We start from the raw sequence: 144,179 nt of genomic DNA on the forward strand, positions 1-144,179 counted from the left end.
ATGTCTTTATCATTAGACTGCCTGGGTTCAGCCAGTAGTCTCTCCCTTTAGAATGCCTGGGTTCTGCAATGAGTCTCTTCCATTAAAATGCCTGTAGTTGATAGGTGTCCCGATTATTAGACTGCCTGAATTCGGCCAGGAGTCTCTTCCATTAAAATGCCAGGGGTCGCCCAGGAATCTCCATAATTAGACTACTTGTGCTTGGCCAGAAATCTCTCCCATTAGAATGCATGGTGTTGCCCAGGTGTCTCTATCATTAGACTGCCAGGGGTTGGCCCGTTGTCTCTTTAATTAGAATGTCTGATGTTGCCCAGATGACTCTATTATTAGACGGCCTGTGGTCAGCTGGGAGTCTCTTCCATTAGTACACCAGGGATCTCTCAAGTGTCTCTGTCATTAGACTGCCTGAGGTCAGTGGTTTTCTCTTTCACTAGAATGCCAGGGGTTGCCCAGTTTTCTCTATTATTAGAATTCGTGTGATCAGTCAGAAGTCTCTCCCATTAAAACGGCTGAGTTCGCCCAGGTGTCTCTATTATTAGAATGCCTGGAGTCAGCCAGGTGTCTATCCCATTAGAATGCTTGGTGTCGCCCGTGGGTCTGTATCTTTAGAAAACCTGGGTTCAGCCAAGTGTTTGCCCCATAAGAATGACTGCAGTTGGCTGAACATGGTGACTCATGCCTGTAATCCCGGCACATTGGGAGACCAAGCCAGGAGGATCCCGAGGTCAAAAGATCGAGACCATCCTGGCCAACATGGTGAAACCCCGTCTCTACTAAAAATACAAAAATTACCTGGGCGTTGTGGTGCATGCCTGTAGTCCCAGCTATTAGGGAGGCTGAGGCAAGAGAATCACTTGAACCTGGGAGGCAGAGGTTGCAATGAGCTGAGATCGTGCCATGCACTCCAGCCTGGTGACAGCCAGAATCCAAAAAACGAACAGACAAACAAACAAACAAAATGATGGCTGCAATCGCATAGGTGTCTCTATCATTAGACTGCCTGGAGACAGTCAAGAGTATCTCCCATTAGAATGCCTGGGGTCAGCAGGGATTGTCTCCTATTAGAATGCCTGTGGTTGCCCAGGTGCCTCTATCATTAGACTGCCTGGGGTCGGCTGGGGCACTCTCTTGTAATAATGTGTGGGGTCGTGCAGTTGTCTCTATCATTAAAATGCCTAGGGTCCCCCAGGTGTCTCTATCATTAGAATGCCTGGTGTCTGACAGGAGTCTCATTCATTAGAATGCCTGGGGTCACCCAGGTTTTTCCTTTATTAGAAAAGATTGGCCAGGAGTTTCTCCAATTAAAATGCTTGGCATTGCCCATGTGTCTCTATCATTATACTACCTGGGGTCAGCCAGGAGTCTCTGCCATTAGAATGTCTGCGTTTGGCCAGGAGTCTCTCACATTACAATGCCCTTGGTCGCCCTGATGTTTCTATTATTAGAATGCTTTTGGAGGGACAGGAGTCTCTGCCATTAGAATGCTTGTGGTTTGTCAGGTGACTCTAACTTTAGACAGCCTGCGGTTGGCCAGGAGTCTCTCCCATTAGAATGCCTAGGCTGGATCCAAGTCTTTCCCATTTGAATGCGAGGTTGCCCTGATGTTTTTATTATTAAACTGCCTGGTGTCAACTGGGAGTCTCTCCCATCAGAATCCCTAAGGTCTCCCAGATGTCCTTTTTATTAGACTGCCTGGAAGTGACAAAAAGTCTCACACATTAGAATGCCTGAAGTCGCCCAGGTGTCTGTATTATAAGACTGCATGAGGTTGATGTGGAGTCTCTCCCATTTGAATGTTTGGGGTGGCCCAGGTGTCTCTATCATTAGTATATCTGGGGCAGCCAGAAGTCTTTCCCATGAGAATGCCTGGGGTTGCCCAGATGTCATTATCGTAAGACTCCAGTGCCTGGGGTTGTCATGGTGTCTCTATTATTAGAATGCCTGGCATCAGCCAGGAGTCTCTCCCTGTAGAATGCCTGAGGTTACTCAGGTGTCTCTATTATTAGATTGTCTGGGGTTAGCCAGGAGTCTCTCCCATCAGAATGCCTAGGTCACCCAGATGTCTCTATCATAAGACTCCCTGAGGTCAGTCAGGAGTCTCTTCCATTATAATGCCTGTGGTTACCCAAGTGTCTCCATCTTTATACTACCTGCAATCGGCCAGGAGTCTCTCCAGTTAAAATGTGTGTGGTCTCCCGGAGTATCCATCATTAGAATGCCTGGAGCTGGCCAGAAGTCTCTCCCATTAAAATGCCTGGGGTCCACCAGGTGTCTCTATTATTTGACTGCCTGTGGTCGGCTGAGAGTCCTCCATGTACAAAGCCTGGGATTGCCCAGGTATTTCTATCATTACATTACCTGGATTCAGCTGCCAGTCTCTCCCATTAGAATGCTTGGGGTCATCCAGGTGTCTCTATCATTAGACTGCCTGGTGTTGGCTTGGAGTCTGTTCCATTAAAATGTCTTATGTTGCCCATGTGTCTCTATAATTAGATGGCCTGAAGGCAGTGAGAGTCTCTCCCATTAGAATGCCTGGGGTCGCCTAGGAGTCTTTTTCATTAGACTGCCTGGGGTCAACCAGGAGTGTCTCTCATCAAAATGCCTGGGGTGGCCCTGGTGTCTCTATAATTAGAGTGCATTTTTTTGGCGAGGAGTCTCTGCCATTAAAATGCCTGTGGTTGGTCAGGTGACTCTAACTTGAGATTTCCTGTGGTTCACCAAAATTCTCTATTATTAGAACGCCTGGGGTGGGTCAGCAGTCTCGTCCATTAGAATGAGGGTTTGTTGCCCTGGTGTCTCTATTATTAGACTGCCTGGCATCTGGCAGGAGTGTCTCCCACTAGAATGCCTGGGGCCGCCCAGGGTTCTCTATAATTAGACTGCCTGGAGTCGGCACGAAGTCTCTCTTAGTAGAATGTCTGGAGTAGGCCTAGAGTATCTCCCATTAGAATGCCTGTGGTCACTCAGGTGTTTCTATCATTTGAATGCCTAGGGTAGACTGGAATTTTGTCGCATTAGAATGTCTACAGTTGCTCAGCTGTCTCTATCATTAGACTGCCTGCGGTCTGCCAGAATTCTCTTGTATTATAAAGCCTGGGGTCACTGAAGTTTGTCTATCATTAGACCGCCTGGTGCGGGCCATGAATCTCTCCCATTAGAATGCCTGGGGTTGCCCTGTTGCCTCTATCCTTAGACTGCCTGGGGTCAGTCATGAGTCTCTCCCATTAAAATTGCTGAAGTCTATTGGAGTTTCTTCCATTAGAATGCCTGGGTTCACCAAAGTGTCTCTATGATTACACTGCCTGGGATTTGCCTGGTATCTCTCCACTTAGAATGTTTGAGGTCACCCAGGTGTCTCTATAATTATACTGCCTAGAGTCAGCCAAGGGCCTCTCCCAAGAGAATGCCTGGGGTTGCCCGGTAGTCTCTTTCATTAGAATGGCTGTGATCACCAAGGTGCCTTTATTTTTTACTATGCCTGGGGTTGACCACGAATCTCCCCAATCGGAATGCCTGAGTTTGGCTGAGAGTCTCCCCTATTAGGATGCATCACGTTGCCCAGGTGTCTCTATAATTTTATTGCCTGGGGTTAGTCAGGAGTATCTCCCATTAGAATGCCTGGGATCGCCCAGTAGTCTTTATCATTAGACTGACTGAGGTTGGCCGAAAATCACTCTTGTTAAAATGGCTGGATTCTCTCAGATGTCTCTATCATTAGACTGCCTGGTGTTGGCCAGGAGCCTCTCCCACTAGAATGCCTTGGGTCACTTATGTGTGTCTATAATTAGAATGCCCTTGATCTGGCAGAAGTCTCTGCCTTTAGAATGCTTGTGGTCGCCCAGGAGAACCTAACTTTTGACTGCCTACATAAACCAGGAGTCTCTTCAATTAAAATGTGTGGGGTAGGTCTGGAGTCTCTTCCATTAGAATGCAGGGACACCCTTGTGTCTCTATCATTAGATTGCCTGTGGTTGGGTGGGAGTCTCTCCCATTAGAATGCCTGGGGTCACCCAGGTGTGTCTATCATTAGACAGCCTTGGGTTGCCAAGCGGTCTCTCTCATTACAATGCCTGGGGTCGCCCCAGTATCTCTATCATTAGACTGCGTGGGGTCAGCAGGGTGTCTCCACCCATTAGAATGCCTGATGTCACCAAGATGTCTCTATCATTAGACTGCCTGGGGTCAGCTGAAAGTTTCACTAGAATGCCTGGGGGTTGGCTGGGAATTTCTCCCATTAGAATGCCTGCCGTCATCCAGGTGTTTCTATGATTAGAATGCCTGGAATCTGTGGGAAGTCTCTTTTATTAGAATGCCTGGGGTCACCCAGGTATCTCTATCATTAAGCTGCCTGCAGTCGGCAGGGAGTCTCTTTTGTTGGAATGCCTGGAATAGCCCTGTTGTCTCCATCATTAGACTGTCTGGGGTTGGCCAGGAGTCTCTCCCATTGGAATGTTTCAGGTCAGCCAGGAGTCTCTTTCATTAGAATGCCTAGAGTGGCTAGTTGTCTCTATCATTAGACTGCCTGGATTCGGCCGTGAGTCTCTCTCATTAGAATGCCTGGCATCACCCAGGTGCCTCTATCATTAGACTGCCTGTGTTTGGCCAGAATTTGCTCCCATTAGAATGCCCAGGATATCAAAATTGTCTCTTTCATTAGACTGCCTTGGGTTGGCTGGGAGTTCCTCCCATTAAAATGCCTGGGGTCGCCAAAGTGTCTTTATCATTAGACTGCCTGGTGTAAGCCAGGAGTCTCTCCCATGAGAATGCCTGGTGTCGCCGGGTGTCTCTACCCTTAGACTGCCTGAGGTCGGCCATTTGTTTCTATCATTAGACTGCCTGGGGTCTGCAAAGAGTCTCTCCCATTAGAATGCCTGCGTTTGCCCATGTGTCTCTATAATTAGAATGCTTGGTGCTGATGGAAATCTCTCCCATTAGAATGCCTTGGGTCGCCCAGGTGCCTTTATCAGTAGACTGCGTGGGGTTGGCCAGGTGTCTCTCCCATTAGATTGCCTAAGGTTGTTCAGTTTTCTCTAACATTAGACATCCTGGGGTCCACCAGGGGTCTCTGCCATTAGAATGCCAGTGGTCGCCCAGGAGACTTTATCCTTAGACTGCCTGTGGTTAGCCAGGGGTGTCTCCGATTAGAGTGACTGCTGTGAGTCAGGAATCTCTTATTAGTATGCACTTTCACCCAGTTGTCTCTGCCATTAGAATGCCTGGGGTCAGCCAGGAGTCTCTCCCATTAGAATGCCTGCGGTTGTCCAGATGTCTCTATCAGTAGAATGCCTGGGGTCAGCCGGAAGTCTCTCCCATTACAATGCTTGTGGTCACCCAGGTGCCTCTATCATTAGATTACCTGTGATCAACCAGGAGTCTCTCCAATTAAAGTGCATGGGATCTCCTAGGATCTCCATTATTAGAATGCCTGAGGTTGCCCAGATATTTCTATCATTAGAATACCTCATGTCGGCCAGAAGTCTTTCTGATTAGAATTCCTGGGGTGGCTCAGGTATCTTTGTCATTAGAATGCCTGGGGTCAGCCAAATGTCTCTCACATTAGAATGCCTGGGGTTGATAACGTGTCTGTATCATTAGAATGCCCGGGGTCGGCTGGGAGTCTTGCCCAGTAAAAAGCCTGGGGTCACCCAGGTGTCTCTATTATTAGACTGCCTGGGTTCAGCTGCCAGTCTCTCCCATTAGAATGCTTGGGGTCGCTCAGGTGTCTCTTCATTAGACTGCCTGGTGTTGACCAGAAGTCTGTATCACTAAAATGCCTCGGGTCGTCCATGTGTCTTTATAATTAGATTGACAGAATTTGGCAAGAGTTCCTCCCGTTAGAATGCCTGGCATCACAAAGGAGTCTCTATTATTAGACTTCCTGGGGTAGGCCAGGACTGTCTCCCAATAGAATGCCTGAGGTTACCCAGGTGTCTTTATAATTAGAGTGCATTTCATCAGCAAGGAGTCTCTGCCATTAGAATACCTGTGTTTATCCAGGTGACTCTCACTTGAGAATGCCTGGAGTTGGCCAAAAGTCTGTCTCATTAGAATGCCTAGGGTGGGTCAGTAGTCTCTTTCATTGGAATGTGGGGTCGCCCAGGTATCTCTATCATTAAACTGCCTGGGGTTGGCCTGGAGTCTCTTCCATTAGAATGCCTGGGATCACCCAGGTGTCTCTATAATTAGACTGCCTGGGGTCAGCCAGGAGTCTCTCCCAAAAGAATGCCTTGGGTCAGCCAGGAGTCTCTCATATTAGAATGCCTGGGTTGGCCAAGATGTCTCTATTATTAGAATGCCTGGGTTTGGCCAGGATTCTCTCCTATTAAGATACCTGGGGTCACCCAGGTGCCTCTATCATTAGACTGCCAGGAGTCAGCCAAGAGTCTGTCTTATTAGAGTGCTTGGGGTGACCCAAGTGCCTCTATAATTAGACGGCATGGTGTCAGCTAGGTGCCTTTCCCATTAAAATGCCTGGTGTTGCCCGACTGTCTCTATTTTTAGACTGCCTGGGGTAGGCCGGGAGTCTCCACAGTAGAAAGCATGTGGTTGACGGGAAGTCTTCTTAGAATGCCTGAGTTCCTGTAGGTGTCTTTATCATTAGACTGCCTTGGGTCAGCCGAAATTATCTCCAATTAAAACATCTGGGTTTGCCCAGGCGTCTCTATAATTAGACTGCCTGGGATCATCCAGGAGTCTCTCTCAAGAGAATGCCTGGAGTGGCCCAGGTGTCTCTATCTTTAAAGTGCCTGGTGTCAGCCAGGAGTGTCTCTCATGAGATTGCCTAGTGTCCATTGGAAGTTTCTCTTATCAAAATGCCCTATGTCGTCCATTAGACATGCCTGTGGTTGGCCACAGGTATCATTAGAATGCCTGTGGTTGGCACAGAGTCTCTCCCCTTAAAATGCCTGTGGTTGGCCAGGTTTCTCTATTATTAGTCTGGCTGAAACCGGCCATGTGTCTCTTACATTAGCATGCCTGGGTCACCCAGGTGTCTCTATTTTTAGACTGCCTCGGTTTGGCTGGGAATGTCTCCCAATACAATGCCTGCAGTCGCCCAGGTTTCTCTATAATTAGAATGCCTTTGGTCAGCCAAGAGTCTCTACCATTAGAATGTCTGTGGTCCCCCGGGCTACTCTAACCTTAGACTGCCTTCAGTCAGCTAGGGTCTCTTCCATTACAATGCCCAAAGTGGGTCAGGAGTCTCTCCTATTAGAATGCGGGGTTGCCCTTTTGTCCCTATCATTAGACTTTATGGAATCGGCTGGAAAGTCTCTCTCTTTAGAATTCCTGGGTTCATCCAGGTGTCTCTATTATTAGATGGCCTAGCATCGGCCAGGAGTCTCTCCTATTAGAATGTCTGAAGTTGCCCAAGTGTCTATTTTTAGACTGCCTATGTTCAACCAGGAGTCTTTCCCATTAAAATGCCTGGAGTCGCCCAGGTGTCTCTATCATTAGACTGCCTGGGTTTGGCCACCACTCTCTCCCATTAGAATGCTTGGGATCGCCCATGTGTCTCTATTATTGAACTATCTGGTGTCAGCTGGAATTCTTTCCGTTAAAATGTCTTGGGTGGCCCATGTGTCTCTATAATTAGACTGGCAGAAGTCGGTGGGAGTTCCTCCCATTAGAATGCCTGGGATCACCCAGGAGTCTCTATTATTAGACTGCCTGAAGTAGGCCAGGACTGTCTCCCAGTAGAATGCCTGGGGTCACCCAGGTGTCTTTATAATTAGAGTGTATTTGGTCATCGAGGAGTCTCTGCTATTAGGTGGTTCTAACCTGAGAGTGCCTGTGGTAGGCAAAAGTTATCTCTCATTAGAATGCCTGGGGTGGGTCAGGAGTCTCTTCCATTAGAATGTGGGGTTGCCCAAGTGTCCCTATCATTAAACCACCAGGGGTTGGCCAGGAGTCTTTCCCATTAGAATGCCTGGGGTCACCCAGTTTTCTCTATAATTAGACTGCCTGGGATCAGGCAGGATTCTCTCCCAAGAAGATGCCTTGTGTCAGCCGGGAATCTCTCATATTAGAATGTATGGATTCGCCAAAATGTATCTATTGTTAGAATGCCTGGAGTCGGCTGGGATTCTATCCTATTAAGATGTCTGGGGTCGCCCAGGTGTCTCTATCATTAGATTGCCATGTTTCAGCTGAGAGTCTCTCTTATTAGAATGACTGGGGTAACCCAAGTGTCTCTAAAACTAGACTGCCTGGTGTTGGCCAGATGTCTTTCCCATTAAAATGCCTGGTGTTGCCTGAGTGTCTCTATTTTTGGACTGCCTGGGGCCAGCTGGGTCTCTCCTATTAGAATGCCTGGGGTCAACAAGGCGTCTTCATCATTAGACTGCCGGGGGCCAGCTGGGAGTCTCCTTTATTAAAATGCCTGAGTTGCCCAGATGTCTCTACAATTAAACTGGTCAGTTTTGTCCCTGGGTGCTCGAGACTGGAGAATGGCGAGGACTTTTACCAAGCATACTTCCTGCAAACACATTTTTAACAAAGCACATTCTACACAGCCCTAAATCCATTAAACCTTGAGTCAACACAGCACATGTTTCTGTGAGCACATGGTTGGGGCTAGGGTTACAGATTAGCGGCATCTCAAGGGAGAAGAATTTTTCTTCGTACAGAACAAAATGGAGTTTCTTATGTCTTCTTTCCACATAGACACAGTAACAGTCTGATCTCTCTTTCTTTCCCCCACAGTGTCTTCCATTAGAATGCCTAAAGTCACACAACTGTCTCTATCCTTAGACTGCCTGGGTTCAGTCAGGAGTCTCTCACATTAAAATGCTTCCCTTTAGAGTGCCCAAAATTGGCCGGGAGAATCTCCCATTAAAATGCCTGGAGTTGCCCAGGTGTCTCTATCATTAGAATGCCTGGGTTCAGCCAGGAATCTCTCCCATTAGAATGCCTGGGATCACCCATGTGTCTCTATAATTAGACTGCCTGGGTAGGCAAGGAGTCTCTCATGTTAGAATGACTTGGGTCAGCCTAAAGTCTCTTTCATTAGAATGACTGTGATCGTTCAGGTGTCTCTATAATTCGACCACTTGTGGTTGGTCAGGGAACTCCCCCATTAAAATGCCTGAAGTCAACTAGGTGTCTCCATTATTAGACAGCCAGAGGTCGGCCAGGAATCTCTCCCATTAGAATGCCTGAAGTCAGCCAGGAGGTTTTGTTTGTTTGTTTGTTTTTGTTTTTGTTTTTGCTTTTATGGAGTCTCACTGTCTTCAGGCTGGAATGCAATGGCATGACCTCGGCTCACTGCAAAATCCACCTCCAGGGTTCAAGCGATTCTACTACCTCACTCTCCTGAGTAGCTGGGACTACAGGCACATGCCACCACACCCAGCTAATTTTTGTATTTCTAGTAGAGACAGGGTTTCACCATGTTGGCCAGGATGGTCTCAATCTCTTGCACTCGTGATCCACCCCACTCAGCCTCCCAAAGTGCTGAGATTACAGGCATGCACCACAGCACCCAGACAGGAGTCTATTTGTTTAGATTGCCTTGGTTTACCCAGTTGTCTCTGTCACTAGCCTGCTGGTCTCGGCCGAGAGTCTCTCCCATTATAGAGAGGTTAAGGTGTCTCTATAATTAGACTGCCTTGGGTCCGCTTGGTGTCTCTCACATTAGAATGCCTGGGGTCTACCAGGTGTCTCTGTCATTAGCCTCCCTGGGGTCGGTGAGGAATCTCTCACATTAGAATGCTTGGGCTCCCCAAGGTGTCTATGTAAAACTACTGTCAGCCAGGATTCTCTCCCATTAGAATGCCTGGGGTCGCTTGGGAGTCTGTCTCATTAGATTGCCTGTGGTGGCTCAGGTGTCTCTATCATTAGAATGCCTGGGGTTGGCTGGAAGTCTCTACCATTTTAAGGCCTGGGGTCGCCAAGGTGTCTCCATCATTAGAATACCTGGAGTTGATAAGGAGTCTCTCCCATTAGAATGCCTAGTGTGGGCCAGGAGTCTCTCCCATTAAAATGCCTTGGGTCGCCCAAGTGTCTCTATCATTAGACTGCCTGGGGTCGACCAGGAGTCTCTCCCATTAGAATGCCTGTGGTCCATCAGGTGTCGCTATCATTAGAGTGCCTTTGTTCAGCAACAAGTCTCTCTCCTTAGAATTCCTGGGGTTGTAATCCAAGCACTTTAGGAGGCCGAGGGCAGTGGATCACCTGACATCAGGAGATCAAGAGCAGCCTGGCTAACATGGTGAAACCCTGTCTCTACTAAAAATACAAAAATTAGCTGAGTGTGGTGGCACACATCATTAATCCCAGTTACTCGGGAGGCTGAGGCAAGAGAATCACTTGAACCCAGAAGTTGGAAGTTGCAGTGAGTTGAGATCGTGTCACTCTACTTTAGCTTCTGTGACAAAATGAGACACAGTCTAAAAAAAAAAAAAAAGTGCCTGAGGTCGGCCTGGAGTCTCTCCCATAACGATGCCTGGGGTCGCCCAGGTGTCTCTATCACAATAAAGCCTGGGGTCGGCCGGTAGTCTCCCGTGTTAGAATGCCTGGAGTCGCAGAGGTGTCTCTATCACAATAAAGCCTGGGGTCGGCCGGTAGTCTCTCGTGTTAGAATGCCTGGAGTCGCAGAGGTGTCTCTATCATTACAATGCCTGGGGTCAGCCAGGAGTCTCTCCCATTAGAATGCCTGAAGTCACCCAAGTGTCTCTATCCTTAGACTGCCTGAGGTGGGCCAAAAGTCTCTCCCATTAGAATGCCTGGGATTGGCCTGGAGTATTTTCACAGATAGACTGTTTCTAGTTTTTCTTGAGGAATATTCAGTTTCTCACAATAGACCTCAATGTGCTCAGAAATGTCCCTTCCCAGATTCTACAAAGCAGTGCTTTTAACCCATTGAATCAAAACACAGGTTCCATTCAGTGAGATGAATCCACACATTACAAAGCATTTTCACATGTAGCTTGTTTCTACTTTTCATCGCGGGAAATTCGGTTTTTCACTAAAGGCTGCAATGGGCTCAGAAGTGTCTTTTCATAGGTTCTACAAAAAGAGTGTTTACAACGTGTTGAATGAAAACATAGGCTTAACTCTATGAGATGAATCCACACATCACAAAGCATTTTCACAGAAAGCTTCTTTTTAGTTTTTATCGCGAGATATTTGTTTTTTTAATATAGGACTCAAAGGGCTCAGAAATGTCTTTTCGTATATCCTACAAAAAAAGTGTTTTCAAACTGTTGAATCAAAACAAAGGATTAACTCTGTGATATGAATCCACATATCACAAAACGTTTCCACAGATAGTTTGTTTCTAGTTTGTATTGTGAGATATCCATTTTTCCAAATATGCCTCAGTGAGCTCAGAAATGTTTCTTCATAGACTCTACAAAAAAAGTTTTCAACCTGTTGAATTAAAACAAAGTTTTAAGTCTTTGATATGAATCCACACATTGCAAAACGTTTTCACAGATAGCTGCTTTCTAGTTTTTATCACGGGATATTAGCTTTTTCACAATAGGTTTCAATGGGCTCAGAAATGTCCCTTCGTAGATTCTACAAAAAAAGTTTCCAATCTGTGGAATTAAAACAAAGTTTTAGCTCTGTGCATTAAATCTACACATCGGAAATTATTTTCACAGATATCTTGTTTCTAAATTTTAGGTGGATATTTGGTTATTCACTATAAGCCTTAATGAGCTCAGAAATGTCCCTTTGTAAATTCTACAAAAAAAAAAAAAAAGTTTTTCCAAGGTGTTGAATAAAAACAAAAGTTTAATTTTGAGAGATGAATTAACACATCACAAAACGTTTTCACAGATAGTTTGTTTCTAGCTTATATTGTAGAAAATTTAATTTTTTACTAGAAGTATCAACGGCTTCAGAAATATCCATTTCTAGATACTACGAAAAGAGTGGTTTCAACGTTTTAAATCAAAACAAAGGTTTTACTCTGTGATATGAAACCACATATCACAAACATTTTCCCAGATAGTTTGTTTCTAGTTTTTATCGTGGGATATTCGGTTTTTTACTAAAGACCTCAATGGGCCCAGGACTGTCCCTAAGTAGATTCTACAGGAAGAGTGTTTTGAACCTGTTGAAACAAAACAAAGGTTAACTTCTGTGAGATGAATCCACACATCACAAAGCATTTTCACAGATACCCTGTTTCTGGTTTTTATCACAGGAAATTTAGTTTTTCACAATAGGTTTAAAAGGACTAAGAAACGTACCTTCATAGATCCTGCTAAAAAAGTTTTTCCAACCTGTTGAATCAAAATGTAGGTTAAATGCTGTGAGATAAATCCACATATACCAAAGCATTTTCAAATGTACCTTGTTTCTAGTTTTTATCACAGAATATTTGATTTTTCACAGTAGGCCTCAATGGGCTCAGAAATGTCCCTCTGTAGATTCCACAAAAAGTGTTTCCAACCTTGTGAATCAAAACACAGGTGCCATTCAGTTAGGTGAATGCACACATCACAAAACATTTTCACATACAGCTTGTCTCTAGTTTTTATTGTGGGATATTAGTTTTCTTACTATAGGTCTCAAAAAGCTAAGAAATTTCTATTTGTAGATTCTAAAAAATAGTGTTTCCAATATGTTGAATAAAAACAACAGTTTAACTTTGTGAGATGAGTCCATACATTGCAAAGTATTTTCACAGATAGGTTGTTTCAAGTTTTTATCATGGGATAATCGATTTTTCACAATAGGCCTCAATAGGCTCTGAAATGTCCCTTCATAGATTCTACAAAAAGCGTGTTTCCAACTGGGTGAATCAAAATACAGGTTCCATTTGGTGAGATGAATCCACACATCACAAACATTTCACACGTATCTTGTTTCTAGTTTCTATTTCAGGATATGCAGTTTTTCACTATACTTCTCAATGAGCTCAGAAATGTTTTTTTCGCAGATTCTACAGAAAGTGTTTCCAACATGTTGAATCAAAACAATGGTTTAACTTTGTGAGATAAACCCACACATCACAAAGCATTTTCACACACAGCTGGTTTCCAGTGTTTGTTCAAGAAATTCAGTTTTTCACTGTAGGCCGCAATGGGCTCAGATATGTCTCTTTTTAGGCCTTTTTTTTCTACTAAAAGAGAGCTTCCAACCTGATGAATCAATAGAAAGATTCATCTCTGTGAGATGAATCACATTTCTCAAAGCATTTCCATATTTAGGTTGTTTCTAGTTTTTACCACAGGATCCTTGGTTTTTCAATACAGGCCTCAGTGGGCTCAGAAATGTTCCTTCATAGATTCTACAAATAGAAGGTTTCAGACCTGATGATTTACAATGCAGGTTTAATTCGGTGAGAAGGATCCACACATCATAAAACATTTTCACAGATAGCGTATTTCTAGTTTTCATCATTGGATATTCCGTTTGTCAGTGTAGACTTCAATGAGTTCAGAAATATCCCTTAGTAGATTCTACAAAAATAGTGTTTCCAGCATCTTGAATCAAAATACATTTTTCATTCGGTGAGATGAATACAGACATCAAAAAGCATTTTCACAGAAAGCTTGTTTCTAATTTTTGTCATGGGATATTCTGTTTTTCACTATGTCTCAATGGGCTTCGAAATGTCCCATCATAGACTCATCAAAAATTGTGTTTTCAACCTGTTGAATCAAAACAAATGTTGAACTCTCTGACATGAAACCTCACATGGCAAAGCATGTTTACACATACCAGGTTTCTAGATTTTATCGTGTAATTTTTTATTTTTTCACTGTATGCACCATGGTTTCAGAAATGTCTTTCTGTAGTTTCTACAAAAAGAGTGTTTCCAATCTGTTGATAAAAGCAAAAGTTTAACTATGTGAGATGAATCCATACATCACAGAGCATTGTCACAGATAGCTTGTTTCTAGTTATTATGGGTTATTCAGTTTTTCACTCTAGGCTACAATAAGTTAAGAAGTGTTTTTTCATAGATTTTACAAAGAATATGGTACCAACATTTTGAATCAAAACAAAGGTTTCATTCTGTGAGATAAATCCATATATCACAAAGTATTTTCTTAAATAGCTTCTTTCTAGTTTTTATTGTGGGATATTTGGGTTTTCACTCTAGGCCTTAATGGGCTGAGAAATGTTCCTTCATAGATTTTACAAAGAACCTGGTTTTAACCTGTTGAATCAAAATAAAGGTTTAACTCTGTGAGAAATAGCCACACTTCATGAAGCATTTTCATGTATAGTTTCTTTCTAGTTTTATGGCGGGATATTCCTTTTTTCAGTATAGGTTTCAAAGGCTCAGAAATTTCTCTTTGTAGTTCTACAAAAAGAGTATTTTCAATTTGTTGAATCAAAGCATAGGTTTAACTCTGTGAGATAAATCCACTCATCACAAAACATTTTCACATACAGCTTGTTTCTAGTTTATATTGCAGTATATTTGTTTTTTTCACTATAGGCCATAATGGTCTTTGAAATTGTCCCTTCATATATTCTACACTAAAAGTATTTCCAACCTGTTGAATCAAAACAAAGATTTCACTCTGAGATAACTCCACCCATCACAAAGCATTTTCACACATACCTAGTTTCCAGTTTTTATTTCAGGATGTTCGGTTTTACTTTATAAACCAGAATAAGCTCAGAAATGTCTTTTAATAGATTCTACAAAAAAGAATGCTTTCAACCTGTTGAATAAAACAAAGGTTTAACTGCGTGAGATGAATCCACCTAATGCAAAGCATTTTCACAGATAGTTTGTTTCTAGTTCTTACCGTGAGATAATCAATTTAATATAGGCCTCAAAGGGCTTAGAAATATCCTTTGGTAGATTCCACAAAAAGAGTTTTTCCAACCAGCTGAATCAAAACACAGGTTCCATGTGGAGAGATGAATCCAAAGATCACAAAGCATTTTCACAGGTAGGTTGTTTCTAGTTTTTATCGCAGAATATTGTGTTGTTCACTATAGGCCTCGATGGCCTCGGAAATGTCCCTTTGTAGATTATAAAAAAAACTGTTTCCAACCAAGTGAATCACAACACAAGATCCATTCAGTGAAAAGAATCCCCATATCACAAAGCATTTTCACAGATAGCTTGTTTGTACTTTGCATAGCAGGATATTCAGTTTCTCACCTTACATCTCGATAAGCTCAAAAATGTCCCTTCATAGATTCTACATAGAGTGTTTTCAACCAGTTGAATCAAATCAAAAATTTAACACTGTGAGATAAATCCACAAATCAAAAAGCATTTTCATAGGTAGTTTGTTTCTACTACCTACTTATCAGGGGATGTTCGGTTTTTCACTACAAGCCTCAATGGACTCAGAAATAACCCTTCGTAGATACAAAAAAAAAAGAGTGTTTACAACTTGTTGAATCAAAACTAAAATTTAACTCTATGAGATAAATCTACACCTCACAATGCGTTTTCATTGATAGATTCTTTTTAGTTTATATCACGAGATATTTGATTTTTCACTACAGGCCTCAGTGGGCTCAGAAACGTCCCTTTGTAGATTCTACAAAAAAAGGGTTTCCAACCTGTTAAATCAAAACAAAGATTTAACTCTGTAAGATAAAACCATGCATCACAAAGCATTTCACAGTTAGCTTATTTCTAGTTATTTTCGTGGAATATTCGTTTTTTCACTATAGCCCTCAATAAGCTTAGAAATGTTCCTTTGTAGATTTTACAAAAAAGTGTTTTCAGTCTGATGAATTAGAACAAGTGTTTAACTCAGTGAGACAAATCCAGACGTTCAAAAGCATTTTCTCAGCTAGCTTGTTTCTAGTTTTATCATGGGATATTTCGTTTTTCACTATAGGTCTCAATGGTCTCAGAAATATCCCTTTGTAGATTCTACAATAAGAGTGTTTCCAACTTGTTGAACCAAAACACAGGTTTGATTCGGTAAGACGAATTCACACCTTGCAAAGTACTTTCACAGAAAGCTTGTTTCTAGTTTCTATAGTGCAATATTCGAGTTTTCACAGTCGGCCTCAATGGGCTCAGAAATGACTCTTCATAGATTCTACAAAAAGAGCTATCCAACTTGATGAAACAAAACACAGATTTAATTGGGTGAGATAAATCCACACATCATGAAACATATTCACAGATAACTTGTTTCTACTTTTTATCGTGGGATACTCAGATCTTCACTATAGGCCTTCACTCACCCAGTAATGTCTCTTCTAGATTCTAAAAAAGAATGTTTCCAACTTGCTTAATCAAAATCAAGGTTTAACTCTTTGTGATGAATCCACACATCACAAAGCATTTTAATTGATAACTTGTTTTTAGTTTAAATATTTCGATTTTCACTATAGGCCTCAATAGACTCAGAAATGTCTCTTTCTAGATTCTATATAGAGTGTTTTCAACCAGTTGAATAAAAAAAAGGTTTAACTCTGTGAGATAAATCCACACATTGCAACGCATTTTCACAGAGAGCTTGTTTTTAGTTTGTATCACAGGATATTCACTTTTTCACTATAGACCTCAAAGGGCTCAAAAATGTTTCTTCATAGATTGTAGATAAAAGTGTCTCAAACCTAGTGAATCAAAACACAGGTTTTATTTAGTCAAATGAATTCATACATTACAAAGCATTTTCACAGATAGCTTCTTTCTTGTTTTTATCATGGGATATTTGGTTTTTCACTAAAGGCCTCAATGGTCTCAGAAATGTCCCTTTCTAGATTCTACAAAAGGAGTGTTTCCAACCTCTTGAATGAAAATAAACGTTTCACTCTGTGAGTTAAATCCACACATTGCAAAGCATTTTCACATATACCTAGTTTCTAGTTTTTATCACAAAATATTTGGTTATTCTCTGTAAACATGAATAAGCTCAGAAATGTCTTTTTGTAGATTCTACAAAAAGAACGTTTTCAACCTGTTGAATTAAAACAGTGGCTTACCTCTGTGAGATGAATCCTCACAAGGCAAAGCATTTTCACAGATAGTTTGCTTCTAGTGTTTATCACAGGATAATAGATTTTTTACTATAGATCCTCAATGGGCTCAGAAATATCCTTTCATAGATTCTACAAAAAGAGTGTTTTCCACCCTGTAAATCAAAACACGTGTTTAATTTGGTGAGGTGAATCCAAATAACACAATGCATTTTCACAGATGGCTTGTTTCTAGTTTTTATCATGGAATACTCAGTTTTTCACTATAGGCTTCAGTGGCCCCAGACATGTCCCTTTATAGATTCTAGAAAAAGAGTGTTTCCAGTCTGGTGTATCACAACTCAGTGCCACTCAGTGGGAAGAATCCACATATCACAAAGCATTTTCACACATAGCCTATTTCTACTTTTCAGAGCAGGCTATTCAGCTGCTTGCTATAGGCCTCAATAACTTCAGAAATGTCCCTCAGTAGATTTTACTAAAAGAGTGTTTCCAACCAGCTTAATGCAAACAAAAATTTAACATTGTAGTATAAATCCACAAATTACCAAGCATCTTCTCTGATAGCTCGTTGCTAGTATTTATCGTGGGATATTTGGTTTTTTACTATAGGGCTTAATTGGTTCAGAAAAGTTCCTTCATAGATTCTACGAGAACTGTATTTCTAACTGTTGAATCAAAACCAAGGTTTAACTCTGTGAGATTAATCAACACATCACAAACCATTTTCACGTAGTTTGTTTCTAGTTTTTATCAGGGGATATTCATTTTTTTGCTATAAGCCTAGATAGTGTCGGAAATGTTCCTTCGTAGATGCTACAAAAAGCCTGTTTCAAATTGTTGAATCAAAATAAAGGTTTAACTCTGTGAGATGTATCCACAGATTGCAAAGCATGTTAACAGATGCTTCTTTCTATTTTTTATCACAGGATATTCAGTTTGTTACTATAGGCCTCAATGGGTTCAAAAATGTCACTTCGTAGATTCTACAAAATAAGTGTTTCCAATCTGTTAGATCAAAACAAAGTTTTATATCTATGAGATGAATCCACACTTAACAATGCATTTTCATAGATAGCTTCTTTTTAATTTATATCGTGAGATATTCAATTTTTAAAATATAGTCCTCAATGGGCTCAGATACATCCCTTTGTAGAGTCTACAAAAAAGTGTTTTCAACCTGTTGAATCAAAACAAAGATTTAACCCTGTAATATGAATCCACACATCACAAATAGCTCAGATCACATCACAGATAGCTTGCTTCCAGTTTTTATTGCAGAATATTCGTTATTTTACTATAGGCCACAACAGGCTTAGAAATGGTTTTTTGTAGATTCTACAAAAAGCCTGTTTCCAACCTGATGATTGAAAAGAATGGTTTACTTCTGTGAGATAAATCCAGACATTGGAAAGTATTTTCACAGGTAGCTTGCTTCTTGTTTTTATTGTGGGATATTCATGTTTTCACTATAGACCTCATTGGGCTCAGAAATGTCCCTTCATAGATTCTACAAAAAGAGTGTTTCTAACTTTTTTTTTTTATTATTACACCTTAGGTTTTAGGGTACATGTGTGCAATGTGCAGGTTAGTTACATATGTATACAGGTGCCATGCTGGTGCACTGCACCCACTAACTCGTCAACTAGCATTAGGTATATCTCCCAATGCTATCCGTCCCCCCTCCACCCACCCCACAACAGTCCCCAGAGTGTGATGTTCCCCTTCCTGTGTCCATGTGTTCTCATTGTTCAATTCCCACCTATGAGTGAGAATATGCAGTGTTTGGTTTTTTGTTCTTGCAATAGTTTACTGAGAATGATGATTTCCAATTTCATCCATGTCCCTACAAAGGACATGAACTCATCATTTTTTATGGCTGCATAGTATTCCATGGTGTATATATGCCACATTTTCTTAATCTAGCCTATCATTGTGGGACATTTGGGTTGGTTCCAAGTCTTTGCTATTGGGAATAATGCCACAATAAACATACGTGTGCATGTGTCTTTATAGCAGCATGATTTACAGCCGTTTGGGTATATACCCAGTAATGGGATGGCTGGGTCAAATGATATTTCTAGTTCTAGATCCCCGAGGAATCGCCACACTGACTTCCACAAGGGTTGAACTAGTTTACAGTCCCACCAACAGTGTAAAAGTGTTCCTATTTCTCCACATCCTCTCCAGCACCTGTTGTTTCCTGACTTTTTAATGATTGCCATTCTAACTGGTGTGAGATGGTATCTCATTGTGGTTTTGATTTTCATTTCTCTAATGGCCAGTGATGGTGAGCATTTTTTGATGTGTTTTTTGGCTGCATAAATATCTTCTTCTGAGAAGTGTCTGTTCATGTCCTTTGCCTACTTTTTCAGGGGTTGTTTCTTTTTTTCTTGTAAATTTGTTGAAGTTCATTGTAGATTCTGGATATTAGCCCTTTGTCAGATGAGTAGGTTGTGAAAATTTTCTCCAATTTTGTAGGTTGCCTGTTCACTCTCATGGTAGTTTCTTTTGCTGTGCAGAAGCTCTTGAGTTTAATTGGATCCCATTTGTCAATTTTGGCTTTTGTTGCCATTGCTTTTGGTGTTTTAGATATGAAGTCCTTGCCCATGCCTATGTCCTGAATGGTATTGCCTAGGGTTTCTTCTAGGGTTTTTATGGTCTTAGGTCTAACGTTTAAGTCTTTAATCCATCTTGAATTGATTTTTGTATAAGGTGTAAGGAAGGGATCCAGTTTCAGCTTTCTCCATATGGCTAGCCAGTTTTCCCAGCACCATTTATTAAATAGGGAATCCTTTCCCCATTTCTTGTTTTTCTCAGGTTTGTCAAAGATCAGATAGTTGTAGATATGTGGCATTATTTCTGAGGGCTCTGTTCTGTTCCATTGATCTATATCTCTGTTTTGGTATCAGTACCATGCTGTTTTGGTTACTGTAGCCTTGTAGTATAGTTTGAGGTCAGGTAGTGTGATGCCTCCAGCTTTGTTCTTTTGGCTTAGGATTGACTTGGCGATTTGGGCTCTTTTTGGTTCCATATGAACTTTAAGGTAGTTTTTTCCAATTCTGTGAAGAAAGTCATTGGTAACTTGATGGGGATGGCATTGAATCTGTAAATTGCCTTGGGCAGTATGGCCATTTTCATGATATTGATTCTTCCTACCCATGAGCATGGAAAGTTCTTCCATTTGTTTTTATTCTCTTCATTTCCTTGAGCAGTGGTTTGTAGTTCCTCTTGAAGAGGTCCTTCACATCCCTTGTAAGTTGGATTCCTAGGTATTTTATTCTCTTTGAAGCAATTGTGAATGGGAGTTCACTCATGATTTGGCTCTCTGTTTGTCTGTTATTGGTGTATAAGAATGGTTGTGATTTTTGCACCTTGATTTTTTATTCTGAGACTTTGCTGAAGTTGCCTATCAGCTTAAGTAGATTTGGGGCTGAGATGATGGGGTTTTCTAGATATACAATCATGTCGTCTGCAAACAGAGACAATTTGTCTTCCACTTTTCCTAATTGAATACCCATTATTTCCTTCTCCTGCCTAATTGCTCTGGCCAGAACTTCCAACACTATGTTGAATAGGGGTGGTGGGAGAGGGCATCCCTGTCTTGTGCCAGTTTTCAAAAGGAATGCTTCCAGTTTTTGCCCATTCAGTATGATATTGGCTGTGGGTTTGTCATAGATAGCTCTTATTATTTTGAGATACGTCCCATCAATACCTAATTTATTGAGAGTTTTTAGCATGAAGGGTTGTTGAATTTTGTCAAAGGCCTTTTCTGCGTCTGTTGAGATAATCATGTGGTTTTTGTCTTTGGTTCTGGATTACATTTACTGATTTGCATATATCGAACCAGCCTTGCATCTCAGGGATGAAGCCCACTTGATCATGGTGGATAAGCTTTTTGATGTGCTGCTGGATTCGGTTTGCGAGTATTTTATTGAGGATTTTTCAACAATGTTCATCAAGGATATTGGTCTAAAATTCTCTTTTTTTGTTGTGTCTCTGCCAGGCTTTAGTGTCAGTATGATGCTGGCCTCATAAAATGAGTTAGGGAGGATTCCCTCTTTTTCTATTGATTGGAATAGTTTCAGAAGAAACGGTACCAGCTCCTCCTTGTATCTCTGGTAGAATTCGGCTGTGAATCCATCTGGTCCTGGACTTTTTTTGGTTGGTAAGCTATTGATTATTGCGACAATTTCAGCTCCTGTTATTCGTCTATTCAGAGATTCAACTTCTTCCTGGTTTAGTCTTGGGAAAGTGTATGTGTTGAGGAATTTATCCATTTCTTCTAGATTTTCTTGTTTATTTGCGAAGAGGTGTTTGTAGTATTCTCTGATGGTAGTTTGTATTTCTGTGGGATCAGTGGTAATATCCACTTTATCATTTTTTATTTCATCTATTTGATTCTTCTCTCTTTTTTTCTTTATTAATCTTGCTAGCAGTCTATCAATTTTGTTGATCCTTTCAAAAAACGAGCTCCTGGATTCATTAATTTTTTGAAAGGTTTTTTGTATCTCTATTTACTTCAGTTCTTCTCTGATTTTAGTTATTTCTTGCCTTCTGCTAGCTTTTGAATGTGTTTGCTCTTGCTTTTCTAGTTCTTTTAATTGTGATGTTAGGGTGTCAATTTTGGATCTTTCCTGCTTTCTCTTGTGGGCATTTAGTGCTATAAATTTCCCTCTACCCACTGCTTTGAATGCATCCCAGAGATTCTGGTATGTTGTGTCTTGGTTCTCGTTGGTTTCAAAGAACATCTTTATTTCTGCCTTCATTTCATTATGTACCCAGTAGTCATTCAGGAGCAGGTTGTTCAGTTTTCGTGTAGTTGAGTAGTTTTGAGTGAGTTTCTTAATCCTGAGTTCCAGCTTGATTGCACTGTGATCTGAGAGATAGTTTGTTATAATTTCTGTTCTTTTACATTTACTGAGGAGAGCTTTACTTCCAAGTATGTGGTCAATTTTGGAATAGGTGTGGTGTGGTGCTGAAAAAAATGTATATTCTGTTGATTTGGGGTGGAGAGTTCTGTAGATGTCTATTAGGTCCGCTTGGTGCAGAGTTGAGTTCAATTCCTGGGCATCCTTGTTGACTTTCTGTCTCGTTGATCTGTCTAATGTTGACAGTGGGGTGTTAAAGTCTCCCATTATTAGTGTGTGGGAGTCTAAGTCTCTTTGTAGGTAACTCAGGACTTGCTTTATGAATCTGGGTGCTCCTGTATTGGGTGCATATATATTTAGGATAGTTAGCTCTTCTTGTTGAATTGATCCCTTTACCATTATGTAATGGCCTTCTTTGTCTCTTTTGATCTTTGTTGGTTTAAAGTCTGTTTTATCAGAGACTAGGATTGCAACCCCTGCCTTTTTTTGTTTTCCATTTGCTTGGTAGATCTTCCTCCATCCTTTTATTTTGAGCCTATGTGTGTCTCTGCACGTAAGATGGGTTTCTGAATACAGCACACCGATGGGTCTTGACTCTTTATCTAATTTGCCAGTCTGTGTCTTTTAATTGGAGTATTTAGTCCATTTACATTTAAAGTTAATATTGTTATGTGTGAATTTGATCCTGTCATTATGATGTTAGCTGGCTATTTTGCTCGTTGGTTAATGCAGTCTCTTCCTAGTCTCGATGGTCTTTACATTTTGTCATGATTTTGAAGTGGCTGGTACCGGTTGTACCTTTCCATGTTGGGCAGGCCTGGTGGTGACAAAATCTCTCAGCATTTGCTTGTCTGTAAAGTATTTTATTTCTCCTTCACTTATGAAGCTTAGTTTGGCAGGATATGAAATTCTGGGTTGAAAATTCCTTTTGTAGGAATGTTGAATATTGGCCCCCACTCTCTTCTGGCTTGTAGAGTTTCTGCAGAGAGATCCACTGTTAGTCTGATGGGCTTCCCTTTGAGGGTAACCCGCCCTTTCTCTCTGGCTGCCCTTAACCTTTTTTCCTTCATTTCAACTTTGGTGAATCTGACCATTATGTGTCTTGGAGTTGCTCTTCTCGAGGAGTATCTTTGTAACATTCTCTGTATTTCCTGAATCTGAATGTTGTCCTGCCTTGCTAGATTGGGGAAGTTTTCCTCGATAATATCCTGCAGAGTGTTTTCCAACTTGGTTCCCTTCTCCCCGTCACTTTCAGGTACACCAATCAGACGTAGATTTGGTCTTTTCACATAGTCCCATATTTCTTGGAGGCTTTGCTCATTTCTTTTTATTCTTTTTTCTCTAAACTTCCCTTCTCACCTCATTTCATTCATTTCATCTTCCATTGCTGATACCCTTTCTTCCATTTGATCGCTTTGGCTCCTGAGGCTTCTGCATTCTTCAGGTAGTTCTCAAGCCTTGGTTTTCAGCTCCATCAGCTCCTTTAAGCACTTCTCTGTATTGGTTATTCTAGTTATACATTCTTCTAAATTTTTTTCAAAGTTTTCAACTTGTTTTCCTTTGGTTTGAATATCCTTCCGTAGCTCAGAGTAATTTGATCATCTGAAGCCTTCTTCTCTCAGCTCGTCAAAGTCATTCTCCGTCCAGCTTTGTTCCGTTGCTGGTGTGGAACTGCCTTCGTTTGGAGGAGAAGAGGCGCTCTGCTTTTTAGAGTTTCCAGTTTTTCTGCTCTGTTTTTTCCCCATCTTTGTGGTTTTATCTACTTTTGGTCTTTGATGATGTTGATGTACAGATGGGTTTTTCGTGTAGATGTCCTTTCTGTTTGTTAGTTTTCCTTCTAACAGACAGGACCCTCAGCTGCAGGTCTGTTGGAGTACCTGGCCGTGTGAGGTGTCATTCTGCCCCTGCTGGGGGGTGCCTCCCAGTTAGGCTGCTTGAGGGGTCAGGGGTCAGTGACCCACTTGAGGAGGCAGTCTGCCCGTTCTCAGATCTCCAGCTGCGTGCTGGGAGAACCACTGCTCTCTTCAAAGCTGTCAGACAGGGACATTTAAGTCTGCAAAGGTTACTGCTGTCTTTTTTGTTTGTCTGTGCCCTGCCCCCAGAGGTGGAGCCTACAGAGGCAGGCAGGCCTCCTTGAGCTGTGGTGGGCTCCATCCAGTTCTAGCTTCCCGGCTGCTTTGTTTACCTAAGCAAGCCTGGGGTATGCCGGGCGCCCCTCCCCCAGCCTCGCTGCTGTCTTGCAGTGTGATCTCAGACTGCTGTGCTAGCAGTCAGCGAGACTCCGTGGGCGTAGGACCCTCTTAGCCAGGTGCGGGATATTAATCTCCTGGTGCACCGTTTTTTAAGTCCGTCGGAAAAGCGCAGTATTTGGGTGGGAGTGACCCGATTTTCCAGATGCCATCTGTCACCCCTTTCTTTGACTAGGAAAGGGAACTGCCTGATCCCTTGCGCTTCCCAAGTGAGGCAATGCCTTGCCCTTCTTCGGCTCACGCATGGTGCGCGCACCCACTGACTTGCGCCCACTGTCTGGCACTCCCTAGTGAGATGAACCCGGTACCTCAGATGGAAATGCAGAAATCACCCATCTTCTGCATCGCTCACGCTGGGATCTGTAGACCAGAGCTGTTCCTATTCGGCCTTCTTGGCTCCTCCTCCCTCGTGTTTCTAACTTTTTGAATCAAATCACAGGTTTGATTTGGTGAGATGAATCCACAAATAGCAAAGTATTTTCATATAAAACTTGTTTCTAGTCTTTATCGCAGGGGTTTTTTTTTTTTTATTATAGGCCTTAATGGGCTCAGAAATGTCTCTTTGTAGATTCTATAAAAAAGTGTTTCCCTTCTGTTGAATCAAAACAGAGGTTTAACACTGTGAGATTAATTCACACATTACAAAGCATTTTCACAGATACCTTGTTTCTAGTTTTTATAGGGCAATGTTCAATTTTTTACTGTAGTCCGCAATGGGCTCAGAAATGTCCCTTCCCAGATTTTTTTCCAACTTTTTGTCATAGGATATTCAATTTTTCACTATATGGGCTCAGTGATGTCCCTTCTCAATTATACATAATTGAGTGTTTCCAACAAGTTGAATAAAAACAAAGGTTTAAATCTGTGAGGTGAATCCTCACATCTCAAAGCATTTTAACTGAGAGGCTGTTTTCAGTTTTTATTGTGGCATGTTCTGTTTTTCGCTATGCACCTCAATGGGCTCAGAAATCCCTTTATAGGTTTTATAAAAAGTGTATTACCAATCTTTTGAATCAAAATAGAGGTTCTACTCTGTGAGATGAATCCACACACTGCAAAGCATTTTCACAGATAGCTTGTTTCTAGTTTTTATCACGGGATATTCCATTTTTCAGTATAGGCCTTAATGAGTTTAGAAATGTACCTTTGTAGATTCTACAAAAAAAGTGTTTCCATAATGTTAAATGAGCAAGGAAGTTTAACTTTGTCAGATGAATCTACACATCTCAAATCATTTTCACAGATAGTTTGTTTGTAGTTTTTATCATATTTGTTTTTTTACTATAGGCCTCAATAGGTTCCAAAATGTCCATTTGTAGGTTCTACAAAACGAGTGTGTCTTGTTGAATCAAAATAGAGGTTTAATTCTGTGATATGAATCTACATATTACAAAGCATTTTCTGAGTTAACTTTTTTCTAGTTTTTATAGCACGTCTATTTCATTAGAATTCCTGGGATCACCCATGCGTTTCTTCCATTATACATGCTGTGGTGGGCCAGGAGTCTCTCTCATTAGGATGCCTGGGGTCTTCCTGGTTTCTCTATCATTAGAGCACCTGGGGTCAGCCAAGTATCTCTCCCACTAGAATGCCTAGGCCTGACAAAGTGTTTTTATCATTAGACTGCCTGCAGTTGGGTGAGAGTCTCTCCCATTAAAATACCTGTGGTTGATCAAGTGCCTCTATCATTAGAATCCCCGTGTTAGGCTGGAAATCTCTCTTAATAGAATGCCTGTGGTCAGCCAGTTGTCTCCATCATTAGACTGCCTGGGTTTGGCTAAGACTCCCTCTCATTGGAATGCCTGGGATTGCCCAGGTGGCTCTATGTTTAGACTGCCTGTGGTCCCCCAGGTGTCTCTCTCTCATTTGAATGCCTGGGGTCATACCGATGTCTCTATAATTAGACTACCAGGAGTCAGCAAGTAGTCTTTTCCCTTAGAATACCTGTGGTTGCCCAGTAGTCTCTATTTTTAGACTGCCTGCTGTCACCCAATAGTCTCCCATTAGACCATTAGAATAGTCTCCCATTAGTGTTGTCGACTGGAAGTCTCTTGCATTAGAATGCCTGTGTTGGTCAGGAGTCTCTTCCAGTAGAATGCCTGGGGTTGCCCAGTTGCTTCTATAATTAGAAAGCCTGGGGTCTTCCTTGAGCCTCTCTCATTACATTGCTTTCAGTCGACCAGGTAGGTGTTTCTATCATTAGACTGTCTGGGGACGGCCAGGAATCTCTTTCATTAGAATGCCTACTTTTGCCCAGATGTCTTTATCATTAGACTCCTGGTGTCAGCTGGGAGCCTCTCCCATTAAAATGCCTAAGGCAGCTCAGTTGTCTTTATCATTGGACTGCCTATGGTTGGCCAGGAGTCTTTCCAACTAGACTGCCTGGGGTCTGCCGGGAGTCTCTCAGATTAAAATGCTTTTGATCACCCAGGTGTCTCTACTATTAGACCGCCTGGGGTCGGCAGAAAATCCCTGCCATTAGAATGCCTTTTGTCGCCCAGGTGTCTCTGTCATTCATCTTCCGCTAGGACTCCCTCCCATTACAATGCCTAGAATCGCTGGGAGTCTCTCCCATTATAATGCCTGGGGTTGCTTAGGTGTCTTTAGCATTAGAATGCTTGTGGTCAGCCAGGAGTCTTTCCTAATAAAATGCCAAATATTGCCCCATGTCTATATTATTAGAAGGCCTGAGGTCGGCCAGGAGTCTCTCCCATTAGAATGCCTGGGGTCTGCCAAAACTATTTTTCGTTAGAATGCCTGGCATCTCACAGGTTTCTCTATTATTAGAATACCTGGAGTCGGCATGGAGCCTTTCCAATTAAAATGCCTGTGTCACCCAGGTGTCTCTATAATTAGACTGCTTCGGGTCAGCCAAGAGACTCTTTCAAGAGAATGCCTGGGATTGTCTAGAAATCTCTCTTATTAGAATGCCAGATGACTGTATTATTAAAATACCTGTGGTAGTTCTGGAGTTTCACCCATTCGAATGCCTGTGGTTGCCCAGGTGTCTCTATCATTAGACTGCCTGTGGTTGGCCGGGTATCTCTCCCATTAGAATGTGTGGGGTCGATTTGGTGTCTTTATTATTAGGCTGCCTGGGGTCAACCAGGAGTCTCTTTCATTAGAATGCCTGGGGTTGGCCATGAGTCTCTCCCATTAGAATGTCTGTGGTGGCCCAGGTGTCTCTATCATTAGACTTGCCTGGGGCCAGCTTGGAGTCACTTACATTAGAATGCCTGGGGTCACCCTGGTGTCTTTATAATTAGACTGTCTAGGCTCGGTGTGAGGTGTCTCTCATTAGAATGCCTGAGTTTGCCCAGTTGTCTCTTGCATTAGACTGCCTGGGATCGGCCAGGAGTCTCTCCCATTAGTATGCCTGAGGCCGCCTAGCTGTCTCTATCATTAGATTGCCTGAGTTCGGTGAAAGTTTCTCCCATTAGAATGCCTCAGGTCGCCCAGGTGTTTCTATTATTAGACTGCCCATGGTTGGCCAGGTGTATCTCCCATTAGAATGCCTCAGGTCCCTCAGGTGTCTCTATTATTAGACTGCCCATGGTTGGCCAGGTGTCTCTCCCATTCGAATGCCGGGATCGCCCAGGTGTCTCTATAATTAGACTACTTGAGATCAATCAGAAGTGTCTCCCATTCGAATGCCTGTTGTCACCCAGGTGTCTGTATCATTTTACTACCTGTTGTCAGCCAGTCATCTCCCATTACAGTGGCTGGGTTGGGCCGAAAATCCCTTGCATTAGAATGTTTGGGGTCTCCCAGGTATCTCTATTGTTAGACTGCTTGGGTTTGTTCAGTAGTCTTTCCCATTACAATGCATGAGGTCGCCCAGGTGTCTTTATCACTAGACAGCCTGGTGTTGGCTGGGAGTCTCTGCCATTAGAATGCCTGGGGTCACCCAGGTGTCTTCATAGTTAGACTGCCTTGGGTCACCCAGGAGTCTCTCCAGTTAGAATGCTTGCTGTCGCCCATCTGTCCTTATCCTTAAACTGCCTGGTGTCTGCCTGGGGTCTGTCCAATTAGAATGCCTGGGGTCAGACGGGAGAAAACCTGTGGTTGCTCAGCTCTCTCTATCGTTAGAATGCCTGGGGTTGGCCGAAAGTCTCTCCCATTCGAATGCCTGGGGTCACTCATGTGTCTCTCTTATTAGCCTTCCTGGCATCAGCCGGAGTTTCTTCCATTAAAATGCCTGGGATCACCAAGATGTCTCTTTCGTTAGACTTCCTGGGGTCAGCCAGGAGTCTCTCTCATTAGAATGCCTTGTGTTAGGTGAAAGTCTTTTCCAGAAGTACACCTGGTGTCTCTATCATTAGACTTCCTGGGGTCAACCAGGAGTCTCACACACAAGAATGCCTGTGGTTTCCCACGTTTCTTTATAATTAGACTGCCTGGGTTCGGCCAGAACTCTCTTCCATTAGAATGCCTGGTGTCGCCCAGGTGACTCTACCATTAGACTGCCTGGAATTGGGCAGAAGTCTCTCCCATGAAAATGCCTGGGTCGCCCAGGTGACACTATCACTAGGCTGCCGGGGATCGGGTGGGAGTGTCTCCCACTATAATGTCTGTGGTCAATCAGGTGTCTCTATCATTAGAATCCCTGAGGTCTGTTGGGAATATTTTCTATTCGAATTTCTGTTTGCCCAGGTTTCTCTATCATTAGACTGCCTGAGGTTGGCCAGCACATTTTCCCATTATTATACCTGGGATAATAATTTCCCATTATTATACCTGGGATAATAATTTCCTATTATTATACCTGGGATAATATTGCTCATGCACCTCTATCATTAAACAACCTAAGTTCGGAAGGGGTCTCTCTCATTAGAATGATTGGGGTTGCCCAGGTATCTCTTTCATTACACTACCTGGAGTCAGCCGGGAATCTCTCCCATTAGGATTCACACCAAGTGTCTCTATAATTAAACTGCCTTGGCACAGCCAGGAGTCTTTCCCATTAGAATGGTTATGGTCACCCAGGTGTCTTTACCTTAGACTGCTTGAGGTAAGCCAGGAGTCTCTCCCATTAGAATTCCTGGCATCGTCTGAGAGTCTTTAACATTATAATGCCTGGGGTCATGCAGGTGTCTCTATAATTAGACTGCTTGAGGTCAGCAAAGAGTCTCTCCCAAGAGAATACCTGTGGTTGGCTGAAAGTTTTGCCCATTACAATGCCTGGGGTCGCCCAGGTGTCTCTATCATTAGAATGCCTGGGGTTGTCCAGGAGTCTCTCCCACTAGAATGCCTGGGGTTGCCTAGGTGTCTTCATCATTAGACTAACTGCTGTCAGCTGTAAATCTCTCCCATTAGAATGCATGGGATCACCCAGGTGTCTCTATCACTAGACTGCCTTGGGTCCGCCGGGAGTCTTTTCCATTTCAATGTTTCAGATTGCCCGCGTGTCTCTATAATTAGGCTGCCTAAGCTCGTCCAGGAGTCTCTCCCATTAAAATGCCTGTGGTTGGCCAGATGTCTCTATCATTAGTCTGTCTGGGTTCAGCTGGGAGTCTCTCCCATTAGAATGCCTGGGGTCATTCAGGTGTCTGTATCATTACACTGCCTGGGTTCGCCAACGAATCTCTTTTGTTAGAATGTCTGGGGTGGCCCAGGTGTCTCTATAATTAGACTGATGGGGGTCAGCCAGGAGTCTCTCCCATTAGAATACCTGCAGTCTCCCAGGTGTCTTTATTCTAAGACTGCCTGTGATCGACCTCAAGTCTTCCATTAAAATTCCTGGGATCAGCTGGGAGTCTTTTTCATTAGAATGCCTGGGGTCACCAAAATGTCTTTATCATTAGACTGCCGGCATTTGACCAGGGGTCTCTCCCATTAAAATGTCTGAGGTCTCCAAAGTGTCTCTATCATTAGACTGCCTGGGATCAGCTGGGAGTCTCTCCCATTAGAATGCCTGGGGTCGGCCAGGTGTCTTTATCTTTAGTCTACCTGGGGTTGGTCAGGAGTTTCTTCCATTAGAATGCCTGATGTCAGATGGAAATCTCTCCTATTAGAATGACTGGGGTAGCCCAGTTTTCTCTATCACTAGAATGCCTGGGATCACCCAGGTTTCCCTATGATTAGAATGCCTGAGGTCAGCCTAAAGTCTCCCTCATTAGTGTTCCTTGGGTCACCAAGTTGACTGTCTCCTTAGACTGACTTCTGTCGGTGGGTAGTCTCTCTCATTAGAATGCCTGGGGTTGCCCTGGTGTCTGTAACATTAGACTGCCTGAAATTGGCCAGAAGTCTCTTCCATTGGAAGGTCTGGGTTCACCAAAATGACTCTATCATTAGACTGTCTGGTGTCAGTTGGAAGCCTCTCCCACTAGAATGCCTGGAGTAAGATGGAATTCTCTACCATTAATATGCCTAGGGATGGCCAGGAGTCTCTCCCATTAGAATGCCTGTGGTGGCCCAAATGTCTCTATCATTCGCCTGGGGTTGACCGAGAATCTCTTTCATTAGAATGTGTGGGTTTGCCCTGGTGTATCTATCATTAGACTGCCTGTGGTCAATGGAGAGTCTCTGTGGATTGAATGCCTGTGGTTGCTCTGGTGTCTCCAACACTAGACTGCCTGGGGTTGGTCAGGAGTCACCCCTAATGCCTGGAGTCAGCATGGAATCTCTCCTTTTAAAATGCCTGGTGTCTCCCAGGTGTTTCTACATTAGACTACTTGGAGGCATCCAGGAGTCTGTCCCATGAGAAGACCTGGGGCTGCCCATGTGTCTCTATTATTAGACTGCCTTGTGGTCAGCCTCACATTAGAATGCATGGGGTCGCCCAGGTGTCTCTATCATTAAATTGCCTGAATTTGGCTAGAAGTCTGTCTGTTTAGAGTGACTAGAGTGAACCTGGAGTGTCTCCCATAACAATGCTTGGTGTTACCCAGGTGTCTTCACCATTAGAATGCCTGGTATCAGCCAGGAGTCTCTCTCATTAGAATGCCTGGAGTGACGCAGGTGTCTCTATCATTAGACTGGCTGGGGTCGGCTAGGAGTGTCTCCCATTAGAATGCATGGGGTCACCCAGATGACTATCCTTTGACTGCCTAGGGTTGGTCAGGAGTCCCTCCCATTACAATGCTTGAAATCAACTAGGAGTATTTTCACAAACAGCTTGTTTCGAGTTTTTATAGACGGATATTCATTTTTTCACTACAGGCCTCAATGGGCTTAGAAATGTCCCTTTTGTAGGCTCTACAAAAAGAGTGTTTCCAACCTGGTGAATCAACAGGTTAGATTCGTTTAGATTAATCCACACATTAGAGATAATTTTCACAGATAGCTCTGGTTATTATTACAACATATTTGGTTTTTCTTTTTTCTTTTTTTATTATACTTTAAGTTTCAGGGTACGTGTGCACAATGTGCAGGTTAGTTACATACGTATACATGTGCCATGCTGGTGTGCTGCACCCATTAACTCGTCATTTAACACTAGGTATATCTCCTAATGCTATCCCTTCCCTGTCCCCCTACCCCACAACAGGCCCAGGTGTGTGATGCTCCCCTTCCTGTGTCCATGTGTTCTCATTGTTCAATTCCCACCTATGAGTGAGAATATGTGGTATTTGGTTTTTTTGTCCTTGCGATAGTTTGCTGACAATGATGGTTTCCAGCTTCATCCATGTCCCTACAAAGGACATGAACTCATCATTTTTTATGGCTGCATAGTATTCCATGATGTATATGCGCCACATTTTCCTAATCCAGTCTATCATTGTTCCAAGTCTTTGCTATTGTGAATAATGCCGCAGTAAACATACATGTGCATGTGTCTTTATAGCAGCATGATTTATAGTCCTTAGAGTATATACCCAGTAATAGGATGGCTGGGTCAAATGATATTTCTAGTTCTAGATCCCTGAGGAATTGCCACACTGACTTCCACAAGGGTTGAACTAGTTTACAGTCCCACCAACAGTGTAAAAGTGTTCCTATTTCTCCACATCCTCTCCAGCACCTGTTGTTTCCTGAATTTTTAATGATTGCCATTTTAACTGGTTTGAGATGGTATCTCATTGTGGTTTTGATTTGCATTTCTCTGATGGCCAGTGATGATGAGCATTTTTTCATGTGTCTGTTGGTTGCATAAATGTCTTCTTTTGAGAAGTGTCTGTTCATATCCTTCGCCCGCTTGTTGATGGGGTTGTTTTTTTTTTTCTTATAAATTAGTTTGAGTTCATTGTAGATTCTGGATATTAGCCCTTTGTCAGATGAGTAGATTGTAAAAATTTTCTTCCATTCTATAGGTTGCCTCTTCACTCTGATGGTAGTTTCTTTTGCTGTGAAGAAGCTCTTTAGTTTAATTAGATCCCGTTTGTCAATTTTGGCTTTTGTTTCCATTGCTTTTGGTGTTTTAGACATGAAGTCCTTACCTATGCCTATGTCCTGAATGGTATTGCCCAGATTTTCTTCTAGGGTTTTTATGGTTTTAGGTCTAACATGTAAGTCTTTAATATACCTTGAGTTAATTTTTGTATAAGGTGTAAGGAAGGATCCAGTTTCAGCTTTCTACATATGGGTATCCAGTTTTCCCAGCGCCATTGATTAAATAGGGAATCCTTTCCCCATTTCTTGTCTTTGTCAGGTTTGTCAAAGATCAGATGGTTGTAGATATGTGGCATTATTTCTGAGGGCTCTGTTCTGTTCCATTGGTCTATATCTCTGTTTTGATACCAGTACCATGCTGTTTTGGTTACTGTAGCCTTGTAGTATAGTTTGAAGTCAGGTAGTGTGATGCCTGCAGCTTTCTTCTTTTGGCTTAGGATTGACTTGGCAATGCGGGCTCTTTTTTGGTTCCATATAAACTTTAAAGTAGTTTTTTCCAATTCTGTGAAGAAAGTCATTGGTAACTTGATGGGGATGGCATTGAATCTGTAGACTGCCTTGGGCAGTATGGCCATTTTCACGATGTTGATTTTTCCTATCAATGAGCATGGAATATTCTTCTATTTGTTTGTATCCTCTTTTATTTCATTGAGAAGTGGTTTGTCGTTCTCCTTGAAGAGGTCCTTCACATCCCTTGTAAGTTGGATTCCTAGGTATTTTATTCTCTTTGAAGCAATTGCAAATGGGAGTTCACTCATGATTTGGCTCTCCCTTTGTCTGTTATTGGTGTATAAGAATGCTTGTGATTTTTGCACCTTGATTTTTTATTCTGAGACTTTGCTGTAGTTGCCTATCAGTTTAAGGAGATTTGGGGCTGAGATGATGGGGTTTTCTAGATATACAATTATGTCGTCTGCAAACAGGGACAATTTGACTTCCTCTTTTCCTAATTGAATACCCTTTATTTCTTTCTCCTGCCTTATTGCCCAGGCCAGAACTTCCAACACTATGTTGAATAGGAGTGGTGAGAGAGGGCATCCCTGTCTTGTGCCAGTTTTCAGAGGGAATGCTTCCAGTTTTTGCACATTCAGTATGATATTGGCTGTGGGTTTGTCATAGATAGCTTTTAATATTTTGAGATACGTCCCATCAATACCTAATTTATTGAGAGTTTTTAGCATGAAGTGTGGTTTAATTTTGTCGAAGGCTTTTTCTGCATCTATTGAGATAATCATGTGGTTTTTGTCATTGGTCCTGTTTATATGCTGTATTACGTTTATTGATTTGTGTATGTTGAACCACCTTGCATCCAAGGGATGAAGCCCAGTTGATCATGGTGGATAAGTTTTTTGATGTGTTGCTGGATTCAGTTTGCCAGTATATACTGAGGACTTTCATATCGATGTTCATCAGGGATATTGGTCTAAAATTCTCTTTTTTTGGTTGTGTCTCTGCCCGGCTTTGGTATCAGGATGATGCTGGCCTCATAAAATGAGTTAGGGAGGATTTCTTCTTTTTCTATTGATTGGAATAGTTTCGGAAGGAATGGTACCAGCTCCTCCTTGTACTTCTGGTAGAATTCGGCTGTGAATCCATCTGGTCCTTGACTTTTTTTGCTTGGTAAGCTATTAATTATTGCCTTGATTTCAGAGCCTGTTATTGGTCTATTCAAAGATTCAACTTCTTCCTGGTTTAGTCTTGGGAGGGTGTATGTGTTGAGGAATTCATCCATTTCTTCTAGATTTTCTAGTTTATTTGAGTAGAGGTGTTTATAGTATTCTCTGATGGTAGTTTCTATTTCTGTGTGATCGGTGGTGATATCCCCTTTATCACTTTTTTATTGAGTCTATTTGATTCTTCTCTATTTTCTTCTTTATTATTCTTGCTAGCGGTCTATCAATTTTGTTGATCTTTTAAAAAAAACAGCTCCTGGATTTATTGATTTTTGAAGGGTTTTTTGTGTCTCTATCTCCTTCAGTTCTGCTCTGATCTTAGTTATTTCTTGCCTTCTGCTAGCCTTTGAATGTGCTTGCTCTTGCTTCTCTAATTGTGATTTTAGGGTGATTTCTTTTAATTGTGATGTTAGGGTATCAATTTTAGATCTTTCCTGCTCTCTCGTGAGCATTTAGTGGTATAAATTTCCCTCTGCACACTCCTTTGAATGTGTCCCAGAGAGTCTGGTATGTTGTGTCTTTGTTCTCGTTGGTTTCAAAGAACATCTTTATTTCTGCCTTCATTTTGTTATGTACCCAGTAGTCATTCAGGAGCAGGTTGTTCAGTTTCCATGTAATTGAGCAGTTTTGAGTGAGTTTCTTAATCCTAAGTTCTAGTTTGATTGCACTGTAGTCTGACAGACAGTTTGTTATAATTTCTGTTCTTTTTCATTTGCTGAGGAGTGCTTTACTTCCAAGTATGTGGTCAGTTTTGGAATAGGTGTGGTGTGGTGCTGAAAAGAATTTATATTCTGTTGAATTGGGGTGGAAAGTTCTGTAAATGTCTATTAGTTCCGCTTGGTGCAGAGCTGAGTTCAGTTCCTGAATATCCTTGCTAACTTTCTGTCTCATTGATCTGTCTAATGTTGACAGTGTGGTGTTAAAGTCTCCCATTATTAATGTGTGGGAGTCTAAGTCTCTTAGTAGGTCTCTAAGGACTTGCTTTATGAATCTGTATGCTCCTGTATTGGGTGCATATATATTTAGGATAGTTAGCTCTTCTTGTTGAATTGATCCCTTTACCATTATGTAATGGTCTTCTTTGTCTCTTTTGATCTTTGTTGGTTTAAAGTCTGTTTTATCAGAGACTAGGATTGCAATACCTTCCTTTTTTGTTTTCCATTTTCTTGATAGATCTTCCTCCATCCCTTTATTTTAAGCCTATATGTGTCTCTGCTGTGAGATGAGTTTCCTGAATACAGCACACTGATGGGTCCTGACTCTTAATCCAATTTGCCAGTCTGTGTCTTTTAATTGGAGCATTTAGCCCATTTACATTTAAGGTTAATATTTTTATGTGTGAATTTGATCCTGTCATTATGATGTTAGCTGGCTTTTTGCTCATTAGTTGTTGCAGTTTCTTCCTAGCCTCCATGGCCTTTACAATTTGGCCTGTTTTTGCAGTGGCTGGTACAGGTTGTTCCTTTCCATGTTTAGTGCTTCCTTCAGGAGCTCTTTTAGGGCAGGCCTGGTGGTGACAAAATCTCTCAGCATTTGCTTGTCTGTAAAGTATTTTATTTCTCCTTCACTTATGAAGCTTAGTTTGGCTGGATATGAAATTCTGGGTTGAAAATTCTTTTCTTTAAGAACGTTGAATATTGGCTCCCACTCTCCTCTGTCTTGTAGAGTTTCTGCTGAGAAATCCGCTGTTAGTCTGATGGGCTTCCCTTTGTGGGTAACCCGACCTTTCTCTCTAGCTGCGCTTAACATTTTTTCCTTCATTTGAAATTTGGTGAATCTGACCATTATGTGTCTTGGAGTTGCTCTTCTCGAGGAGTATCTTTGTGGCATTCTCTGTATTTCCTGAATTTGAATGTTGTCCTGCCTTGGTAGATTGGGGAAGGTTTCCTGGATAATATCCTGCAGAGTGTTTTCCAACTTGGTTCCATTCTCCCCGTCACTTTTAGATACAGCAATCAGATGTAGATTTGGTCTTTGTACATAGTCCCATATTTCTTGAAGGCTTTGTTCATTTCTCGTTATTCTTTTTTCTATAAACTTCTCTTCTCACTTAATTCCATTCATTTGATCTTCCATCACTGATACCCTTTCTTCCAGTTGATTGAATTGGCTACTGAGGCTTGTGCATTCATCAAGTATTTCTCGTGCCTTGGTTTTCAGCTCCGTCAAGTCCTTTAAGGACTTCTCTGTATTGGTTATTCTAGTTAGCTGTTTGTCTAACTTTTTTTTCAAGGTTTTTAAATTCTTTGCCATGGGTTCAAACTTTCTCTTTTGGCTCGGAGTAATTTGATCATCTGAAGCCTTCTCTCAAGTCGTCAAAGTCATTCTCTGTCCAGCTTTGTTTCATTGGTGGTGAGGAGCTGCATTCCTTTGGAGGAGGAGAGGCACTCTTATTTTTAGAGTTTCCAGCTTTTCTTCTCTGTTTTTTTCCCCATCTTTGTGGTTTCATCTATCTTTGGTCTTTGATGATGGTGATGTACAGAAGGGGTTTTGTTGTGGATGTCCTTTCTGTTTGTTAGTTTTCCTTCTAACAGTCAGGACCATCAGCTTCAGGTCTGTTGGAGTTTGCCAGAAGTCCACTCCAGATGCTGTTTGCCTGGGTATCAGCAGTGAAGGCTGCAGAACAGCAGATATTGGTGAACAGCAAATGTTGCCGCCTGATTGTTCCTCTGGAAGTTTTGTCTCAGAGGAGTACCTGGCCTTGTGAGGTGTCAGTCTGCCCCTACTGGGGGGACATCCCAGTTATGCTACTTGGGGGTCAGGGATCCACTTGAGGAGGCAATCTCTCTGTTTTCAGATCTCCAGCTGCATGCTGGGAGAACCACTACTCTCTTCAAATCTGTCAGACAGGGACATTTAAATCTGCAAAAGTTTCTGCTGCCTTTTGTTTGGTTATACCCTGCCCCCCAGAGGTGGAGTCTACAGAGGCAGGCAGGCAGGCCTCCTTGAACTGTGGTGGGCTCCACTAAGTTCGAGCTTCCTAGCCACTTTGTTTACCTACTCAAGCCTCGGCAATGGTAGATGCCCCTCCCCAAGCCTCTCTGCCACCTTGCAGTTTGATCTCAGACTGCTGTGCTAGCAATGAGCAAGGCTCCATGGGCATAGGACCCTCCAAGCCAGGCATGAGATATAATCTCCTGGTGTGTCATTTGCTAAGACCATTGGAAAAGCACAGTATTACAGTTGGAGTGACCCAATTTTCCAGATGCCATCTGTCACCCCTTTCTTTGACCAGGAAAGTGAATTCCCTGACCCCTTGTGCTTCCTAGGTGAGGTGATGCCTCACCCTCCTTTGGCTCATGCTCAGTGTGCTGCACCCACTGTCCTGAACCCACTTTCGAACACTCCCCAGTGAGATGAAACTCGTACCTCAGTTGGAAATGCAGAAATCATCCATCTTCTGTGTCACTCACGCTGGGAGCTGTAGACTGGAGCTCTTCCTATTTGGCCTTCTTGGCTCCATCCCTGATATTTGGTTTTTAACAGTAGGCCTCACTGAGCAAAAAAATGTGCCTGCAGAGATTCTACAAAAAAAAAGGGGGGGGTTTAACCTGTTGAATCAAAACAAACATTTAACTCTGTGAGATGAATCCACATATCACAAAGCATCTTCACAGATAGCTTGTTTTTATTTCTTATTGCACGATATTTCATTTTTCACTATAGGCCTCAAGAGGCTCAGAAATTTTCCTTTGTAGATTCTACAAACATAGTTTTCCCAACCTGGTGAATAAAAACACATGGTTTAGTCAGTGAGATGAATCCACACATAACTGAGGATCTTCACAGGTAGCCTGTTTACAGTTTTTGCCTTGGGATATTCAGTTTTTCACTATAGGTCTCATGGAACTCAGAAATTTCCCTTCATAGATTCTACAAATAGAGTGTTCCCAAACTGGTAAGTCAAAACACAGGTTCTATTCAGCGAGATAAATCTATATATCACAAAGCATTTTCACAGCTATCTTGTTTCAAATTTTTATGGCAGGATACTTGTTTTTTCACCATAGGCCCCAATAGGCTCAGAAATGTTCCTTCATAGCCTCTTAAATCAAAAGAAAGTTTCCATTTCATGAGATAAATCCAGACATTGTAAAGTATTTTTACAGATGGCTTGTTTCTAATTTTTATCTTGTGATATTCTGTTTTTCACTATAGGCCTCAAGTGGCTCATAATGTATTTTTGTAAATTGTAAAAAAAAAAAAAAGATTTTTTTTAACCTTGTGAATCAAAACAAAAGTTTAACTCTGTGGGATGAATCCACACATTGAGAAGCATTTTCACAGAGAGCTTGTGTCTAGTTTTTGTCATGGGATATTTTGTTTTTGACTATCAGCCTCAATGTGTGCTAAATGTCCCTTCACATATTCTAAAAAAAAGAGTATTTCCAACCTGGTCAATCAAAATGCAGGTTACATTACAGAAAATGAATCCACACATCACAGAGCATTTTTACAGAGAGGTTGTTTCTAGTTTTTATCATGGGATATTCAGTTTTTCACTATAGGCTTCAATGGGCTCAGAAATATTCCTTTGTAGATCCTACAAAAACAGAGTTTCCCATTTGGTGAATTAAAACACAGGTTCCATTAGGTGAGATGAATTCACATATTGCAATGCATTTTCACAGAGAGCTTACTTCTCATAAAAAATTGCAGGATAGTCAGTTTTTCACAATAGGCCACAATAACCCCAGAAATGTCCCTTCGTAGATACTACAAAAGGAGTTTTTACAACCAGCGGAATCAAAACACAAGTTTCATTAAATACAATAAATTCACACACTACAAAGCCATTTTCAACAGATAGTTTGTTTCTCGTTTTTAAGGTGGGATATTCAGTTTTTCACTATAGGTCCCAATGGGCTCAGAAATGTCACTTCGTAGATTCTACAAAAAAAGTGTTTCCAATCTGGTGACTCAAAACACCAGTTCCATTTGGTAAGATTAATCCCTATATCACAAAAGATTTCAATGGATAGCTTGTTTCTAATTTTTATCACAAAATATTTGGTTTTTCAATATAGGCCTCAAAGGGTTCAAAAATATACCTTCTTAGATTCTACAAGAAGAGGGTTTCCTACCTGGTGAATCATTACACAGACTCAATTCAGTGAGATGAATCCACATAGCACAAATCATTTTCACAGATAGCTTGTTTCTAGTTTGTATCCAGGGATTTTTTTTTTTTTTTTTTTTTTTTTTACTATAGGCGCCAATAGACTCAAAAATGTCTCTTTGTAAGTCCTGAAAAGAGTGTTCCCAACTTATTCAATCAAAATGAAGCTTTAACTCTGTGAGGTGAATCTATCGGGGAACCTGCCCTGATAGGCACATAGGTTCTTTTCTATTTTCCCTAAGCATCAGCCAGCTTGAGAAATAAAGGGACAGAGTACAAAAGAGAAATTTTAAACCTGGGCATCCAGGGGAGAAAACACATGTGGGTATGTTCCATGATGCCCCACAAGCCGTAAAACTTGCAAGTTATTATTAGGGAGTTTCAAAAGGGGAGGGAGTATAAGAATAGGTGTGGGTCACAGACATCAAGTACTTCACAAGGTAATAGAATATCACAAGGCAAATGGAGGCGGGGTGAGATCACAGGACCACAGGACCATGGTGAAATTAAAATTGCTAATGAAGTTTCTGGCACCACTGTCATTGATAACATCTTTTCAGGAGACAGGTTTTGAGAGCAACCAGTCTGACTAAAATTTATTAGGCAGGAATTTCCTCTTCCTAATAAGCCTGGGAGCACTATGGGAGACTGGGGTCTATTTCACCCCTGCAGTCTACAGACCATAAAATACAAGCACGCCTGGGGGTCCGTCTATAGTACTATACCCCCAGGCACGTATTCTCTTTCCCAGGGATGTTCCTTGCTGAGAAAAAGAATTCAGCAATATTTCTCCCATTTGCTTTTGAAAGAAGAGAAATATGGCTCTGTTCCACCTGGCTCACCAGCAGTCAGGGTTTAAGGTTATCTCTCTTATTCCCTGAAAAAGTGCTGTTATCCTGTTCTTTTTTCAAGGTGCCCAGATTTCATATTTGTTCAAACACACATGCTCTACAATTTGTGCAGTTAACGCAATTATCACATGGTCCTGAGGCAACATACATCTTCCTCAGCTGACAGGATCAAGAGATTAAAGTAAAGACAGGCATAGGAAATCACAAGGGTTTTCATTGGGGAAGTGATAAGTGTCCATGAAATCTTCACAATTTATATTTAGAGATTGCAGTAAAGACAGGCATAAGAAATTATAAAAGCATTAATTTGGCAAACTAATAAATGTCCATGAAATCTTCACAATCCACATTCTTCTGTCATGGCTTCAGCCGGTCCCTCCATTTGGGGTCCCTGACTTCCCACAACATCTCTCCATTTCTTTTTATATAAATGTGCCATGGTGATGAAGGCTTGTTCATTCTCTCGATTTTGACGCAGGATTCTTTGACTGGTCCAGCACACTAAAAACAAGCCTATTAAACAGAGAAACATAATTCCAAAATTTACTACAGTGGAGCTCCCAATAGACTTAATCCAAGTCGTGGGGTTTAATCCATAAAGATTTTCTGCCACCTGATCTAACACCTCAGCTCCAGGCACAATGGATAAGTGAGCTTGAGAGGCTTCAAAAATGTGTTTCTTTAACTTAGTTATGTCCAATGATAAATTATCTTCCCTACCTAGAATGTGTCCTTTGACCATTTCCCATGAATGATCAGTCTTGTTATAGGAATATGGGGTGATGCAGAAATCCTAAGTATTCCAATCGCACTGCATTTGCATGCAATGTTCCAGACTCACTAACTGATCTCCAAGCCAAATAAGACTGTTTAAAATCATTAATTTGATTTGCCAATTTTTGATCAATGCCTTGTTAAGAATTCCACATTTGGGTGGAATTGGCTTGCCAATCATTAACAAAATGAGCTGTTTCAATGGATTGGTGTAATGCCATTCCAGCAGTGGTGGCCATTGCAGTGACTGTAATTAGGCCCATGATAACAGTGATCAAAGTGAAAACAAATCTCTTGGACCTTTTTAGAATTTGCTGTCACACTTCATTAATTAAATGTATTGAGGGGGAGGATTCCCAAGGTCTAGGTAAAGTTACCAGAATCCAGATTCCTTCTCAAGCTCGAACCAACATTACACTTCTCTTGGAGTCAAAATGGGAGTTAATACAAGTGTATGGATCACAATTAATGCATTGGACAGTTTGATTGTTCGTCCAAATTTTGATATTTCCTTCTAACAGCATGTAAGAAGGCTTAACACAACCCTGTATGGGAATAGTCAGGTTGGAGGTAAGTAAAGCAGAATGTCTGGGACTACATTGATACTGAGAGAGTGGGACAGTAGTGGGAAAAACAGTCAAAATAGTTTTCCCTTCCCATACTCGCAGTCCAGACATGGCAATAGCCAATTTCCAAAGTTCTGGGTGTTCTGGCTCAGAATGGGGAGTATCATACGAGGCCTTGGTGGGGGGTAATGCCTTTATCTTCCCATTTTAAGGGAAAGAATGAGCTGATCCTCCTATGCAAAGTAGAATGATGATTCTTGTTCTCCTAATAAGAAATAAAATAAGTAGCCTCCAGGCATTCCCTTCTGCCAGAGGACCAATTGCTTTTTAAATAGTCCTTTGGTGCCCAGTCTATTACTAAACCATATGAGTCATTTTTTAATATTACTGCATGTGAGTTAACATAATCTTCCCAAATTAAAGTTTAGATGGGCCTTCAAAATTTTAGGGCATCATTTTCTTGCAGGCTTATATTGAAAGTATGGGGTATCTCCCATTACTCCCCCTTTCATTTGTTTTAAAGGAGAAAGAGAGAGACCAGAGACCAAATGTCCTGTTTTATCTATAGTTGATCTTTCCGGAAGATAAGCAGCCTAGACTAGAGTTTCTAGATAGATGCAACTGGGTGCATGTCCGAGGCACAGAGGCGGGTAATTACAACCCATGGTAACATTAAATGCAGTGCCTTCTTCTCCTGGTTGAGCAGGGCAACGGTCATCTGTGGCTCGAGGCATCATACACTAGTTAGTGTAGATTTGTGCAGGAGCATCTATCCAGGTGAGAGGTCGAATAAGTGGAGGAAGAGGCACATAAGCCCAATAAGAATAATTATGTGTAGCAGGTAAATCAGTGTGAGAGGAAACTAGTGAGACAGAAAGTATAAGGAGGAAAATCATTAAATAAAACCTAGTGTGAGTGAGATTGAATGCTTAAGGAGGAAGAGAAGAACAGAGGGATGTTATTTTCAGGCTAATAGAAATGGTGAGGTTTTTAGGTTTGCAAGGAGAAAAAGAAAGGTAATCAGGAGAAGTGGGATTAGTTAGATGGGTCTCCATTGCCATCAGGGAGGATTGATTTAAACCCATTGTGATTTGGTGTGCCTTTTTCTGAGGAATTGGCACAGATCTCACCACGTCTGAAGGTAGTCTCTGACACAGATGTCTTTACTCTGTGGTTTTCATTGTCAGTATTCACCCGAAGCTTGAGTCTTCTGTTGGGTACCCAGACAGGGGATTGATGATCTCCTGGTGAAACACAAGCATATCCTCTTCCCCACGTTATAATTGTGCCAGATTCCTAGGTATTGGTTTGGGAGTTTTTCCATAACACTGGCTTGCCTTCGTTTAAGGAAAATTTTTTGCCTGTATAATGGAGTTCAGCTTCAGTTAGAGTATTATCTTTAGGAATATTTAAAAAATTTAAAGTAAACAAAACCAAATGTAATTGGGAATGGGGAGTAGTTAAATCATGTTTAGGTTGTTCAGACTGTTTGGACAATTGGGTTTTTAAAGTGCGATTGGCCTGTTCTACCACAGCCTGTCCCTGAGGATTGTAAGGGATTCCAGTAATATGGGAAATTCCCCACTGTTGCATAAATGAATCAAAAGCCTTACTAACATATCCAGGGACATTGTGTCTTTATTTGATATGGAAGCCCCATAACTGCAAAGCAAGAATGCAGATTTTTTTTTTAACATAGGCCGTGCCTTCCCCTGTTTGGCAAATAGCCCAGATAAAACCTGAGAAGGTATATACAGAGACTTGCACATATGACAGTATGCCAAAGGAGCTAACATGAGTCACATCGATTTTCCATAAAGCATTAGGAGTTAAGCCTCTAGGATTAACACCAGGTTCCTTATTTGGAAGTATGAAGACCTGGCACTGAGGGCAGCTGTGAACAATAAACTTAGCCTGTTTCCAGGTAAGAGCAAATTTATCTTTTAATCCAGCGGCATTGACATGAGTGAGATTATGGAACTCCTGAGCTTCTTGGGTTGTAAAAGAGACCAAACAATTGACTTTATGGTTACCGGCAGACATGGGTCCTGGTAAAGTGGTATGAAACCTAATATGTGTAATATAGAAAGGGTGTCTACGTTGGCAAACCACCTGTTGTAACCTTGAAAATAAAGAAGTCAATTCAGAATTATCAATATGTTTGATAGCAGCAGTTTCTATATTTTTAGTGGCATGTACAACATAAGCAGAATCTGAGACAATATTTAAAGGTTTGAGGAAATCCTGTAAGGCAGTAATCACAGCAATTAACTCCACCTTTTGAGCAGAAGCATAAGAGGTAGAAATAAGTTTGTCTGTAGGACCTATGTAACCAACATTGCCATTACTGGAGCCATCAGTGAACACTGTAACGGCCTCAGGATTGGGTTGATCTTTGGTTAAGCAAGGAACCACCCAGGATGTAATTTTTATAAAATCAAACAATTAGTTTTTTGAATAATGATTGTCAATAAAGCCAATAAAATCAGCCAAGTGAATTTTCCACAGTACAGAATGTTGAAAGGCAGATTGAACTTCAAGTCAATTTAAAGGAACTACAATTACATTTGGATCAAATCCAGAGATTTGAAGTATTCTGCACTGATCCTGTCCAATTAATATGGCTATTTGGTCTAGATAAACAGACAAAGTTTTGGACATAGAATGAGGAAGAAAACGCCACTCCACTAAATCATTATGTTGAACTATTAGTCCAGTACGGGAGTGTGATGAAGCAAAAACCAGAAGCTGAAAAGGCTGAAACGGATGTACTCTAGATAACTGGGCAGTCTGGATTCTTTTCTCTATGAATTGCAGCTCTAGTAAAGCCTCAGGGATCAAAGTCCTGGGGCTGTGGAGATCGGAATCTCCCCGCAGCATAGAGAACAAGTTAGACAAAGCATAGGTCGGAATGCCTAAAGTAGGTTTTAAATAATTTACATTACCCAAAAGGTTTTGGAAGTCATTTAAAGTTTTTAAATAATCTCTCCTAATTTGAAATTTTTGAGATTGAATACATTGTTTATTGATCACCATTCCTAAATATTGAACAGGAGTGATCTGTTAAATTTTATCCTGAGCGACGTGTAATCCAGCCTCTGTAAAACAGTGGCTTAAAATTTGGTAACAGTCAATTAATTCTTTATCAGTGGGGGCAGCAATTAAAATATCATCAATATAATGAAGAATATACACCTCAGGAAATTGGGCTTGAACTGGTGAAAGCTCTCGTCTAACATAAAGCTGGCAGATTGTAGGGCTATTTAGCATTCCCTGAAGAAGTACTTTCCATCGATAATGAGCTGCAGGCTCCTGATTATTGATAGATGGTACAGTAAAAGCAAATTTTTCACTATCCGATTGTAAAGCAATATGAAAAAAAGCAATCGTTAAGATCAATAACTATGAGAGGCCAATTTTTAGGTATTAAAGCAGGGGCAGGCATGCCAGGTTGGACGGCACCCATAGGTTTAATTACAGCGTTAATGGCCCTTAAATCGGTTACCACCTGCCATTTGCCTAATTTATTTCTTACTAGAAACACAGGAGAATTCCAAGGGGAAAGAGAAGGTTCCATATTTCCAAGTTGCAACTGCTCAGAAACCAATTGATTTAAAGCCTCCAGTTTTTCTTTAGAAAGCGGCCACTGCTGAACCCAAATGGGTGTGTCAGATTTCCACTGCAAAGGAATAGGATCAGGAAGCGTGGCAGCAGCTGCCACTAAAAAGGATAATCTATACCAGCCCTGTTTTCTTTTATAGTAACTGGGAGGGGTTTAGTAATCCCTTCATGCTGTGGTCTGAGACTGAGTCCAGGAAGAAACCCCATATTTTCCATCAAATGCTGACTGGGAGCACTATAAGAGTTACGTGGAATGTTAATTTCAGCCCACCACTGTGCCAGTAAATCTCTACCCCAAAGATTAATGGGAATTGGCGTGATATAGGGCTGAATTGTACCCTTTTGACCATCAGGGCCAGTGCAAGGCAAGATAAATGTGCTTTCATAAACTTCCTCGGCCTATCCAACACCTACTAGTCCCATGTTAGTGGGATGTTTAAGCCAAGAGGAAGGCCATAAACTAGAGGAAATAACAGAAACATCACCACCAGTATCTACTAGGCCCTCAAACTTTCTTCCTTGAATGTGTATGATGCAGGTGGGCTGTTGTTTAGAAATTACATTAATCCAATAAGTGGCCTTTTCACCTCTAGAGCCCATCCCAGGGCCACACGTCTTAACTCCTTTGTTTAAAATGATATTAGGTAGTAAAAGCAATTGAGCAATTGACTCACCAGCCGGAATGGAAACAGGAACCTTGGCAGACACGATTAATTTAATCTCATCAATGGAATCAGAATTAATGAGACCAGTATGAATGGTGACTCCCTTAGCAGAGGTGGATGCCCTACCTAACACCAGGCCCACCGAACCTTGAGGTAAAGGGCCAGTGACCCCCGTAGGGACAATCAAGGGCAAAGAATCAGAAAGTAAATTCAGAGGAATAGTACTACAGAGATCAACCGCCCCACCTCCTACTGTGGAGGTTGACAAGAATTGTACTGAGACAGAAGGAGAGGCTGGGACACATTTGGTTTGGCTGTAGGTAGATTTGTTTGTGCTAGGGGTTGCGTTGGGACTTCCTGAAGTGGAAACACAATGTTTGTCTTAGTTGGAAGTGTCCCATTTGATGTCGGGGCCTGGGAACAGCCCCACTCCCCATTTCCCTGGCACTGTGGTAGGGGGTTTCCATCTATATCATACTTACAGCGGCAAATATTTCCCCAATGTTTACCTTTGCGACAACGTGGGCAAACAGTAGGAGCAACATTTGGCCATGTTTGTTGAACCAGCTTGGCCGCTTGTAAGTTTTTAACACTGCAATTTTTTCAAATATGACCAAGTTGGCCACAATTATAGCAGGCTCCAAGAGAAGAATTAATGGGACCAGTTTGGTTGGTGTCCTTCATGGCCCATGCCCACAGAATAGCTTTGTGGGTGTCTGATCCAATGCCTTCACAAGCTTTAATATATGCAGGCAACACCTCGTGATCAGGTAAATTTTGTTGGTGGACAGAACGCATGGCCATTTTACCTTCAGGGTTTGCATTTTCAAAAGCTAACATACGAAGGAGAATGCCTTGAGCACGCTCATCAGAGACAGATTTTTCAACAGCATCTTGTAATTTAGCTAAAAAATCAGGGTATAATTCAGAGTGACCTTGTTTGACCATGGTAAAAGAAACAGGAGATTGGCCTGGAGTGTGTAATTTATTCCAAGCTCTCATACACACCTTTGTTACTTGTTCTGTGGTAAAGGCATCAAAGTTTAATTGGGCATAAGCATCAGAGAAACTATAGGAGCCTGTGAGATGAGCCTGAGTAATTAGAATGCCATTACTCATATTTAGCTGAGCCTGCAAACGGGCCTCCTCCGACCACCAGGTACAGAATTGTAAATGCTGAGATGGGGTTAGAGCAGCTTTTGCCAAAAGGTCCCAATCTAAAGGAAGTAAAGTGAACTCAGTACAAAAAGTTTGTAAAACCATCTTAACATAAGGAGAAGTAGGACCATACTGAGTACAAGCATCCTTAAATTCTTTTAAAAAGATAAGATTAAGAGGTACATAAAAATGCATTTGTAACCCTTGGAAGTTAGGTGGGTCTAGCGCAACCAGATAAGTCCATTCATCTAATCAACTTATTTCTTTGTTTCGGCGTAATAAGCGTTGCATTGAAGTTTCAAGAGCAGGCATCTGAGAGAGAGTCGGCATAGAAGTGACAGGAAAAGCATGTGTAGATAAGGGAAACTGAGGGTGAGAGGGTCGGACCAGGATGAGAGTGTGAGAAAGAGGCACTGGGGAAGCAGAACGAGCAGAAGTATACTGGTGATTACTGGTGTTCACGTATGAAGAAGGATATAGAGAAGCAGGCTGAGTGGATGGTAAAGTGACCAATTGAGGAACCGAAACGACAGGAGGGTGAGCGGCTGAAGTGGATGGGGGGACGGCCTGGAGAATGATAGGTAAATTGTAGGTTGGTCCTGGAGCCATTAGCTGACTCCGGAGGTTTGAAGAGAGAAGAATTAGCATATCTGTGGTACTGGGCTGTGTGAGTCGCAGCAGCAGGAGTTTCAAGTACCGGCTCTTCGTGAAAAGAAGTAAGATAAGTAAGGGGGAACTTTAAACCAAAGTCACCAGAGTTAGACATTGAATTTTCAGCATCATTAGGTGGGGGAGGAGTAGCCAAAGGGAGAGTCTGATCAGATAATGAAGGCCATGTGAGAGAAGAAGGCTGAGGGAAAGGTGGAGGATCGGAGGAAAAGGCAGAAAACTGTGGCAACTGCAGGGGGTCACGAGATCCGCACACCACTAAGACAGCACGTACCAAGGTCCAACCACCCCAAACAGTGACCGGAACATAATACCCTGCTGAGACCAGCTTCTGGAATGCTGTACCAACGCAATCCCACACTTTTACATATACGGTTCCTTTTTCAGGAAACCAAGGACAGAATTTCACCACTGCCCTGAATAGAGTGACCATATTTTCCATGGTTACTCGGACACTGCCCTGTTTTAACAGGAATTTAATATAGCAGATATAAGTATGACGCTTAGTCTCTGCATGACCCGTAGTTAACCCACAGCATACATAGACTACTCACCACTCATCAGGGAGTCTAACACATGTATCTGTGGACCAAGCCGATGACGTTTCACTGCACCTACCAAAGGGAATTGGGTTCCCTCATGCACTTATGAAAAAAGAAAGACCACGTGTGTGCCAGATATTGGGGAACCTGCCTGGATAGTCACGTAGGTTCTCTCCTATATTCCCTAAGCATCGGCCAGCTTGAGAAATAAAGAGACAGAGTACAAAAGAGAGAAATTTTAAAGCTGGGCATCCAGGGGAGACATCACATGTTGGTAGGTTCCGTGATGCCCCACAAGCCATAAAACCAGGAAGGTTTTATTAAGGAGTTTCAAAAGGGGAGGGAGTATACGAATAGGTGTGGGTCACAGACATCAAGTACTTCACAAGGTAATAGAATATCACAAGGCAAATGGAGGCAGGGTGAGATCACAGGACCACAGGACCATGGTGAAGTTAAAATTCCTAATGAAGTTTTGGGCACCATTGTCATTGATAACTTCTTATCAGGAGACAGGGTTTTGAGAGCAACTGGTCTGACTAAAATTTATTAGGTGGGAATTTCCTCTTCCTAATAAGCCTGGGAGTACTATGGGAGACTGGCGTCTATTTCACCCCTGCAGTCTACAGACCATAAAAGATGCACACGCCCATGGGGGCCATCTATAGACTTATACCCCCAGGTGCATATTCTCTTTCCCAGGGATGTTCCTTGCTGAGAAAAAGAATTCAGCAATATTTCTCCCATTTGCTTTTGAAAGAAGAGAAATATGGCTCTGTTCCACCTGGCTCACCAGCAGTCAGGGTTTAAGGTTATCTCTCTTATTCCCTGAAAAAGTGCTGTTATCCTGTTCTTTTTTCAAGGTGCCCAGATTTCATATTTGTTCAAACACACATGCTCTACAATTTGTGCAGTTAACGCAATTATCACATGGTCCTGAGGCAACATACATCTTCCTCAGCTGACAGGATTAAGAGATTAAAGTCAAGACAGGCATAGGAAATCACAAGGGTATTGATTGGGGAAATGATAAGTGTCCATGAAATCTTCACGATTTATGTTTAGAGATTGCAGTAAAGACAGGCATAAGAAATTATAAAAGTATTAATTTGGGGAACTAATAAATGTCCATGAAATCTTCACAATCCACATTCTTCTGCCATGGCTTCAGCCAGTCCCTCCATTTGGGTTCCCTGACTTCCTGCAACATGAATCCACACATTGCAAAGCATTTATCTAATAGATGTTTCTCATTTTTAAGGTGGGATATTCAGTATTTCACTATATGTTTCAAAGGGCTCAGAAATGTGCCTTCATTAATTTTACAAAAACAGAGTTTCCAAACTGTTGAATCAAAGCAAAAGTTTCACACTCTGAGATGATTGCACATATCACAAAGAATTTTCATAGATGCCTTGTTTCTGGTTTTTATTGTGGGATATTCAGTTTTTCACTATAGGTATCAATGAGTTCAGAAATTACAATTTCTAGATCCTACAAGGAGAGTGTTTCCAAGCTGTTCAATCAAAATAATAATTTAACTCTGAGATGAATCAACATATCACAAGCATTTTCACAGATAGCTTCTTTCTAGTTTTTATCACAAGATAGTCTTTTTTTTATTATAGGCCTCAATGGGCTCAGAAATGTCCCTTTGGAGATTTTACAAAAAGAGTATTTCCAATCAGGTGATTCAAAACACAAGTTGTATTTGGTGAGATGAATGTACACATTGCAAAGCATTTTTTCAAATAGCTTGCTTCTAATTTTTATCATGAAATATTTGGTTTCTTACTGTAGGTCTCAATTGACTCGTAAAAGTCCCTTCCTAGATTCTACAACAACAGTGATTTTAACCTAGTGAATCAAACAAAGGGTTTCATTCAGTGAGATAAATCCATGCATTACAAAGCACTTTCAGAGCAAGCTTGTTTCTAGTTTTTATCATGGGCTATTCGGTGTGTAACAATAGGAGTCAAAGGCCTCAGAAATGTCCCTTCGTAGATTCTACAACAATGGTGTTTCCAACCTATTTAATCAAAGCAAAGGTTTAACTTTCTAGGATGAATCCAAACATCACAAAGCATTTTTATACCTACCTTGTTTCTAGTTTTTATTGTGGGATATTCGATTTTTCAACATAGCCTGAGTGGGCTCAGAAACGTCTTTTCATTGATTCTACAATAAGAGTGTTTCCAACCTGTTTAATTAAGACAAGGATTTAACTCTGTGAGATGAATCCAAACATCACAAAGCATTTTCACAGATAGCTTGCTTCTAGTTTTTATCACTGGATATTCGGTTTTTCACTATAGGCCTCAATGAGCTCAGAAATGTTCCTTCATAGATTCTACAAAAAGCAAGTTTCCAAGGTGATGAATCAAAACAAAAGTTTAAATCTGTAATGTAAATCCAGAAAACCCAACGCGTTTTAACTTATAGCTAGTTTCTACTTTTTAACATGGAATATTCAGTTTTTCATTATAGGCCTCAGTGAGCTCAGAAATGTCCCTTAGTAGATGCTACAAAAAAAGTGTTTCAACCTATTGAATCAAAACAAATGTGTAACTTTCTAAGAGGAATTCCCACATGGCAAAGCATTTGCACAGATAGGTTGTTTCTACTTTTCATTGTGGGTTATTCTGTATTTTATTATAAGCATCAATGCTCCCAGAAATCTCCCTTCATAGATTCTACAACAAGAGTGTTTCCAACCTGTTGAATCAAAACAAAGGTTTAACTCTGTTAGATGAATCCACATATTACAATCCATTTTCAGAGATAACTTTTCTCTGGTTTTATTTTGGGATATTCGGTTTTTCAGTATAGGTTTCAATTGGGTCAGAATTGTTTCTTTGTAGATTCTAAGAAAAGTGTGTTTCCAACTTGATGAATTAAAAGAGAGGTTTAACTCTGTCAGATGAATTCAGATCTTGCAAAGCATTTCAACAGATAGCTTGTTTCTACTTTTTATCACAGGATATTCTGTTTTTCACTATAAACTTCAATGGGATCAGAAATGTTTTTTGTAGATTCTGTAAAAAAGTGTTTTTCACCTGTTGAGTCCAAATAAAACTTTAACTCTGTGAGATGAATCCATGCATCACAAAGCATTTTCACAGATAGCTTTTTTCTACTTCTTATAGCAGGATATTGGGTTTCTCAGTATAGGCCTAAATGGGCTCAGAAATGTCTCGTACATTCTACAAAAACATGTTTCCAACCTGTTGAATCAAAACAGAGATTCCATTCGGTGAGAAGAATCCACACATCACAAAGCAACTTCACATATTGTGTTTTTCTAGTTTTTATCACAGGATCCTCGGTTTTTCACTATATGCCTCAATAGGCTCAGAAATGTCCCTTCTTAGATTTTATGAAAAAAGTGTTTCCAACCTGGTGACTCAAAACCCAGGTTCGATTCAGTGAGAAGAATCCAGATATCACAAAGCATTTTCACATATAGCTTGTTTCTATATGTTTCTTGTTTTATTATGGGATATTTGTTTCTTTATTATAGGCCTCAATGGCCTCTGAAATGTCCCTTCATAGATTCTACAAAAAAAACTGTTTCCAAACTGATTAACCAAAACAACAGTTTAACTCTGTGAGATAAATACACACATTGCAAAGCATTTTCACAGTTAGCTTCTTTAGAGTGTTTAATGCAGTACATTCAGTTTTTCAGTATAGGACTTAATGGCCTCATAAACGTTTCTTCGTAGATAATACAGTAAAAGTGTTTCCAACCTGTTGAATCAAAACAAAGTTTTAACTGTTTGAGATGAATTCACACATGGCAAAGCATTTTCACACAGCATTTTTATACTTTTTATCCACAGGATATTAGATTTTTCACTATCAGTCTCAATGAGCTCAGAAATGTCTTTTTGTAGATACTACAAAACGAGGCTTTCCAGCCTGTTGAATCAAAACAAAGTTTTACATCATTGAAATAAATCCACATTTCATGAAGCATTTTCACAGATAGCTTGTTTCTATTTTTCATTGCAAAATATACAGTCTGTCACTATAGGCCTAAATTGTCTTAGAAATATCCCTTCATAGATTCTACAGCAAGAGTGTTTTCAACCTGGTGAATCAATACACAGGTTCCATTTGGTGGGACTAATCCACACATCCTAAAGCATTTTCACAGATAGCGTGCCCAGGGGTCTTTATCATTAGACTGCTTTGGGTCAGCCAGCAGTCTCTCCCATTATTATGCCTGGAGTTGCCCAGGTTTCTCTATCATTAGACTGCCTGGGGTCAGCCTGAATTCTCTCTTGTTAGAATTCCTGGGGTTGCCCAGGTGTCTATAATTAGACTGCCTGGTCTCAGCCAGGAGTCTCTCACATTAGAATGCTTAGGGTGACATTGGTGTCTCTATCATTAGACTGCCTGAATTGGGCCAGGAGTCTCTTTCATTGGAATGCCTGGGGTTGACCAGGTGTCTCTAACCTTAGGCAGTCTAGGGTAGGACCAGAGTCTCTCCCATTAGAATGTCTAAGGTCACCCAGGCGTCTTTTTCATTAGACTGCATGAGGTCGCCCAGAGCCCCTCCCATTAGCATGCCTGGGTTCGCAGAGGCGTTTTCATCGTTAGTCTGGTGCAGGTCGGTCATTGATATCGCCAATGAGAATGCCGGGCATCTCCCAAATTCTCTCAAATTAGAATGTCTGGAATCGGCCGGGAGTTTCTCCCACTAGAATGCCTGTGGTGCCCAGTTGTCTATCATTAGACTGCTTCATGTCAGCCGGGATTCTTTTTTTTTAGAATGCCTGGGGTAGCCCAGGTGTCTCTGTCATTAGACTGCTTGGTGTCAGCCAGGAGTCTCTCCCATTCAACTGCCTGGTGTCACCCAGGTGTCTATTTTAAGACTGCCTGGGGTTGGCCAGGAGATTCTTTCATTAGAATGCATGGAATTGGCTGGGAATCTCTCCCATTAGAATGTTTGGGTTTGCCCATGTGTCTCTATCATTAGACTGCCTGGTTCAGCCAGCAGTCTCTCCCATAAAAATGCCTGGGATTGCCCAGGTTTCTCTATTATTAGACTGCCTGGTGTCAGTCAGGAGTCTCTTCCATTAGAATTGCCTGTGATTTGCCAGGAGTCTTACCCATTAAAATTACTAAGGTCACCCAGGTGTCTTTATAATTAGACTGCCTGGGGTCAGCTCGAAGTCTCTTCTATTAGAATGCTTGGGGTCCATCAAGTGTCTCTATTATTAGACTGCCTGGGGTCAGCCAGAAGTGTCTCCCATTAAAATACCTGCAGTCGTTCAGGTGTCTCTGTCATTATACTGCCTGCGATTGGCCGGGAGTCTCTTTCATTAGATTGCCTGTGGTTGCACAGATGTCTCTATCATTAGATTGCCTGGGCTGGCTTGGAGTCTTTCCCATTAGAATTCCAGGGTTCAGATGGAAGTCTCTTCCATTAGAATGCCTTAGGTCACCCAGGTTTCTGTAATATTAGAACGCCTGGGGTCAGATAATAGTCTTTTCCATTAGAATGTCTAGGATCACCTAGGTGTCTCTACTATTAGACTGCCTGTGTTCGACTATTAGTCTCTCCCATTACAATGAGTGGGCTCGATCAGTGTCTCTGTCATTAGACTGCCTGGGGTTGACCACGAGTATCTCCCATTAGAATGCTTTCTGTCATCTGGGAGTCTCTCCCATTGGAATGACTGGGGTCACCCACGTGTCTCTCTCATTAAATTCCTGGGGTCGGCTGGAGGTCTCTCCCATAATACCTGGGTCACCCAGGTGTCTCTAACATTAGACTGCTTGGGGTTGCACAGCTCTCTCTAACATTAGATTGCTGCTTGGGTTTGCACAGCTCTCTCTAACATTAGATTGCTTGGGGTCATCTGGGAGTTTCCCCCATTAAAATGCCTGGAGTCTCACAGGTGTCTCTATTATGAGACTGCCTGATGTCAGCCAGCAGTCTCTTCCATTAGAATGCCTGTTGTATCCCAGGTGTCACTATTATTAGAATTCCTGGGGTCGGTGGAGGGTATCTCCCATAAGAATGCCTGGGTTCACCCAGGTGTCTCTAACGTTAGATTGGCTGGGGTCCTTTGGAAGTCTCCCCCATTAGGATGCCTTGGGTCACCCAAGTTTCTCTACCATTAGACTGCCTGTGGTCAGTTGAGAATCTCCCCCATTAGAATGCCTGGGGTCACCCAGTTGTCTCTATGCATGGATTGCCTGGGTTTGTACAGAAGCCTCTCCAATTAGAATGCCTGATGTCATCCAGGTGTCTGTATTATTAGACTGCCTGGGGTCAGGCAGGAGTTTCTCCCATTAGAATATCTGGTGTCAGCTGGAATTCTCTCTCATTAGAATGCTTGGGGTCGCACAGGTGTATCTATTATTTGCATGCCTGGGCTTCTCCTGTAGTCTCTCCCATTAGAATGCCTGTGGTTGCCCAGCTGTCAACATTAGACTGCCTGCGGTCCGCCAAGATTGTCTCTTATTAGAATGCCTTGAGTCATCCGGGAGTTTCTCCCATTAGTATGCCTGGGGTCACCCAGGTGTCTCTATCATTAGACTGCCTGGGGTCAGCTGGGAGGCTCTCCTATTAAAATGCCTTTGGTGGCTTAGATTCCTCTACAATTTGACTGCCTGTGTTCAGCCAGCAGTCTCTCCCATTAGAATGCCTGGACTCTCCCAGGTGTCTCTATCGTTAGACTGCCTGAGGTCAGCCAGGAGTGTCTCTCATTAGAATACCTGTATTCATCCCTATTTCTTTATTAGACTGCCTGCGGTTTGGCGGGAGTCTCTCCCATTAAAAAGCCTGTCCTCGATAAGGTGTCTATCATTTGAATGCCTGGGTTCAACCAGGACCCTCTCTTAGAATGTCTCGGGTCATTGAAGTGTCTCTATCATAAGACTGCCTGCATCAGCTAGGAGTCTCTCCCATTAGGGTCCCTGAGGTCAGCCGGGAATCTCTATTATTAGAATGCCAACGGTCGCTCAGATGTCTCTATCATTAGAGAGCCTATGGTCAGCCAGGAGTCTTTTTTATTAGAATGCCTGGTGTCGGCCTGGAGTCTCTCCCGTTAGAATACCTGGAGTCACAGAGGTGTCGCTATTATTAGAATGTCTGATGTCGGTCTGGAGTCTCTCCCATTAGAATATCTTAAGTCACATAGATGCCTTTGTCATTAGACTGCCTGTGATCAGCCGGTAATCTCTCCAATTAAAACTCCTGAGGTCGCCCAGGTGTGTCTATAATCAGACTGCCTGGGGTCAGCCAGACATCTCTTTCAAAAGAATGCCTGGGTTTGGCTGGAAGTCTCTCCTATTAGAAAGCCTGGGGACGCCCAGGTGTCTCTATCATTAAAACATCAAGTCATCCGAGAGTCTATTCCATTAAAATGCCTGCTGTTGCCCAGTTGTCTCTATCATTAGATTTCCTGCAGTTGGTCGGGTGTCTCTCCCACTAGAATTCCTGGGGCTGTTCAGGTGTCTCTATCGTTAGACTGCCTGGGGTAGGCCACGAGTCTCTCCCATTAGAATGGCTGGGGTCGGCGGTGAGTCCCTCCCATTAGAATGCCTAGGGTCACCCAGGTGTCTCTATCATTAGGTGGCCTGGAGTCGGCTGGGAGTCACTCCCCTTAAAATGCCTGGGGTCGACTTGGCGTATAAAATTATACTGCCTAGGTTTGGCCAGAAGTCTCTCCCATTAGAATGCCTGGGTTTGCCCAGGAGTTCTATCATTGGACTGCCTGGGGTCAGCTGGGAGTCTCTTCCATTAGAATACCTGGGGTTGCTCAGGTGTCTTTATTATTAGACTGCCTGGGATCCACCAGGAGTCTCTTTCCTTAGAATGCCTCAGGTCACCGAAATGTCTTTATAATTAGACTGCTTGGGTTCGGCAGGAGTCTATCTCATTAGAATGACTGGGGTCACCCAGGTGACTCTATCGTTAGACTAACAAGGGTCAGCCATGAATCTCTCCCATTAGAATGCCTGAGGTCGCCTAGGTGTCTCTATCCTAAGACTGCCTTTTGTCGGCTAGAAGTCTCTTACCAGAATGCCTGGGGTTGACTGGGAGTCTCTTCTATTAGAATATTAGGGGTCGCCCAGGTGTCTGTATCATTTGATTGCCTGGGCTCTGCTGGGAGTCTCTCCCATTAGAATGCCTGTGGTTGCCCAGGTGTCTCTATCATTAGACTGCCTGGGATCCACCAGGAGTCTCTTCCATTAGAATACCTGGGGTCACCCGGTTTTTCTGTAATTAGGCTGCCTTGAGTCAGCATGGAGTCTTTCCATTAAAATGCCTGGGGTCTCCCAGGTGTTTCTATCCTTAAACTGCCTGTGGTCGGCCAAGAGTCTCTCCCATTAGAATGCCTGGAACTTCCTGGGAGCCCGTACCATTAGAATGCCTTGGGTCACCCAGATGTCTCTGTCATTAGCCTGCCTAAGTTCAGCCAGGAATCACTTTCATTAGAATGCCTGGGGTTGCCCAGGGGTTTCTATCAGACTGCCTGGTGTCGGCCAGCAGTCTCTCCCATTAGAATCACTGGGGTTTGCAGGGAGTCTCTCCCAGTAGATTACCTTGGGTCATCCCAGTGTCTCTATCATTGGAATGCCTAGGGTGGACCAGGAGTCTTTTTTATTAAAATGCCTGGGGTTGGCTGGGTATCTCTATCATTAGATTGCCTGCGTTTGGCTGGCAGTTTCTCCCATTATAATGCCTGGGATCATCCAGGCGTCTCTAACATTAGACTGCCTGTGGTTGGCTGGGTGTCTCTCCACTTTGAATGCCTGGTTTTGGCTGGGAGTCTCTCCTATTAAAATGCCTGGGGTCGCAAAAGTGTCTTTATCATTGAACTGTCCAGGTAGACCAGGAGTCCCTCTCATTAGAATGTTGGGAGTTGCCCCGGTGTCTCTGTTGTTACAGTGTCTGAATTCGGCAAGAAGTCTCTCTCCTTAGAATGCCTGGGGTCGGCCTGGAGTCTCTCTCATAAAAATGTCTTAAGACGCACAGTTGCCCCTATCACAAGAATGCCTAAGGTCGGCCTAGAGTCTCTTTCATTAGGATGCCTGGAGTTGCACAGGTGTCTCTGTCATTAGAATGTCTGCAGTCTGCCAGGAGTCTCTCCCATTAGAATGCCTCAAGTCGCCCAGGAGACTCTATCCTTAGACTGCCTGGGGTCAGTCAGGAGTCTCTCATATTGGAATACCCGGGGTCGGTTGGGAGTATGTTCACAGACAGAATGTTTGTAGTTTTTATGGTGGGATATTCGGTTTTTCACTACACTCCTCAATTTGCTCAGAAATGTCCCTCGTAGATTCTACAAAAAAGTGTTTCAAACCTGTTGAATTAAAAAAAAAAAAAAAAAAGGTGTAACTCTTTGACATGAATCTAAACATCGGAAAGCATTTTCACAAATAGCTTCTTTCTAGCTTTCATCACGAGACATTTGGTTTTTCACTATATGCCCTCATACTGTGAAATGTCCCTTCGCGGATTCTATCAAAAGAGTGTTTCCAACCTGGTGAATCAAAACACAGGTTTCATTCAGTGAGATGAATCCACATATTATAAAGCATTTTTGCAAATAATTTGTTTCTAGTTTTTATCATGGGAAGTTGGATTTTTCTTTATAGGCCTCAATGGGGTCAGAAATGCCTCCTCATAGATTCTACAAAAAGTGTGCATTTATAGTGTTGCATGGAAACAACAGTTTGACACTGTGAGAGAAGTCCACACAACACAAAGCATTTTCCCAGACAGCTTCTTTCTAGTTTTTATTGCAGGATATTCTGTTCATTACTATAGGCCTCAAGGGACTCAGAAATGTCCCTTCGTCCACTACAAGAGTGTTTCCAACCTGTTGAAACAAAACAAAGGTTTAAATCTGTGAGATGAATCCACACATGGCAAAGCATTTTCACACATAGCTTGTTTCTAGTTTTTATAGCAGGATATTTGTTTTCTCACTACAGGCCTCAATGCACTCAGAAATGTCCCTTCACAGATTTTACCAACAGAGTGTTTTTAACCTGGTGAAGTAAAACACTGGTTGTATTCAGTGAGATGAATACACATTTTCATAGATAACTTGTTTCTCATTTATATCACAGGATATTCAATTTTTTACTATAGGCTTCAATGGTCTCAGAAATGTTTCTTCATAGATTCTACAAAAAGAGTGTTTCCAACCCGTTGAATCAAACACAGGTTTAACTTTGTGAGACAAATCCACACATTGCAAAGCATTTTCACAGATAGCTTGTATCTAGTTTTTATCACGGGATATTCAGTTTTTCACTAGAGACCTCAATGGTCTCAGAAATTTTTTTGGTAGATTCTACAATAAGAGTGTTTCCAATGTAGTGGATCAAAACCAAGTTTAACTCTGTGAGATGAACCACAGATCACAAAGCATTTTCACATATAGCTTGTTTTGAGTTTTTATCACGGGATATTCGGTTTTTCACTACAGGCCTCAACGGGCTCAGAAATATGTCATTGTAGATTCTATAAAGAGTGTTTCCAACCTGTTGAATAAAAACAAAAGTTTAACTCTGTGAGACCAATACCCACACATCTCAAAGCATTTTCAAAGATACCTCGTGCCTAGTTTTTATCACGGGATATTCGATTTTTCAATATACGACACAATGCACTCAGAAATATTTCTTTATAGACTATACAAAAAGAGTGTTCCCAATCTGGCAAATCAAAATACACGATTATATCTGTTACATGAATGCACATATTACAAAGCATCTTCACAGATAGCTTGTTTATAGTTTTAATTCTGGGATATTTGGTTTTTCACTATAGGCCTCAATGGGCTCAGAAATATTCCTACGTAGATTCTACAAAAAGAGTTTTCCAACCTGTTGAATCAAAGCACAAGTTTCATTCTATGAGATGAATAGACGAATCACAAGGCATTTTCACAGACAGGTTGTTTCCAGTTTTTATTGCAGGACATTCTGTTTTTCACTAGAGGCCTCGATAGGTTAAAAAGTATCTCTTCGTAGATTCTACAAAAAGAGTGGTCTCAACATGTTGAATCAGAACAAAGGTTAAACTCTGTGAGAAGAATCCACACATTACAAAGCATTTTCACAGATAGTTGCTTTCCATTTTTTATCACAGGAGTTTCGGGTTTTTTTTTTCCCCTATAGGTTTCAATGGTTTCAGAAATGTTTCTTCGTAGAGTCTACAAAAAGAGTGCTTTTAACCTGTTGAATTAAAACAAAGGCTTAATTCAGTGAGATGAATCTACAATTCACAAAGCATTTTTGCAGATAGCTTGTTTCTACTATTTATTGCAGGATATTCGGTTTACCTTTATAGGCCTAACTGGGCTAAGAAATGTCCCTTTGTCTGTTCAACAAAAACAGTGTTTCAAACCTGGTGAATAAAAACAAACGTTTAACCCTGAGACACTCATCCACATTACACAAAGTATTTTCACAGATAGATTTTTTCTAGGTTTATTGCAGGATATTTAGTTTTTCACTATTGGCCTCAATGGGTTCAGAAATGACCCTTCGTAGTTTCTATAAGAAGAGTGTTTCCAGCCTGTTGAATCAAAATAAAGTTTGAAATCTGTGAGATGGATCCATGCATCACACAGCATTTTCACAAATAGATTGTTTCTAGATATTAATGCAGGAGATTCATTTTTTCACTATAGTCCTCGAGGGGCTCAAAAATGTTTCTTTGTAGATTCTACAAAAAGAGTGTTTCACACCTGTTGAATCAAAACGAAGGTTTAACTCAGTGAGATGAATTCACCCATTGCAAACCATTTTCACAGCTAGCTTGTTTCTAGTTTTTGTCATGAAGTATTCAGTTGTCCACTATAGTGTACAATAGGGACAAAGATATTTCTTCACAGATTCTTCAAATACAGTGGTTCCAACCTGTTAAATCAAAACAAAGGTTTAATTCTGTGAAATAAATCTACACATCTCAAAGCATTTCCACAGATATCTTGTTTCTAGTTTTTATCGCAGGATATTCAGTTTTTTGCTATAATCTCCATAGGCTCAGAATTGTCCCTTCGAAGATTCTACAAAAACAAGTTTTTTAACGTGTTGAATCAAAACATAGGTTTAACTCGGTGAGACAAATCCACACATTGCAAAGCATTTACACAGCTATTTTGTTTCTAGTTTTTATTGTGGGATATTCATTTTTTTTGCTATTGGCCTCCATGGGCTCAGAAATGTCTCTTTGCAGATTCTATAAAAAGAGCGTTTTCAACTTGTTGAATTAAAACAAAGTTTTAACTCTGTGAGATAAATTTACACATCACAAAACGATTTCACAGAGAGCTGGTTTCTACTTTTTATCGCGAGAGATTCACTTCACAATAGGCCTCAATGGGCTCAGAAATGTTTTTTCATAGATTCTACAAAAAAAGTGTTCTTAACCTGTTGATTTAGAACAAAGGTCCAACTCTCAGATGAATCCACACATCAAAACTCATTTTCACAGTTTGTTTTAGATTTTAAAATGGGATATTAGCTTTTTCACTATAGACTTCGATTGGCTCAGAAATTTTTTTTCATAGATTCTACAAAAAGAATGTTTCCAAGGTGTTGAATAAAAACAAAGGTTATCCCTGTGAGATGAATGAACATATCACACAGCACTTTCCCACAGAGGTTGTTTCTATTTTTGCTCACAGGATATTTGATTTTTCACTATAGGCTTCAATGGGCTTTGAAATGTCCCTTTATATAATCTACTAAAACAGTGTTTCCAATTTGTTCAATCAAAACAAAGGTTTAAATCTGTGACATGAATCCACATATTGCAAAGCATTTTCACAGATAGCTTTGTTTCTATATTTTAAAGTGCATTATACATTTTTTTACTATAGTTTTTAATGGTCTCAGAAATGTCCCTTTGTAGATTCTACAAAAAAAGTGTTTTCAACGTGTTGAATCAAAACAAAGGTTCATCTCTGTGAGATACATCCACACATCACAGAGCATTTTCACAGATAACTTGTTTCTAGTTTCTATCCTGGGATATTTGGTATATCACTATACACCTCAACTGGCTAAGAAATGTCCCTTCATACATTCCACAAAAGAGTGTTTCCAAACTGGTGAATCAAAACACAGGTTCCATTTGGTGAGATAAATGCATACATCACAAAAGATTTTCACAGATTGCTTGTTTCCAGTTTTTATTGCGGGATATACGGCTTCTTGCTATAGGCCTCAGTGGGCTCAGAAATATTCCTTCGTAGATTCTACAAAAAGAACGTTTCTAACATGTTGAATAAAAACAAATGTTTAACTCTGTGAGATTAACCCACACATCGGGAACCATTTACTCAGACAGCTTTTTTTCTAGTTTTTATTGCAGGATATTCAGTTTTTCTCTACAGGCCTCAGTGGGCTCAGAAACGTCTTTTCATAGATTCTACAAAAAGAGTGATTTCAACCTGTTGGTTAAAAACATAGTTTTAACTTTGTGAGATAAGTCCACACATTACAAAGCATTTTCACAGATGGCTTGTTTCTAGATTTTATCGCCAGAAATTCGGTTTTTAACTACAGGCTTCAATGGGCTCAGAAATGTCCCTACATTTTTTACCGTAGGCCTCAATGGGTCAGAAATGTCCCTTCGTAGATTCTACCAAAAAGTGTTTGCAAGGTGTTGAATTGAAACAAAGATTTAACTCTGTGAGGTGAAGCCACACATCGAAAAGGATTTTCAGAGATAGCTTGTTTCTATTTCTTATCGTGGAATATTCAAATTTTACAATATGCCTCAATGGGCTCAGAAATGTCACTTCGTAGATTTCACAAAAAGTGTTTCCAACCTGGAGAATCAAAACACAGGTTCCATTGGGAGAGATGAATCCACACATCACAAAATATTTTTACATATAGCTTGTTTCTAGTTTTTAATGCTGGATATTTAGTTTCTCACTATAGGTCTCCATGGGCACAGAAGTGTCCTTTCATAGATTCTACAAAAAGACTTTTTCTTATGTGTTGAATTAAAACATAGTTTTAAATCTGTGAGATAAATGTTCATATCATAAACCATCTTCACATATAGATTGTTTCTAGATTTTAAGGAAGGATATTCTGCTTTTTGCTATAGGCCTCAATGGCCTCAGAATGTCCCTTCATAGATTCTAGAAAAAGAGTGTTTCCAAGGTGTCAAATAAAAATATAAGTTTAACTCTGTGAGATGAACCCACACATCACAAAGCATTTTCACACAGGGCTCACTTCTAGGTTTTATCATGGGATATTCAGTTTTTCACTATAGGCATCAATGGGCTTTGAAATATCTTTTTGTAGATTCAACTAAAAGAGTGTTTTTATCTCGTTGAATAAAAAAAAAGGTTGAAATGTGTGAAATGAATGAAAATATTCCAAAGCATTTAAACAGATAACTTGTTTCTAAATATTAAGGCAGGTTGTTTGATTTTTTTTTTTTTTTTACTATAGCTGTTGATGGTCTCAGAAATGTCCCTCTGTACTTTCTAAAAAAAAAGTTTGTAGACTGTCAAATCAAAATAAAGGTTTAATTCTGTAAGATAAATCCACACATTGCAAAGCATTTTTGGAAACAGTTTGTTTCTAGTTTCTATCATGGGATATTTTGTTCATCACTATAGGCCTCAATGGGCTGAGAAATGTTCCTTCATAGACTCTACAAAAAAGTGTTTCCAACCTGGTGAATCAAAACACAGGTTCCATTTGGTAAGAATAATCCACACACCAATAAGCATTTTGACAGATAATGTTTTTCTATTTTTCTTCGTGGGATCCTTGATTTTTCACTACAGGCTCAAAGGGGCTCAGAAATATCCTTCGTAGATTCTACAAAATGAGCATTTCCAACCTACTGAATCAAAGCATAGGTCCCATCCAGTGAGAAGAATCCACACATTGCAAAGCATTTTCACAGGTATCTTTTCTCTAGTTTATATCACAGGATGTTCAGTTTTCCACTATAGGTCAAAATTGGTTCAGAAATGTTCCTTCGTAGATTCCGCAAAAAGAGTGTTTGCAACCTGTTGAATCAAAACAAAGGTGTAACTTTGTGATAGGAATACACACACAGCAAAGCACTTTTACAGATAGCTTTTTCTAGTTTTTATAGCAGAATCCTCAATTTTTTACTATAGGCCTCAATTAGCTCAATTATGTCCCTTCATAGATTCTACAAAAGAGTGTTTCCAACTTGTTAAATCAAAACAAATGTTTAACTCTGTGAGATGAATGCACACAACCCAAAGCATTTTCACAGAAGCCTGTTTCTAGTTTTTATCACTAGTTATCTGATTTTTCACCATAGGCCTAAACAGGCCCAGAAATGTTCCTTCGTAGTTTTTACAAAAAGTGTGCTTCCAACCTAATGAATCAAAAGAAAGGTTTTACTCTGTGAGATGAATCCAGACATCACAAAGCATTTCCACGGATACCTTGTTTGTAATTTTTATTGAGGGATATTCAATTTTTCACTGTAGGCCTCAATGAGCTCAGAAATGTGCCTGCACAGATTCTACAAAAAAAATTGATTCCACCTGTAATACCAACACTTTGGGAGGCCAAGGCAGGCAGATCAGGAGGTCAGCAGATCGAGACCATCCTGGCTAACACGGTGAAACCCCGTCTTTAATAAAAATTAAAAAAAACTGCCAGTTGTGGTGGCTGGCACCTGTATTCTCAGCTACTTGTGAGGCTGAGGCAGGAGAATTGCTTGAACCTGGGAGGCAGAGCTTGCAGTGAGCCGAGATCATGCCATTGCATTTCCTGGGTGACAGAGCAAGACTCTGTCCAAAAAAAAAAAAAATTGCTTGAACCTGGGAGGCAGAGCTTGCAGTGAGCCGAGATCATGCCATTGCATTTCCTGGGTGACAGAGCAAGACTCTGTCCAAAAAAAAAAAAAAAAAAAAAAGGAAAGAAAAAGAAAGAAAAAAAAAGAAAAGTGATTCCAACCTTTTGAATCAAAACAAAGGTTTAATTTTGTGAGATGAATTCACCCATCATAAAGCATTTTCACAGATAACTTGTTTCCAGTTTTTCTTGTAGAATCCTCAGTTTTTCACAACAGGCCTCAGAAATATCTCTTCATACATTCTACAAAAACAGTGTTTCCAACCTGTTAAATCAAAACAATGGTTTAATTCTGTGAAATGAATCCACACATTGCAAAGCATTTTCACAGATAGCTTGTTTCTAGTTTTTATCATGGGATATTTGGTTTTCACCATAACCCAGACAGGGCTCAGAAATGTCAATTTGTAGATTCTACAAAAAGCATGTTTCCAACCTGTTGAATCACAACAATGGTTTAACTCTGTGAATTGAATCCACACATCACAAGGCATTTTCATAAGTAGCTTTTTTTTTTTGTCTGTTTGTTTTTATTGCAAGATATTTGGTTTTTCACTATAGGTTTCAAAGGGCTGAAAAAGTCCCTTAAGAGACACTAAAAAATGGTGTTTTGAACGTGTTGAATAAAAAAAGGTTTACCTCTATGAAATAAATTCACCAATCACAAAGCATTTTCACAGATAGCTTGTTTCTAGTTTTATCACAGGATCCTCGGTTTATCACTATAAGACTCAATGCACTCCCCAATGTCTTTTTGTAGGTTCTACAAAAACAGTGTTTCCAGCCTGTTGAATCAAAATAAAAGTTTAATTCTTTGAGATGAATCCACACATCACAAAGCATTTTCACAGATAGCTTGTTTCTAGTTTTTATCACGGGATAATTTGTTTTTCATTCAATGCACTCAGAAATGTTGATGCTTAGATTCTACAAAAAAGCGTGTTTTCAAACAGATGAATCAAAACAAATGTTTAACTCTGTGAGATGAATCCACACATGACAAACCATTTTCACAGATAGCTTGTTTGTAGTTTTTATCATGGGACATTCGAATTTTCAGCATATCCCTCAATGGGATCAGAAATATTCCTTCATAGATTCTATAAAAATAGTGTTTCCAAACTGGTGAATCAAAGCACAGGTTCCATTTGGTGAGATGAATCCAGTCACCATAAATGATTTTCACAGATAGCTTGTTTCTACTTATTACAGTGGGATATTCTGTTTCTCACTATAGGCCTAAATGGGCTCAGAAATTTCCCTTCATAGTTTTTACAAAAAGAGTGTTTCCAATCAGTTGAATCAAAACAAAGGTTTAACTTTGTGAGATGAATTCACACATCACAAAGTATTTTTACAGATAACTTCTTTCTAGATTATAAGACAGGATATTTGTTGTTGTTGCTTTGCTATAGACCTCAATAGGCTCAGAAATGGCCCTATGTAGGTTATAGAAAAAAAAGTGTGTCCAACCTCGTGAATCAAAACACAGGTTTTATTTGGTGACATGAACCCTCACATCACAAAGCATTTTCACTGATAACTTGTTTCTAGTTTTTATCACACAATATTCAGATTTTGCCAATAGGCTTCAAAAAGTTCAGAAATATCCCTTTGTAGATTCTACAAAAAGAGTATTTCCAACCTGTTGAATCCATACAAACGTTTAACTCTGTAAGATGGATGGACACATGGAAAAGCATCTTCACAGATAGCTTGTTTCTGGTTTATATTGCAGGATATTCAGTTTTTCACTGTAGGCCTCAATAGGTTCAGAAATATCCCTTCATAGATTCTACAAGAAAAGTGTTTCCAACCTGTTGAATATAAGCAAAGGCATAACTCTGTGAGATGCATCCACAGATCTCAAGGCATTTTCACAGAGAGCTTATTTATAGTTTTTATCATGGGATATTCCATTTTTCACTCTAGACCTCAATTGGCTCAGAAATGTTCCTTTGTAGATTCTACAAAAAGATTGTTTCCAACCTGTTGAATCAAAACATAGGTATAACTCTGTGACATGAATCCATAACCGCAAAGCGTTTTCACAGATAGCTTGCTTCTAGTTTGCATCACATGAGGGCTCAGAAATGTTTTCTCATAGATTCTACTAAAAAAGTGTTTCCAACCTGTTGAACCAAAACAAAGGTTTAACTCTATGAGATGCTTCCACACATCACAAAGTATTTTCACAGACAGAAAGTTTTTAGTTTTAATCACTGGATATTCTGTTTTTCACTGTAGGCCTCAAAGGGCTCAGAAATGTCAATTCATAGTTTCTACAAAGAGAGTGTTTCCAACCTGTTTAATTACAGCAATGGTTTAACTCTGTAAGATGAATGAAAACATCATAAGGCATTTTCCCAGATAGCTTGTTTCTAGTTTTTACTGTGGGATATTCAGTTTTGCACTATACACATCAATAGACTCAGAAATGTCCTATCATAGATTCTACAAAAAAAGTATTTCCAACGTGGTGAGTCAAACATAAGGTTTAACTCTGTGAGATGAATCCACACATCAGAAAGCACATTCAAAGATAGCTCGTTTCTAGTTTTTATTGCAAGATATTCGATTTTTTACTATAGGCCTCAATGGGCTCAGATACATCCCATTGTATATTCTACAAAAAAGTGTTTCCAATCTGGTGAATCAAAACACAGGCTCCTTTTAATGAGATGAATCCACACATCACAAGGCATTTTCAAAGAGATTGTTTCTAGTTTCAACTGCAGAATATTTGTTCTTTTACTATAGGCTTCAATGGGCTCAGAAATGTTTCTTTGTAGATTCTACAAAAAGAGTATTTCCAATATGGTGAATCAAAAAAAAAAAAAAAAAGATTTAACTCTGTGGGATGAGAGAACACATTGCAAAACATTTTTACATATAACTTCTTTCATAGATTCTACAAAAAGAGTTCTTCTAACTTGTTGAGTTGAGAAAAGGGTTTAACTGTGCGAGATAAATTTACACATGGCCAACTATTTTCACAGATCACTTGTTTCTAGTTTATTTTGTGGGATATTCAGTTTTTCAATATAAGCCTCAATAAGCTCAGTAATGTCCCTTCGTATATTCTTCAAAAAGATTGTTTTCAACCTGCTAAATCGAAACACGAGTTTCATTCGGTGAGATGAATTCACACATCAGAAAGCACCTTCACATGTAGCTTGTTTCTAGTTTTGTTTGCAGGATATTAGATTATTTTGCTATAGACCTAAATGCGCTCAGAAATTTCTACAAAAAAGTTCTTCCAGTTTATTCAATCAAAGCAGAGGTTTATCTTCATGAGATGAATCTGCACATCACAAATCACTTTCACAGATAAGTGTTTTCAGTTTTTATTGCAGGAAATTCAGTTTTTCACTACAGGCCTCAATGAGCTCAGAAATGTTCCATTGTAGATTTTACAAAAAGGTTTCCAACCTAGTGAATCAAAACACAGATTCAATTAGCTGAGATAAATCTCCACTTCAGAAAGCATTTTCACAGATAGCATCTTTTTATTTTTTATCACGAGACATTTGATTTTTTACTATTGGCCTCAATGAGGTCAGAAATGTCTCTTGGTAGATTCTATAAAAAGAGTGTTTCCAACCTGTTCAATCAAAACAAAGGTTTAACTCTGTGAAATGAATTCAAACATTGAAAAGCATTTTCACGGATAGCTTGTTACTAGTTTTTATCGTGTGATATTTGATTTTTTACTCTTAGCCTCAATTTGCTCAAATATGTCCCTTTGTAGATTCTCTTAAAAAAAAAAAGTGTTTCCTACCTGGTGAATCAAAACTCAGGTTTCAGTTGGCCAGATGAATCCACACACCACAAAGCATTATCACAGATAGCTTCCTTCTAGTTTTCCTTACGGGATATTCGATTTTTCATTATAGGCCTCAATGTGCTTAGAAATGTCCATTTGTATGTTCTACAAAAAGAGTGTTTCCAGCCTGTTGAATCAAAAGATTGATTTAACTCTGTGAGATGAATGTTCACATTGCAAACCATTTTCACAGATAGCTTGTTTGTTGTTTTTATCATGGGATATTCAGTTTTTCACTATAGGCCTCAATGGACTCAGAAATGCCCCTTCATAGATTCTATAAAAAAAGTGTTTCCAACCCTTTGAATGAAAATAGAGGTCTAACTCTGTGAGGTGAACCCACAATTTACAAAGCATTTAATCAAATAGCTTGTTTCTTGTTTTTATAGTGGGATATTCAGTTTTTTACTATAGGTTTCAAAAGACTCAGAAATGTCACCCAGATGTTTCTATCATTAGACTGCCTGGGGTCAGTAAGGAGTCTCTCCCATTAGAATGCCTGCTGTTGCTCAGGAGTCTGTATAATTAGATTGCCTGTTGTTGGCCAAGAGTCTCTTTCATCAGAATGCTTGGGATCATCCAGGTGTCTCTATTCATAGACCACCTGTGTTCACCAGCAGTCTCTCTCTATTAGAATGCTTGGCGTTGGCCAATAGTTTCTTGAATTAGAAGGCCTGGGGTCGCCTAGGTGTTTCTATTATTAAAATGCTTTGCCTCATCCCCTTTTCTTCATCATTAGAATGCCGGAGTTGGGCCAAGAATCTCTCCCATTAGAATTCCTGCGGTTTCCCAGGTGTCTCTATCACTAGACTGTTTGTGGTTACTAGGAGTCTCTTTTTAGAATGCCTGGGGTTTGCCAGGAGTCTCTAAAATTAGAATGCCTGGAGTCTCCCAGGTATTTCAATCATAAGACTGCCTGGGGTCAGCCAAATCTCTCTCCCATTAAAATGCCTGTGCTCTTCCGGTGTTTCTATCATTAGACTGCCTGTGGTTGGCCAGGAGTCTCTCCCATTAGAATACCTTGGGTCACCAAGGTGTCTATATAGGCTGCCTGGTTTCAGCTAGAAGTCTCTCCAATTAGAATCTCTGGTGTCAGCTGGGGTTCTCTGCTATTAGAATGCCTGGGGCCACCCTGGTGTCTCTTTAATTAGACTGCTTGTTGTCGGCCAGGAGTCTCTTTAATTAGAATGCTTGGAATTGCCCAAGTGTCTGTATTATGAGATGGCCTGGGGTCGGCCAGGAATCTCTCCCATTAGAATGCATGAGGTTTGCCGGGAGCATCTAAAGTTAGAATGCCTGAGGTCACTTAGGTGACTCTATCATTAGAATGCCTGGGGTCAGCCGGGAGTCTCTCCCATTAGAATGCCTGGGGTTGCTCAAGTTTCACTATCACTAAAATGCCTGGGGCCGACTGGGGTCTCTCCCATAAAAATACCTGTGGACACCCAGATATCTCTATCATTAGACTGCCTGAGGTCACTCAGGAGTCTCTATCATTTGATTGCCAGGGGTCAGCCAGTAATCCCTCCCATTAAAATGCCTGGGGTCGTTCAGGTGTCTTTATCATTAGAATGCCAGGGTTGGGGGGCCTCTGTAATAAAAATACCTGGGGTCGCCGAGGTGTCTTTATCATTAGGCTGCCTAGGGTTGCCGAGATGTCTTTGTCATTAGAATTCCTGAGTTCAGCCAAAATTCTCTCCCATTAGAATGCCTGTGGTTGCCCAAATGTCTTTATCATTAAAATGCTTGGGGTTGGCCAGGAGTCTCTCCCATTAGAATGCCTGTGATCACCTGGGTGGCTCTATCATTAGACTATCTGAAGTCGGCCAGTAGTCTCTTTCATCAGAATTTTTGGGTGGCCCAGGTGTCTCTATCATTAGACTGCCTGGAGTTGGTCTGGATTCTCTCCAGTTAGAATGCCTGGGTTCGCTCAGCTGTCTCTATCACTAGAATGCCTGGGTTCATGCAGGAGTCTCTTCTATTAGAATGTTTGGGGTAGCCCAAGTGTCTTTATCATTAGACTCTCTCATTAGAATGCCTGGAGTCGCCCAAAAATCTGTATAATTAGACTTCCTGGGGTTGGCCAGGAGCCTTTTTCTTTAGAATGCCTGGGGTCACCCAGGTGTCTCTATCATTAGACTGCCTGGGTTTGGCAGAACGTCTCTCCCATTAGAATGCCTGTGGTCATGAAGGAGTCTCTATCTTTAGACTGCCTGGGGTCAGACAAGATTCTCTCCCATGAGAATAACTGGGTTTGGCCGGGAGCCTCTCCTATCAGAATGCCTGAAGCTGCCTAGATGTCTCCATCATTAGACTGCCTCGGATTAAATGGGAAATTCTCCCATTACAATGCCTGGGTTCACCCAGGTGTTTCTATCATTAGGCTGCCTGGGTTTGGCCAGGTGTCTCTTTCATCAGAATGCCTGGTGCTGGCCAGGAGTCTCTCTTATTTGAGTGCCTGGTATCGTGGAGGTGTCTATATCATTACAATGCCTGGGGCCGCTCAGGTGTCTCTATCATTAAAAAGCCTCAAGTTGACCAGAAGTTTCTCTCATTAGAATGTCTGTGTTCACCAGTTGTCTCTATCCTTAGACTGCCTGGGGTCGGCCGGGAGTGTCTGTCATTAGAATGCCTGCAGTCACCCAAATGTCTCCGTCATCAGACTGCCTGGAGTCAGCAGGGAGTCTCTACCATTAGAATGCCTGAGGTCTCTCAGGTGTCTCTATAATTAGATTACCTGGGGTCAGCCAGGAATCTCTCCCATTAGAATGCCTGGAGTTTCCCAGGTGTCTCTATGCATAGACTGCCTCTTTCAGCCAAAAGTCTCTCCCAGTAGAATGCCTGGGTTCTGCTGGGAGTCTCCCCTTTTAGAACGCCTGAAGACACCTAGGTGTCTCTTTAATTAGACTGCCTGGGGTCAGCCAGGGGTCTCTTCCATTAGAATGCCTGTGCTCGTCAAGGTGTCTCTATCAATAAACTGCCTGCAGTTTGCCAAAAGTCTCTCGCATTAGAATGCCTGGGGTTGAGCAGGTGTCTGTTATTAGCAAGCCTTGGGTTGGCCAGGAGCCTCTACTATTAAAATGCCTGGAGTTGGGCAGAAGTGTCTCCCACTAGAATGCCTGGGGTTGCACAGGTATCTCAATCATTAGACTTTTTGGGGTTGGCCAGGAGTCTCTCCCATTAGAACGCCTTCGGTTGCCCAGGTGTTTGTTTCATTAGACTGCCTGGTATTGGCTGGGAGTCTCTCCCATTAAAATGCCTGGGGTCTCCCAGGTGTCTCTATCAATAGACTGCTTGGGTCAGTCAGAAGTCTCTCCCATTAAAATGCCTGGGGTTGGATGGGAGTCTCTATTATTAGAATACCTTGGATTGCCCAGGTGTCTCATTTATCATACTGCCTTAGGTCAGCTAGGAGTCTCTCATTAGAATGCCTGTGGTCGCCCAGGTTTCACTTTCATTAGACTGCCTGTGGCCGGCCAAACTTCTTTCACATTAGAATGCCTGGGATCGCCCAAGTGTCTCTATCATTAGACTGCCTGTGGTTAGCCAAAAGTCTCCCATTAAAATGCCTGGGGTCCCCCAAGTGTCTCTATCATTAAACTGCCTGGGTTCGTCTTGGAGTCTGTCTTATTAGAATGCCTGAAGTTACCCAGGGGTCTCTATCCTTAGACCGCCTGAAGTTGGACAAGAGTCTCTCCCATTAGAATCACTGGGGTTCACCAGGAGTCTCTCACATTAGAATCCTTTGCGTTGCCCAGATGTCTCTATCATTAAAATGACTGGGGTGGCCCACTTGTCTTTATCATTAGAATGCTGGGGTTCAGCCAGGAGTCTCTCTGATTAGAATGCCTAGGTTCGCCTAGGAGGCTTTTATTAGAAAGCCTGGGGTCACTTAGTTGTCCCTTATCTTGACTGCCTTGGTTGCCCAGGTGTCTCTATCATTAGACTGCCTGGAGTCGCACAGGTATCTCTATCATTAGAATGCCTGGGGTAGTCCGAGGTTCTTTCCCATTAGAATGCCTGGGGTCACCCAAGTGTCTCTAACATCACACTACCTGGTGTCGACTGGGAATCTCTTTCATTAGAATATCTGGGGTCGCCCAGGTGTCTCTATCATTAGACTGCCTTGGGTAGACAGGAGTCTCTCCCATTAGAAGGCCTGAGTTTGCCCAGGTGTCTCTATCATTAGACTGCCTGGGATCATCCTAATGTTTATCTCATTAGAATGCCTGGTGTCAGCCAAGATTCTCTCCCATTTGAGTGCTTAGGGTGGCATAAGTGTCTCTATCATTACAATGCCTGGGGCACCCAGGTTTCTCTATCATTACAATGACTTGAGACGGCCAGTATTCTATCCCATTAGAATGCCTGTGGTCTCCAGGTGTCTCCATTGTAATACTGCCTGGGGTCAGATGAAAGTGTCTCTCATTAAAATGTCTGGGGTTGCTCAGGTGTCTCTATTATTAGACAGCCTGGGGTAGGCCAGAAGTCTCCTCCATTTGAATGTCTGTGGTTGTCCAGTGTCTCTATCATTAGACAGCCTGTGGTCTCCCAGGAGTCTCTCCATCAGAATACCTGGTAATGACCAAAACTCTCTCTCATTAGTGTCTGGGATTGCCCAGGTGTCTCTACCATTAAAATACTTGGGGTCACCCAGTTGTCTCTATCATTAGAACACCAAGGTTCTGTGGGAAGTCTCTCCCATTAGAATGCCTAGGTTTGCCCAGGTGTTTCTATCATTAGACTGACTTGTGTCATCCAGGAGTCTCTCCCATTAGAATGACTGGGGTCGCCAATGTGTCTCTATCATTAGAATTCCTGGGGTTGGCTGGGGGTCTCTCCTGTAAGAATGGCTGGGGTCGCCCAGGTCTCTCTAACATTAAACTGCCTGGTTTTGCACAGGTGTCCCTAAGATTAGAATGCCTAGGGTTGTCAGGGAGTCTTAACCAATAGAATGCCTGTGGTCACCCAAGTGTCTCTATCATTAGACTGCCTAGGGTCAGCTTAGAGTCTCTCCCGTTAGAATGCATGGGGTCACCCAGGAGTCTATATAATTGAACTGCCTGAGTTTGACCAGGAGTCTCTCTCATTAGAATGCCTGGGATCGCTAAGGAGTCTCTATTTCTAGACTGCCAGGGGTCGGACGAAAGTCTCTCATTAGAATTACTGGGGTTGCCCAGGTGTCTCTATAATTAGACTATCTGGGTTTGGCCAGGAATCTTTCCCATTAGAATGCCCGGGGTTGTTTAGGTGTCTCTATGTGTAGACTGCCTGGAGTTGGCCAGGAGTCACTCCCATTAGAATGCCTTCTGTCACCTGAAAGTCTCTCCTATTAGAATGCTTGGAGGCAGGCAGGGGTCTTTTTAATTAGACTGCCTGGGGTCGTCCAGGACTCCTTCTCGTTACAATGCCTCTGGTCACCCAGTTGTCCCTATCAATAGACTGCCTGGGGTTGGCCTGGAGTCTCTTCCATTAAAATGCCTGGGGTCACCCAGGTACCTCTATAATTAGATTGCTTGGGACCATCCAGGTTTCTCTTTCATTGGGATGCCTGTGATTGCCCATGCTTCTCTAAAATTAGACTCCCTGGGGTCGGCCGGTAGTCTCTCCCATTAGAATGTCTGGGGTCGACCAGGTTTCTCTATAATTAGACTGTGTGGGGTCCACCAGGAATCTCTCCCATTAGAATGCCTGTGGTCACCCAGGTGTCTCATCAACAGACTGCATGGGTCAGCCACGAGTCTCTCCCATTAGAAAGTCTGGTGTCAGCTAGGAGTCTCTTTTATTTGAATGCCTGGGGTCGTTCACGTGTCTTTTTAATTCGACTGCCTGAGGTCGCTTAGGAATCTCTTCCATTACAATGCCTGAGGTCGCCCAGGTTGCACTTTAATTAGACTGCCTTGGGTCGGCCAGGAGTCTCTTTTATTAGAATGCCTGTGGTCACTGAGGTGTCTCTATCATTAGACTGCCTGTGGTCAGCCAGGTGTCTCTCCATTAGAATGCCTCAGTTTAGCCAGGAGTCTCTCACATTGGAATGCCCGTGGTCACCCAGGTGTCCATATTATTAAAATGCTTGGGGCCACCCACTTGCCCCTATAATTAGCATGCCAGGGTTCAGCCTGGAGTGTCTCCCATTAGAATGCCTGAGGTCGCCCAGGTGTCTTTATCATTATTCTGTCTGGTGTCAGCTTGGGTGTCTCTCCCATTAAAATACCTGGTTTTGCCCAGGTGCCTCTATCATTAGAATGCCTGTGGTTGGCTGGAGGTCTCTCCCATAAGAATGACTGTGGTTGCCCAGTTCTGTCTATCATTAGACTGCCTGGGGTCGCAGAGGTGTCTCTATTATTAGAATGCCTAAGGTCTTTTGGGAGTCTCTCTCATTAGAATGCCTAGGGTAGCCCAAGTGTCTTTATCATCACACTGCCTGGGGTTGGTTGGGAGTCTCTTTCATTAGAATGCCTGGGGTCTCCCAGGAGTCTGTACAATTAGACTGCCTGGGGTCAGGAAGGAGTCTCTCCCATTAAAAAGCCTGGGGTAGACCAAGTGTCTCTATCATTAGACTGCCTAGGTACTGCCGGGAGTATCTCATATTAGAATGCCTGGATTGGACCAGGAGTCTATCCCTAGACTGCCTGAAGTCGAATAATAGTCTCTCACCTTAGAATGACTGATGTAGCCAGAAGTCTCTCCAATTAGAATGGCAGGGTTCGCCCAGGTATATTTATCATTAGACTGCCTGGATCTTCCTGGAGTCTCTCTCATTAGAATGCCTGGTGTCAGTCAAGAGTCTCTCCCATTTGAGTACCTGGGGTCACACAGTTGTCTCTATCATTAGAATGCCTGGGGTCACCCAGGTGTCTCTATAATTACAATACCTCGGGATGATCGGTAGTCTCTCTTATTAGAATGCCTTCGGTCACCAGGTGTCGCTATCATAATACTGCCTGAGGTCAGACAGGAGTATCTCTTATTAGAATGCCTGGGGTCACCCAGGTGTTTCTATCATTAGACTGCCTGGGGTCAGCCAGAAATCTTCCCCATTAGAGTGCTTGGGGTCACCCATGTGTCTCTACCCATAGACTGCTTGGGTTGGCCAAGAGTCTCTCCCAGACTTCTCTCTCATTAGACTGCCTGGTGTCAGACAGGAGTCTCTCTCAATTGAATGCCTGGTGTCAACTGAAAGTTTCTCCCATTAGAGTGCCTGGATTCTCACAGGTGTCTCTATCATTACAATGCCTGGGTTGCCCATGTGTCTCTATCATTAGAATGCCTCATGTCGGCCAAGAGTCTCCCTGCATTAGAATGCCTGCAATCGCCCAGGTATCTCTATCATTAGATTGCCTAGGGTCGGCCAGGAATCTATCCCTTTAGGATGCCTGGGGTCCCTTAGGTGTCTCTATGCATAGACTGCCTGGTGTAGGCCAGGAGTCACTTCCATTAGAATGCCTTGGGCCGGCTGAGTCTCTCCTACTAGAATGCCTTGGGTCACCCAGTGGTCACTTTAATTAGACTGCCCGGGGTCGTCCAAGAGTCTTTATTATTAGAATGTGTGTGGTCACCCAGAGGTCCCTATCAATGGACTCCCTGGGTTCAGCCAGGAGTCTCTCCCATTAGAATGTCTGGGGCCACCCACATTTCACTTCAATTAGACTGCCTGTGGTTGGCCAAAAGTCTCTCACATTAGAATGCCTAGGGCCACCCAGGGTTTTCTATCATTAGACTGCGTGTGGTTGGCCAAAAATTTCTCCCATTAAAATTCCTGAGGTCCCCCAAGTGTCTCTATTATTAGACTGCCTGGGTTCGGCTGGGAATCTCATATTAGAATGCCTGGAGTCACCCAAATGTCTCTATCCTTAGACTGCCTGAAGTCGGACAAGAGTTTCTCCCATTAGAATCACTGGGGCTTGCCAGGAGTCTCTCACGTTAGAATGCCCAGGGTCACTCAGGTGTCTCTATCATTAAAATGATTGGGGTGGCCCACTTGTCCCCATCATTAGATTGTCAAGGCTTGGCCAGGAGTCTGATTAAAATGCCTTGGGTCGTCTGGGAGTCTCTTTTATTAGAAAGCATGGGGTCGCTTACGTGTCTCTTATTTAGACTGCCTGGGGTTCCCCAGGTGTCTCTATCATTAAACTGCCTGGAGTTGCACAGGTATCTCTATCACTAGAATGCCTGCGGTGGTCTGAGAGTCTTTCCCATAAGAATGCCTGGGGTCACCCAAGTGTCTCTATCATCACACTGTCTGGTGTTGGCTGGGAGTATCTTTTATTAATGTCTCTAACATCAGATTGCCTGGGGTCGTTGGGGAGTCTCCTCCATTAGAATGACTTGGGTGGCCCAAGTACCTCTATTTTTAGACTGCCTGGGGTGGGCTGGGAGTCTCTCCTAGTAGAATGCTTGGGGTGGCCCAGGAGTTTGTATAATTGAGCTTCCTGGGTTCAACCAGGACTCTCTCCCATTAGAATGCCTGGGGTCGCCCAGGAGTCTCTATCCTTAGACTTTCAGATGTCAGATGAAAGTCTCTTTCATTAGAATGCCTGGGGTCGCCAAAGTGTCTCTATAATTAGACTGTCTGGGTTCGGCCAGGTATCTATTTCATTAGAATGCTTGGGGTCGCTTAGGCTTCTGTATGCATAGACTGCTTGGAGTCGAACAGGAGTCACTCCCAATAGAATGCTTTCGGTCAGCCGAAAGACCCTCCTATTAGAATGCCTGGTGGCACCCAGGGGTCTCTTTAATTATACTGCCTGAGGTCGTCCAGGCATCTTTCTCATTACAATGCCTAGGGTCGCCCAGATGCCTCTATCATTAGACTGTCTGTGGTCATCCAGGAGTCTCTTTCACTGAAATGCCTGTGGTCGCCTATTTGTCTCTATCATTAGACTGCCTGGGGTCAGCCTAGCAATAAATGAAAGTTTAACTAAGCTATACTAAACCCAGGGTTGGTTAATTTCGTGCCAGCCACTGCAGACATTAGTCTCTCCCATTAGAACGCCTGGGGTCGCCCAAGTTTCTCTATAATTAGACGTGTGAGGTCAGCCAGGAATCTCTCCCATTAGAATGCCTCCAGTCACCCAGGTGTCTCTATCAATAGACTGCTTGGGTCAGCCAGGAGTGTCTCCCATTAGAATGCCTTGGGTCAGCTAGGATTCTCTCTTATTTGAAAGCCTGGGGTTACCCAGGTGTCTTTTTAATAAAACTGCCTGCGGTCGGCCAGGAGTCTCTCCCATCAGAATGCCAGGAGTTGCCCATTTGTCACCTTAATTAGACTGCCTTTGGTTGGCCAGAAGTCTCTCCTATTAAAATGCCTGTGGTAGCCCAGGTATGTCTATCATTAGACTGCCTGTGCTTAGGCAGGAATCGCTCCATTAGAATGCCTGAGGTTAGCCCTGAGTCTATAACATTAGAATACCTGTGGTCGCCCAGGTGTCTCTATCATTGAAATGCTTGGGGTTGCCCACTTGTCTCTATCATTAGAATGCCTGGGGTGGGCCAGAAATCTCTCTCATTAGAATGCCTGTTGTCACCCAAGTTTCTATCCATAGACTGCTTGGGTTGGCCAGGAGTCTCTCCCATTAAAATGTCTGGGTCTCCCAGTTTCTCTATCATTAGACTGCCTAGGGATGACTGGAAGTCTCTCCCATTAGAATACCTGGGTTGCCCAGGTGTCTCTATTGTTAGACTGCCTGGCATCAGACAGGAGTCTCTCATTAGAATGCCTGATGTCAACCAAAATTCTCTCCCATTAGAATGCCTGGGGTCTCACTGGTGTCTAAATAATTACAATGCCTGGGGTCTCCCAGGTGTCTCTATCATTAGAATGCCTCGGGTTGGCCAAGAGTCTCTTGCATTAGAATGCCTGCAATTGCCCAGGTGTCTCTAACAGTAGACTGCCTGGGGTCAACCGTAAGACTCTCCCATTATAATGCCTGGAATCGCCCAGGTGTCCCTATGCATAGACTGTCTGGGGTCGGCCAGGAATCTCTCTTATTAGAATACCTGAGGTCGCCCAGGTGTCTCTATCAATAAACTGCCAGGATTCTCCCCCATTATAATGTCTGAGATTGGGTAGGAGTCTCTTATTTTAATGCCTGGGGTCACCCAGATGTCTATTTAATTAGAGTGCCTGGGGTCGGCCAGGGGTCTCTCTCATTAGAATGCCTGGGATCGCCCAGGTATCTCTATCATTAGACTGCCTGTGCTTAGCCAGGTGTCTCTCCATTAGAATGCAAGAGGTTGGTCAGGCGCCTCTCACATTAGAATTCCTATGGTCACTCAGGTGTCTTTATCCTGAAAATGATTGGAGTCACCCACTTGTCTCTATCATTTGAATGCCAAGGTTTGGCCTCGAGTCTCTCCTATTAGAATGCCTGGGGCTGCCCAGGTGTGTCTGTCATTATACTGTCTGGGATCGTTTGGGAGTCTCTTCCATTAAAATGCCTGGTGTCACCCAGGTGTCTCTATCTTTAGGATGCCTGTAGTCAGCTTGGGGTCACTCTCATTAGAATGCCTGGTGTCAACCAAGAATAACTCCCATCTGAGTGCCTGGGGTCCACAGGAATCTCTATCATTGAAATGCCTGGGGTCACCCAGGTGTCTCTGTCATTACAATACCTTGGGACGACCAGTAGTCTCTTCCATTAAAATGCATGGGGTCACCAAATTGTCACTTTAATTAAACTGCATGGGGTTGGCAAACAGTCGCTCCCATTAGAATGCCTGCAGTCGCCAAGGTGTCTCTATCATTAGACTGCCTTGGGTTGGTTGGGAGCCTCTCCCATTAAAATGCCTGGTGTTGCCCAGGTGTCTCTATCATTAGACTGCCTGGGGTTAGAAAATATTCTCTTCCATTAGAATGCTTGGGTTTGCCCAACTGTCTTTAATATTTGACTGCCTGGGGTTGGCCAAAAGTCTCTCTTATTAGAATGCCTGGTGTCAGCTGGGAGTCTTTCTCATTTGAGTGCCTGGGGTCACACAGGTGTTTCTATCATTAAAAATGCCTCGGGTCGCCCAGGTGTCTCTATTATCACAATGCCTCGGGATGACTGAGAGTCTCTCCCATTAGAATGCCCGTGGTTGCCCAGGTGTCTCAATCATAAGACCACCTGAGGTCAGATGGGAGTCTCTCCCATTAGAATGCCTGGGGTCACTTAGGTGTCTCTATCATTAGACTGCCTGGGTTCGGCCAGGAGGCTTTTCCATTAGAATATCTGGGATTGGCCGGCAATCTTTTCCCATTAGAATGCCTGGGTTTTGCCAAAAGTTTATCCCATTAGATTGTCTGGAATCGCCCAGGTGTCTATATCATCAGACTACCTGGTCGACTGGAAGTTTCTCACATTAGAATGCCTTGGGTCACCCAGGTGTCTCTATCATTAGACTGCCTGAGGTCGGCTGGAAGTGTCTCCCATTAGAATGGCTGAGGTCTCCCATGTGTCTCTATAATTAGACAGCCTGCCTGGGGTCAGCCACGAGTCTCAAAAACAAAAACAAAAACAAAAACAAACAAACAAAAAAACCATGGGTAACCCAGGTTTCTTTATCCTTAGACTGCCTAGATTCAGCCAGGAGTCTCTTTCATTAGAATGCCTGTTGTTGCCCAGATGTCTCATTCTTAGACTGCCTAGGTTCCATCAGGGGTCTCTCCCATTAGAATGTCTTGGGTCAGCCAGGGTCTCTCCCTTTAAAATGCCTGGGGTTCATCAGGGGTCCCTCCCTATAGAATGTGTTGGGTAACCTGGGAGTTTATCCTTTTAAAATGCATGGAGTCCCCCAGGTGTCTCTATCATTAGAATGCCTGGGTTCAACCACGGGTCTTTCCAATAAGAATGCCTGTGGCCTCACAGGTGTCTCCATCATTAGATTGCCTGCAGTCAGCCACGGTTCTCTCCCATTAGAATGCCTGGGGTTGCCCATGTGTCTCAATAATTAGACTGCTTGCAATCAGCAAGGAGTCTCTCCCAAGAGAATGCCTGGGGTTGAGCTGGAGTCTCTCCCAATATGAAGGCTGTGTTCTCCCAGGTGTCACTATCATTAGAATGCCTGGGGTCAGCTAGGAGACTCTCCCATTAGAATGCCTAGTCTCACCGAGGTGTCTCTATCATTAGACGGCCTCCAGTTGGCTGGTAGTTTCTCCCATTAGAATGCCTGGGATCATCTGGATGGGTTGGCCAGGAGTCTCTCACATTAGAATGCCTGTGGTAGCCCAGCTGTCTCTATCATTAAAATGCTTGGGTTTGCCCATTTGTTTCTACCAATAGAATGCCAGGGTTTGTCCCAGAGCCTCTCCCATTAGTGTAGGGGTTCAGTCAAGATGCTGGGGAAAACTATAAAACACAAACATTCTTGGAAGGCCAGGGGGTTTTGTATAGCTTCAAATACTTTGTCTGAAGGTGGCCCAATCCTCTTTGAACTATAGCAAGGGTAATTAATATAGGAACATAGAGTAGTTTACCTAAATAGCTTGTTTACTCATGTGGTCCTAAAACTAACCTCTGATCATCCACTGGTGCATGATTGCTCTCTACTCTGGGGTTTAGCAACAATAATTACCTTCTAGTGGTGTTTACCTGAGACTTCTGTCATTAAATGTGTGCTAAATAAATGCCGGGAGGGCCAACAAGTCAGAGCCGTGGCTGACAGGACTCTTCTTGGAGTCTGTAAGTGGCCTGGATGCTCAGCAGGACTGACAAGCATAAGATCTGTGTCAGTGTACATTATTCATCCGACGTTCAGTCAGGGTTTGCAGGACAAACCCCCGCAGGTGGTGACCCCAACATGATCAAGGCAGTGAAGGAAGCGCGACGGACACCCTGAAAATGAAGGTGAAAAAGGAACCTTGTCGTCAGCGAGTAATCAGTAAGTCATTGGTGCCCACTCAGGATCTCCAAGTTCAAGGGAGATTGTTCAGGCTGAGGTTTCATCATGAGACAACAGTTAACAGCTCAACAGAAACAGTATATAAAAGTGTTGAAACAGCTGCTTAAGGTTAGTGGAGCCTCAGTTTTGCAGGCTCAATTAAATGACTTAATGCAAACTGTTACAAGTGAAAGCCTATGGTTCCCAGAAAAAGGCATGCTAGACATAAAGCTCTCGGAACAAGTGGGGAGAAATCTTAAACAGCATTATGCACAAAGGCAACGGGTCCCAGTAACACCTCTAACGCTATGGGCTGTAATTAGGGTGGGCCAGGCTCCATTATACACAGAAGAGCCTAAAAAGGGGAAGGAGGAACCGTAACCTGCCTTACCACCTCCTTTTCCTTCAGCCCCGATATATCACCGGGCCAGAATAACAAAAAAGAAACAGGTTTTTCCTGAGCCACCTCCTCCAAGAGATAGGAAAAAGGACAGGAGACACGCTACACCTATGAGACCCTGTCTAAACAAGCGGCATTAGAAGCGGAGCTTTTAGCCTGCCTGGTAATGCAAGGTCAGCAAGGCAATCAGGTACCTAAAGGGTTAAGAAAAAGCATTAGAGGCCAGAGTGCTGCAGTCAAGCAGGTAGTAAATAGAAAGACTCCGAAGCAGGGAAGCTTGCAAACACAGCCAGCAAATGCTCCCAAAAACTCGGCCTGCGTGGCAGCTGTGTTGACAAAAAGCCAGGTCCAGTGCGCCAGAGCGGCCTGCTACTGAGGGGCAGAAGGTGTGCGCGGGAAGGCTCGCCCAGCCTGCAGCAGCCACCTGGTGGCAGGAGGAAGGAGCGGCACACGCAGAAAGAAGCGGTGCAGACAAGAAGCGGCAGTGCCTGAGCAAGCACATCGCAGCCGCTGCCCCGGGACCTGCCCGCTCAGCTCTACAGCTCCGCAGGTGGCCCACGGCAAAATTTCATGTGTTTATTGTATACAGAGATGTCCCAAATTATAATTCTCTGCTAAGATTTAAGTAAAATTTAAGAATTTAAAAGACCTCTTTCAGATAATAGCCACTGTTATCTCTTGCTTGCCCCTAGCGTGACTCTCTCCAAATCCAATTAAAATAAAACCGTAACCTCTGAATGACAGAAATTACAGAGGGCCCATGAATTAGTTGGAGAGCAATTGAAAGCTGGGCATGTTGAATTATCTACCAGCCTTTACAATTCACCCATTTTCATCATTCCCCAAAAGTCTGGGAAATGGAAACTTTTGCATGACCTACGTGCTATTAATGCCAATTTGCAACCTGTGGGACCCCTTCAGCAGGGGCTCCCTTCCCCCACGGCAATTCCTCAAGATTGGCCTATAATAGTTGTTGACATAAGACATTCTTTTAGATGATTACCCTAGCAGAACAGGACAGAGAAAAAATTGCGTTTACAATACCAGCTATCAAAAATGAAAAGCCAGCTTGTTGATTTCATTGGAAAATCCTTCCTCAAGGAATGCTAAACAGTCCTACCATGTGTCAGTATCATGTAAATTGAGCTTTGCTCCCAAGTAGAAAAGAATTTCCTGATTGCACAGATATTCATTTTGTGGATGATATTCTACTAGAAGCTCCAACGGAGCCAATATTTTAAATTTATATTCCTCTGTCATAAAGAATACACAGCTAAGAGGTCTAATCACTGCACCTGGGAAAGTACAGATTTCTTCTCCTTGGATATATGTTGGGTACATACTAACCTCCTGGTGAGTAAGACCTCAAAAGGTTAAATTAAATACTAGCAACTCATATACCTAAAATGATTATCAAAAAATACTGAGAGATATTAATTGGCTTCAACCCACTTTGGGAATTCCTACTGATAAGCTACACAACTTGTTTTCTATCTTAAAGGGCAATCCAGCCCTGGATTCTCCCAGATATTTAACCCGTGCAGCAAAAAGGGAAATCGAGGAAATAGAGCAAGCCACCTCTCAGAGGCAGCTAAATCGCATTGATCCACCTTATTCAATTCAATTGTTTATCTTTCCCACCAAACACTCCCCTACAGGGTTAATAGGGCAAATAGCCCCCAGGCTACGCTTCCTAGAATGGGTTTTTTGCTCACATACCAGGACTAAAACACTGTCTCCCTATATTCAGTTCATTACTAAAGTCATCTATTCAGGCTGCAAACGATGCAATCAGCTGCTAGGTTATGATCCTGATATCATCAGGATTCCTTTAAGTAAAAAGCAATTTGAAGCAGTATTGCACATATCGATATATCTGCAAATAGCTTTCTCTGATTACACAGGACAAATAGAGCATGAACTTCCTGCTGATAAACTTCTTCATTTCTTATCTCATATGCCAGTAATCTTGCCCACAAAAATAGTTTACGCCCCCATACCTAATGCTTTAACACTATTTACTGATGGTTCTTGTAAACATGGAAAAGTGACAGTCTGGTGGAGACCCATCATTCAGTCACTCAATCTGGGCTTACTAGCACTCAGAGAGCTGAAATGGGGCCCTGATACTGGTCTTGGAAATTTTTCCACTCAGCCCATCAATATAGTGAGTGATTCAGCTTACTTTGTTTATTGTAGAACCTTAAAACAGCATTAATTAAATCCAATCTTGAGTCCATCCTGTGTGCTCTTTTTCTTTGACTTCAGCAATTACTAGATCTAAGTACACATCCTATTTTTATCACATGCATTGGAGCTCACAGCTCTCTGCCTGGCCCATTGGCTTATGAAAATGAACAAGTTGGCCAGGTGTGGTGGATCATGCCTGTAATTCCAGCACTTTGGGAGGCCGAGGCAGGCGGATCACGAGGTCAGGAGATTGAGACCATGGTGAAACCCCATCTCTACTAAGAAACAAATAATAATAATACAAAAAAAAAAAAATAGCCAGGCATGGTGGCGGACGCCTGTAGTCCCAGCTACTCGGGAGGCTGAGGCAGGAGAATGGCATGGACCCAGGAGGCGGGGCTTGCAGTGAGCTGGGATAGCACCACTGCACTCCAGCCTGGGTGACAGAGCGAGACTCTGTCTCCAAAAAAAAAAAAAAAAAGAAAATTAACAAGTTGACCCAGAAGTCATGACATCACTGCTTGACCAAGCCACCAAATCACATCAATTTTTCCACCAAAATTGGAGAACTTATCTAAACAATTTCAACTTACCCAGAGGCTGGCTAAACAAATTATCTTGCAATGCCTGGATTGTCAGCTCACAGGCACATCCCCTCCTTCCACAGGTATTAACTTTTGAGGACTAGAACCCCAACAGTCATTTAATTAGTGCACATGCTCTGCCTGGAAAGTCAACTCAATATGTCATTAAACATATTTTAACTTTTGCATTTATGGGACTGCCCACCAAAATTAAAACTGATAATGGTCCAGCTTATGCCAGTTCACAATTTCAACAATTTTGCCACACATGGAACATCCAATATTCCACAGGCATCCCATATATGGACAAGCCATAGTAGAATGTGCCCACTCCACCATTAAAAATATGCTCAAAAAACAGAAAAGAGGGAGTATGGGTAAAGTTCCTGCAATGCTATTGGCACACGCCTTATTTACTCTTAATTTTTAAAATTTAGATGACAAAGTTCAATCAGCTGTAGAAAAGCACTTTGCAATAACCTCAGAAGACATAAAACCTGCAGTTTTATGCGAAGATGTAAACAGAAATGAATGGTGTGGTCCAAATGAATTGTTAACGTGGGGAAGAGGGTATGCTTGTTTTTCCACAACCTCAGGTCCTCTTTGGATTCCAGCACGATGCATTAAACCATACCATGGTGTGGCTAGGACCCAACCCGGTACCAGAAATGAAGAAAATTGCCTTGCTTAGCTTCTGAGATCAGACAGAAACATATTGGCTAAAGTTAAAAAAGGTATCATCCAGTTTTTTTTGTAAACCAGACTTCAAAATAAAGCACAACAGGTTTTTCTTAAAGCACTAACCTGCTCTTTAACAAAGATTATAAAAGGTCTCTTAGCACAGGCACCACCCCTAGAATTTCCAGTAAACCAGCACCAGCCTGGAGACTACGCCCTCATCAAATGATGGAAAGAAGAAAAAACTCCAGCCAGTCTAAGAAAGACCCTACAGGACCTGCAGCCCCAGACGATGGAGCTTCCATGGATGATGCAGGCCCCAGACATTATGCTGAAGAAGCATAAGGTTAAGCCAAATAATTTATTCCTTTTTAATTCTCTCTCTCTGCCTGCAACCAGTACTTGCTACACTCTATTAAGCTCATCTCTGAAATCCACCCTTTTTTATGTGCTGTTACTTAACAAACACCCCCTTCAGAGCTTCTAACAGTGAGACTGCTTGGCTAAAAGAAATTAACATACTCCCGGTGGGGTTCCTCATTGATGGCATAGAGTGAACTGAGATGTCAAGTAACACTATGGTTCACTCTTTGACTGGAAAATAATGTTGCTAATTATAATCATGATTATATTATGGGATTTGCTAATTCTAGGATGCAAAGCCGGAATAAAAGCAATGGCTGCCATGCCTTACAAACCTGTTGCTGCATACATCTGCACTCTCCAATCAAAAAAACCTAATGCAGAAAACAGAAAAGGGGGAGATGTAGGGGTTCAAGCAGGATAGTGGGGAAAATTATAAAACATAAACCTTCTTGGAAGGCCAGGGGGGTTTGCATAGCTTCAGATAGCTTGGCTGAAAGTGGCCTAATCCTCTTTGAACTATAGCAAGGGTAACTAACATAGGAATGTAGAGTAGTTTATCTAAATAGCTTGTTTACTCATATGGTTCTAAAACTAACCTCTGACCATCCGCGGGTGCATGATTGTTCTCTACTCTTTGGTTCAGCAACAGTCATTACCTTCTAGTGGTGTTTGCTTGGGACTTCTGTCATTGAATGTGTGCTAAATAAATGCTGGGAGGGCCAATGAGTCGGGGCCACGGCTGACAGGACTCTCCTTGGAGTCTGTAAATGGCCCAGACACTTGGCAGGACTGACAAGCATAAGATCTGTGTCAGTGTATGTTATTTATTCATTGTTGAGTCAGGGTCTGCAGGACAGACCCCAGCATATTAGAATGCCTGGGGTCACCCAAGTGTCTTTATCATTAGACTGCCTGGGTTCGGGCAGGAGTCTTTTATTAAAATGCCTCGGTTGGCCAGGTGTCTCTATCATTAGACTGCCTGGGGTAGCACAGGTGTCTCTATCATTAGACTGCCTGGGGTAGCACAGGTGTCTCTATCATTAGAATGCCTGGGGTTGTCCAGGAGTCTTTCCTATTAGAACGCCTGGGGTTGCCCAAGTGTCTCTATCATCACGCTGCCTAGGGTTGGACACGAGTCTCTTTTATTACAATGCCTAAGGTCGCCCAGGAGTCTATATAATTAGACTCCCTGGCGTTGGCCAGAAGTCTCTCTCATTAGAATGCCTGAGATCCCCCAGATGTCTCTATCCTTAGACTGCCTGGATTTGGCCAGGAGTCTTTGTTAACAAAATGCCTGGAGTCATTCAGGAGTATTTATCCTTAGACTGCATGGGGTCAGAGAAGAGTCTCTTTCACTAGATTCACTGGAGTTTGCCAGGAGTCCCTCCTATTAGAATGCCTGTGGTCGCTCCCATCTGTTTTTATCATTTGACCACGTGGGGTAGGCCAGGAGTCTCTCTCATTAGAATTCCTAGTGTCAGCTGGGAGTCTCTCCCATTTGGGTGTCTGGGGTCGCCCAGGTGTCCCTTTCATTACAATGCCTCAGGAGGACCAGGAGTCTCTCCCATTAGAATGCATGCTGTCGCCCACGTGTCTCTATTATAAAACTGCCTGGCGTCGGATGAGAGACTCTCCCATTAGAATGCCAGGGGTTGCTTAGGTGTCTCTATTATTAGACTGCCTGGTGTTGGCTGGGAGTCTCTCATCTTAGAATGCCTGGGATTACCCAGGAGTGTCTACCCTTAAAGTGATGGAAATCGATGAGGGGTGTCTCATTAGAATGCCTGGGATCAGCAAGAATTCTCTTCCATTAGAATGCCTGAAGTCACCCAGGTTTTTTTATAATTAGACTTCCAGGGGTCGGCCAAGAATCTCATCCATTAGTATGCCTGGGGTCTCCCAGGTGTCTCTATGCATGCACTGCTTGTTTCAGCCAGAAGTCTCTCCCAGTACAACGCCTTTGGTCGGCTGAAAGTCTCTCCTATTAGAATGCCTTTGGTCCCCCAGATGTCTCTTTAATTAGGCAGCCTTTGGTCAGCCAGGAGACTTTCCCATTAGGATGCCTGCAGTCTCCCAGGTATCATTGTCATTAGAATGCTAGGGGTTGGCCGGGAGTCTCTCCCATTAGAATGTCTTGGGTCGCTCAGCTGTCTCTCTCATTAGACTGTCTGTGGTCAGCCAGGAATCTCTCCTATTAGAATGCCTTGGGTCACCCAGGTGTATTTATCAATAGACTGCCTGGGGTTGGCCCGGAGTCTCTCCCATTGAAATGCCTGAGGTCGGACAGGAATATCTTCCTTTAGAATGCCTGTGTTTGCCCAGTAGTCTCTACCAATAGACTGCCTGTGGTCAGCCGGGTGTCTCTCCCATTAGAATTCCTGCAGTCACCCAGGTGTCTCTGTCATTACACTCCCTGGGGTCAGCCGGAAGTCTCTCCCATTAGAATGCCTGGGGTCGCCCAGGTGTCTCTATAGTTAGACTGCCTGGCATCGACCAAAAATCTCTCTCATTAAAATGCCTGTGGACAACCAGTTCTCTCTATCCATAGACTGCTTTCTTCGTCCAGGAGCCTCTTACATTTGAACGCCTGTGGTTGACTGGGAGTCTCTGCTGTTAGAATGCCTGGGGCCTCCCAGGTGTCTCTTTCATTAGACTGCCTGGGGTCAGCCAGGATTCTCTCCATTAGAATGCCTGCTGTTGTGAAGTGTCTCTATCATTAGATTGCCTGGAATCGCCCAGGTGTCTCTATCATTAGAATGCCTAGAGTCAGCCAGGAGTCTCTTTCATTAGAATTCCTGGGTTGGCCAGGAGTCTGTCACATTAGAAGGCCTGGGGTCGCTAAGGTGTCTCTATCATTAAAATGCTTGGGGTCACCCACTTTTCTCTATCATTAGAATGGCTGGGCTAGGCCAGGAGTCTCTCCCTTTAGAATTCCCGGGGTCCCCCAGGTGCCCCTATCTTAGACTGCCTGCATTTGGCTGGGAGTCTCTCCCAAAAGAAAGCCTGGGGTTGGCCAGGAGTCTCTCAAATTAGAAGGCCTGGGGTCGTTTATGTGTCTGTAACCTTAAAATGCTTGGGGTGATCCACTTGTCTCTATTATTAGAATGCCTGGGTTAGGCCGGGAGTCTCTCCCATTAGAATGCCTGGCATTGCCCAGGTGTCTTTATCATTTGACTGCCTTGGTTGGACCAGGTTTATCTATCATTAGAATCCTTGGGTTCATCCAGGAGTCTCTCCCATGAGAATGCCTGGGGTCGGCTGGGACTCTCTACTACTAGAATGCCTGAGGTCACCCATAAGTCTCTATCATTAAATGGCCTAGAGTCGACCAGGAATCTTTCTCACTAGAATGCCTGCGGTTGCCCTGGTGACTCTATCATTAGACTGACTGGGGTTGGCCAGGAATCTCTCCCATTAAAATGCCTGGGGTTGCCCAAGTGTCTTTATTGTTAGACTCCCCGTGATTGTCCAGGAGTCTCTGCCATTATAATGCCTTGGGTTGGCCAGGTGTCTCTCCCATTAGAACACCTGGTGTTGCCCAGGTGTCTCTATCATTAGAATGCCTGGGCTCACCCTGGAGTCTCTTTCATTAGAATGTCTGGGAGCAGCCCACAGTGTTTTTCAATAGAATGTCTGGGTTTTGCCAAAAGTCTCTCCCATTAGATTGTCTGGAATTGCACAGGTGTCTAGATCATAAGACTACCTGGGTCACCCAGAAGTCTCTCACATTAGAATGCCTTGGGTTCCCCATGTGTCTCTATCATTAGACTGCCTGGGGTTGGCCAGGAATCTCTCCCATCAGAATGCCTGGGGTCTCCCATGTGTCTGTATAATTAGACAACATGAGGTCGAGAAGGAGTCCCTCCCAAAAGAAATGCCTTGGGTCGCCCAGGTTTCTTTCTCCCTAGACTGCCTGGATTCGGCCAGTAGTCTCTTTCATTAGAATGCCTGTTGTTACCCAGTTGTCTCTATTTTTAGACTCCATGGGGCCAGTCAGCTGTCTCTCCCATTGGAATGTCTTGGGTCAGCCAAGAATCTCTCCCGTTAAAATGCCTGGCATCGCTCAGATGTTTCTATCATTAGAATGCCTAAGGTCGGCTGACAGTCTCTCCCATTAAAATGCCTGGATTTGCCCAAGTGTCTCTATCATTAGACTGCCTAAGTTTGGCAACGGATCTCTCTCACAAGAATGCCCGTGGTTGCCCAGGTGTTTCTATCATTAGACTGCCTGTGGTCGGCCAGGGGTCTCTCCCATTAGAATGCCTGGGATTGCCCATGTGTCTCAATAATTAGACTGCCTGCGATCAGCAAGGAGTCTCTTTCAAGAGAATGCCTTGTGTTGAGTGGGAGTCTTTCCTATTAGAATGACTGGGATCTCCCAGGTGTCTCTATCATTAGAATGCCTGGGGTCAGCTGGGAGTCTCTCCTATTAGAATACCTGGGCTCGTGAAGATATCTCTATCATTAGACAGCCTGAGGTTGGCTGGTAGTTTCTTTCATTAGAATGCCTGGGGTCGTCCAGATTTCTTTACAATTAGACTGCCTGGGGTCAGCCAGGAGCCTCTCCCATTTGAATGCCTGGGGTCAGCGGGGAGTCTCTCCCATTAAAATGCCTGGAGTCACCCAGGCGTCTCTATCATTAGACTGCCTGGGGTCAGCCTGGAGTCTTTCCCGTTAGAATGCCTGGGGTCTCCCAGGTATCTCTATCATTAAACTGCCTGGGGTTGGCCAGGAATCTCTCTCATTAGAATGCCTGAAGTTGGCCAAGTGTCTCCCCCATTAGAATGCCTGTTGTCTCCCAGGTGTCTCTATCATTAAACTGCCTGGGTTCAGCCAGGAGTCTCTCTTATTAGAATGCATGGGGTCACCTACATGGAGCCATTGAAGGGAACAACACCCTTGATGCAGAAGATTTAGCACCACTATCTCCATTCCATCTGGGCTTATATGTACTTTTACTTTTTGGTGGTGAAATTGGCTGATGATTTTCCTTTTTCTTCGCTGGACTATTGTGCCAACTGCCAGGCTGCCTCCTGCCCTTACAGCCCTAAGTGACTGCCTTCTTTCCATCAACTCCCAACTTCTTCCAGTGAAATTTAATTGTCTCAATGCCTCCCCCTTCTCCATTCCCTCCATTTTCTCCCAAGAAGCCTGACTCGATTATTTGCATATTTTGAGAAACTGCTGCAGGTTAGTTCTTTTTGCCAGTTCTCCCTGAAACTCCTGGCCTTTTGTGGAGGGAGGGATGGAGAGAATGGGAATCTTCACTAGAAACCATGGGAAGAATTGGAAGTTACATGCTGTATATGCAACGTCCAGCAGTCTGATAAACTGATGATTCTTAATCAAGATTGTTTTCCTGGAGGGGAAGGGGCTTTTATTTTCTTTTAGAGAGGGGAAAGTGTGAGCTCTTCCCTTATTCCTAATGGCTATTTTTGAAGAAAAGAAGGCTAGCAACGTTGGCACAGGCCACCTGGCAAAGGACCCTTGAGTAACTGAAGGTCTCCTAGAACTGGGATTAAGAAACCTTGCTCTCCTCATCTCCAAGGCAGGGACCATCAAGAACCTACAGACTCCAACTCTTCTGCAAGCCTCATGCCAACCCTAGGCTATTGCTGCTGCCCCTTAAACAGAGGCTGTCCTTAACCCACTTCTCCCGCCCTATGATATGTCTGCAGACTCAATCTTCCCAGTCTCACCCAAGTGATCTTCCCATCTTGGCCTCTCATATACCTGAGACTACTCGGACCTTTTTTTTTTCTCTCTCTAACTCTAATTTCAGTTTGTTTCCACAATACTCAGAGTAACTTGCTGTTCTTTTTCTTCTTTGTTCCATCCTTTATTCTCCTATGCTCCTTCCTGCACAGAGTTTGATCTTTGGATTTTTTTTTTTTTTTTTTTGGTTACACTTCACCCTCTGTGTGACAAATAGAGAGAGAGAGAGAGAGAAAGAGAGGAGTTTTTTTAAATTGTGACATGAATTACCTTTTATTATTGTTCACTCGTACTTAATTATTTGGTCTTTAGGGTTGTTCACTATTATTTCCTTGTTATTATTATATATTTACTGTTGGTTCATTTATTTTGAGATGGATGTCGACTGCATGCATCGCATTTAGCTGCCAGCTTGTCATGTCTAAGATGAACAGACAGCTCTCACCTTGCCATATCTAAGGTCGACCAGATGGCTCTCGCCTTGCCGTATCTAAGGTCGACCAGATGGCACTTGCCTAGCCATGTCTAAAGTTGAACAGTTGGCTCTCACCTCATCATATCTAAGGTAGACAAGTTGGATCTCACCTTGCCATGTTTAAGATCGACCAGCTGACTCTCACTTTGCCATATCTAAGGTCGACCAGATGGCTCTCACCTTGCCATGTCTAAGGTCGACCAGATGGCTCTCACCTTGCCATGTCTAAGGTTGACCAGATGGATCTCGCCTTGCCATGTCTAAGGTTGAACAGATGGCTCTTCTTTTTCCATGTCTAAGGTCGGCCAGATGACTCTTGTCTTGCCATGTCTAAGCTCAACCAGATGGCTTTCATTTTTCCTTGTCTTCAGTTGACCAGATGTCTCTCACCTTGCCATGTCTAGGTCAATCAGATGGCTCTCACCTTGCCACATCTATGGTTGACCAGATGGCTCTTGCCATTCTATGTCTAAAGTCTACCAGATGGCTCTCATTTTGTCACGTTTAAGGTTGACCAGATGGCTCTCTTTCCCATTTCTGAGGTCGACTGGATGGCTCTAGCCTTTCTATGTCTGAAGCCAACCAGTTGGCTCTCCTTCCCATGTCTAAAGTTAACCAGATGGCTCTCGCCTTGCCATGTCTGAGGCAGACTAGATGGCTCTCGCCTTGCCATGTCTGAGGTGGACTTGATGGCTCCCACCTTGCCCTATGGTCAACCAGATGGCTCTCACCTTCCCATGACTAAGGTGGACCACATGGCTCTTGCCTTGCCATGTCTAAGCTAGATGAGATGCCTCTTGCCTTACCATGTCTAAGATGGATCTGAAGCCTCTTGCATTACCATCTCTAATGTTGACCAGATGGCTCTTGCCTTGCCATGTTTGAGGTTGACCAGATGCTTCTTGCCTTGCCATGCCTTAAGTAGACCATGTGGCTCTCAACTTCCTATGTCTGAGGTCGACCAAGATGGCTTTCACCTTGCCATGTCTGAAGTGGACTTGATGGTTCCCACCTTGCCATGTCTATGGTCGACCAGATGGCTCTTGCCTTCCCATGACTAAGGTGAACCATATGTCTCTTGCCTTGCCATGTCTAAACTAGACCAGATGCCTCTTGCCTTTCCATGATTAAGGTGGACCCAAACCCTTTTCGCACTTCCATCTCTAAAGTCAACCAGATGGCTCTTTCCTTGCCATGTCTGAGGTCAAAACAAGATGCCTCTTGCCTTGCCATGTCTGAAGTAGATCAGATGGCTCTCACCTTCCCATGTCTGAGGTTGACCAGATGGTTCTCACCTTGCTATGTCTGAGGGAGACTTGATGGCTCCCACCTTACCATGTCTATGGTCAACCAGATGGCTCTTGCCTTCCCATGACTAAGGTGGACCATATGGCTCTTGCCTTGCCATGTCTAAGCTGGACCAGATGGCGCTAGCCTTACCATGTTGAAGGTGGACCCAAAGCCTCTTGCATTCCCATCTCTAAGGTCGACCAGATGGCTGTCATCCTGCCATGTCTAAGGTTGACCAGGTGGCTGTCCCTTGTCACTTCTAAGGTTGACCAGATGACTCTTGCCTTGCCATGTCAAAGGCTGATCAGATGGCTCGCACCTTGCCATGTCAAAGGTCACCCAGATGGCTCTCATCAGCAGCAGTACTGTTCAAGTCCAGTAGCAGGATGTGATGATTCACTGCAACTTCAGTCTCTGTAGTCTCACCTGGGCAGTCTTCGTGTCTCAGCCTCCCGAGTCCTTGGGACTACTGGAACCTTCTTCCACTGTTCTATTCCTAACCCGACATTTAGTTTATTTCCACAGTACTTAGAGTGACTTGCTATTTTCTTCTTTGTTCTTTTGTCTGTTTTCCTATACTCTTTCCTGTAAATGAAGTTGACCTTTTAGATTTTCCTTTGTCACACTCCAGCCTGGTATGACAAATGGAGAGAAAAAGAGAAAGAGAAGAAATATTAATGGTGATATTAATTACCTTTTACCTTGGTTCACTCCCACTTATTTATACATTGTTCTTTAATATTGTTTATTTTTTTGTTTTTGTAAAACATTTACTGTTGGATTTTTTTTGTTTTTGTTTTTTTGAGACTATTTCAGCGATTAGAGTTGGACTTAGCCACAAGAGTGCCATGTCTAAGGTTGACCAGACGGTTCTTGCCTTGTCATGTCTAAGGTCGACCAGATGGTTCTTGCCTTGTCATGTCTAAGGTCGACCAGATGGCTCTTGCAGGCGGCAGTACCGTTCAGGTCCAGCAGAGGGATGTGTTCATGATTTACTGTGGCCTCGATCTCCCTGGTCTCACCCGAGGGGTCTTCCCATCTCGGCTTCCCAATTACCCGGGACTACTCAGACCTCCTTCCTCTGTTGTTTTTTTCTGAACCCAATTTCAGTTTGTTTCCACAGTACACAGAATTACTTGCGTTGTTTTTCTTCTTCATTCATCTCTCTATTTTTCTACACCCCTTCCAGCATGATAAATTTGACCCACTCCAGTCTTGGTGTTACAAACAGAGAGAGAGAGGAGAAAATCTTAATTGTGTTATCAATTACTTTTCACCTTTGTTCACTCCTATTTATTGACACTTAATGTTATCTTTTTTTATTGTTAAATATTCACTGGTGGATTTTCTGCTTATTTATTTTGAGAGAGATGTCAGCCACGAGCATTGGACCAAGGTCAACCAGATGACTTTTGCCTTGCCATGTCTAAGGTCGACCAGATGGCTCTTGCCTCCAGTAATACCGTTCACGTCCAGCAGAGGGAGGTAATCGTGATTCACTGTAACCTTGATCTCTCCAGTCTCACCTGGCTGGTGTTCCCATCTCAGCCACTTGAGTCCCTCAGACTACTCGGACCTTCTTCTTTTTTTCCTCTAACCCCACTTTCAGTTTGTTTCCACACACATAGAGTGACTTGCTGTTTTTTTTTCCCCTTTGTTCTTTTCTCTCGTTATGTCCTATGCTCCTTCCTGAAGGAAGAAGTTGACTTTTATATTTCTTTTAATCACACTCTAGCATGGGTTTGACAAACGGAGACAGCTAGAGAGTGACAGAGAAGTAGAGAGACAGAAGATCTTAATTGTGACATTAATCACCTATTACCTTTGTTCACTTTCACTTATTTACTTATTGGTCTTTAAAGTTGTTATTATTTCTTTGTTATTGTTGAATATTTACTGTTGAAATTTTTGTTTATTTATTTTGAGAAACGTGTTGGCAGCGAGCACTGGACTTAGCTTTCATCTTGCCATGTCTAAGTCGAACAGATGGCTCTCGCCTTCCCATGTCTGAGGACCAGATGGCTCTCAACAGCATCAGTACCATTCAGGTCCAGCAGAGGGATGTGATCCTTATTCTCTGCAGCCTCGTTCTCCCCGGTGTCACCTGGGTGGTCTTCCCATCTTGGCCTCCCGAGTCCTTCGGACTACTTGGACCTTCTTTTTTTTTCTAACCCAACTTTCAGTTTGTTTCTACAGTACTTACAGTGAGTTGCTGTTGTATTTCTTCTTTGTTCTTTTCTCTCTATATATATTCTTACCCTCTTTCCTGCATGATGAATTTGACCTTCTAAATTTTTTTTTTTTTTGGAACAATCCAGCCTGGTTATGACAAATGGAGAGAGAGAGAAGATCTTGTGATATAATTGACCTTTCACCTTTGATCACTCCCACTTATTTATTTATTGGTCTTTAATATTGTTCATGGTTAGTTCTTTGTTTCTGTTAAATATTCCCTTTTGGATTTTTTTTCTTTTGAGACAGATCTTCCCACGATGGTTGTATTTAGCCACCAGCTTGGTAAGTCTAGGGTCGAGCAGATGGCTCTCATCAGCAGCAGTACCATTCAGGTCCAGCAGAGGGATCGGATCGTGATTCACTGTGCCCTGGGGGTCTTCCAGGTCTCTACAGGGTGGCCTTCTGATCTCGGCCTCCTGATTCCCTCAGACTATTTCGACATTCTTCCTCTGTTTTTTCTAACCTTACTTTCAGTTTGTTTCCACAGTTCTTAGAGTGACTTTCTATTTTTTTCTTGTTTTCTCTTTATATTTTCCTGTGCTCCTTCCTGCTTGAAGAAGTTGACAGAGAGAAATCAAGAGAGAGAGTAGAGATTAGAAGAACTCAATTGTGATATTAATTACCTGTTACATTTGTTCACTCCCACTTATTTGTCTTTAATATTGTTTGTTGTTATATCTTTGTTATTGTTAAATATTCACTGTTGGATTTGTTTCTGTTTGGAGTGAACAAAGGTGAAAAGTAATTAATAACACAATTAAGATTTTCTCCTGTCTCGCTGTTTGTGTCTGTCTGTCTGTCTCTCTCTCCAAGATGTCAGCTGAGAAGACTGGACTTGGCTGCCAGCTTGCCAAGTCTAAGGTCAACCAGATGGCTCTTGCCTTGCCATGACTAAGGATGACCAGATGGCTCTTGCCTTTGGAAGTACCATTCAGGTACAGCAGAGGGATGTGATCATGATTCACTGTGGTCTTAATCTTCCCAGTGTCACCCAGGTGGTCTTCCCATCTTGGCTTCCCTAGTCCCTCAGGCTACCTGAACTTATCCTCCTCCTTCCTCTCTTTTTTTCCTAACCCCACTTTCAATTTTTTTTCTACAGTGAAACTAACTGAAGTTTTAGAGAGACTTGCTGTTGTTTTTCTTCTTTGTTCTTTTCTCCCTTTTTCTACACTCGTTCCTGCATGATGAAATTGACCTTTTATATTTTTTTGTCACATTCCAGCCTGGGTGCGACAAATGGAAAGGGGAAGAGAGAGAGAGAGAGTGTGAGAGAGCAGAATATTTTAATTGTGATATTAGTTACCTTTTACCTTTGTTCACTCCCACTTATTTATTGGTCTTTAATATTGTTTGGTATTATATTTTTGTTATTGTTAAATATTCACTGTTGGACTTTTTGTTTATTTTGAGACAGATGTCGGCAGTGAGCATTGGATTTAGCCACCAGCTTGCCAAGTCTAAGGTCGATCAGGTGGCTCCTGCCTTGACATGTCTAAGGTTGACCAGATGGCTCTAGCTGGCACCAGTACCATTCAGGTCCAGCAGAGGAATGTGACAGTGATTCCCTGTGGCTTTGATCTCCCCTGTCTCGCCTGGGTGGTTTTCCCATCTTGGCCTCTGGAGTCCCTGGGACTACTCAGACCTTCTTCCTCTGTTTTCTTTCTAAGACCACTTTTAGTTTGTTTCCACAGTACTCAGAATGGTTTGCTGTTTTCTTCTTTTCTCCATTTTTCTATGCTCCTTTCTGCACGATGAAGTTGATCTTTTAGATTTCTGTCACACTCTAGCCTGGCATAACAAATTGAGAGAGAGAGAGAGAGGAGAAAATCTTCATTGTGATAATTATCTTTTACCTTTGTTCACTCCCACTTATTTATTGGTCCTTAATATTGTTATTATTTTTCGTTATTGTTCAATATTTACTGTTGGACTTTTTGTCATTTATTTTGAGACCAATTTTGGCTGCAAGCGTTGGACTTAGCCATCAGCTTGCCACGTCTAAGGTTGACCAGATGCCTCTTGCTGGTGATAGTACCATTCAGGTCCAGCAGAGGGATGCATTCGTGATTCACTGAGAACTCAGACTCCCAGGTTTTACCCGGGTGGTCTTCCCATCTTGGCCCCCCGCATACCTGAGACTACTCAGACCTTCTTCGTGTGTTTTTTGTTGTTCTTGTTGTTGTTGATGTTGATGGAGTCTCACTCTGTTGCCAGGCTGGAGTGCAGTGGCTGATATTGGCTCACTGCAACCTCCACCTCCTGGGTTTAAATGATTCTCCTTCCTCAGCCTCCTGAGTAGCTAGGACTACAGGCATATGCCACCAAGCCCAGCTAATTTTTGTATTTTTAGTAGAGACGGGATTTCACCATGTTGGCCAGGATGGCCTTGATTTCTTGACCTCGTGATCTGCCTGCCTTGACCTCCCAAAGTGCTGGGATTACAGGCATGAGCCACCATGCCCAGCCTCTGCTTTTTTTTTAACCCACTTTTAGTTTGTTTCCATAGTACTTAGAGTGATTTTCTTTTGTTTTTCTTCTTTGTTCTTTTCTCTATTTTCCTACATTCCTTCCTGCACAATAAAGTTGATCTTTTAGATTTTTTATTTTGTCACACACTCCAGCCTGGGTGTGACAAACAGAGAGACAGGGGAGAAGATCTCAATTGTGATATTAATTACTTTTTACCTTTGTTAACTGCAACCTGTTTATGTATTGTTCTTTAAATTTTTTTTATTTGTCATTGTTAAGTATTTACTGTTGGATTTGTTTATTTATTTTGAGAGAGATGTCGGCTGTGAGCGATGGACCAAGGTCAACCTGATGGACCTCACCTCTCGCCTTGCCATGTCTAAGGGTCAACCAGATCTCTCTCGCCAGCAGCAGTACAATTCAGGTTGAGCAGAGGGATGGGATCATGATTCACTGTGGCCTTGATCTTCCTGGTCTCGCCCGGGCAGTCTTCCCAACTGGCCTCCCGTGTCCCTTGGACTACTCAGACCTTCTTCCTCTCTTTTTTCCTAATTCCACTTTCTGTTTGTTCCCATAGTACTTGGAGAGACTTGCTATTCTTTTTTTTTTCTTTGTTCTTTTCTCTCTCTCTTTTCCTATGCTTCTTCCTGCATGGTGAAGTTTACCTTTTAATTTTTTTTTTTTTTTATCACACTCAAGCCTGGGTGTGACAAATGGAGAGAGAGAAAGAAAGAGAGAGAGAGAAGATCTTAATTGTGGTATTACCTTTTACCTTTCTTCTCTCCCACTTATTTATTGGTCTTTCATATTGTTACCATTTCTTTGTTATTGTTAAGTATTCACTCTTGTATTTTTTGTTTATTTATTTTGAGATGAATATCGGCCATAAGCACTGGACTTAGCCACCAGCTTGCCAAGTCTAAGGACAAACAGAAGGCTCTCACTTTGCCACATCTAAGAGCTAGATGGCTCTTGTCCATTACAGTACCATTAAGGTCCAGCAGAGAGATGCAATCATGATTCACTGTGGCCTCAATCTCCCTGGTCTCACCTGGGTGGCCTTCTCATCTCAGACTCCCAATTCCATCAGACTACTCGGACATTCGCTGTTTTTTTCCAGCCCCACTTTCAGTTTCTTTTCACAGTACTTACAGTGACTTGCTGTTGTTTTCCTCCTTTGTTCTTTACTTTATTTTCCTACGCCCCTTCCTGCACAATGAAGCTGACCTTTTAGAGTTTTTTTGACACATTACATCCTGGGTTTGACAAACAGAGAGAGAGAAAGATCTTAAGTGTGACATTAATTACCTTTAACTTTGTTTACTCCCACTTATTTGGCTGTTTGTTGTTCTATTATTGTTTATTATATTTTTGTTATTGTTATGTTTATTGTTTGTTTGGAGAAAGGGTCTCACTCTGTCACCCAGAATCACTGCAGCCTTTGGACTTAAGTAATCCTCACACTTCCAATGCCTCCCCTTTCCCCAGTACCTGAGACTACAGACACAAGCCACCACACCAGTTGACTTTTGTATTTTTTACTTCTACTTTTTTATTATTATTATTTTCATATCTTGAGACAGAGTCTTGCTCCATCGGCCAGGCTAGAGTGAGCAATGGTGTGATCTTGGCTCACCGCAACCTCTGCCTAATGGGTTCAAGTGGTTCTTCTGCCTCAGCCTCCCGAGTAGCTAGGACTACAGGCATGTCCCACTACACCAGGCTAATTTTTGTATTTTTAAATGTTTGATGGGGAGGTATGTGTAAAGACAAGATTAGAGGTTCCGTCATGTTGCCCCAGGCTGGTCTCCAACTTCCTCTTTTTTTTTTTTCTAATCCCACTTTCAGTTTGTTTCCACAGTACTTAGAGTGACTTGCTGTTGTTTTAGGTTTTACGTTCTTCTCTACTTTCCTATGCTCCTTCTTGCATGCTTAAGTTTACCTTTTAGATTTTTTCTTTTTGTCACACTCCAGCCCGTGTGACAGAGAGAAAGAGATTTTAATTGTGATAATTATCTTTTACCTTTGTTCACTCCCACTTATTTATTTATTGGTCTTATTATTGTTTGTTATTATTTCTTTGTTATTGTTAAATATTTACTGTTGTGTTTTTTATTTATTTTGAGACAGGTGTCGGCCGTGGCCACTGGACCTAGTCGCCAGCTTGCTACGTCTAAGGTCGACCAGACGGTTCTCGCCACCGGCAGTACTGCTCAGGTCCAACAGAGACATGTGATCGTGATTCACTGTGGCCTCGATCTCCCTGGTCTTGCCTGGGTGGTCTTCCCATCTCGGCCTTCCGAGTAGCTGGAACTACTCAGACAATTTTCAGTTTGCTTCCACAATACTTAGAGGGGGTTGCTGGTTTTTTCCTTTGTTCTTCGCTCTTTCTCTCTGTTTTAAGTTTTTTACACTCCTTCCTGCACACTGAAGTTAATGTTTTAGATTTTTTTGTGGCGGGGTGGGGGCTAGGTCTTCTCACTCTGTCACACCCTGGTTGGAGTGCAGCTTGTGCAATCAGCAGTGAGCTGTGATCACGCGTCTGCACTATAGCCTGGGTGGGACAGTGTGACACACAAAGATCGAGAGAGAGAGAGAGAGAGAGAGAAAGGGACAGAGAGAAAGAGAGAGAGAGGCAACAATTATGATCTTAATTGTCTATTTACCTTAGTTCATTCCCACTTATTTGGTTATTTATTGTTCTATTATTGTTTGTTATTGTTTCTTTGTTATTGTTATGTTTATTGTTTCTTTTTTTTTTTTTTTTATGTGTATGTATGTACAGACAGGGTTCTGGGTTCTGCAATGTTGCCCAGGCTGGTCTCGAACTCCTGCACTCAGGCAATCCTCCTGCCTCGACTACCCAAACTGCTGCTATTACAGGCATGAGCCACTGTGCTTGGCTCCTATCTATATATCTATCTATCTACTTATCTTTTGAGTAGAGATGTTTCTTTTTTAACTTTAATTATATTAATAATTATTATTAGAGGTGTTGCCGCACATCTCCTGGGCTCCAGCAATTCTCCAGCCTTGTCTTCCCAAACTGCTGTAATTACAGGCATGACCTGCCATGCACAGTCTGGTTATATTTTTGATGTGTTTATTCTTTCCAGACCTCATTTCCACTTTGGATGCATAGTTGATAATATGGGGATTGAAAACAAATATTTTGAGAGAGATCAATCTCACAAACCTGCCTTTTCTTTCTAGTGGCACAAGCCTCATCAGGTGTAGTGTGCCTGATCTCTGGTGGTTTTAAATAGTGTAGAAAGCATTGCTGTATTTTCCCTGCCAGGGAGTCCCAAAAAACAGCTAGAGAAGCAAATTATAGAAGAGAAAGAGGTTTATAATTAAAGTGAGGGTCAGAAACTTTTGTGGATAAGGCTGATTTTAGCCAAGATTTGAAGGGGATATTCATTCATTCAACAGATGCTGCAGTCTACCTGATATGTTTCAGGTACTCCTATGAAATAGGAATACAACAGTGAACAAACATTAAACACAAAGTTTTTAATCTAGTGAGGCAGAGAAACTTCCCTCAAATTATCATACAAATATGAACTTCCATGAAAGCAAACTCAATGTCCAGTAGGAAAATTGTGAAATTATGAAATGTTATTTTGATTTAATGTTATATAGCCATTGAGGTTCTTTCAAATAATTATAAAATGATCACAACAACAACAACAGGTATTTTAAAAGTATGGTATAAAAGTACAGAGTATAATCTTTGTTTTATAAAAATAAGTGCAAAGTTACCTCTGCATAGAGGTGGTTCTATGCCACACTAAACTGGTTATCCCTGGTGATGAGATTAGCAAGCACAGACTATGTTCTCATAAAAGAATAATGTTTTAGTCAGGAGGCAAGCAAATTTGTTTTTCCACTGTTTGAATTTACAATTAAATACTTTGCATGCTTTAAATGTAATGGAAGTTTTGTTATATACTCTTATTCTCATATTAGGCTGTTTCATTTTAATTTTGACGTTGGCAGGGAATAAGGTGAAGGTGGACTCTTCTTGTTAAGTGGAGCACATGTGGTCCTGGAGAAAGCCGTCACACAGTGGGCTCTGAGAGATGTGGTCTATGGGCACTAATTCCCTCTCAGTCCCTGCCTAAGCAAGATTCAACTTCCTCTGCCTGCTGTTTCATTTTCTTCTTCTATTGTCTGGTATATTTTAAGATAAAAACTTGTTTCCAAAGGGAAAGTTTCAGAAATGCTTCCAAGAATAAGAATTCAAGTTGGATTTCCAAGTAGTATTCCTGGGCAACTGATTAAATTCTTTTGTCAATAATCAAAATCTGGAATGTCCTGGATTAGTTCCACCATTTCATCATGATAACTCCCTCTTCTATAATCCCTACTAGAAATGATTGCTTTGCCTAAAAGCTTTTCCCGAGAAGACACTGGTGTGTTATTCCTTTATCAGCTTATGAAAATTAATTCTGGTTGTGTACAGTGGCTCATGTCTGTAATCCCAGCACTTTGGGAGGCCGAGGTGGGCGGATCTTGAGGTCAAGAGATTGAGACCTTCCTAGCCAACACGGTGAAACCCTGTCTCTACTAAAAATACAAAATTAGTGGGTGTGGTGGCATGCGCCTGTAGTCCCAGCTACTTGGGAGGCTGAGGCAGGAGAATCACTTGATCCTGGGAGGCAGAGGGTGCAGTGAGCCGAGACAGCGCCACTGCATTGCAGCCTGGCGACAGAGCGAGACTCCGTCTAAAAATATATATATATTAATTCTACATTTCTAGGATTTTTATTGTGCCTTTTTTTTAAGCCACTGGTTTTCTCAAGTTAAACATTAAAAGTATTATGGAAGTATTGATGATGTACTCAGAGGAAAACAATAGAGCATATAATTTATTTGTTATAAAATGTAAAAGTTCTGCAAGATTTTCCTCTGATTTGTAAAATGTTCTCTCTCAAGAAAGTTTTTCTTTATGTCTTACAATTTTTTTTTTTATTTTAAAGACCCATGGGGTTACTTAAAGTGTGATAGTTGTGTTGTTGTAGTGAAGATAATTACACATACAACCTGGCTTTTGTGGCATCTTGCTTACTCTATTGTGCAGAACAGATACCAAAGGTTGGCCTTATGAAGCTGGAGCTATTTTTGCACTGTTATTTCAGAAATGCTGAAAGAACGTCCTACTGATTTTCTAATACTCAAAATTATACAATAATATACTTGGACTTTTAGGTCTTAAAGACTTTTCAACATGAGTTTCTGTTAAAATCTAATATGAAATGCAGCTGCCATCCAGAATCTTAACAGTGTTTGCTGCCAGCCAACTGAATGACTTATTGGAGGAAGGATTCATGACTTCTGGGCCTGAGGGACTGGCTGTCAGGGGGCTGGTTTGAGCAAAGCTCTTCCATAGGTGACCCTGTATTTGCACTGACAGAAGCTCCTATTGCACAGAATTGTACAATTATTCAGAAAGAGTAGAAATCATGAATCTACATTTTACCTGATTTCAAACTGGTTGACAATTTACTTCTACAGATTATTTTTTCTCTTCTCCACTTAATTTATTTATTCCATCTATTTTTTTCGTTTTCTGCCAACTATTGTATTTTTCTAGGGATAGTTGCAGGAAAGAAACTGATTTCTATCAGAGTGCTTATTATAATTCTATTCTATTACTCTGTGAACAAAGATGCCAAAATCCTCACCCAAATATTAAGAAATCAAATCCAAAAATGTATAAAAAGAATTATATACTACAACCCAGTGAGACTTATTACAGGCATGCAAGTCTGGTTCAACATTTGAATATAAATTAGGCTGGGTGTGGTGGCTCATACCTGTAATCCTAGTGCAGTAGGAGGCCAAGGAAAGAGGATCACTTAAGGCCAGGAGTTCAAGATAAGCCCAGACAACATAGCAAGACTCTGTCTTTTAAAGAAATTAGTTCATCATATTAAGATATAGAAAGATAATATGATCTTAACAATACAATCAGAAAAATTATTTGGCAAAATCCAAAATCTATTCATGAGAAAACCGCTCTGCAAACTAAAAATAGGGAAAAACTTCCTCAATTTCAAAAGAATGTTTATTAAGAAAAACCTACATCTTACCTCACGCTAAATGTAGAAACACTAGATTCCTTCCTGCTAAGATCAGGAGCAAGGCAAAGATGTCTCCTCTCACCATTCCTATACAACATTATACTATAAGCCCCAGGTAATACAATGACAAGAATAGAAAAGGTACATAGATTAGGGAGGAAGAAATAAAACTGTCTTTTTACACAGATGATGTAATTGCCTATGGAGAAATCTGAAAGGATCACAAAACAAAATCTTAGAATAACCAATTATAATGAGCGATTTTACCAACTTTGCAAATTATAAGAAAATGTAAATGTCAATTATTGTCCTACATATTAGCAGTGTAATTAGAATCTGAAATTAAAAACACAATGATATTTATGCTAGTACCAATAACAATAAAATACTTAAGTGCAAATATAACAAAATAAATATAAATATAGGACTTTATTCACTTCAAAACTGTGAATAAAAACATCAAAGATATAAATAAATGGAGAGAAAATTCACATTCAAGAAACATTCAACTTTGTTAAAATGTCAGTACCTCCCAACTTTACATGTTCAATGCAGTCCCAATCAAAATTCCACAAAGTTAGTTTGTGGATATTGACAAACTGACCCTAAAGTTTATATGAAAAGGCAAAAGACCCAGAATAGCCAAGAAAATATTCAAAAAGAACGGTTGGAATGACACCACCCAACTGTAAGAACTACTATAAGGCTACAGTAATCAAAACAACACGGTACTGTTAAAAATAATAGAGAAACAGATAAATGAAACAAAAGAGAAAGGTCAGAAATTGACCCACACAAATATAGTCAGCTTATTTTTGATGAAATGGCAAAGGCAATTCAATTGAGAAAGAATAATTTTTCAAAAAACAGTACTGGAAAAACTAGACATCCACATGCAAGAGAAAAAAAAAAAAAGAAAAAAAAAAAAACCCTAAACCCAGACCTGATAACTTTCACAGAAATTACTCAAAATGGATCATAGCTCAATATAAAAGGAAAACCCACAAAACTTTTAGAAAATAACAAAGAACAGAATCTGAATTACCTCAGGTTTTGCTCCTTTCTACAACACCCAAAATATGATCCATGAAAGGAAAATCTGCTAAGTTGAACTACATTAAAAATAACATTTCTGCACTGCCAAAGATGCTGTTAAAAGAATAAAAATGCAAACCACAGAATAAGAGAAAATATTTGCAAAACACATCACTGATAAAAGACTGGTATCCAGAATATGTGACAAGAAATAAAGAACTCTTAAAACGCAAGAATAAGAAATGAACAACCCAATTATAAAATTGCAAAAGATCCAGATACCTTACTAAAGAACATATAAGCATGGCAAATAAGCATATGAAAATATGCTCAACATCATATGTCATTAGGAAATTGAAGATAACAATGGCATACTGCCACGCACATATTAGAATGGCTAAAATCCAAAACAATGACTACACTAAATGCTGGTGAGAATGTAGAGTAACAAGAGCCCTCATTTATCGCGGGTGAATATGCAAAGTGCTATGACCAGTTTGGAAGACAGTTTGCCCGTTTCTTACAGAGCTACATATACACTTAAGTGCAATCCAGCAATCACACTCTGTGGCCTTTATCCAAAAGAGGTGGAAACTTTCATCTACACAAAACTCTTCACCCTACTATTTAGAAGAGTTTTACACATAATTGCCAAAACATGAAACCAACCAAGATATTCTTCAATAGGTAAATGAATAAACTAACTGTGGTGCAACTATACAACAAACATTATTCACTGATAAAAAGAAATGAGCTGTCAAGCCTTGAAAAGATATGAGGAACCTTAAGTGCATATGGTTGTGAAAGAAGGAAATCTGAAAAGGCTACATGCTATCTGATTCCAAGTATATGACATTCTGTAAAAGGCAAAACCATGGAGACAGTAAGAAGATCTGTGGTATCCCCAAGTTTGGGGGAAAGAGGGAGAGATGAATAGGTGGGGTACAGCATATATTTTAAGACAGTAAAACTATTCTGCATAATGCAGTAATGGTGGATACATGTCATGTCATTATGCATTTGTCAAAATCCATAGATTTTAAAATTTAAAAAAACATGAATTTGAATGCAAACTTTAGATTTCAGCTAATAATGACTTTTCTATAATAGTTCATTAACAGTAAAAATATGCCACACCAATGTAAGGTGTTAATAACAGAGGAGAAGCTGGGTGCGGGGAGAGGATACATGGAAACTCTGTGCTTTCCACTTAATGTTTATGTAAACTCAATACTTACCAAAAAAATAAAGTATAAAAAATATCCCAATGATTACTATCAAAAGTAGACTGGATTTAAAAATTATACTAGTTACAAATATGTAACTGAATATAGTCCTATGCAGCAATTAAAATAAATAAACTCAGGTGTTAAATGTCATCCCCATGATCATAATCACAAAAAACCTATAGAATATACACAAAAGAAAATAAAAAGTGTAAATGTTTCACCAGAAAAAATCAACCAAACAAGAAGAAATAATGTAGAAAATACAAAACTAGAAGATGTAAGATATACAGAAAACAAATAGCAAAAGGACAGAACTCTCTACTTTTGAGTAATTATTTTAAATGTAAATGTATTAAACTATCCAATTAAAAGGCAGAAATTGGCAGAACAGACTATAAAACATGATCTAACTATCTTGTTTTTACAAGACTCACATTAGATTCAAAGATACAACTAGGCTGAAAGTAAAAGGAAGAAAACAGATATTTCGTGCAAACAGTAAGCAAAATAGATTTGGGTTGGCTATATTAATATCAGACAAAATAGACTTAAAATCAAAAATCTTACACAAAAATACAAAGACACTGTGTATTCACAAAAGTCCCTTTAGCAAGAAGATATAAATATTATAAGCATGCATGTACTTAATAATAAACCACTAAAATATATGAAGCACAAATTGACAGAAATGAAGAGAGAAGTCGACAGTTCTAAAATAATAGAGATGATAATACTCCACTCTCTGTAATGAACAGAATCACCAGATAGAAGATAAGTTAGAAATAAATGGCTTATATAACACAACAAACCAACTAAATTTAACAGATACATATACAGAATACTGCACCCAACAACAGAAGAATACACACTATTCTCAATGTCCATGGATCACACATGGACATTCTCCAGGATGGACTGTATGTTATGTCACAAATCAAGTCAATAACAGAAAGAAAACTAAAACACTCACAAAGTTGTAAAAATTAACATACTCTTAACCAATAAGTAAAAGAAAAAAATCTCAAGGGAAATTTAAAAATACAGAGAATGGAAAATGAAAATACAACATACCAAAAGTTATGAGATGCACAAAAGCAGTGTGAAGATCAGAAATTTATAGCTATAAACACATTAAAGAAGGGCCTTGGCTGGGCGCGGTGGCTCATGCCTGTAATCCCAGCACTTTGGGAGGCCAGGCGGGTGGATCACCTGAGGTCAGGAGTTTGAGACTAGCCTGGCCAAAATGGTGAAACCTTGTCTCTACTAAAAATACAAAAATTAGCCGGGCATGGTAGCGGGCATCCGTAATCCAAGCTACTCAGGAGGCTGAGGCAGGAGAATTGCTTGAACTCAGGGGGTGGAGGTTGCAGTGAGCTGAGATTGCACCACTTCACTACAGCCTGGGCAACAGAGTGAGACTCTGTCAAAAAAAAAATGAAGAAGAAGAAGAAGAAGGGTCTCAAATCAATAACCTAACTTTATGACCTAACAAATTAGAAAAAGAATGAACTATGCACAAAATAAGCAGAAAGAAGAAAATAATGAAGATCTTAGTAGAGATAAAATAGAGACCAGAAAAACAGAAACACAACAAAACCAAAATTTGGTTCTTGGTTCTTCAAAAATGTTGAAAATTCACAAACTTCTAGCTACACTATGAAAAAAAATTACAGAATACTCAAAATAGTAGAATGAGAAATGAGATGGGGACATTACTACTAATTCTTTTTTTTTTTTTTTTTTTTTTTTTTGAGACAGTCTCACTCTGCCACCAGGCTGGAGTGCAGTGGCCCGATCTCAGCTCACTGCAACCTCCGCCTCCCAGGTTCAAGCGATTCTCCTGCCTCAGCCTCTCAAGTAGCTGGGATTACAAGCACACACCACCATGCCCAGCTGATTTTTGTATTTTTAGTACAGACAGGGTTTCACCATATTGGCCAGAATGGTCTCAATTTCCTAATCTCATGATCTGCCTGCCTGATTCTAAGAAATAAAATGTTTTAAAGAGTGTACTGTGAACAACTGTGTGACAACAAAATGAACAATCTAGATGAAATGGACAAATTTCTAAGTATAAAAAACCTAGCAAGACTTGATTACCAAGAATAGAAAAACTGAATTGATCCATAACTTATAAGGAAATCAAATAAAAAATCAAAAACCTGCTGACAAAGAAAAGCCCTTGACCTGATGTCTTCAGTAGTTAATTCTACCAAACATTTTGAAAGACTGAAAATCTTTTTCAAACTCTTCCAAAAAATTGAAAAGGAGAGATCAGTTCCAAACTCATTCCACAATCTCAGCATTACCCTATATCAAAGCCAGAAAAAGACACTACAGAAAACTACAGATTAATTATCCCTTATGAACACAGATGCAAAACTCAACAAAATTCTAGCAAATAAAATTCAGCAGCATATTAGAAAGATGATCTCACCATCTTGAATTAATTTTTGTATAAGGTGTAAGGAAGGGATCCAGTTTCAGCTTTCTACATATGGCTAGCCAGTTTTCCCAGCACCATTTATTAAATAGGGAATCCTTTCCCCATTGCTTGTTTTTCTCAGGTTTGTCAAAGATCAGATAGTTGTAGATATGCAGCGTTATTTCTGAGGGCTCTGCTAGACCTAAAACCATAAAAACCCTAGAAGAAAACCTAGGCATTACCATTCAGGACATAGGCATGGGCAAGGACTTCATGTCTAAAACACCAGAAGCAATGGCAACAAAAGCCAAAATTGACAAATGGGATCTAATTAAACTAAAGAGCTTCTGCACAGCAAAAGAAACTACCATCAGAGTGAACAGGCAACCTACAAAATGGGAGAAAATTTTTGCAACCTACTCATCTGACAAAGAACTAACATCCAGAATCTACAATGAACTCAAACTAATTTACAAGAAAAAAACAAACAACCCCATCAAAAAGTGGGCGAAGGACATGAACAGACACTTCTCAAAAGAAGACATTTATGCAGCCAAAAAACACATGAAAAAATGCTCACTATCACTGGCCATCAGAGAAATGCAAATCAAAACCACAATGAGATACCATCTCACACCAGTTAGAATGGCAATCATTAAAAAGTCAGGAAACAACAGGTGCTGGAGAGGATGTGGAGAAATAGGAACACTTTTACACTGTTGGTGGGACTGTAAACTAGTTCAACCCTTCTGGAAGTCAGTGTGGCAATTCCTCAGGGATCTAGAACTAGAAATATCATTTGACCCAGCCATCTTATTACTGGGTATATACTCTAAGGACTATAAATCATGCTGCTATAAAGACACATGCACATGTATGTTTATTGCGGCACTATTCACAATAGCAAAGACTTGGAACCAACCCAAATGTCCAACAATGATAGACCTCATTAAGAAAATGTGGCACATATACACTATGGAATACTATGCAGCCATAAAAAATGATGAGTTCATGTCCTTTGTAGGGACATGGATGAAACTGGAAATCATCATTCTCAGTAAACTATCGCAAGGACAAAAAACCAAACACTGCATATTCTCACTCATAGGTGGGAATTGAACAATGAGAACACATGGACACAGGAAGGGGAACATCATACTCTGGGGACTGTTGTGGGGTGGAGGGAGCGGGGAGGGATAGCTTTAGGAGATACACCTAATGCTAAATGACAAGTTAATGGGTGCAGCACACCAGCATGGCACATGCATACATATGTAACTAACCTGCACATTGTGCACATGTACCCTATAACTTAAAGTATAATAATAATAAAATTTAAAAAAAAGAAAGATGATCTCACCATGACCAAGTGGAATTTATTCTTAGAATGCAAGGATATCTTACAACATGAATTTTTTAACGTATAAAAATTGATCAATGCGTACACATTAACAAAATAAAAGAAACATTGATCACCTCATGGATGCAGAGAAAAGTATTTTATGAAATTCAAAATCTTTTCAGGGTGAAAACACTCAAAAAAGTAGGAATTTTAAAACTAAAATACTACCATTGTGAAATCCACACATTAAAAAACCACATCAAACAATGTACTCCAGGGTGAAAGACAAAAAGCTTCTGCTCTAAGCTCAGGAACAAGGCAAAGGTGTCTGCTTTTGCCATTTCTATTCCACATCGTGTTGGAAGTTCTAGTCAAATTAAGAATTAAAAAGAAAACAAACTATCCAAATTGGAAATGTAAAGGTAAAATTACCCTAGCCTACAGATAATATAATTTTATGTGGAAAGCTCTAGAGATTTCACAGATCCACACAAAAATTATTACAACTAATAAATTCAGCATAGTAGCAGCATACAAAATTAACATACAAATATCACTTGTGTTTCTATATAGTAATAATGAATAATCAGAAAACAAAACTAAGCAAACAAGCACATTTACAATAGCACTGAAAAGAATAAAATACGTCGGGAGTAACCAAAAAAGCAAAAAATTCTATTTTGCAGAAATAGAAAAATCCTACCTAAATTTCATATGGAATCTCAAGGGACCCCGAAGAGTCAAAATTATCTTGAAAAAGAAGACCAGTGTTACAAAATTTACACTTACTCATTCCAAAGCTTAATGCAAAGTTCCAAAATAGTGTGGTATTGGCAAAGAGACACACATATGGACACTGGAACAGTGTAAAGCAGTATATGGTCAAATAATTTTTGATGGGGATACGAAGACCGTTCAATGGGCAAAGGACTGTCTTTATAACAATTGGTGCTGGGAAAAAATGGATATCCACAAGCAAAAGGATGAAGTTGAACCTTTACCCTACACCATAAACAAATAAAAATGCATCAAAGCCCTAAAGGTAAGAACTTAAACTATAACATTTTTGAATAAAATATAAGTAGAAAACAACATGACAATATCACAAATATAATGACACATTTAAACAAGTAGATGTGGCCGGGCATGGTGGCTCATGCCTGTAATCCCAGCACTTTGGGAGGCGGAGGCAGGCAGATAACGAGGTCAAGAGATCGAGACCATCCTGGTCAACATGGTGAAACCTCATCTCTACTAAAAATACAAAAATCAGCTGGGCGTGGTGGCGCATGCCTGTAGTCCCAGATACTTGGGAGGCTGAGGCATAAGAATCGCTTGAACCCAGGAGGTGGAGGTTGCAGTGAGCCGAGACAGGCCACAGCACTGTACAGCCTGGTGACAGAGCGAGACTCTGTCTTAAAAAACTAAAAAAAAAAAAAAAAAAAAAAGAAAAAGTAGGTGTAAAACTATCCACAGTAGATACTCTCATTTACATAAAATCCAGTAAGAAAACAAAAGTGAAGTTCTGGCTTCCGGTAATACTGGAGTAGCTTGTTAAACTAACACTCTCACAGGTAACAATGATACAATCTGGATAAAATATTATATATAGTTACATAGAAACACTCATCTATATACAATACATACATATGTGTGTGTAACTGAATGAGAATTTCAACCTTTCCCACTGTAGGGAAGATAGTTATTTCAGTTTGAATTCAGCCACATTTACCCCGTCTTCAAATAATAACAATGTTCTTCCAAAGAATATAACAGAATTTAGTCTCTGTAACTACTATTTATAATTTCTATTACACAATATTAAAATTCATAAAATGTGTGAAGAAATGTAACACGCAAACTATACACAAGATAAAAAGCAGGCAGCAGAAGCTATTTCTAAGATGTCCGAGATGATGTAATCAGCAGACAAGTATTTCAGGGCAGCTATTGTAAGTACGTTCATGGGGGTAAAGGAAAATATTCTCATAATGAATTAACTCATGTAGAGTCTCAGCAGAGACATGGAAATTATAAAAAGAGTAAAATAGAAGACAATAAAATAATAAAATAAAAAGAACTTTTAGTTTACAAACAGAGTAGAAACAGAAGACAGCAATAGAAACCATCCAATCTGAAGACTGAAACAAGTTTAAAGAAAATGAAAACAGCCTTAGAGACCTGTGAAATGATTGAGTCTGAGACAGAGAGGGAGAGACAGAAAAATTAAGTATAATACAAAAACAAACAACTAATAGCTGAAAATTTAAAAACTTGGTCAAAACCGCAAATTTTTATATTCAAAAGGTGAGCACACTCCAAAACAAAAACAAAAACAAATAAAACCATATCGAGGCCCTACTGTGATTTAGAAAACTGGCAGAGCAAGATTTTCCAGGGAGTTGCTATGATTTCTCATTTTCACTATTTATAATAATGGAAAATATGCACTCCTTAGTTTTCTTCTTGGAGAAAGTCTGACTTGTCAAGCACAGATGACTTTTTAGTTTAGTTTTCAAGGTTTAATTTCTTACCTTGGAAATCGATTAAATTTGTTTCTTTAAAATGTCGCAGTAAAATTGCTCCTCCAGACAGATGTCCACGGAGATTCTGTCCTGCTGTGTCCGCCTTTCACAGAACTGAGGTTGTGCCTTCACCAGTTTCAGAAGCGTGTAGGCACGCTTTATTACAGTGGCAGCAGCGTCCCTGTGAGAGGTCTAACCCAGGTGTGGGTCCTGCAGCCAGCCCGGGGATCCAATGGGTCCTCCTATGGAGCACAGGAAGAATCGTGGCAGGCCAGAGATACAGAAAAGGTGGCTTTTAAAAGGGAAGTGTCAGGTTACCAAGAACTGGGTACTTTCACATGAGGCAGTGAACTGACGGTTTCAGACACTCAGGAGGGAGCTTGCCGCTGGACTCAAGCCCAAGAACTGTCAGGCCCGCAGTCCTTCGTCCCTGCCCATAGAAAGGGGCAGCACTGCGCATGTCTGAAGCCGTGTGGCAAAGGGCGGGGCAATAAGAAGGGTGGGGCCGAAAGGAGTGGCCCCTCAGGGGGAAGGGGCGGGGAGATCCCAGCTACTAGAGGACGCCCCTTCCAATGGCAACTCTGCCAAGGCGCTTATGACAGCCTGTTGGCTTTTACCTGGTCTGCGAGAAATCAAACTTTGGGCACAAGTCATGAAGCCGACAAGCCCGGGAGACACAGTGTCAGAATTACAAGGTGAGATCAGCCGCCCGGCCAAGCTATTTTCTCGCTAGCAGGAGAGGCCCGTGAACAGCCAAGCTCCCCTTGGCACGGCGGAACCGCAGTGGACGCGTGGAGGGGCTCCGTAGAGGAGGGACCTTTGCTTGGGATGCGGGGAGCTGTAGTCTCTTATCCGCACCCAGCTTGTTAGTTGTAGGCCTGCAGGACTACAATCTCAGCACAAAGCAGGATTGTAGGGCGGTGCGGATCCCTGGAGGGAGACATAGCGCGGTGCGCTCCTGCCGGGCATGCTGGCTGGCTTGGTGTTTTGGGCGGTTCCAGCCGTTAGTCACAGGGCGGCCGGACTACAATCCCAGCATGCAACGGGAGTGGAGGTGGTGACCTTGAGGGAGGGCCTGTGCTGTGCGCGCCTCGCCGGGCATGCTGGGAACAGTAGCATCTTAGCTGCTTCCGGCCGCTGGTCGCAGGGCTGCGGGACTACAATCTTCGCTTGAAATGGGAGAGAGGGTGGTGCGGATACCTTGAGGAAGGTACGGATACGTTGAGGGAGGTACAGCGGCGGTGCGCGCCTCGCCGGGCATGCTGGGAGGAACAGTTTTTTAACTGCTTCTGGCCGTTGGTGGCAGAGCTGCGGGACTACAATCCCAGTATGCTGAGGGAGTGGGGATGATGCTGGTACCCTGGGGGAGGGGGGGCAGCGCGGTGCGCTCCTGCCGGGCATGCTGGTAATAGTGTCTTAGCTGCTTCCGGCCGTTGGTCGCAGGGCTGTGGGACTACAGTCTCAGCATGCGCAAGGTTCTGGGGTGTTGCGCAGCCCCGCAGGGAGGGGCAGGGCGGTGTTGACCTCTGTTTCCAAACCCATGCTGGCTACTGAATCTGTGCCACCCCTGGCTAAGGGGAGTGAGTCCATAGAGGGACTTGAAGGGCAGGTCTGGGCTGGGCAGTGAGGAGAGTGTGACACTGCAAAGTGCGCCTCGCCTTTGCCAAAATCGGTCGGGTCTCAGGCTCACCCCACCTCCCGCTGCTCAGTTCGGTTTCCCTCCAGATCATCAAGCCTCCTCCCGCCCAGGGGGCCTCCTGCTTTCCTAAGCTGCTGTGGAACCGGCCTGAGGTCCCAGACGCTGTCCATTGTGCTGCTGCGCTCTGCTTTCTCCAGCCACAGTGCCAGTTCATCCGCTTTTGGGAGAACTCCGCCGCCTGGCCTGCCCGCGGACAAGGTCACAGCTTTGCAAGGGGGTGACATGGGATATGGCTTCTTGGAAATGTCACCCTCACCAGCGCCTTTTAGGTGGATGTGAATTTTGAGACATGAGGGAGGGTAATTATTGGTTTACCCAGGAGATGCTAAGAGCAGAGGAGAAAACCCTAATTTCCAGGCATGTGTCCTGAGCCAGGGACAGGCTGGCCAGACCCTAAGCCCCCAGTGCCGCCAGAGAGCAGCCTGCTGTCCTGATTTATGTGGAATCCCCTTCGTTCTGCTGGGCCTTAGCGTCAGGGACAGCCCAGTTAGGTGAAGGTGGGGATGACCCAGGGGCTTCTGGAGATGGGTTGGTGGTCCTGGGAGAGCCAGCCCATCCCCCCTTGGAGAGGGTCTTTGTGCTGAAGGATGCCCACAGAGGCCTGGGTACCAGGAACACTGCCCTAGGCAAGGTGCCTTTTTTCCAGATTTGGCTGGAAGGAAGGAAGACTTGGTCAGCTTTTCCACCCAGCCAATCTGGCCCTTACAGGGCTGCTCCTCATGGACCTGGGTTTGTAGAGTCCTCCAGGGCTTTGTGTGGCCCACTAGTTCTGATGTTGAAGACACCCCTGCAGGCTGTTAATTTCAGAACAAGGGGTGTGTGCAGACTGGGGCATGGGTACTGTCAGGGTACCCCAGGCTGCTCCAGGGACAGCGCCCCAGTGTTCAACTTGGCTTGGGGCCCCCTGCCTCATGCCCTTACTCCAGGGCTGCTTGGCCTGGGCTTGAGCCATGGTCCAGAACTCAGGTGGCACCATTGCCACCTAATATAAGGGCCTGTCTCTACAGTGGGTGAGACGCCCCTGGGCACTGGGCTCTTCAGTCATCCAGGGCCATCCACTCCATGGCATGAGTTCCCACATTCAGCTGAACTCTATCTGGCTCTGGACTGGGGTGCCTCCTGTGCCCTTTCCCTGAATCCTCTCTGGGTCCGAGACACTGATCCTCTTCACTCTGGCTTAAGGCTTGTTCTCCTGACCTCCTTGGAGGGGTGCTCAGGATTGAGGAGCCCCTGCTGTTCTCTGGGGCTGTTGGTACTCGGAGGTGTGGGTTTTGGCTTGCACTGAGAAGTCCAACCCCTTCAGTGCCCTTCGGGGTCCTTTAAGAGCAGGAGTGATAGGGTGTGGGGGAGCGCCTTAGAGGGGTCTTGCCCTCATCCCCTGCCCTGTCTCTGAGACGTGTCCAGTAAACCTGAGGTCAGCACCTCAGGAATGAAATAATGTCTTTTGCAGCAACTTGAATGAAGCTGGAGGCCATTATTCTAAGTGAAATAACTCAGGAATTAAAAATCAATGCCATATGTTCTCACTTATAAGTTGGAGCTAAGCCATGCATATGCAAAGGCATGCAGGGTGATATAATGGACTTTGGAGACTCAGACATGAGGGTGGCAGGTGGATGAAGGATGAAAAAACTACCTGTTGAGTACAATATATACTACTCAGGTGACAAGTGCACTAAAATCTCAGAATTCAACACTATATAATTCATTCATGTAACCAAAAACCACTTGTTCCTAAATGATATTGACATTTAAAAAAATTTAAAACTAAACAAAAATTATAATAAAAACTTTTTAAAAAATAAAAATAAAAACAGTGTCAAAGTGTTAATTTCTAGTGCATTGCATAGCAAGCCCCTTTTGCTCAGTACCACACTCACTACTGGAGAAACAAAACCTTGAAAATTAAAGAAGAACCTGCACATAAATAATAATTCTGACAAGTTAAATACACTGCCTACATGAATATTACAGATATGTGTTAAAGACAAAGATCTATGTTAGATTGGGTTAGCTTTATGCTTGGTCATTATATTTCCAATTCTTCTCTCTCAAAATACAACAGTCCTGGGTTGCCATGGTGATTATTCCAAATGCATTGTGATCATATGGAACTGGTGATGTGTTCTCATTTCCCTTTCAGTTATAAAGTAAGCCTGATGTTCCTAGCCATCAAAATCTCACTAACACCTACTACTTCAGTTTCAACTCTGGTTCCTATTTCAAGACAATCACTCGGCTGGGTGCGGTGGGTCACGCCTATAATCCCAGTACTTTGGGAGGCTGCGGTGGGTGGATCACAAGGTCAGGAGATAGAGACCATCCTGGCTAGCACGGTGAAACCCCGTCTCTATTAAAATACAAAAAAAAAAAATTAGCCGGGCACGGTGGCGGGCGCCTGTAGTCCCAGCTACTCGGGAGGCTGAGGCAGGAGAATGGTGTGAACCCGGGAGGCGGAGCTTGCAGTGAGCAGAGATTGCACCACTGCACTCCAGCCTGGGCGACAGAGCGAGACTCCGTCTCAAAAAAAAAAAAGACAATCACTCAAGGTTGCAAATCACAGAAAGACAAGAATGTTTTCATTAACCAAAACATTAATCAAAAATTATACCCCCTGAAGCCATGTAATTTGGTTTTTATTTAGTTTATTGTCTATTCAGGTCCATAAAGCCTACAACTGCAACAATATATACAGTTCATGATGACTTAATATTTATTGAATAGTAAAATTAATACATGTTAAGAGTAGATCTGGCTTCAGGTAATCAGGGCTGAAGTGATACGTGCAGTGGTCAAGGACAAATGTCAATGTATAATCTGACCTCCTGCACTCGAAACATACATCAATACTTTAAATGCCTCAGAAGAAAGTCACGCAGGAGAATAAATGAAAGCAAATAGAAAAGTTGTTAATTAGATTAAGAAGAAATTAAACCTGGTTTTAAAATAGATAAAGACATACAATATAAAAATACTGAAGAACAAGTAGCATAGGTGGAGGAGCACTAAAGGTATAACAGGAAAGAAATATATCTAAAAATATTAGTTTCTGAGTTAAGATTGTAGATGTAGAGACCTGACAAAAAGAGTTGTTCCTACACATTAACCAACCAAACAAACAGAAAAGCTGGAGAAGCTACAAATGCGTGGTCGATTTCTCCCGAGCCCTTTAGAGAACTGAGGTCACAGCGAAGACAACAAACTCAACATCAGAGCATGCAGGAGCCTGGCCCCAGGCTTTCAAGTGCACCCTGAAAACCATGTGAACTGGTATAATTAAGCCAGAACATTTGAACTAGTTCCTGGTGGCTGTGTGTCAGTGGGTGAGGAGAATGAGAAACCCTGGAGTCTACAGACATAGAGTTTACATTTTTGTGTATATTTTTTCTAGGAACCCTACAAGGCCTGTTAGAGAAGAAGGGGTAGAATCCCGAGAATGTTTTCCCCACAGTGCTGATAAGGAGAGACCACTACCCCATCTACTGCTACAACTCTGGAGACATAGCTCTGCCATCTCTCCTATAGAACACAAGGACCAATCTGCAGAGAAAGAGCATCCAAACCTGATCCAGTGGACACTGGGGAAAAACTCACCACAGCTGAGTGTGGAAAAACAAGGCCAACACACACATCTCTGCACAGATACATCTCCCATAAAGAAACTAAAGTGTTAATTTACAGGGCGCTGTTGCAGACCCACTTCAACTGGAAGCTACGAACGTGGACAAGGAGCCTCTCTACCACCGAAGGAGAGACAGGAATGTGCTCTTGTCCTGGCACTGCATCTACAGGAGGGGCAGGAAACTCTTTGAAGGTCAGTAACCCCATACCCCAATTAACAGTGCTTAAGTGTGAGGCTCCCTCAGAACATCAGAGATATCCTCACTCCCTCACCCCTGCCACCAGGCTAAGAAGCATGGAGTAAAATAAAAACAGAACAAAACAGTGGAATATAGCTGGGCCAAGTGCAAGAGACCAAAGTATAATGAGAGGGATTTGAATTATTTTTTTGACAGAGTCTTGCCCTGTTGCTCTGGCTGGAGTGTAGTGGCATGATCTCAGCTCACTGCAACCGTCACCTCCCGGGTTCAAGCAATTCTTCCACCTCAGTCTCCTGAGCAGCTGGTATTACAGGCGCCCACCACCACACCCAGCTAATTTTTTTGTATTTTTAGGAGAGATGGGGTCCCTCTCTGGTGGTAAAATTGATGAGAATATGACACTTTTTATCATTAATCTAGTAAAAATAAAACAGTGTTATTTTTCTGAAATAGATTTATACTTCAATATATGTCAGGCAGACTGTAAAGAACTCTATCAGAATATTGATAAAATAATGCAACACTAAATATTAAATATTATATACTTATATATAATTATTATTATATTGTCCAAAATAGCATATTCTCTAATGCATATTTTGCAATAGGTTTGTAAATAGCTTCTTTCTCTCATGACAATCTTTCTTCTTTTTCTGATGTCTGATCAAGCCCGTAGACTTTATAATCAGTCTTTGGTTCCTGGTCCATTTAATGGTGGTGTTTTCCCTAACATCCATAATTGTGCATATGCTTTGTGGCTTACAGTATTAAGAATATCCGAAGATATAAGTGAGGATAATGAAGATAAATTTGATCTGTATTATCTGCCTTCTGAGAGTGCTCAGGGGCTTTACCTTCAACCGAAGGGCAAGCTGGTTGCTACGTCTCATAGTGAGGGCTGAGTTTTGCATTTAGATTGATAAGTGTGTGCTGTATCCAATAGAAGCGAATTCTTCTTTACACTCAGATCGACCTATGTGACTTCATGGGTTTTTCTTCTGTTTCACTCGGGTATGCCCAGGTTTTCAGATCTCATGATTACTTTATTTTGGAGTTGCCAGACTCAGCAAATAAAAATACACGACACACAGTTAAGTTTAATATTCAGAAAGAAAACTGTTGCGGGAAGTCAGGGACCCCCAACAGAGGGACCGCCTAAAGCCATGGCAGAAGAACAAGGATTGTGAAGATTTCATGGACATTTATTAGTTCCCCAAATTAATACTTTTATAATTTCTTATGCCTGTCTTTACTGCAATCTCTAAACATAAGTTGTGAAGATTTCATGGACACTTATCACTTCCCCAGTCAATATCCTTGTGATTTCCTATGCCTGTCTTGTCTTTAATCTCTTAATCCTGTCAGCTGAGGAGGATGTATATCGCCTCAGCACCATGTAATAATTGCATTAACTGCACAAATTGTACAGCATGTGTGTTTAAACAATATGAAATCTGGGCACTTTGAAAAAAGAACAAGATAACAACAATGTTTAGGAAACAAGAGAGATAGCCTTAAACTGACCGCTGGTGAGCCGGGCAGAATAGAACCATATTTCTCTTCTTTCAAAAGCAAATGGGAGAAATATCGCTGAATTCCTTTTCTCAGCATGGAACATCCCTGAGAAAGAGACTGTGCGCCTGCGGGTAGGTCTCTGAACTGGCCCCCCTGTGCATAGCCTGTCTCTTACTGTCAAGGCTGCAGACATGAAATAGACTCCAGTCTCCCATAGCGCTCCCAGGCTTATTAGGAAGAGGAAATTCCCGCCTAATAAATTTTGGTCAGACAAGTTGATCTCAAAACCCTGTCTCCTGATAAGATGTCATCAATGACAATGGTGCCCAAAACTTCATTAGCAATTTTAATTTCGCCTCGGTCCTGTGGTCCTGTGATCTCGCCCTGCCTCCACTTGCCTTGTGATATTCTATTACCCTGTTAAGTACTTGATATCTGTCACCCACACCTATTCGCACACTCCCTCCCCTTTTGAAAATCTTTAATAAAAACTTGCTGGTTTTTGTGGTTTGTGGGCCATCACAGATCCTACCGACGTGTGATGTCTCCCCTGGACACCCAGCTTTAAAATTTCTCTTTTGTACTCTGTCCCTTTATTTCTCAAGCCGGCCAACGCTTAGGAAAAATAGAAAAGAACCTACATGATTATCGGGGCAGGTTCCCCGCTAGAAAACAAATAACTTTTTAGTATAACTATAAAATAAACATTTGCATGTAATATTTCTATGCCCACCTATTATATATTACATACATACAAACACACACACATCCTTTTGCTTACCTGAATTTCAAATTTAATGCTCTTGGACTTTTTTTGTTGACCTCAATCCATAAGAACTGTAGTTCTCCCCAGTACAGTTTTAGCACCAATGACCAAGTCTCATCAGAGAAGGAGGCCACATGATGATCTAGCAGATAGACTCTTTATTCAGTATGTGAGAGTCATTTACAGACTGGGGACATAAATTAGAAATGGTGAGCTGGATGTCTTTTAGGATGAAAAATTACTAAATTTCTAATCTATGTTACTTTTTCTATTTATTCTCTCTGTTACATAACCTACGATACAGACAGAATAATAATATAATTCTGATACATAGTTAATGAATAATTCCACATATATACGTGATTTGTATCCAAATATTGCTTCACTTGTAGTGGTTTGTTAACTTTATAATGTGGAGATCATTGAGCCTTTCTGTGAGTATTCTCCTGGTGTTTCTCCTGAGTGCAACATGGCAACAGATTTTAACTGAGCTGAGGCTCCAAATGTGCATTGTTGAGAACTATCAATTGCTTGGTTCTGGAAGTTGAAATAAATATATCCCTTTATTAGATTAAGTGCTTGAAGAAAAAGTAAATAAGATACTGCAATTTCTCCCTATAAACTCATACATATCAGGTATGCAGTTTCTCCTGTATATACTCATACATATCAGATATGCACTTTCTCCTTTATAAACTCATATGTATCAGGTGGGTTTAGAGCAATATTCTACCTCAGCCATGATTCTCTGAGTACAAGCCAAGAATGCAAACTGTCACATGATTTGCATTATGGGCCAGAGTAGTTTTAACTGACGTTGAAAACAATTGAACACACTTACATCTCACAGGAGGAATAGAGGGAGTATAAAAGATTTTTTTCAGCATTTTACAGCTGAATTGTTCTACATCCAGTATTAAATTGATTTAATAAAATAATACTGCCAGTATCCAAAGAAGATACCATGAGAACAATTTCTGAATTATTCAGTACAATTTCATAATAATATTTTCATACGGAGATCTCTCAATTAACACGAGAGAAATTGTCGTTATTATTTGAGAGCAAAGTATTTTTGAAGGCATGAGTGGGTATCTTTATATTAAGTGAAGTCTTAACAAAAAGATCCCCGTGTGAGCATTTTAATGTAACTTTATGAATGCCATAAATTTGAAAAATGTGTTTTTTGTTCTCTGGAAAATTGAGAGCAGCACTTTTTAACACTTCCATTCTGAGATGTTAAAGAGAGTTAATATAAGGGGTCTCATATAAAAACTAAGCTAGGGGAGAACCAAAGCATTTTGAAAAGATACAGTTAGTACAACTGTAGGGACCAGCCCCACAGGGTCGGTGGGTCTCTCCCCGTGTGCAGAGACGAGAGAGTGTAGAAATAAAGACACAAGACAAAGAGATAAAAGAAAAGGCAGCTGGGCCTGGGGGACCACTACCACCAAGTCGCGGAGACTGGTAGTGGCCCCAAATGCCAGGCTGTACTGATATTTATTGGATACAAGACAAAGGGGCAGGATAAGAAGAGTGAGCCATCTCCAATCATAGGTAAGGCCACGTGGGTCATGTGTCCACTGGACAGGGGGCCCTTCCCTGCCTGGCAGCCGAGGCAGAGAGAGAGAGGAGACAGAGAAACAGCTTACGCCATTATTTCTGCTTATTAGAGACTTTCAGTACTTTCACTAATTTTGCTACTGCTATCTAGAAGGCAGAGCCACGTGTACAGGATGGAACATGAAGGTGGACTAGGAGTGTGACCACTGAAGCACAGCATCACAGGGAGTTGGTTAGGCCTCCGGATAACTGCAGGCAAGCCTGACTAATGTCAGGCCCTCCACAAGAGGTGGAGGAGTAGAGTCTTCTCTAAACCACCGCGCCCCAGGGAAAGGGAGACTCCCATTCCCAGTCTGCTAATTAGCCGGTGTTTTTCCTTGACACTGAGGCTACCGCTAGACCACAGTCCACCTGGCAACGGGCATCTTCCCAGACGATGGCATTACCGCTAGACCAAGGAGCCCTCTGGTGGCCCTGTCTGGGGCTCGCACTCTTGTCTTCTGGTCACTCCTCACTATGTCCCCTCAGCTCCTATCTCTGTATGGCTTGGTTTTTCCTAGGTTATGATTATAGAGCGAGGATCATTATAATATTGGAATAAAGAGTAATTGCTACAAACTAATGTTTAATGATATTCATATATAATCATATCTAAGATCTATATCTGGTATAACTATTCTTGTTTTATATTTTATTATACTGGAACAGCTCTTGTCCTCAGTCTCTTGCCTCGGCACCTGGGTGGCTTGCCGCCCACATCTCCCCCCTTTTTATTAACTAGGACTGCCATCGCCATCATTGCTTGTTGTTGACTTCAGACTTGGTTTCGGACTCCTTGGAGGCATCTGCAGACTAAAAGGAGACAACATAAGCATACCAATATTAATAATGCCAGTAACAACAATGATCCTCCGAAGGGTTTAATCCATTTGAAGGGATTAAAATCAGATAATTGTTTAGTTATGCCTTCAAAGATGTCTGAGCCAGGAACAGTGGATAAATGAGCTTGTGAAGCCTCGAAAATTTGCTCTTTATGTTGTGAAATATCCAAGGTTAAGTTATCATCCCAGGCTTTTAAATGTCTTGAAACCTTTTCCAAGCTATGTTGATCTTTATTATAAGCATAAGGCTTTATGCAATAGTCAGAAGTATTCCAATCACACTGTGATTGCATACAGTGTTCCAAGTTCATAACTCTATCTCCCAGCCAGATTACACTTTGGCGGAGATCATTAATTTGATTAGCTAATTTTTGATCAATTCGAGCCTGAGAATTCCAAAGTCTGGAGGAGTTTTTTTGCCATGCTTCAACATATTGAGCGGTTTGAACAGAATTGTGGATGGCAACTCCAGCAGTTGCTGCTGTTGCAGTAACCGCAATTAGTCCTGCAATGACTGCAATAAGAGTAAAAATAAATCTCTTTGTTCTTTTGAGGATACCTTTAAGAACTTCATTGATTATGTAAATAGAGGGGGAAGACTCCCATGGATGATGTAAGGAAACTGGTATCCAGACCCCCTCCCTAGCCCTTACTAAGAGAATACTTGTAGTGGGATTAAAAGTAGCATCAATGCACGTGAACAGCTTACAGTTATCACATTCTATAGTTTGTGTATTGGGAATGATAATTATATTTCCAACCAACAGCATGTAAGGGGGTTTGACATAGCTCCTGATAGGTATCACCCATTCAGATACGGAGGTGAGTTTGAATGTGGGTGTTTTGGTATTAATGTGAAGGAGTTGATAGGTAGTGTTCCATATCCTTATTCCTGTCAAGGCTGCAGCGAATTTCCATAATTCAGGATGTTCTGGGGTAGCAAAGGGATGAATCATTTTTGGTCTAGGAGGAGCAATGCCTGCATCCATCCATTTGAATGGGTAAGGAGACACCCATTGTCTCAGCTTATATGACTGCCATCCATGCTCTATATAATCTAATAAATAAATAAACTCCGAGCATGAGTTATTTTTGCCGGAGCAATCTCGCCAATAATGCCCTTTTGGAGCCCAATCAATAACAATACCTGTGGCTAGACTTTGGAGCACAACGGCCTTGGGAGCATTACAATTATTCCACAAAACTGAAGTCACTATAAAAGGTCCCTTTGTAGGTTTCTTTGGGAAGTCTGGCAGTCCTTTTGCTTCTGGGAGCATTTCATCTTTGGAGTTATGGTGCAGTTTTAATTGTCGGGAGGGGACCCACACCGGCTGTAGTCCTGTTCCTGGGGAAACACAAGCAAAACCCCTACCCCAAGTTATGACGGTGCCTAGTTCCCATGTGTTAGTTTTTGCATCCTTCCACCAAACCCGCATTCCTTTTTGTGGATCAAATTCATTTCCAGTGAAATGTTGTTCTGCAGCTATAAAAGGTTGATTTCTTGTTAGATTTAAGAAATTTAGTATAAAAAGGGCCAGATTTAACTGGGCATGAGGAGTAGCAGCGTCTCCCTTTGATTTAGTATCCTGTTTTCGAAGTTGATCTTTGAGTGTTGTATTGGCTCGTTCAACCAAAGCCTGTCCTTGAGAATTGTAGGGGATGCCAGTTGTGTGAGTAATTGCCCATGTTTGAGTGAACTTTTTAAAAGCAGCGCTAGTGTAGCCTTGGCCGTTATCAGTTTTTAGTTTCTCGGGACAGCCCATAACCGAGAAACAAGAAAGCATATGTCGTTTAACATGAGCTGTACTTTCTCCTGTTTGACAAGTGGCCCAAATAAAATGAGAAAAGGTATCAATAGTTACATGTATAAAAGAAAGCTTGCCAAAGGAGGATAATGAGTCACGTCCATTTGCCAGAGAGCATTCTGTGAAAGTCCTCTAGGGTTAACTCCTGAAGAAAGTGGCTGTAAAATTAACACTCGACAAGTAGGACAGTGACGTACGATGGTTTTAGCTTGTTTCCATGGAAGGGGGAACTTTTTTCGGAGTCCCGCAGCATTGACATGAGTTAAAGCATGAAAATTTTCTGCATCTGTAAAAACGGGAGTAACTAATGTATCAGCTCTGGCATTTGCGGCCGAGAGGGGTCCGGGGAGGAGTGTGTGGGCCCGAATGTGAGTAATGTAGAAAGGAGAAGACCTTGCTCTGAGCACAGACTGAAACTTTTGAAAAAGAAAGAATAGGTTATCATCAGGCAAAAATTTGATTAGGGCAGTTTCAATGTTGCGAGCAACATGTACTACATACGCTGAGTCAGAGACAATGTTAACTAGTTCAGGGAAATCTTCAAGGACAGCTTGTTGTGCTGAAATAGCTCGTGTGCTAAGAACACGTTATCTTGGTCCTGTATATGCTGCTTGGCCATTAGAGGAAGCATCAGTGAAAACGGTGACAGCTTCAGGTAATGGGGTGTTTCTAGTAATGTTAGGCAAAATCCAAGACGTGAGTTTAAGGAACTGAAATAATTTTACATTAGGATAGTGATTATCAATTATACCCAGGAAACCTGCCAAATGTACTTGCCAAGCGATGCAAGAAGCAAAAGCGTCTTGAACTTGTAATCGGGTAAGGGGAACAATGATTTTTTGGGGCTCTGTTCCCGAAAGACGAAGGAGACAAGAACGAGCCTGACCAATTAAGGTAGAAATTTGATCTAGGTAAATAGTTAGTGTACGTAAAGAGCTGTGTGGAAGAAAACACCATTCAATTAAATTATGTCCCTGAATAATGAGTCCTGTTGGTGAATGTTCAGTGGGAAAAATTAATATTTCAGAAGGTAAATGTGGATTCACTCTGGTAACCTGAGACTGTTGAATGCATTTTTCTATAAGCTGTAATTCAAAATCTGCCTCAGGAGTCAAGGACCTTTTACTGCGTAAATCAGGCTTGCCCTGTAATGTTGCAAAAAGATTAGACACAGCATAAGTAGGAATGCCTAAGGAGGGACGAATCCAATTAATATCTCCAAGTAATTTTTGGAAATCATTTAGAGTTTTTAAGGAGTGTCGTCTGAGTTGAACTTTTTGAGGCTTAATGACCTTGTCGTCTAGCTGCATTCCTAAATAGTGATAAGGGGAAGAAGTCTGAATTTTTTCTGGGGCGATAACCAAGCCAGCTGCTGTGACTGCCTGTTGTAATGCAGAAAAACAAGATATTAATACAGAGCATGAAGGTGCTGCACAAAGAATATCATCTGTGTAATGAATAATATAACATTGGGGAAATTTGTCTCTAACTGGCTTTAATATGCATCCCACGTAATATTGACAAATAGTAGGGCTATTGAGCATACCTTGAGGTAGGACTTTCCAACGGTAACGTGCTGCAGGAGCGATGTTGTTAAGGGTTGGAACAGTGAAAGCAAATTTTTCAAAGTCCTGAGGGTCCAGAGGAACGGTAAAGAAACAGTCTTTAAGGTCAATGATGATAAGTGGCCAATACTCAGGAATCATAGTGGGGGAGGGCAAATCGGGTTGTAATGTCCTCATAGGCTGAAGGACAGCATTAACCGCCCTAAGATCGGTAAGCATTTAACACTTACCAGATTTCTTTTGGATAACAAAAACAGGTGAATTCCAGGGAGAAAAAGGTTTGATGTGTCCCAATTTTAACTGTTCAAGAACCAAAATATGAAGTGCCTCCAGCTTATTTTTTGGAAGCAGCCACTGATCTACCCAGACAGGTTTTTGAGTTTTCCAGGTCAAAGGGGTGGGATCTGGAGACTTGATAGTGACCACTTCTACAAAGAATAACCAAGTCCTGTAGAGTCTGCTTTAGGAGTGGGTATGATAGGCTCGGTGATGCCTTGTGCTGATTTTCCTAAACCCATACCTTGAACAAATCCCATTTTGGTCATAATGTCTTTACTCTGCTGTCTGTAATTGCCTTCAGGAAAAGTAATCTGAGCCCCCCGTTGATATAAAAGATCTCTTCCCCACAGGTTAACAGGAATGGGTGTAATGAGGGGGCAAATAGTTCCAATCTGTCCTTCAGGGCCTGTGCATTGTAAAATTGTGGAACTTTCATATACCTCTGAAGCCTGACCAACACCAACTGATGCTGTGGAGGCATGCTCCTTTGGCCAGTGTCGGGGCCATTGATGTAAAGCGATAATAGAAACATCAGCACCCGTGTCAATCATTCCCTCAAACTTTTTCCCCTGAATATGCACGGAGCACACAGGACGAGTGTCAGAAATTTTGCTGGCCCAGTAGGCCACTTTATCTTGATAATCTGTGCTACCAAAACCTCCTTTTCTTGTACTAGAACTGGATCCTAAAGGAATGTAAGGAAGTATCAGGAGTTGAGCAATGCGGTCCCCAGCTGCTGCATTCCAAGGGACTGCAGAGCTAATGACAATATGAATTTCACCTGAATAGTCAGAATCAATTACACCAGTATGTACTTGAACACCTTTTATATTTAAACTTGAACGACCCAGTAGCAAACCAACACTGCCAGTTGGCAAGGGACCAAAAACACCTGTAGGAACAGCAATAGGTGGCTCTCCAGGCAACAAAGAAATATCTGTGGTACAACAGAGATCTACTGCTGCTGAGCCTGCAGTGGTGGGGGACAAGCATTGTACTGAGATTCATGCTGGGGCTGAGCCATTAGATCCTGTGGCATGAATTGCTGAAGTGGGAATTGGGGTGGAGGTTGAATGGATTGAACTGGGAAAGCTCCCATCTGGCTGGACGCCAGGGGCTGAAGAGTTGAGGAATGCCCCACTGTTTAAAGGGGCCTGGGGCCGGCCCCTCATCCCGTTTCCCTGATTGTTAGAAGGCTGTATAGGATTGCCATCAATATCAAATCTCAAATGGCATTGAGATGCCCAGTGAAGTCCCTTTCTGCATCGTGGGCATAAAGTAGAAGGTGGGGCTTTTTGTTGCTGAAAAGTTTTTTGTTGTTGTTGTTGGTGATGTAAAGGATGACGACCTGTACGCTGAGGGCAATTTCTTTTTGCATGTCCCTTCTGGCCGCATATGAAGCATTGGCCAGAGAATTGTCCAGGCATTCGAATAGAGACCATAGCTTGTGCCATAATCATTGCTGTATGCAGAGTTCCTCCCACCCCTTCACAGGCTTTAATGTAGGAGGTGAGTATATCACCACCCAGTGGAATTTTGCCTTTGACGGGGCGAATAGCCGCCTGACAATCTGGATTTGCTTGTTCATAAGCCATAAGTTCTACAACAAGTCTTTGGCAGTGGCTATCAGGAATAGCCTTTTCTGCTGCGTCTTGAAGACAAGCAATAAAGTCTGGGTAGGGCTCATGTTGTCCCTGTCTGACGGCTGTGAAAGATGGGCATACTTTACCATCATCTTGAATTTTGTCCCAAGCATCTAAGCAACATTTTCGCAGTTGCTCAATAACCTCATCATTTAGTATAGTTTGGTGTCGAATTGCAGCCCATTGACCCATTCCCAGTAACTGGTCAGCCATAACGTTAACAGGAGGATTGGAGCCCTGATTAAGACAAATGCGTTCCTGGACAGCATCAACCCACTAAGTTCTGAACTGTAAATATTCGGATTTAGATAAGACTGATTTTGCTAAAATTTCCCAATCGTAGGGCACCAAATGTTTATCTTCTGCTAGGGCTTTTAATGTGGAATGGACAAAAGGAGAGTTGGTGCCATTCTGTTTTACTGATTCCTTAAAATCTTTGAGGAATTTAAAAGAAAAACTTTCCCAAGTAGCAGGGCGTAGCTGAACCTGACCTGGATGTATGGGGTCAGGCTGAACTACCGCCTGAACAGCGGGAATGCCAGGTATTGGCTGTGCCTCAGCAGCAGGCAACTGCAGAGCCTGATTATTTCCCTGAGCAGCCTGATTTTCAGGCTGAGGGGCTTGATTATCAGCTTCTTGATCCTGTTGAGCTGCGGGGTCAGCTGCCTGCTGAGCAGGATCAACAACGGGCTGTGGGTGATTTTGTACTGTTGGGGTGGCAGGTACTGGAGGTTGTAAAATTACAGGAAATTGCCAGGCTTCAGGATCCCCATATTCCCTTGCCTGAACTATAGCCCTCATAAGCGGAGTATCATTTTCAGGGATGTATGTAATTGGTTGCTTATGAGCGGCAATGGTAGTATTAGCAACAGCAGTCGCGACCGGACCAGGAGCAGAAAAAGGGCTAGAATTTTGAATAGAAGGAGAGTTGAAAACCTGAAAGCCAGGTTGAGACCAGATTACCTGCTGAGCAGGTCTTTCATGGGCCTGAAAACCAGGCTGCCACAGCAACTGTGGACCAAGCTTCAAGGGAGCCTGTGACTCTAGCCAAGTCTGAGCAGGGGGAAAGGAACCAGGCTTCAAGGGAGCCTGTGACTCTATCCGAGTCCGATTTGTAGGAAAGGGACCAGGTCTCAAGGGAGCCTATGACTCTACCCGAGTCCGACTTGTAGGAAAGGGACCAGGCGTCAAGAGAGCCTGTGACTCTACCCGAGTCTGATTTGTAGGAAAGGGACCAGGCCTCAAGGGAGCCTGTGACTCTACCCGAGTCCGATTTGTAGGAAAGGGACCAGGCCTCAAGGGAGCCTGTGACTCTACCCGAGTCCGATTTGTAGGAAAGGGACCAGGCTTCAAGGGAGCCTGTGACTCTACCCAAGTCCGATTGGCAGGAAAGGATCCAGGCTTCAAGGGAGCCTGTGACTCTAACTGAGTCCGATTAGTAGGAAAGGAACCAGGCTTCAAGGGAGCCTGTGACTCTAACTGAGTCTGATTGGCAGGAAAGGATCCAGGCTTCAAGGGAGCCTGTGACCCTAACTGAGTCCGATTTGTAGGAAAGGAGTTGAAGGCTTCATTACCGGGCCGAGAATTGGAAGCCTCTTCTCCGGGCTGTTCAGATATCGGAGCCTCTGTACCAGGCTACATAGAAACATAATTTATAGACTCATTTTCAGGCTGCCTGATCTCATCCGCTGTGTGCACGGCGACAGCGTTGAGAGAGTGAGAAGAGACAGGAGGGTCTGGCTGCAATGGCTGTTGATATGTTTCAGCTGAGTTTTGCTGGCTGGGGGAAATAAGTGCATTCAGGTCAGTTAAAAGATCATCATAAAGTGACAACGGGGATACAGTAGCCCTAGCGTAGGTGGGGGCGGCACAGGCATGTCAGAGTGGAAGTCCTCCTGTGAAATTATGTTCTCAATTTGTGCAGTATCCTCAGGGGAAAGAGAACTGAGAGCTTCCTCGACCTCCTCAGAGGACAGGAAAGAGGGATCAGTCTCCATGTTGTCCTCCTGAGTCTGTAAGGAGTCTAAGACAGAGCGAACTGAAACCCAGATTGACCAAATGGTGAGTGGAATAAAATGTCCCCCTTTATGAGCAATTTTGAATTGTTGGCCAATCTCATCCCAATCTTTAAGTTCTAAAGTTCCCTCAGTTGGAAACCAAGGGCAAAGAAGATCTACAACCTCAAATAATTCAATTAACTTTTCAGTAGAAACTTTAACCCCTCCTTCTTTAAGAAGAGTTTTTATAAAATTTAAATAAGCCAAGTACTTAGTACTGGCTTGTCCCATGGTGTCCCCGGAATACTCTGAGTGCTCTAGCTTGCCACCAAGCTTATTGACCGCAGTCCTCAGGAATCTCTCGTTGAACTCCTCCGCTGAATCCCACAATCAGGGTGCAACTTCACACAGCAAGGGAAAGCCCCACACTGGGCGCCGGATGTAGGGACCAGCCCCACAGGGTTGGTGGGTCTCTCCCCGTGTGCGGAGATGAGAGAGTGTAGAAATAAAGACACAAGACAAAGAGATAAAAGAAAAGGCAGCTGGGCCCGGGGGACCACTACCACCAAGTCGCGGAGACCGGTAGTGGCCCCAAATGCCAGGCTGCACTGATATTTATTGGATACAAGACAAAGGGGCAGGATAAGAAGAGTGAGCCATCTCCAATCATAGGTAAGGCCACGTGGGTCATGTGTCCACTGGACAGGGGGCCCTTCCCTGCCTGGCAGCCAAGGCAGAGAGAGGAGACAAAGAGAGAAACAGCTTATGCCATTATTTCTGCTTATTGGAGACTTTTAGTACTTTCACTAATTTTGCTACTGCTATCTAGAAGGCAGAGCCAGGTGTACAGGATGGAACATGAAAGCGGACTAGGAGTGTGACCACTGAAGCACAGCATCACAGGGAGTTGGTTAGGCCTCCGGATAACTGCAGGCAAGCCTGACTAATGTCAGGCCCTCCACAAGAAGTGGAGGAGTAGAGTCTTCTCTAAACCGCCCCCCCACCCCGCCGCCGGGGAAAGGGAGACTCCCATTCCCGGTCTGCTAATTAGCCGGTGTTTTTCCTTGACACTGAGGCTACCGCTAGACCACAGTCCACCTGGCAACGGGCATCTTCCCAGACGATGGCATTACCGCTAGACCAAGGAGCCCTCTGGTGGCCCTGTCTGGGCATAACAGAAGGCTTGCACTCTTGTCTTCTGGTCACTCCTCACTATGTCCCCTCAGCTCCTATCTCTGTATGGCCTTTTTTTCCTAGGTTATGATTATAGAGTGAAGATTATTATAATATTGGAATAAAGAGTAATTGCTACAAACTAATGATTAATGATATTCATATATAATTATATCTAAGATCTATATTTGGTATAACTATTCTTGTTTTATATTTTATTATACTGGAACAGCTCATGTCCTCGGTCTCTTGCCTCGGCACCTGGGTGGCTTGCCGCCCACATACAACAATGTTCATACCCTAAACTCCAGAATCTGTGAATATCTTAGGTAATGTGACAAAGGAAAATTAAGATACAGATAGTGTCAAGGTTAGCAAGCAGCTGACTTCATGATAAATTATCATGAGCAGAAGCCTCATGTAATTAGAAGGGCGCTTAAATATGAAAGAGGGAGAAAAAAAGAAACTTTATCACACTGATGTGATATTACATCAACTCAATGCAATATTTTTTTCCTAAGAAAATTTTTGGGGATTATTTTCCCATTAGCATAAAGTTCAGTTCAGTTGTTCAAACACCTGTGATTTATTTTTACATGCATATTACCATGGATGGTGATAATTAAACAAAAAATGCAGAAAATAAAGAAATGCTTTCTGAAGAGTGAGTCCAGGTACTATATTATTATATGAGTATAGACAATGTGGACCCTACATACATGTGATTGTGAATGTGTGGATGTTTTATATATGTATAAGTAATTTGTTGTATAATATAGTGCTCAGGCTGCATTTTGAAAAATTTGTATGAGGTGGGTTTGATCAAGATAAATGAGTGAAATAAAAATGGTAAGGTTGGTAATAGTTTTGACTATGCAATAAATAACATTGATGATAGAAGTCTTATTGCTTTTTTCAAATATAGAAAAGATGATTCCTCTTCATCATTAAGATTATCATGTTGCACTTATAGTAATATAAAAAATGCCCTTTTCTTCCAAGCTGCCATCGGACTTACAGCCAAGACCTTCCTTCTCTTCCACATCTTCACAGTCCTTCCAGATCACAAGCCTAAGTCCACTGACCACATCACCTGTCACCTGGACCTTGCACACTTAGTGATGCTCCTCACCGTGGTCTTCTTAGCATCTCCAGACCTGTTTGAGTAACTACATTTGCAGAATAACTTCAAGTGCAAGGCATTTTTCTACATGTACAGGGTGATGAGGAGCCTCTCCAGCTCCATCACCTTTCTCCTGACTGTGCTCCAGGTCATCACCATCAGCCCCAGCACCTCCTGGTTGGTGAAGACTAAACAGAAATTCACAGGTTACATTTTCCACTCCTGTTTCTTCCCATGGGTTCTCAGTTTGTCTCTCAGTAACCTGCTTTCCTCCACTGTGGCTTCTTCTAAAGTGACCAAGACTGATGTGCTAAGTATCAGTAAATACTGCACACTTTCTTATGTAAGCTACATCTTCTAATATGACCAAGACCGATGTGCTAAGTTGTGCTTTATTTCTTGTCATTCTATTATTCCTATACATATAATTACATTCATATTGCTATTATTTTCTCTTTTTTATATGGTTGTATTCATTCTGCTGAAAACTCCAGTTCACAAATCCAGTTCACTAATTCTGTCGTCAACTCAGTCTAATTTTATATTTAACTCACATATTGTATATTAAATTTATTTACTTTTAAATTATTCCACTTGTATTTGTCTCTTTTCCAAATTTGCTTGTTCAGTTTATAGTTCCCTGCGCTTTCAAAATTATTTCGATATCCTCTTTTCCCCACTTGTTTTGACTTAAAGATTTAAAATATATATCCGGCCAAGTGCGGTGGCTCATGCCTGTAATCCCAATACTTTGGGAGGCTGAGGCAGGCAGATCACTTGATGTCAGGAGTTTGAGACTAGCCTGGCCAACATGGCGAAACTTTGTCTGTAGTAAAAATACAAAAACTTAGCTGGGCGTGGTAGTGGGCACCTGTAGTCTTAGCTACTCGGGAGGCTGAGGCAGGAGAATCACTTGAACTCGGGAGGTGGAGGTTGCAGTGAGCTGAGATCACGCCAATGCACTCCAGCCTGGGCAACAGACTGAGACTATCTCAAAAAAATAATATAGGTATTTCCAATATGCAAAGTTTATGTAATGTCTAATTTCTTCTCACCCCTTTTCCTGGTACCTCATTTTCTTCTGTGCTTCATACTTTTAATTAATTAATTTTTGCAACAGGATCTGGTTTAGTCTGCCTTGGCAGGGTGGTCCTGAGAGTGGCAGGTGCCACCCTCTTCTGGGCAAAGGGAGGTCCAGAAGGCCAGTTAGGGCCAATGGTGGGAGAACCTGGGGGTGGAGTGGGGTTGGGGATTTGGGCTGCAACCCCTGGAATGCAGTGAAACCAGGATGAGGCCCAGAGGCAGCTGTGGTAGGCCAAGGCAGGGTGGAAGGCACTGGACTGGAACTAGGCAAGGGCTACAGGGCCAAGATCTCAGGCCACACGGGCACCCTGGGAGGCGGAGCACAGTGTCCCATGACACAGAGCATGAAACACAGGCCCAGGGCTCACAGTAAGCACATGGACAAGTGGACACAGATTCACAGGCCAGTTGACATCCAGCCATGGTGGGACCAGAGTGTAGACACGGTGTCACATACAGACCACAGGGAAGACATGACACAATGGGACAGATGGACGTGATGGCCACAATGCACAGACCAGGCCACAGAGCTCGAGGGATATGGGAAGGGGCCTTTTGGCATTTCTGCACTGGAATCATGTGAGACAAGGGTGGCGGGGTGCTCTGGAGGTGCTGAGGTGGTCCCCTCGCGGCCCCTCCAAGCTTACTCTGTCTTCCACACTTTGTTGAGCATCTTCCTCACCTCATCATAGATGATAAACACTATGGCCACATGCAGGCAGACCCGGCCCAGGCGGGCAATAGTGCCCTTGTAGAAGGTCTTGTGCCCTTCCCTCAGGATTTGCAGCCGCAGTCCCATGTGTTCTGCATTTGTGCGCCTCCAGGTCCCGCATCTGGGGCTCGATCTCGTGCAGAGGAGCATTTCCGAAGACACTGGCCGCTCCCACAATGGCTCCGAAGACCCCAGCGACCAGCGGGTTCATGAGTTTGTTGGGGTTGTCCCCTCGGTACCAGCTGCGCAGGGATGTCAGGACAAAGAAACGAGTTGCCTGGTTCCAGCCCTGCTTTAGCACGGGGCCTGTGGGGTCCCCGTAAGTCCCGGTGTTCCCGCACAATCTCCTAACCCTGTGGAAGAATCCCCTGTACTTGGATTTGGAGAGGTCTGACCATGGATTAACTTCACCTTGATGGTCTCCATGGGACATAGGACCACCACGGCCTCGGCGACGCTAGCTCACTGGCCGCACCGCTGCCCGCCTTTCTGTTCACCAGTCCCTGGGCATCCCGCATGTGGTTGCTGAGGAACGCCTCACGCCGCCTTGTGGATGAAGCCGCAGAGCAGGGAGCTGAGGCTGCGGCCCAGGCCCAGGATGCCTTGGCTGCGACTGTGTGCCTGCAGGCCCCATGCCCGGTATCCGGTGGATGCGAGTGCTAGTCCAGCTGCAGCTGCATCTTCACGAACTCGGTGGGGAATGGGATGCAGATTTTTTTTTTCTTTTCCTTCCTTCCTTCCTCTTTCTTTCTTCTTTTTTTTTTTTTTTGGACAGAATTTTGCTCTTGTCCCCCAGGCTGGAGTGCAGTGGCGCGATCTTGGCTCACTACAACCTGGATTCAAGCGATTCTCCTGCCTCAGCCTCCCGAGTAGCTGGGATTACAGGCATGTGCCACCACTCCCGGCTAATTTTTTTGTATTTTTAGTAGAGACGGCGTTGCCCCATGTTGGTCAGGCTGGTCTCGAACGCCTGACTCAGATGATCCGCCCGTCTCGGCCACCCAAAGTGCTGAGATTATAGGCATGAACCACCGCGCCCGGCCCTGTGATGTAGATTTTGATGCCGCCAGCCAGGCTGCCTGCCGGGATCGCCTGCCCTGGAGCGGGAGCATCAGCCGGGCCTTCCGGGACGCAGGCATGGCATGACCGGCAGGAGGCGGAGTGCCCGGCGTCTCCTGGGATCGGAGCCTCCTGAACTCCACGCTGGGACCTTAATTTGGTTTTAACACAACTAAAGATCTCACATAAAGATAAAAGGGGATGTGTTGGCTTGTAATTTTTGTTAAAAGCAATAGTATATGTTGTATAGGATAGTGTATTGGGATCAACAGGTTTTTGGTTTTTATTTTCAGCTCACTGACATTGAAAGGGATAAACAGTTTTTAGGTTATTAGTGAGCAGTTTTCTCTCAGGCCATAGTGTAGGGGTTTGTGGTCATGTAGATGAGAGATAGGCTGGAATTAAAATTTGTTATGGCAGTAATAAGAGCAACAGAGCTAGACTCTGCCAAAAAAAAAAAAAAAAAAAAAAACTCATAGTAGAAGAAAAAAATCATAGGATTATAGGATTAGAGCAGAAAAAAATAAAACAAAAACTACAAAAGATTAATGAAAATATTTGGCCTTTTTGAAAAGTTAAAAATTGGCAAACCTTCAGCAGACTAAAAAATTTTTTAAAATTCAAATAGAAAAACGAGTTAAAAAAGGAGATATTACAACAGATAACACACAAATTCAAAGATTGGTTTGTGGCTACTATAAGCAACTATATGCCAATACATTGCAAAGTCTAAAAAAAAAAAAAATAGACAAACTCTTAGAGACATACAACCTACCAAGATTAAACAGTAAAGAAATCCAAAACCCAAACAGACCAATAACAATTAATGAGATTGAAGCTTTAATAAAAAACTCTTCCAGGAAAGGACAGCCCAAGACCTGATGGCTTCATAACTGAATTTTACCAAACATTTCAAGAAGTAATACCAATTCCTATTCAAACTATTCTGAAAAATAAGGAGGAGGGAATACTTTCAAACTCATTCTATGAGGCCAGTTTTACCCTGATATCAAAACCAGACAAAGATACATCAAAAAAAGGAAACTGCAGGCCAATATCTCTGATAAATACTGATGCAAAAATCTCAACAAAATACTAGCAAACAGAATTCAACAATACATTAAAAAGATTATTCATCATGACCAAGTGGGGTGTATCCCTGGGATGCAAACATAGTTTAATATACACAAATCAATAAATGTGATATGTCATATCACCAGAATGAGGAAAACAGCATGGTACTAGCATAAAAACAAACACATAGACCAATGAAAAAGGATAGAGAACCCAGCAACAAATCCACACATTTACAGAAAACTCATTTTTGACAAAGATATCAAGAACATACAGTGGGGCAAAGACAGTCCCTTCAATAAATGGTGCTGGGGAAACTGGATATCCATATGCAAAAGAATAAAACTAGATTCCTATCTCCCACCATATACAAAAACAAATCAAAATTAATTAAATATGTGAATATAAGACCTCAAATTATATAAAACTACTATATATGAAAAAGTTGCAAAAAATTTTCAGGATATTGGTATGGGCAAAAATTTCTTGAGTAATACCCCACAAGCATAGGCAACCAAAGCAAAAATAGACAAATGGAATCAGATCAAGATGAAAAACTTCTGCACAGCTAAGGAAACAATCCACAAAGAGAAGAGACAACCCACAGAATGGGAGAAAATACTTGCAAACCACTCAACTGACAAGTTAATAATCAGAATATAGAAAGAGCTCAAACAAGTTTATAGAAAAACATCTAATAATCAAAATATTGGCAAAAGATTTGAAGAGGCATTTCTCTAAAGAAAGCATACAAATGGCAAACAGGCATATAAAAGTTGAACCTCAGAGAAATGCAAATCAGAACTACAGTGAGATATTATCTCACCCCAGTTGAAATGTCTTATATCCAAAAGACAGACATTAACAAATGCTGACGAGGATGTGGAGAAAAGGGAACTTTTGTGCACTGTTGGTGGTAATGTAAGTTAGTACAACCACTATAAAAAAAACATTTTGAAGGTTTCTTAAAAAACTAAAAGTGAGCTACCATAGCTACGATGCAACCCAGCAATCCCAGTACTGGGTATATACCCAAAAGAAAGAAAATCAACTTGTTGCTTCACTGTTTACAATAGCTATGATTTGAAAGCAAACTGTCTACCAAGAGATGAATGGATTAAAAAAAAATGTAGCACATACATACAATGGAGTAGTATTCAGCCATAAAAATGAGATTTTGTCTTTTGCAACAACGTGGATAAAAGTGGAGAGTATGTTAAGTGAAATAAGTCAGACACAGAAAGACAAACTTTGCATGTTCTCACTTACCTGTGGGATCTTAAAATCAAAACGATTGAACCCATGGACGTGGAGAGAAGAAGGTTAGTTTTCTTAACCTCTTTCAGAGGTTAAGAAAGATAGTAGGGGCTGGGGGAAAGTTGGGGACTGTTAATGGGTACAATAAATAGAATAAATATAACCTACTATTTGGTAGCACAAGATGACTATAGTCAATAATTAATTGTACATTTTATTTTATTTTATTTTATTTTATATTTTATTTCATATGTTTTGTTTTATTTTATTGAGGTGGAGTCTTGCTCTTGTCACCCAGGCTGGAGTGCAATGGTGCCATGTTGTCTCACTGCAACCTTTGCCTCCCAGGTTCAAGCAATTCTCCTGCCTCAGCCTCCTGAGTGGCTGGGATTACAGGCACCTGCCACCATACCCAGCTAATTTTTTGTATTTTTAGTAGAGATGGGTTTTCACCACATGCCCAGCCAATTGCACATTTTAAACTAAAAGAGAATAATTAGACTGTAACACAAAAAATAAATGCTTAAGTTGGGGAGGGTGTATCCCATTCTCTATGATGGGAGTATTATGTATTTCATGCCTGTATCAAAACATCTCATTTACCCCCATAAATATATACACCTACTGTGTACCCACAAAAATTAAATACATTAAATTTAAAAAATTAAAAAATAAAATAGCATAGAATTAAGTAGGCCCAGAAATATGAGGATTTTAATGAAATGATAATACCTAAGTAATAATCAATCAAGAAGTAAAAACAAAGTCATACTTTACCCCCATTTTTGTTTCTAATCTATATTTTTTCTACTTTAAAGTTGTAGAATTTTCTTTTTTTCATTGCTAATTATATTTTAACGTGACTAGTCTGGGACTATTTTTTCTAAAATTTTCAATTTTTCTATATAATTTTTCTCTAACTTTTAGGTTCTTTGTTTATGCCCCTTATATTTTTGAGAAGTGTCTATTCAGATTTTTGCCCATTTTAAAACTGGATTATTTAATTATTTTCTATTGAGTTTTTTGTTTCTTTTGTATTCTGCTTATCAATCGCTTGTCGGATGTGTAGCTTGCAAATATTTTCTCTCATCTCTTTTTTCTTTTTGAGACAGAGTCTCTCTCGTCACCCAGCCTAGTGTGCAGTGGCACGATCTCAGCTCACTGCAACCTCTGCCTCCCAGGTTCAAGCGATTCTCCTGCCTCAGCCTCCCGAGTAGCTGGGATTACAGGCGCGTGTCACTGCGCCCAGCTAATTTTGGTATTTTTAGTAGAAACAGGGTTTCTCCACGCTGGCCAGGCTGGTCTTAAACTTAACCAGGCAGGTGAATCACCTGCCTCGGCCTCGCATAGTGCTGGGATTACAGGCATAAGCCACCATGCCCAGCCTTATTTTCTCTCATTTTAGGAATTGTCTCTTCATTTTATCGATTGTTTCCTTTGCTGTGCAGAAGTTGTTTGTATGATGTGATCTCATTTGTACATTTTTACTCTCATTCCCTGTGCTTTTGAAACATTATTTAAAAATCTTTGCTCAGATCAATAACCTGCAGTGTTTTTCTAAGGTTTTTTTGTGGTAATTTTATAGTTTCAGGTATTTGATTTAAGTATTTAATCCATTTTTATTTGATGGTTGTATGGAGTGAGAGATAGGGGTCTAGTCTTATTCTTCTACATATGGATATTCAGTTTTCCTAGCACCATTTACAGAAAAGACCGTCATTTATCCAGTGTATGTTATTGGTGTCTTTGTCAAAAATGAGTTCACTACAAATGTATAAATTTTCTTCTGGATTCACTATTCTGTTCTATTGGTCTACATGTCTGTTTTAATGTCAGTACCATGCTGTTTTGGTTAGTATATTTTTACAGACTATTTTGAAGCCAAGTAGTATGGTGGTTCCAGTTTTGTTTGGTTTTGCTTTTGCTTAAGATGCCTTTGAATATTCTTTTAAGTGGTTTTATGTAAATATTAGAATTTTGTTTCTACTTCTGTGAAGAATGTCATTGGTATTTTGATGGGATTGCATTAAATCTGTAAATTGATTTGGCAGTATGAACATTTTAACAATATTGATTATTTTATTTCATGCAATATAAAATACCTTTTCATTTTGTTTCATCTTCTTTAATTTCTTTAATTTATATTTTACAGATTCATTATAGAAATCTTTCCCTTCTTTAGTTGTTTATTCCTACTTATTTGTAAGTATTGTAAAGAAAATTTTTTTTCAGAATGATTTCTATCAGGATATAGAAATGCTACTAATTTTTGTATGTTGGTTTTCTATCCTGCATTATTACTTAATTTCAAATCTCTCTTTAAAATATATTTTATAAGAAAGAAAGAAATAAAAGTCATAGAAAAATTTTGCGACTAACACAGTCATTATTCCAAAACTTCAAAACTAAGCCAATATAAGATACATTTGGATGTAAAATTACATGAGTATATATATATATGTATATACAATATGTACATATATAATAACTGAGAAGATTTTATTTCAGAAATACAGAGCATTCCAAGAAGACAATCAGCTTATATAATTTAATATAATAAAATTAAATAAAATAAAACAACAGCATTTATTGAGTAAATTATTGTATACCTTTGTAACATTTATAAATAACTTAAAGCTGGGCACAGTGGCTCATGACTATAATCCCAGCACTTTGGGAGGCCGAGGCAGGTGGATCACCTGAGGTCAGGAGTTAAAGGCCAGTCTGGCCAACATGGTGAAATCCCATCTCTACTACAAATACAAAATTAGACGGGCATGGTGGTGCACACCTCTAATCCAAGCTATTTGAGAGGCTGAGGCAGGAGAAATGCTTGAATCTGGGAGGCAGAGGTTGCATTGAGCCGAAATTGCTTCATTGAACTTGAGCCTGGGCAACAACAGTGAAACTCCATTGAGTATAAATGGATAATAATAATAATTAATGATAATCACATTATTATTATAACTTAGAAAAATACTCTACTAGTGAACATTTCAATTATTAATGATAACAATGCATCAGTATATAAGAATAAAATATAAATGACCAATGAGCACATAGATGCTTAGCATCTCTTTTCATTAGAAAAATGCAAATCAAAACCACAATTAAATGTCAGTTTACACACACTAGGATAGGTATATTCAAGAAAAGAAATAAATGTGGATGAGAATGTGGAGAAATTAGAACCCTCATACAGTGTTGATGGCATGGTAAAATAATACAGCCATTTTGGAAAATATTTTGGCAGGTCCTCCACAGGTTAAGATAGTTACCATATAGCTCAGCAATTCTACTCCTGAGTATATACCCAACAGAAATAAAAGCATATACCTACCCAAAAACTTTGTATTATGTTTATAGGAGCATTGTTATAAATAGCCAAAAAGTAGGTATGACCCAAATATCTGTGGGTGAATAACCAAATAAAGAAAATATGGTATTATCTATACAATGGAATATTAGCCATAAAAATAAATACAGTCCTATGATATGTGTTACAACATGGATAAATAATAAAAACATATGCTAAATGAGAAAAAACAAAGAAAAAATTTCACATTATATTTCTATAAAATGACTAGAATAGACAACTAAAGATAGAAAGTGGATTAGTCGTTACCAGGGAAATTGGGTGGGAGAATAAGAAATGACTGCTTGATGGAGATGGAGTTCTTTTGTGAAAGGGTGATAAAACTATTTTGGAATTTGATAGTGGTGACAGTTGTGTAGCATTGGAAATAGACTGAAAAACACTGAATTTTACACTTTAAATCGGTTAATACATTGAACTCTATGTTATGTAAATTTTAGCTGAATAAAACTATTTAACAAACAAAGAAAAATAGACTATGAAACAAGAGAAAGAATGAGGGAGCCCTACAGGCTCCAGGACAATGTGGGGGGCCTCAGAGGCCTCCTGTGCTTCCTGTTTGCCTCCACTGTTCTGAGGTATCCAGTTAACTCCCAAGGCCTCCTCATCCCAGCCTGGAAAATGACTTTAGCTCCACTTAAAAAAACAAACAAACCAACCAACCAAAGCTCTGACAGGGATGGTCTTGTCCTTGGGCCTCAGAGCAGTGGTCTGATGCTCTGCCACATTCTACAGTAGCCTGAGTGCTCAATCCCACAAACCCCCAGGCCACTTTGTGCTCTGAAAGACCTTCAGAGGATACAGAGCAATTTCCAAGGTCAACTCACTTCTTTAAGCCTTTGAAATTTAGGGGCCACCCAGGTCAATTATGTCAGTTTATAGAGGAAAAAAATGAGGTTTTCACTACTGTATTCCTCTCCATACTGGGTGTAGGGGGATTCTTCCTAATTTTAACTATGCACAGCAATGAATGCAGAAAACAAGTTTTTGTCCTCTGAAGGCTGTCCTGGGGATGGCCACAGCCCATGCAAATCCATGGGAACCTTGAGGTTCCCAAGCCATCGGACTGTTATCTTTTCCCATCCCCGTGTTATGGGTCTTGGGCATGTTACCAGGGGATGGGGTGCCCCTACCTTAGGGCAAAGCTGCCCCAATCCTCTCTTTCCTTTCTTCTTGTCACTCCATCAGTGTTAACTCATCTTCTGATCTTTAACCTGAGAAGTCTGTGTGTGTTTTTTTGTGTGTGTGCGCGCACAAGTGCACACGTGCGTGCGCACATGTGTGTTTATGCCCAAACCTGTACGCATCTAATGGTGCAGACATGAGATTGCATCATATGATGAGAAAATTAGCAGGAATCCCCAGGATTTCAGGGATTTATTCCCAAAGCAAACCTCATGAGAGTGTTGAGCCCTGGCCTAGGATGTCAGAATGCTCTTTTATTCTCTGGACTCTGCCCACTTTATGTTCTCTGGGTCTCTGCTTCTCTCCAGATCCCAGTTTTCCAATTATCCAGTGAGGTGTTAGATGTCAAAGTGCTTAACCACAACTCAGCATGCACATGGTCCAAGCTGCCTGCCAACTAGGATGGATGTAGCAGGGCTGTAATCAGGGTGTGCCCAGATCTTCCTTACTCAAGCAGAAGTAGATGGGTTCTGCAATGGCCAGCTGGACCTTCTATCCAAGAAGGGTCGTGCACACAGGATCTTTAAAGGCCCACAGACAATGGGTGCATGTGAGCCCCACCTCCATCCCCCACAGCTTCCCATGGAGCATACCAATTTTTCCCCTGTCCTCTGCATCTGGAAGGTGGTGACATCCTCACTGAACACATAGACTGATGGACCCTTCATGGTGGAGTAGTCCCACGAAGAGAATCTGAGATGGTATTAACTGTACAAGGGACTATGGGTGTGGGCCATGTGAAAGCACTAGAACTTCAGAATTAAATCTTCCCCACTGCAGCCCGTGGGGAAAAGAAAGAGAGATCAGACTGTTACTGTGTCTATGTAGAAAGAAATAGACATAAGAGACTCCATGTTGTTCTGTACTAAGAGAAATTCTTCTGCCTTGAGATGCTGTTAATCTGTAACCCTAGACCCAACCCTGTGCTTGCAGAGACATGTGCTGTGTTGACTCAAGGTTTAATGGATTTAGGGCTATGCAGGATGTGCTTTGTTAAAAAAGTGCTTGATGAGTTCATGTCCTTTATAGGGACATGGATGAAACTGGAAACCATCATTCTCAGCAAACTATCGCAAGGACAAAAAACCAAACACCGCATGTTCTCACTCGTAGGTGGGAATTGAACAATGAGAACACATGGACACAGGAAGGGGAATATCACTCACCGGGGACTGTTGTGGGGTGGGGGGAGGGGGGAGGTATAGCATTAGGAGATACACCTAATGCTAAATGACGAGTTAATGGGTGCAGCACACCAACATGGCACATGTATACATATGTAACAAACCTGCATGTTGTGCACATGTACCCTAAAACTTAAAAGTATAGTAATAAAAAAAAAAAAGTGCTTGAAGGCAGTATGCTTGTTAAAAGTCATCACCATTCTCTAATTTAAGTACCCAGGGACACAATACACTGCGGAAGGCCGCAGGGACCTCTGCCTAGGAAAGCCAGGTATTGTCCAAGATTTCTCCCCATGCGATAGCATTAGATATGGCCTCATGGGAAGGGAAAGACCTGACCATCCCCCAGCCTGATGCCCGTAAAGGGTCTGTGCTGAGGAGGATTAGTAAAAGAGGAAGACCTCTTTGCAGTTGAGATAAGAGGAAGGCATCTGTCTCCTGCTCGTCCCTGGGCAATGGAATGTCTTGGTGTAAAACCTGATTGTATGTTCTATTTCCTGAGATAGGAGAAAACCAGCCTTAGGGCTGGAGGTGAGACATGCTAGCAGCAATACTGCTCTTTAATGCATCAAGATGTTTGTGTACATGCACATCAAAGCACAGCACCTTTCCTTAAACACAGAGATCTTTGTTCACATGTTTTCCTGCTGACCCTCTCCCCACTATTACCCTATTATCCTGCCACATCCCCCTCTCTGAGATGGTAGAGATAATAATCAATAAATACTGAGGGAGCTCAGAGACCAGTGCTGGTGCAGGTCCTCCTTATGCTGAGCGCCAGTCCCCTGGGCCCACTTTTCTTTCTCTATACTTTGTCTTTGTCTCTTATTTCTTTTCTCAGTCTCTCATTCCACCTGACGAGAAACACCTACAGGTGTGGAGGGGCAGGCTACCCCTTCAAAGCCTTCCACCACTGTGCAGATAGGAAAATGTCTTAGGAAGGAGACATGTATTATCCAAGATTATACAAGGATTCCATGGCAAAGCTAGCACTTTGGTTAGGATTATATTTGCCTACATATAGAAGAAAACCCAATATAATAGTAGTGCAGACCAGAGAGAAAATGCTTTCTTTCTCATAAATAAGAATCTTAGAGCTGGGAAGTGCATGTTGACTCTGATCTGTGCATCAAGGCAGTCAAAAATAATCTATCTTTTTGCTAATTGTTTTCTTTTTTTTTTAACTTTTAAGTTTAGGGGTACATGTGCAGGATGTGCAGGTTTTGTTACATATGTAAACATGTGTCATGAAGGTTGGTTGTACAGATTATTTTATCACCCAGTCATTAAGCCTACTCTCCACTAGTTATTTTTTTCTGCTTCTCTCCCTCCTCTCACCCTCCAACTCCTGATAGCCCCCAGTGTGTGTTGTTCCCTTCTCTGTGTCTGGGTGTTCTCATCATCTAGCTCCCACTTATAAGTGAGAACATGTGGTACCTGGCTTTCTGTTCCTGTGTTAGTTTACTAAGGAAAATGGTCTCCAGCTCCATCCATCCATGTCCCTACAAAGGACATGATCCTGTTCCTTTTTATGGCTGCATAGTACTCCATGGTGTATGTGTAATACATTTCCTTCATCCAGTCTATTATTGATGAACATGTGGGTTGATTCAATGTCTTTGCTATTGTGAATAGGGCAGCAATAAATGTGTGCATGCATATGTCTTCATAACAGAATGACTTATATTCCTTTGGGTATATACTCAGTACTAAGATTGCTGAGTCAAATGGTATTTTTGTCTTTAGGTCTTTGAAGAATCACAACACAGTCTTCCACAATGGCTGAACTCATTTACACTCCAACCAACAGGGTAAAAATGTTCCTTTTCTCCACAACTTTGCCAGCATCTGCTATTTTTTGACCTTTCAATAATAGCCATT

The 144,179-nt window shown here is 41.9% G+C and overlaps 1 long non-coding RNA gene and 2 pseudogenes across 11 annotated transcripts; 1 reads left to right on the plus strand and 2 right to left on the minus strand.

Annotated features, from left to right (window-relative positions):
* Window positions 1-51,410: 51,410 nt before the first annotated feature.
* Window positions 51,411-112,623, minus strand: LOC112130133 (uncharacterized). 11 transcript variants are annotated; one of them, XR_010138462.1, is made up of 10 exons: window positions 112,156-112,590; window positions 111,548-111,780; window positions 80,206-80,448; window positions 67,592-67,763; window positions 64,450-67,242; window positions 63,913-64,075; window positions 62,817-62,984; window positions 59,685-59,856; window positions 58,819-59,169; window positions 51,411-57,284 (listed from the first exon to the last, which is right to left on the minus strand). It is a non-coding gene; the product is annotated as an uncharacterized LOC112130133 (long non-coding RNA). The 11 variants fall into 11 exon arrangements; XR_010138459.1 differs by lacking the exons at window positions 51,411-57,284; window positions 63,913-64,075 and adding an exon at window positions 59,277-59,341 and having other exon boundaries at window positions 57,708-59,169; window positions 112,156-112,586; XR_010138463.1 differs by lacking the exon at window positions 51,411-57,284 and having other exon boundaries at window positions 57,708-59,169; window positions 59,277-61,775; window positions 62,817-64,075; window positions 112,156-112,623.
* PONPYGV1R-PS1909 (vomeronasal 1 receptor ponPygV1R-ps1909 pseudogene) lies at window positions 131,214-132,062 on the plus strand (annotated as a pseudogene).
* On the minus strand, window positions 133,088-134,302 carry LOC100457554 (tricarboxylate transport protein, mitochondrial-like; annotated as a pseudogene).
* Window positions 134,303-144,179: the final 9,877 nt, after the last annotated feature.

The sequence above is a fragment of the Pongo abelii genome, chromosome 20 (assembly GCF_028885655.2).
Source record: "Pongo abelii isolate AG06213 chromosome 20, NHGRI_mPonAbe1-v2.0_pri, whole genome shotgun sequence".
NCBI lineage: Eukaryota > Metazoa > Chordata > Mammalia > Primates > Hominidae > Pongo > Pongo abelii.